General features: G+C 48.7%; 1 protein-coding gene across 4 annotated transcripts; it reads right to left on the bottom strand.

The window, feature by feature from the left end:
• Positions 1-8983: 8983 nt before the first annotated feature.
• LOC126517781 (uncharacterized) lies at positions 8984-77616 on the bottom strand. 4 transcript variants are annotated; one of them, XM_055064566.2, is made up of 15 exons: positions 77530-77616; positions 46809-46862; positions 43545-43704; positions 42081-42271; positions 40633-40948; positions 25620-25749; positions 25044-25089; positions 24258-24329; positions 23873-23915; positions 23119-23262; positions 19955-20096; positions 15156-15242; positions 11754-11802; positions 11069-11143; positions 8984-9145 (listed from the first exon to the last, which is right to left on the bottom strand). In XM_055064566.2, exons 1-15 carry the CDS (start codon positions 77578-77580, stop codon positions 9074-9076), a joined length of 1632 nt encoding a protein of 543 aa, XP_054920541.2. In that variant the 5' UTR covers positions 77581-77616; the 3' UTR covers positions 8984-9073. The 4 variants fall into 4 exon arrangements, with proteins under 4 accessions (XP_054920541.2, XP_054920542.2, XP_054920543.2 ...); XM_055064567.2 differs by having other exon boundaries at positions 42093-42271; XM_055064568.2 differs by lacking the exon at positions 15156-15242.
• Positions 77617-130587: the final 52971 nt, after the last annotated feature.

Raw genomic sequence — 130587 nt, 5'->3', positions numbered from 1 at the left:
GGGAGAGATACTTGGGAGGAACACGATAAGCTAAGTCGTAAACTCACCGCACACATTAGAAACTCTAACAATCGTTTTGAGGCCCTTGAAAAACGCATGGATGCCGTAGAAGCCAAGCTTGAGTCCCTCACTACTAACGTTCATAGCCTCAGTGCCCATATAAATGCTAAATTTAACCAGGATGACGCGCGACTTAGCCAAATTGATGAGCGATTCAATCAAATTATCGAAAGACTCGATCGACTGCATGGCCGCATCCCCTAAGCGCTCCAACCTAGTTGTTTGGCAGTGGAATTGTAGGGGCTTTTCGAAAAAGAAGGCCAGTCTGCAACAATACACAGCCAATCTCACGCAACCGCCCGCAGTCATTGCTTTACAAGAAACGAATGGTTACGTTAAATTTCCCGGATACAACACATTCCAGTGCAAAAGATGCGAACGTCCCAATACCGCGATCCTAGCACAAAAACATTTGACTGTTACTTGCTCCCATTTTGAGAATATCGACATTGATCACGACTTCGTAGAAATACTTCCTAAAAAGACCAGGTCAGCTCCTATTTACATCCTTAACATTTACAGCAGTCCCAGCTCTAAACACCACCGTTTTACTACCGTTTTTGCTCGTGCTAAACAGGAAGCTCGAAGAAACCCGCTCCTCATTGTTGGCGATTTTAACTCTCCAAATCAACTATGGGGTCACACTACTTCCACACCTAAAGGTCGAGCTTTATGGACCCACATTCAGGATCATCAACTCACCCTCCACAATGACTTCGACACACCCACCCGCTTAGGAAATAGTGTCTCCATCGATACATCACCAGATCTCACCCTCACCTCTCGGGTTAACTTAACTAAATGGGAAAACCTTCAAATCAATTTTGGTAGCGATCACTACGTTATACAGATTTCTGTTACCTTCTCTCACAAGCCCTTTCACACTCTGCCTCCCAAACTTACGGATTGGGACAAATTTCAGAAAACTCGCGCAAATAATGCTCCCACTTCCATTCTTGATCTACAGCAATGGATTAGTCAACTCCAAACGGACGTTGACAATCATAGTACAACTATGCCACCTGATGCTCCTTTTCAAACAGCTGATGCCAAACTATTACACATGTGGCAAGCGAAGGAATCACTATTAAAGCGGTGGAAAAGACGCCGCCATAACCGCAGGCTTCGCATACGTGTAGCTAGACTTGACGATGACATACAAGCATATGCGACCCAACTAGTTAATCAACAATGGGGCCAAGTATGTGAGAGCATGCATGGTAATCTCAGCAGTAAAAAGACTTGGCAACTGCTGAGACATTTGCTTGATCCCTCGACCTCGCGCGCGCAACACAGTCACTACATCACTCAATTATTGCACAAACACAAGGATAATATTCCCCATCTTTTTCAGGAGCTTGCACGATTACACCTCCCTCCTACCACAACTCATGAGAATTCAGATTATACAGGCGATGTTAACAAACTTCTCGACGCCCCAATAACAGAGGCAGAAGTGCGACATGCCTTAGCTTGCCTTAAAACTACATCTGCTCCCGGTATAGATAATGTAAATAATAAATTACTCCGAAATCTGGACGACAAATCAATCTCTGCCCTCACAGAATACTATAACCATTGCTTCGATAACAGCTCTCTTCCAAGCTCATGGAAAACTGCTAAAGTAATCTTTATTCCCAAACCCAATAAACCCTCTGACATAGCTAATCTTAGACCTATTTCCCTCACGTCATGCTTGGGCAAAACGCTCGAACATGTCATGCTTAATCGCTTCAATAAATACGCGAAAGACAATCAGTTATTCCCACCGGAGATGATTGGCTTTCGCCAGTCGCATTCTTGCCAGGACGCCATGCTAAGGCTCAAGCATGACCTCCTCACTCCTACGTTTAGTAAAGACACCCAAGCCATCTTAGGACTCGACCTTCGCGGTGCATTCAACAACATAGATCATGGATCTATCTTACGTGAGTTGAATGTTATTAACTGCGGTAGAAAAATGCATGACTACATCCGGGAATTTCTTACCAATCGGACAGCTGTCATAAGTCTCAATGACCAATCTTCGCCCCCAATCACCCTAGGTAGCTTTGGCACTCCTCAGGGATCTGTGCTCTCGCCGTTTCTATTTAACCTAGCTATGAGGTCTATTGCTGGGAAGCTAGCACAAATACCGGATCTCCAATATTCTTTATATGCAGACGACATTACCCTATGGATTAAGGGTGGCTCGGATGGCTACATTCAAGATACCTTACAAGAGGCTGCAGACGCAGTGGCTACGAGAGCCGGGTTCATGAACCTCGAGTGCTCGCCCACCAAATCTGAGCTGTTAATTCTATCCGCAAATAAACGTGTTACGCCGAACATTCAGATTAACATTAACGGGAAGCAAGTTCCCGTAGTAGACAAGATCCGTGTACTTGGCATGTACATTCAATCTAACAGACTCAATACGTATACACTTCAAACGGTTACTGCCAGCGTAGGTCATACCACACGGCTAATAGGAAGGGTGTGCAATAAGCACGGAGGTCTCCGCGAGGCAGAATTGCTAAGACTGGTACAGGCGTTTTCTGTCAGTAAAATCACATTCTCCCTACCCTATCTCCACTTAACTAGGGCCGAGGAAGATAAAGTTAACTCACTGATACACAGGCTCTACAAATTTGCCCTTGGAGTGCCAAGTAGAGCTTCTATTGAGAGACTTTTGGCTACAGGTACCTTGAATACTTTTAGTGAGCTCGCAGAAGCCCACCTGACCGCTCAATACCAGCGCTTATCGAACACCCACACTGGTAGGCACATCCTAAACTCCCTAAGTACTGCCCCAGCACCCATGACCAATGAGAAATTCAATATTCCCCACTCGATACATGAGCACTTTCATATCCCTCCTCTACCTAAGAATATGCACCCTGTTCATCACGAACATAGAAGGCAACAACGAGCTAAAGCCCGGCAGAAAAAGTTATTTAACTACAAAGACGTGCTCTATGTCAATGCCGCAGAGTATCCGTGTGGACACAAATTCGCCATATCAGTCGTTGACTCCACTGGCAGTATTGCGACGGGAGCATCCATTATAGCCTTTTCTTCGGAGGAGGCAGAGGAGGCGGCGGTGGCACTCGCCGCAACAATACCTAATTACTATGTCATAGTAAGTGACTCCAAAACTGCCATACACAACTTTGGAGCGGGTAGGGTTTGCAGGACAGCCCTGGCCATTCTATCTCACAATCCGCCAGCCCGACTTCTGAGTTTAATCTGGACACCTGCTCACGCAGGCCTAATCGGCAATGAAGCGGCCCGCCTAAGTGCTCGAGCTTTCACGAACCGAGATCGAGCACAGGCAGGGGACGGTTCAGACGCCAATAATCTCCCTCCAGCATTCACCTCCAAAGACAGATTACTTACATACCACGACATTTGCGGGCATTACCGAATATAGGTCGCCTAACCCTCCCTCCTTTAATGATTCGGTCGTCACGCATACACGAGGTACTATGGCGTAAACTACAGACTCGCACTTTTCTATCTCCTGCCTTACGTCACAAAATTCACCCGGGAATATACCCTACTTCAGCCTGCAAGTTTTGTCCTGCTAGCAGAGCGGACCTTAACCACATTATGTGGCAATGCAAGAACCACTCCCCTCCCCCTAACCTTTGTAGAGCTTTAAGTAGTAGGGAGCTGTGGGAGGCTGCCATGCGCAGCTACAACCACGAACTTCAGGAAGCTATCCTGAGGTGGGCTGAGGTGGTAGAGGAGGCCTACCGCGAGTAGGATAACCTCCCTCGCCTTCTTCCCGCACTTCCTTTCCCTGTAAGATGGGATAAATAAAGTTGTCTCTCTCTCTCTCTCGCCTTCGTGCATAGTGTTCGCCACCAGCGTTTCGCGGTAAACGTTACGGTTACATAAGCTGCAGTTGCCGGGAAGCGCGAGAAGCAGCGATGGATATTTTAATGCTATCGCGTTCCCTTATTAAAGGCGAAGCTTAAGCGTCTTCCATCTTCTTTTTTTTTTTTCACACTCTCGGTGCCGCTGGTCCCAATGGTGCCAATGGTCCCACATAAAGTTCGCTCGACGAAAGACGAATCTCCGCGAGCTTTCTGTCGACTTAGTCAGTTTTACCTCAAAGAACAAGAAAGGTTCAATAAAAGAATAGCGCAGTGCGCGTCGCGCAGGATGTATGATGCAAACAAGCCATTGTTCTCACGTGGTCACAATTAAAGCCACATTCGTAACGAGTGCAAAAGCTGCATTAGGAAGGTCTGCAGATGATGCAAACTTACGGTCACGACCTGGCTGTTGACTTCATGCGTTATAAATCTGGACTTTCCAGTGATTGAAGTAGACACCCCTGTATTCACAAATGCATCTCGAAGCCCCTGCTTGACTTGACGTCAACGACGCCTGGTGCGAACACGCCCAAGACGCTCATTGCGTTTCCTTTGCACTGTAAAATAATTTACACTCCCTAAAAGTGAAAAAGGGTGTAAATGTGTCTATAACTCGCACCTTGAGGGTGTCGGTAATACAAATAACACCCTACAGGTGGGAGTTATAGACAGATTTGCACCCTTTTTCGCTTTTAAGGGTGTAAATTATTTTACAGTGTGGTGCGTTCACGGCAGGCGTCATTTAAATTAAGTCAAGCGTGAGCTTCAAATTAACATGCATTTCTGAATACGGGAGTTATAGTTTTTAATTGTATCATTATTAGTTGAATAACTGTTTTCACTTCGACCCTGTGGAACAGCGTACCTTAAACGAAAAAAATACTGTATAGCTCTGAGCCGTCCGGCAAGCCGGAGATGCCGCCCGAGTCCAAGGACTTCGAGCCGCCACCTGAGGCCACAGCAGCAAAAACTGCCGCACTATTCTTTATTAAAGTTTCTTCTTCTTCTTCGGAAACGTCCCGCTCTTTCGGATTATGTAAGCAAACGCACCTCCGGCATTTTAGCCCGCTTGTAGAGCTCCAAGACCAGTGAACATTGCTTGTCTGGCATCCGGGAATACCAGACGCCTTGTCATACAGAGCAAACTGTTAAATCTTAAGAGGTAGCTTTAGCTCGGGCTTAGGTTCGACGCGGCCTGTTCAAATACATGTAAAACGCAAGAGCGTTTTTGTGAGATAACCCCTCGACCAACTTTAATGAAATTTGTTGCATGTGAGAGAGAAAGATAAAGTTCCAGTGACCGGTGGAAGCGGAATTTCGATGTAGGATCTGAATCTTGTTTTAAAAAATTTCAAAAATACCAACGTTTGAAAAAAAAAAATCACGAAGTTTACAAATTAATAGCTCGGCATCAAGAACGGATATAGCGGTTCTGTAAACGGCATTCATTAGATTATTCAAATCGGACAAATTCGGTATGCCAATTTATATCTTACGTGAACTTGTTACGTTGTGTACAAGGGTTCTGCAAAAGCTATTTCCGCATTACTACATTTTTTGAGATTCGTGTGTAACTTATCAATTTTGCCTGCTTTAGATGTACTATTAGGTGCAATTAACATAATTGTGATATCATTTTTCATTGTCGAGTTACGGAGTTGTAAACTTGATAGTTTAATTTTCTTAACATTTACAATTTTTGCCTCTTTTCATAAAAAATTGACGTCCTAAATCAAAGATTCGAGACTGACAGTCACTAGATTTCTAGTTTTTCCTTTAAATGCAATAAACCTCGCCAAATTTAGTGCGGTGGTTGCCGAGAAAAACGAATTCTTCTTTTACATGTATTTAGATAGGAGCACCTGGGCTAAAAGCTTCCTGTAAACATGTTCAAATGAGCTGACCTCTTCTTTTCTAAACCAGACGTGACTACACGGGTTAGGGCTGGGTTACTCCGTTAGCGAACTGAGTCGGCCGCCGCACATGTTCAACTATTTGTGGAATTGGCCTGCGGGACTCAACTACAGCAGACAAGCTTTTTTTTTTTTTTTTTGTCTCCAGCACTTTATGCCTGCCTTGTTCATCCAATGGTTTGTCCTCAGTGCATTCACCAGGGAGACCAACTGCTGAAATTTTTGAAAATGCTACCTGTTAAATTACTACCTGTTAAATTACCTGTTACCTGTTAGATTACTGTCCTGCTGCGGTAGACGCGTACCGCGTACGAACTTTCATCGGGCGGGCTTGTGAAAAAAAAATGTAACCTGTAAAAAGATATGTCGATTCATCGATGCTCTCATGTCAGAACACCTAAGAAAGCAAACAAACAAACAAACAAACAAACAAACAAACAAACAAACAAACAAACAAAGTCAGAGGTCGTGCCACGACCTACACTGTGAGAACAGAGCGCTGCAGCGTTGTGTTCCTTTATTTGGCCAGCTCGGCTTGTTTCTTCCTTTGTATGTTGCGCTGTACCAGTTCTAGGATGCAATACCAACTCGCCCAATCCTCAGCCATAGTGAACGTTGCTTATGTCGCAGGCCCCTGCAACGGCCGTCATGACACTTTACTTAGGCCGTCTGAGTGAAGGACAATTAGCCACGTCATACGAGAGCGGGGTGACTTTGCGTAAGGTAGACTGAAAAAGAAGGCAGTCTTCCTCAAGCAAGAAATGAGAGTGGTTGGTCGGGGGCGCCAACGCCTGATCAACGACAGGCCTCGGGGGCCCTGATTGGCCGTTGCTGTACTCACCTTCAATAAACCATCCGTTTCGACTTCATGAAGTCCTCAGGCCCGTCACTGTTGCCACCTCCCCTGGGACTTACTATATCCCTGCATATGATGCACTGATATAGGTTCATCCGCGATATATTAGGGACTGGTCTGGTGAGCGCAGCGCCATGATGCTGTCTATTTTTCTTGCTGGCCACAAGCTCGGGTGCTCGTCATCTACTTGGGAGCATCCACGCCATCATTACTATTAAGAAATTGTTCCCATTCGAGTAAAAATATCTTACCATCTTGCCCACTGGACTTACTTCTCTCACATTTATTTTTCCACAGTTACCTTTTATGCAAAATTTTCCTTTCTGGCTCTGACCCCCACTACAGGCGTGCCTCATAACCAAATCGTGGCTTCGGCACACAAAACGCCGCATTAAAAAAATATATGCCGGATATAAATGCTGAAATGAGCAACCCGCAGGTTGCTCGTTGATACGATGGCTACAGCACGCCTATTTGTTTATTCTTTGTACCTGTGGCTTCATTTACTACGATTTAGAGAAACTACTGGCTTTAATTTCGGAGCGAATCTTTTTTGCTAAACTCAGGAGGCAGTAATACTCGGTGCCCATGCGTGACCACTGCATGGTGTTGCATTTATGACGCAACATCTCGATGAAACTGATCAATTTGCGAAGTCACCAAGCCGTTTGAAGCCACAAGGAAGAAGTTTAGGTAAATCCATGTACTATAACCATCATTCGCATGCTCGGTACACCACCATGCATGAAGCTTCCATAGACACTGGGGCGAGCGTCCTCACTGGTAAATTTTTGTAGAAAGCTTCATGCTTGAAATGTTGACCGTTGTGAAAACGTCATGCATTTTCAGCGCTTCGTAAGCTGCAGAAAACTCGTAGAGTTAAAAAGAACAGGACAGGGAGGACTCTGAATTTTTTGTTCCTTTCGAAGCGCTGGAAATGCATCAGTTGTCGGAAATCCATCCATAGCCAAGCTTTCTGCCAGAAGCTCTACGCTTCGAATGGATCACGGAGTGGACACTCTAGGCAGAGCGAGAGAAAGAGATGCTGGAGGCATAGTCTTCAAAAAAGGAACCATCTGTTTATTCGGCGCCTTTGCCAACGTTTCGCAGGCGCACTTTTAAATAACTCAACGTGTGACAAACAGTGACCGCTGGAGAGAGAAGGCTTGGAAAACGGCACAGGTAGAACTAGAGGGCGAAGTCATTCTCCCGGGAATTGTGGTGGGGGCAAGGGGAAAACAGAAACAAGGGGAGGGGGAGGGGCGTAGAGTCGCGGAGAACATCCGCACTATGTACAAGAGCGCGTGCGCACTGACACCGGAAGTGAGGTGAGGGAAGTTGAGTGTCCTCAGTAAAGGAGAAGTACAAAGGAGTCTGCAAACGGGGGAGGTCACGTAACAATCCCCCTTTTTTCGCAAAGCGCGCCTTCTAACGGCTTCCTTGTCCAACACTAAAATGTTTGTCGGATACTTCTGCTCACCGGTAAGTGGCGAGGGTCCTAACGGGTGGTCGTTTTCTTTTCTCAGACTTGCTGGAAAGCTTTAATTACCGAATTAATTTTGAATTTGTACGAATTCTTTCTGTTTTCCACAAGAGATGATCAGAAGGTAAATGTAGTATAGAATAAACGGAAGCTTGTGTCCTTACAACGGGCTTTAAATTGTTCACGTCGTTTCTTAACAGGAAGCCCTCGGGTACGTGGGAAATTCCTTGCGGTACGCTTTACCCTTTCTTCACGTTAGCAAATCTCCGAGACTGCAAAACGCGACATAGAAGCTTCACATTATCGTAAATACCGCGTCCTGCTTTTGAGCGGCTAGCCACGTCATAGGAAGCATCAGTGACATCCTGTACGCTCTGCCGGTAACCAAGGCTTGAAAACGAGGGGGAAAATTTCGTTGTAGAAGCTCTGTACGGCCGTGGACCAGAAAGATTGCTGCTCACACACGGCAACGATTCCGTGCACACAGAATTAGGTGTTATCTGGGCAGTCACGATCTCTTTCGGGACTGATAGTAACAATGGTGAGCTATCTTTGAGCTCAGGCTTAACCCTCCTGGATAATTAATGCGCAGATCCCCAATGAAGTCGATAAGCCAACCGCGCGTCTTCGATCGCCGCTTCTCGGTGCGCAGAACACCCGACCATCGCTCCATCGTGACTAAAAACTCGCTCTGACGCCGCCAGCAGCCCCGCAGTGGGGCTGTGTCGCGGCGAGAACCATTGCACTTCGTCGTTCGAGAGACGCCAAGCTCGCTGATTGGCCGGCGGCCGTCTCCGCAGCAGGCGGCGTACGTAAGGAGATGGCGCTTCGCGTGGACGCGTCGATGCCCGGCCCGTCGGAGACGAGAGGGAAGCGGAAGCGTGGTGCGTGGCGCCCCCTAGAGGTGGATCTTGCGCAGGTCGGACGGGCACGTGACCGCGTCGCACTGCGGGCAGAGCCTCTTCGCACCCTGCACGCGTGGCAGAGCAAAATGCATACGGCTTGTAAGTGACAAATAACTTTCAGTGTCCCGCCCTCTGCGCACAGAGAGTGGTGACACAAATTCGGCTCTTTAAGGAAAAGGCTTCATAACACATTAATAATATATGGACACATTCTTCCTTATCCCACCTAATATTATATATATATATATATATATATATATATATATATATATATATATATATATATATATATATGTGAAATTTTTGTGGCATATAGCGCAATGAATTTTTTTATTGGCAAAGGTGGACTGCATCACATTCCAAAGGTACCAAATGCTGAACTTGAAGGAGTTTCGAGAGGTTTGAGGCGCCACACCGGCCCAAGTACGAAAATAATGCGTTAGAATCCGTTACGCCACACTAAGGCACCGGCGCTGAGATTTCATCGCGAAACAGTAAAACAAAATTGAGAGCTTGGCCTTCGTCTTTCTGTGCTAGCAATCAAGCTGTTACCGCGAGCCTAATGAACATGAACATCTCAAAGAAATACTTATCAGTCGAAACTGATTTAACCTTTATTTACAGCGTCCTTTTGATGAAATTGAGGGAATGAGAATTCGTTGTAATTATTTTGCTCCCAAATTTCTCCTTATAGTGTGACTAACAAAGCGATTCATTGTACACTAAGGGAATGCAGGCACGGATAAACTCTCCACTCGGTGCTTATTCATTGCTACTACCTTTCTTTCATTGCTACTTTCATTGCTACACATTTAGCTACTTTATGAAGCCCCGCACAAAGGGCTTGAAGCCCTGCACAAAGGTTGTCTGTAGGTCGCCACAAGACCACCATAATAGGCCAATAGTTGTTGTCAGCACAAAACTTATTTCAAGCGATTGCAATGCCAGTCGGGGTGGTTTTTGCACTGGCATTGACGGGTGTGGTGCTGGAGGTCCTAATCGTCTTGAAGAATCGGAGCAGCCGCATGTGGGAACAGTAGCGGGAAATTTTGGCACTGAAATACTGCGCATAATAGAGGCGATGGTCCCAGCTGCAACTGCAGTGAACACATAGGAGTAATGCGGTGTGCGTTCAAAAAGATATGTCCTCTATTTCCGACTCTGCACGGTCTATGTAGGGAGGGGAGGTGGGGCAAATGTTATGAGCCAGGAAGCTTTAGCTCGGGGTCCACTCCGATGCCGCCAATTCACATACATGCGAAACGCAAGAAACGGATTTATGAAGCAATCCCTTGACCTGCTTGAATGAAATTTGTTGCGTTTGAGAGTAAAAGTTAAGTTCTGGTGACTGTAGGAAGCGGAATTTTTACTGATAGCCTGGAATATTTTAGAAAAAACTCCCAAAAATTGGTACGTAAAAAAAAAAGAGCACAATGTTTACAAATCTGAAACTCTGCACCCATAAAAACAGATATCACAGTTCTGTAAATGGAATTCATGAGAGCATCTAAAGCGAACCATTTGGTTTTATTAAGTTGCAGCTCTCGTGAACTTGTGATAAAGTTTACGAGGTGTTCTGCGAACGTCCCACTCACATACCAAAGGTAAACGTAAGACGTGTATATAATGCATCAATTTTGTCCGCTTTAGGTGCATTATTAGGAGCAGTTTACGGAATTGTGATGCCATACCTCATTGATCCGTTACGAAGTTGTAAAATGGATAGTTTCGTTTATTGAAATATTACAATTTTCAACAGTTGTTATGAAAATATTGAGGACCGAAATCAGAATTCCGCTTGCACCATTCACCAGATTTCAACTTCTTTTAAATGCGAGAAACATCATCAAACTCGGTGCTGTGGTTGCCGAGAAAAACGATTTATCCATTCTCACGTATTCAGATAGGCGCCCCCGAGCTTAAGATTTGGATTAACAAGGAATGCTCGTTTTACTGGTGAGACAAAGCCATATGCGGGAGGTGCTTACCAGAGTCTGAAGCCAGCAGCGTTCGCAGTGGACGTGCCAACAACATACGGAGACCAGCGGAGTTGTGTACGGACCCTGTGGAAAAGACAAAAAAGAAAAAAAAAGAAGGAAAGATCAGACACACGTCATTATAGATCTTAAATCACTCTCAGTTTGATTTATGCCCACTGCAGAGCGAAGGCGTCTCCCATCGATCTCTAGTTGTCTTTTTCATTATTATTATTATTTTGTGTCAGTCGATTCCATATCTTACGCCTGAATAATTGCTAATCTCATTGCACCAGCTCAACCTCTAGCAGTGGCGTAGCTAGGTCGTCTGGCGCCCGGGGCCCATAGGTCTTCTGTCACCCCCCCTCCCCCCCGGGTGTAGTCGAGGGAGGAGAGGATATCAACAATTTTCGGGTGTCTTCAGACGTATATGACAGCCCCCCCTCCCCCCTAGCCCCTTGCACCCGGCGCCCACGGCTACTACAAGGTTTGAAGACAGTACCATGCAGATGAGACAAATTTATGCACTACGGATGGTTCTCATGGCAGCTGAAGAACGTTCCGCCCCGCTAGATTTCTTTCTAGTAATTTTTGTAGCAAACACTCTGGGCCATGAATTCAGAAAAAAAGAAAAGAGAAAGGCACCACGATGCAAACGTGAGGGAAGTGTGATTCACGAAATGGTGTTTGCACTTACCGAACAAATGACGCACTTCCACCTGACTGTTTCGTCTGCACTTGCGCTTCTGCAGATAGAAAAAGAAAAGAGTATAGGTCAAGGCACTTAGCAACGTAGAAATACGCTCTTCACTGTTGCAGCTGCTCTTGTGACACTTCCATGAAAGGATTGTCAAAGTAAGTAAATGCCCCCTCTCCCCCCTCTTATGTAGGCCGCAGAAATCAAATGGGCACGCAAGTAATGCTTCCGAAGCATATACTGCTGACGTCGAAAACTGAGTTTCGTGATGGCGGCACAAATTATCTTTAACATGTTTTTGTAGACGGCGTGACATCGAGGAGACGACGATAGTGTGACGACAATGGAAGGAGGACAATGGAGACAATGACGGTGCTGTACGACGACGGCAGCATGGCCAAGACGGCACGACGACAACGGGAATTGAGACAGTGTCGAAACGACGGCGCGCCGACGGCAAAATGGCGGCAGGCTGACGACGATGGCATGACAACGGCCGTGCAGCGCGTCGAGTTTTCGTCTCAGCTCCTTTATTTCACGGAGACCAGATTTGCTTTTTTCTTGTCGCATTTGTAAATTTACATGAACTTGCTTAGCGCGAGAGCGTTAAAACTCCCGTTCAGCGGAGAAGGCGGCGGCGTCCACGGCGTGCCGAGAAACCCACGTCACAGTCACGTGATTCAGTCACTCCGTACAGAGTGGAGACAACCGCGACGTCTACTACGGCGTTGGCCAGGCGAATCGCGGACGCATTGCCGGCGCTCGTTCATTCATTCGTTCGTTATGAACGAATGAATGCGAACTAACAACAGTGACTGTGTAAGAACAAAAACCACTGAAGGGAACGATTAGGCTATCGCGGCATACCCTTTAAGGCGCAGCTCAGGTGTCCCCCTCTCTTCGGTTCCCATCCGTCGCATCCAATTTACCGTCTCTGTCTCTCACTTTCTTTTTGATGACTCGGAGTTGTGCGTCTAAACTTCCAATTAAAACTGCTTGGTTGCCAACTTTATTGACCTCTTCCTCCATTTTGTTTCCGCGCTCTTGAGGTAGAGATATTTGCGCACTTTAGTCGCCCATTTATTTTCATTCCTGAGTCTTCCTTCAAGACTAATTTTGCTTCGGGATTCTCTGATTTCGAAAGAGGCCCAACCCATGTCACCCTGCAGTGCCTATAATTTCTGGTTATACCTTGGGCTCCCAATGCCAATGGTCCCGCCGGCCTTTAGTTAACTGCCGACCCAGACGAAATATCTGATTTTAAGCACAGAATGGTATTTGCGGGTGTCCGTGCTGGCACCATTACCCCTTTCCAAATTCCTCGCACCACCTCATATTTATGGTAGCCCCAAACTATTCTATGTTTAATTACTGCCGCAATACGCTTCCCCTTTATCTTCAGATTATCTTGGTGTCTGCTTGAGTAAGGCTTTCCTTCGTTTATATATACTCCGCGGTATTTGTGTTGCTTGGCTCTGGGTTCGACTTGTTGATGAATTGATACCACGTCATTACTAGTCTCTTCATTAAAGATAATAATTTCGGATTTCATCGTGCTAAACCTAAGGTCTACATTTGTCGCTGCATTGCCACATGTATTCGCGAGTCCGTGTAAATGTCTTGCATTGTCCGCTAGTAGCACTTTATTGTATGCGTACACCAGTTCTGGGACCTTCTCCTGCACCCTTTGCCCATTACGGATGTAAGATAAACAAAACCTAATTCACTGTTTTCCAGTCGCCTTTCTATCCGCTTAGCAGAAAGCATAAACAATGATGGAAATAGAAGGAATCCTTGCTTCAGGTTCTCGATGAATTTTCACAACTTCATTGCATTTCCGGCCAGCGCATACAATTTGCACTCGGTAATCTCTATATATCTCCCCCGGAAGCTTCACGAAATCGTCATCCATGCCTTCGTGCTTGAGAATGTCCCATAGAACATCTTGAAGGGGCAGCGCAATAAGACGAATACAGAAGGCAGGAACACACAGGACAGCGCTGAAACACAGGTCAGCAAAACCTGCGGTGAAAACACAGGTCAGCGCTGTCCTGTGTGTTCCTGCCTTCTGTATTCGTCTTATTGCGCTGCCCCTTCAAGATGTTCAACCAGTACCAACTCGCCCAAATGTCGATCCTTCTACATGTCCCATAGCGATTCCCTGTATATTTTGTCGTAAGCACTTTAACATTTAGGAATCCTATCCACAAAGGCTTATTTCGAGCTATCGAAATGCCTATGACTGAGTTAGAACAGAAAATATTACCTTCTAAGCGTCTGCCTGGTCTGAACCCATTGTGCAGTTCCCCGTATATAGACTAGTTTGTTTTCCCCACCCACTTGGACAGCTCTAATTTTATGGCTGGCGTTTTCATTATCACAGCTAACGTTAGACAAGTTGTTAAAAGGGAGCAAAAAACGCGGTGCGAGATACGATTACAAGGTCTACAGTGTTCGGTGCTCAGACATGTGATGACTGAACACTGCAGTTCTTATAACCATAACTTGCACCGTTTTCGTTCAGTTTTTCTTCCTGTTTTGTTGATAATTTCGCTAGCGTTAGGAGGAACACCCTACATATACCGCCAAGATTACTGTAGCCGGTCTGTGCGAGGTGAATTTCGCAGTGGAAAATAATTTTGTCCTGGTCTGTTGAAACAAGTGTGGGTTTCCTTTGTAGCTTTGTGCTGTTCCTCGGGTAAATGAACGAGAAGACACACTGAGGGGGCTCCAATGTTTGGTTAATCACAATCATATGAAGCCACCGAGTAGGGGAATTGAAGCGTTATTTTTTGCTAAATGTAGGAATAACAAGAAAAAGGGTAAATGAAAACTGAACGCAAGACAACTCGCCGCAAGTGGGATTCGAACCCACGTCTTCTGCGTTGAGCGATGCAACGTTCCATCAATTTAGCTATGGTGGCGGCTCCCCACACGATCCACTTTCTTGGGAATTTGCATAGAGTTTCATACACTTACTAGAGAGAGCTGTTGGGCTACTGTCTACGGTGGGTGCGTGCAGAGCAATTCAGTCAGCGTGGAAATAATGGGTAGTACGAAGATTTGACCTAAACTTCGTCCTTCTTTCCAGAACTAGATATCCCAGAACTAGATGTGCCAGAGCATGGCCTCCGAGATCGGCGACAGGACACGCTGTTGCGATCTCGAAGGCCATGCTCAGAGTCTGCCCAGTTTCTCAACGCAGGGAAGACAATTCCATTAGAAGCCGGCGCAGTCGATTTTACGTTTGTCTACTGTCTGAAGTCGATTACACGCTGAGGCAACGCAACGTAGGCCTTACGAATGTGCCAGTTACTGTAGGGAGGAACGGAGCGAACTCGATAAAATGGAGAGAAGGCATAGAGAGGGAGGCCTAGCTAGAAGGCGAGGGAGAGCAATCACCTCTCATCGGCCGCTTGACCATCTTCAGTGCAGGGCGTTTCGCTACTGCTCCCGACACCGGCTCCCGCGCCCGATGACGAAGGGGACCTGCGATGAGGCCAGTAAACCAGAGAGAAAGAAAGAAAAAGAAAGTGTGAGCCGACGGGTTCGATCGAAGGAACGAGTCACGGCCGGGACGGCGTGAAAGTTTCGGACTAAATGTTCATCTGCCCATCTATACGACTACTGATACAAATGGAGAGAAGGCTAGAGATTTAAAAACTGAGACAATCGGCTACGGTATGCTAGACGGGAGAAATCTAACTGACTACCGCTGCTTCTTGTTTATTGAGTGTCCGTCGTCCTTCAGGAAACGCTTCCTCTCTCAGGGTCCCCTTTGTCCGTTTGTAAAGGTCCCGAATCAATAGGCTGACATCCATGGCCAAGACAAATATTTGGTACACATTAAAATTGTTTTTTACAGGAACAAAAAATCTCGAGCTACTGGCCTTTTCGCGTCCACTAGAACAGTAAGTTCTTCAAGTCTACCGGAATGATTGTGAGTTGTGGAATCTCATTTCATTTCTTTCACTCTCTAAACATTGTCGTATCTCCGTCAAAAGCAGTATTGATTGTATAATTTACTTCTATTTTCGCTGCCAGCGTCATGCAGATCCGCACAAGACGGCTTCATTTCTACATTCATTCCCTGCCCGGGCTACAGTAAAAGGCAATCTCTTCCCAATGCTCCCGATTCCCCTGCTCTATTCTCCCCAAACGGGTCAACGGAGGGGGGGGGGGCTAGGGAAGCGAAATGTTCCCTATCATTGCAAACTGGCCCCATCGACACGTGCATAAATGCGCTTTGCCCGTCCACATATCGTTTCTTTCAATTCTTTTCTTCTTTTTCACTGGTGGGAAGTGTTTGTCGGGACAGTAGCCTCCCTCTCTCGCTTTATAGCGTATGGCGGATCCTCCGCCAGCCTTCACCGTGAAATTTTTTGTCGTTACTTTTCGTTATGTTTCGTCACCTCGACTTTCTGCCTTATCCTCCCTACGCGGGACAGTCCTGTCACCCTTCCTCTTCTTTTCACTCTCTGCTTTTGCGAGAGACCAGCCTTCTCTCACCTGACACTGCCAATTTGAGTGACTGTCGCGTCACGTCAGCCGACCGGAACTGATGTCACTCTGGCGTCGCGGCGGACCCGCTCTCATCCCACCGGGGCCTTTCCCCAACTTCACCCCATCACTGTTCCACAAATACTTGCTTTTCTTTACGTTCTTCTTAAATTTTTTTTGTTGCGCCTCTCCGTATTCGCATGGCCATACTCGGAGCCGTATTCAGAGCCGGAGGGTGCGTTTTCAACCCCCTTGCTCGAGGGCCGACGTCGAAACGGACGGCACCCGTCAACGCGGGGGCAATTTGACTAAAAGCACCGCTTCTCACTTTCCCGCCAGTGCCTCTTGCGTCCCGACACGACAGCCTCAGCCAGACGCCGCGAAGGCCGCCCATCACTTCGAACTGCCCGTCCTCGCTGAACTTTCTGTGTCGCGTGTACGGTGTGTAGTAGTACATGTTAGGGCAAACGAGTCGAAGTTTTTTTCGTGCGCTTCAAAGCGATAGCACGAAACCACCACCCCCGGTATGGCAGCCCATCTTGAGTTCTTTTCACACTGCGGAGGAACCGCTCTCTCGCGCTCGCTCTTTCTTTTTTGCTTTGTTTTTTTTTTTAAGTTTAGCTTCGCTGCGAGTAACGGGGAAGCGACCGAGTGTCGATCTGCGTGCCGGTCATGCGAGTCAACTCGAGCCGTTCCATGTCAAGTCGAGACGAGTAAGCTAAGGAAAAAAAGAAGGGGGGAACAGAAGGGGGAGGGCACGTTGTCAAACAGCGGAGAACATCTTGTCGGCGAGAAGCCCGCCCGCAGTCCTAATTGAATTATATCGAGAGCATTTGCATGAGAGCAAAATGGAATCCGTTGCTTCGGCATGTGCTTTTTTTTTTCATTTTTGATTCTTTCATTCCCTTTTGCCCTATACTTATGCTCGTTGCTTCGTGGAAGCTGGAAAAACATCACATGCTATACTTGGTCTCTCGTCTCTTTAAATGTTTCATAGTTACGATTTTCCACTTAAGAATGAATCTTTCTTTATTTTCTACCGCGAGACTCCGTAGACGCGAAGTCCTCGTTACATTTTAGGGCGCCGTCGGTGAAGCCGATCCATAACGCAAAAGAAAGAAGAAAAAATGAAGGCGAAAGTCCATCAATTTGGCTTTCTTATGTGCCTGTGGAGCTCTCGCAGGGAAGTGACTTCTCGCAGTAGCGACGTTGTTTTTGCTTCTGAATCTACTTTACCGCCTGATCACTGCTTTTATTCTTGCTTATTTAGCATGCATTTAATCTTGCGCTGTCAGCGCTGACGGAGAGAGTCGACTCATCGCAGCTAGGGCTGATGTTTCTTACACTTTTGCATGGTGTTCTGTATCAAGAAATGGTCCGACTCAAAAAAAAAAGGAAAGAAAGAACAATAATCTGGTCTTGCTATTTTCTTGCGGTGCGCTTTATGCCCTGCCATTACGCATCCGCTGTTTGTTTGAAGTCATGCAGTATACAGCTTTAACCCTTCATAATCCTCTTCCACATTGCGGAATAGCGAAACGCCGATTACGTCAATGGCAGCGCCATCCCTCGTAGAGCCAGCTCGTGGCGTTTCCTTTAACTACAATGTCTGACAAACGTTTCTGTGTCCCGTCCTTTCTTTTTTCTTGATGAAACGAAAACAAACATATGTGTAACAGCGCAAACAGACGACCACAAGAAGGGAGACACGAACACAAAAGCGCTTGTGTGTACGTGTCTCCCTTCTTGTGGTCGTCTGTTTGCGCTGTTACCCATATGTTTCAAGATGAACCAAATCGCCCAAAAAGAAGTATTGATTAAGGAAAAGAAGGCAAAATAATCTGCTATACGCTAACGATGGTTGCTGCTGATGCCATCGAACCAGTGGATAGTAAACGACGGCAGTTGCAATTGATGTGCGCTGCCGAATCTCGGAGGCCGTGCTTTGCGTGTGCTGGTTGACGTCACTGTCGCAAGATCGCACCAGTAGCGCTGCTGTGCCGCCGCCACATGGGCATGTGTGGCTTGTAGTCGTGCTTTATGCTGTGCGCGCTACCGCGAAAATGAAGTCTTCATTTGGTTCTACTGTTGTACCATTGTTCCACGATTCTTCGCATATCATACTGCTTTCGTGCTGTGCTGCGTTGCTCATTTACGTTGCGTATCATTGAACTCGCAGCTAAGGAAGGACGCTTCCAACTGGATTGAGTTCTCACATAGTGAGATTGAATTATCTGCCGAGAATGGAACTTATTTTAAGTTCATTTGCGTGGCGCGTAAGAAAAGCAAGTGTGCATTTTTTCAGCTGTAAATTGAGAAGTTCCGTAATAGAAGCTGTCCTGGGCACTTTCTCTTTTAGTGTATACGAGATAATGACAAAATCACAATGTAAGAAGAAACTATGCTAATGGAAAATAATATTTCACTTTCGTAGGAGTGGTGTAAAGACACAATATCAAGAGCATATGTAACCGATAACTGTAATAACCATACCACACGAAACTATGAGTCAGAATTTGTTCTTGGGCTGTAGTCGGTTCACATTTGAATCAATTACCGTAGCGTTGGCACGATGGACGTATGATAGGTGGCATGGGCCGAGAATACTTGCGTAAGAATTAACATAAACAGGTGAGGGAATAACAACTTATGCCTTATATGATCCGTAAAGAGTCAAAAAGTTTGCTGTTACAAATATCACAAGGCACGCGCGTCTGCTGAAAGAATTGAAAGAAGCGCGAATTTTTCGCTCTAAGACACTTGAGTTCCATAAGTTGACCATAAGTTGACACCGCCATCCATAAGACGACCTAGTGAGGAATAGCTTAGCCGGCACGTGGGTTAGGAGTGTACTTAATGTACATCAATGAAGCGAAGGTAGTCAAACGTCACGCTTCGTTCTAGATGACATGGGCGCTGCTGTCAAGTGGTTCATGCAAGAGCACCACAACTTCAAATCATCTTCCCACTAACAGTGACAAAGCGTTACGAAAACATGTTTGCAGAAATTTGTAATTTCACATCCTTTCATGCCTCCCTTTAAGCGCAGGCGGATGGCAGTGAAATTCGCTGAAAGGTTCCTTTTGTACCCACCTGTTACGTATATGTCACTAAGGAGGTGAGAAGGAAATCACACTAAAGAAACACAGCCTGATAATTTGATTTCATTTTTTGGCATCTTCAACGGAGGACACACGAGCCCTACTTGTCATCTTGATTTCGATGGTAACTTTTTATCGAACGTAAATAGAAGTTCGAGTGACAGTTACAGTTTTGTAAGGCAGCCAACTGATTCAAGGCAACCGATGAAGCAGTACGAGTAGATTGCTCGAAGTTGCGTTGACGGAGAGTGCCAGGGGCTCAATATGCGCCTAAGTGTGGAAGGGCCTTGAGACAGTGCTGTCGGATTTGTCTTGTATATGGCCACTGCACGCTCTACAGTATAGTAGGTCGTGTTGGACCGATTATACAGAAACAGGGCCTGCAGCTACATAACGGGAGAGTGTCCTCTACCACAAGGAAAGGAAAGCTCAACGCATGCACTCCCGTTGGCCTCTGCTTCCGTAACCCGTCAGAAAAAAATAAATAAAACGCCGCAGATCGATTTTTTATCCGGTGCTCTTCCGTACAAACACCTGTCGCTTGTGAACATCGATACACTAAGAAAAAACACAGAAAAAAAGTGTAAGAACGAAACTCACCCGTCGCGCCCTGTGGACGACTGCTCGCCGCCGCCTCGGGAGTCGGCGGTCCCGTCGGCGCTCCCCGTTCGATCCCGAACTCCCGACGGCGACTGGGGATCCTTGCCTCCTCCTCCTCCTGGAGATCCCGATCGGCAACGCTCTGCGTTCGGAGAAAGGGCGGGAGTGAGAAAAGACAGGCCGGTTCGTAAGCGCGAAAGAATGGCAAAATTTCGTCCCCACCTCCCCCCCCAGTACGCGACACACGAAGGAACACCACACGGAAAAAGAGAAGCGCAAAAAGCGGCATGCGTGCGCCAAGAAGGGCGGCTCGGTGGTGTAAGAGCTGGCTGCGCCCCCCCCCCCCCCACCCCCCACTGGGCGGTTCCCTTCGCTCCCAATCTCCCGACATTTTAACTCCCCATTTTTTATTCAGCGGTCAAATGCTCGTTTTTCTTCGCCCTGTTCGCTCTCTTTTACTCTGCCATGTCGCGTCGTGCGGTATTCGAGAACTGAAACAGCCGTCACTGTCACCTTGCGTAGCTCGAACTTCCTTGCGCGGTAATTTCCATATTGAGGGCACTGTACACCTGCATTCATTTGGTTGAGTTAGAATAGCGGGTCCACGACAAGAAATCCGAGTGAAAAACGACAGCGAACTTGTGTGCGAGCAACCAGAGGAATTCAGACGGCAAGCTGGGCGAGTTGGTGATTGAACATGTTTCTATGGGTGGGCAGCGCAACCCGGACGAAGGACGAGGGGAAGTACACAACACGAGCGCAGACTAACAACTGGTTTATTATTTCAAACAACGTAACCAGAGGAAGATGCGACATATACAAGAAGCAATGCTGGAACTATAGCGCAACTTACGTTTTTTCTTATTGTATGCGATGTCAACTAGCCGTACGAGCCTCAGAAGGCGACCATCCACTGCTTCACGATTTCTTCGTCATGCCAGCTCGTTCTTCGTCAGCTACATAATCACTGCTGCTTGCTAAAAAAAAAAAATGTCCTTTCTAGTCTACCACGGAACGTTGGCAGTACGGCACGACACACCAGCGCTATTTCTAGCGCAGGCGCAAGCAGCGCGGCGGAAGGTTGTCAGTGGTGTTGCGACAGAATATGCGGGAACAAGTTGCAGCCATGGCTGCTAGCACGTGGCTTGGGACTGCAGGTGTGTTTTCTCCTATTTGAGACCTCACGTGGAGCGCCAAATGTTGGATCGGGGCCGTCGCTTCCCAACCACCCACTTAATAACGGTCCTCAGAGACGGCTGCCAGCAGTCTGCTGTAGAGAACTACTAGAACAGAGGACACGAAAAGCTTCGCCACGTGTCAACTGCTGAAAAAGCCAAGAAGCTTGCTGTCAAAATTCACTCCGTGCCGCGCCTCTCGAAGGAGAGCGATCGAGGTGGGCATAATCAGCAGCGCCTTCGGAAGGAATAAAGAGTCCCGAGTACGGGTCGAAGTGCATGCCGATTTAAACCGGGAAGGAAGTGACGGTCAGAAGGGAACGGTTACGCCAGCCCAGCCACGACGGTCTTTCTTTTTCGTTCCACTGCGTCCAATGTTCCTCGCACCCTTTCGCGTCTCGCCCCCCGTCTCTCTCTCTCTCTCTCTCTCTGCATCACCACGAAGAACGTCCTTTAATAAGTGGACCCGTCGCACGCCATACCGGGTCACAGTGCGGGCTCCAGTACAGTCTCGGTACCCGGGCGCCGCAGGGCGTCGGCGGCATAGCGGGGGCTCAACGGGGCAGAAAGGATTTCGGGAAACGCAAGGGGAAAGAGGCAGGAGCCGGAGAGCGAGAGAGGCGAGACCCTCCCGGAACAACGCCGGGGCTCGCGACGGAGCTAGCGAGGTCACTGAGGCGAGTGGCAATACTGTGCGCATCCTCGCGTTGAACGCGGGCGTTCGGAGAGGACCGAGAGCCGAGGTCTTCCTGCGCGCTGTGCTCCCTGGAGCGTGGCAGTGTACGCTGCAGGCGTTGCTGTAACTAAGGCGGGGGAGGTGGGGGGGGGGGTGTAGTCGTCGCGACGGTCGAGGTACATAGCCCTCCCGAACTGCCTCGCACGGCACTCCGCGCGGTGCGTCTCCAGAACGCTGCACGCAACTCACAGTGTTCCGCGAAATAGAGCGGGTGTGCGTGCGTGTGTATGTGGGAGAGGTGCGCCAAACAGCCGACCGCTTTGCACGCTGCGTTTCGTCCGAAATATATGTGCCGGGTCGGAGCGCCCCTCTCTGTTGGGCTTCGCTGGATATTGCGGGATGGACAAAGGGCTGCGATCGATCGTCACCTTGTTTTTGAGTGCGTGCCCTCTTTTTTTTTTTGCCGTGTTGGTGTTCGTGTTGCTTTGTTTTTTTCTGTTGAACCGTTACCGACTGCTAACACGTTTATGACACAAGTGGAGAAGCACGACAGGAATGCGGGCGGTTGGCGGAATGAAGCGTACGCGCACCCGCTGCGCCGTGGCTCGAGTTGAACGCTGACGCACGCACGTGCAGACACAACCACGTGCTCAAACGTGACAGAAAAGAAAGATAAAAGAAAGATAGCGACGTAAAAGACAGGAGACTGTGTATAGTGAGCTACGTGCCGGGGAGGACGATATCGCTGCAGCCAATTTCGCAAAAGCACGCATTCTAGAGGGAAGCATACATATGATGCGCACGTGTGGGGCCACTTATTCTGAGCTGCTAACGGGCCTAATTTCTAGAGGGGCACGTAGATTGACGACGCGTGCGTTCCGGCCCTGGCCACCTGCAGTGCGCTCACGAAAAGAAAGGCAAAAGACAGCAGAGGAGTGTTTATCGTGTGCCATTGCTGTACTCGTACGTAAATACTGAAGTGACACTAAAGAGAAACAGTAAACCAGCCTAACTCATAATGCATTCTTTAAAAAATATTCATTTTTTCGTTAATTTAATAAAAGGAACAAGGAAGGTCAAACTTTCTTTTTCTTTTTAATTTCGTGCGACCATTCCCTCGTCGCTTCACCCGGTGAAACACTCGGAAAACGACGGAAAGCAAGCACGTTGTAGCGTGTTACATTTGCCTGTTCGCTCGAGCTCTCCAGGCCTGTTTAAGGCCACGACAAGCGCAGTAAACGCGATCCACGGAGACGGTCCGGTGTACACAACACGCTCTCGCGTACACACCGGCCGCTTGCGCGCATCCTCACCGGCTGACTCGTAGGAGGCGTCCGAGAGCTCGACCTTGAGCGGCGGAGGTGGACCTCGACTCCTCGGCGTGCCCGGCGGGGAACCGCAGTCCGCCGACTGTAGGTCCAGCGGAAGCTCGGCTCGGCGACGGCGACCACACAGTGCTGGACGTCGTCCAATGGAGAGAGGCGGGCAAGGGAAAGGGGCGGAGAGACGAAGAGAGGAAGTTTAGATGCAAGCTTGATTGGTTGGTACGTTGATTCGTGAAGTTTAACGTCCGAAAATAACACTGGAGTTATGAGAGACGCCGTAGTAGAGGGCGACAGATTAATTTAGGTCACGCGCTGTATTTAAAGAAAAAGAGAACTTGCTCCAAAATACAAGTACACGAGCACTTTCGCATTTAGCCTTCATCGAAATAGGTCTGCCTCGGTCGGGAGTCGAACCCACGACCTCGCGCTCCGTAGCAGAACGCCAACGAACCACCACGGCGGGACGGGCAAGATTGAGCGACGTATGGCCTTTCTTTGCAAATTTGAATTTAAGCAGTCTTCAGATTGTTTAAACATTTCTAGCAAATTGATCTGGCATGTTTTTTTTTTGCACATGTTTCCGATAACGAAGTCAAAAACCACGCTTTTAGTTTTTTTTTATTTAATTGAAATGCAGACCAGGATAACTGTAAGTGGCCTGTCTACGAAGGACCAAAAGCATCCTGTACGCGGTTTCAGTGTAGCATTGTCCTTCTTCGTCATTAAAGCAAACCATGCTTACCATTCAGTCGCTGGTGACGATTACCGCGGACCTTGAGGTAGGTCTGAAAAGAGAGTAAAAAGATAAGAAAAACAAAACCAATTAAAGACTGCGGGAGGCACGTGAAACATCTTTAGGATGACACTGCTTTCTTTTTCTTCTCGTAGGTTTTTGCAACTGAGAGGTGTTGACCGGGTTAGCATCGTGTGCGACCCCAGTTCCTAGCCGTCGCCTGTGTCTGCTTCGGCTGCACTGCTACGTTTCAGAGATTTACACACTTACTAAAGATGGGTATTAGACTGGGTATGACTGCTTGCTGTTCAAGAAGAGGCGTAAAGCACAGGCATGCGGACGTAAAACAAACAAATAAACAAACAAACAAACGCAAACAAAACCTGATGCTTACCTCCCACCGAGACAGGGGCGATCGCTTGCCGGCCTCGTAGGCTGTCCGACAGGCAGATTGTGGTTCCGGTTGCTGCAACCGAGAAAGGAGAGCACGCGCCGATTGTGAAATCGAAGCACGATTCGATGCTGCGATGATTGCTTTACGGGTCACGCGGCAGGAAGACTAAAGCCGCTACCCGAAAGTTGGTTCCTACAGGACAAAGATTGTCACGTAGATTGCGAGTGCTTTGTTGCGGACGTACACCGTTCATCCAAAGTACTAATTTTATGTACCGAGACGACGAGACTGTCGCTACTTCCGGTGCACGCTTCTGGCCTCTTGTTACTGCACTGAGTTAGCAAAGTCTCACAGAACAACGACCGTGACCTGTGTCACTACTATACCGACTCAACAAATCGGGAATGCCATACAAGCATGACTACTCTTGCCAATGGCTGCTGCCAAGGAGGTAGCTAACTAGTTAAGGTTTCTGAAGCGACCTGGTGGTCAGCGGCCATCGCGTAGGTGGTCTGCAGCTTTTCGGATAAAAGTGCATGCGCGCATGCGCTCGTACTGGCAAGGCGTGGTGTTTGGCGCTATACACAACCTGCCCGCATCAGCGTCATGACCGAGACCTTAAAGTACTAAGCGGCAACGTCGTTTAGGCACGTGTCAACACTAAGTTAGACGCAAATAGTAAAACGGCTCGAGGGTATCGTTGATGCAAGCAATCTAAACAACACGGTCGATGAGAAAAAAGCGCGAAGGTCACGTTCGTTGTCTCCGTATTTAAACTCAACTCACCAGTGGCAAGCTGTCCTCGTGTGTCCGGTCAACCCACCGGCGGCAACTGCAAAGGGTAATAGGTTATCAGGGGAGCTGTAAACGAGCAGAAAAAATAGGGGGGGGGGGGGAGAGGGGCGGAAGAGAAGAGACCAACAACGGAGAGAGATGGTGCGACAGTAGGCTACAACCGAAGAAAATGCGCTCAGCAGCATGACTGCCGCTACCTGTTATTTTCTCTGTTACCTGTTATTTTCTCTAAATGGCTGGGAGGCGGCCCATGCCATTTACGACCACTTGCTGAACGCTAGAAACGTTCCGAACAACATAAAGGTTAAAAGAACGGTTTTGGCGGCGTAACTACTCACTTTCAAATCGGCTTCTCTCATCACCATCATCATCATCATCATCATCATCATCATAGCGCTTACTTTCCTGTGTTCGTTCCCTCAAGTGCAAATGCAGAACTATGCGCTTCTCTGAAATATTACGCACAGATCCAGGAACATTATACGCGTATAGTATAGGAGCAGACGTATAGGCGGTCATCGATGACGAAGCGTGTTCATTTTGAGGGCCGAAACCGCTCGTACTTACCTGTAGAAGTCGGCAAGCTTGTCCATCTCGAGCTGAAAGTGGTCGGCCATCTGCGCTTGCGCCAAGGTGATCCCGCAAACGGGACAGCTGGTCGCTTGGCCCAGTGTCCACTTCGGGGAACCGAGGGGGCCTGCAACCGGTAATGGCCATGGACCGCGAGTAAGCCGCCAGAGCATCGTGATCCGCATCGCATTCACGGTGTAGACGACCGCGGTCATGAAATTTTCTAAGCGTGTGGCGACGGAAGTTGTCACCCATCTCACCATAAGCGACAGCCTACCTTGGTTGCTTTTGCTGCTTAGTGGTTGGCCGCATCGGCACGTCGTTGCTTACATTAGATGGACGTCCTGGCCCCCTTTTTTTGAAAAGCACTGCTACAGTGCTATATATAGAACCGCTACAGTGCAGTTCCCTGTTAAAGGGCACACGCGCAGTCAGTATCCTGCCATCGATGATAGATGACATATGGACCCACAGATCCAAAAGCAATTTTTTTTTAATGCATAAACATTCGTCCGTTTGACGATATCAGCTGAATCCTTCCGATAAGAGCAAACAATCGTTTCAGGTATATTGGTTTTTATCGCTGCCTAAGTGAATCCTTGGACAATAGAGTGTAGCAAACATGCTCTACTGCCGAAATTAACTGAAACATCCTTGATCTGGTGCACCGAACCGCTCCGGCGTGGTTGGTATTCAACATCATCGCGTGTAGGTTCCTTATTTCCATATTGACAGTGCCCATAACGTCGATTGAAGAATTTGTGAGTTGTGAGTGATGATTGTGTGCGAGACTTTGGCTTCTCGATATGCCTTTGCAGACAAGAAGGTGTTCATTTCATGGGATTTTTTTAAATGGCACAGTAAAAACAATTAAAAGTACAGGAAAATGGACAACGGTATAGCGCTGCGGGATAATATTGAAGATGGTAACGCTTTTGTGGTAATTAAAAATCGGTAAGTCAACGGCACAACGAGAGACTAAAAAAAGAAAGAAAGAAAGAAAAACCACCAGACAAGTATGATGGGGCTGCACTTGAACGAGGTATATAAGACCGGAAAAACATAAAAGAAAGAAAGAAAAAGAAATGAGAAAAAAAATTAAGACGAGGCGCCGAACTGATAGACCAAGAATAAAATAAAAAATAGACCGACACTTCGACTATACGGTTAAAGAAAAGTAGTAGAGTAATAACACATAAAAAAGGGAAGCAGCAAATATATCAGTTCCGAGGGAAAGGTCGGGAGCGGCCTCGAGATTAAAATACGCGGCGTACCCTCCGCCACCGATGAAAACCGCTGATCGATAGAACGGCCTCGGGGCTGCCGCCGGAAAAGAAGAAGGGCGCTGCGGTTCTCGTCCGGGGCGAGGAATCCCCGTCCTTAAGAGGAGGGCGTGAATACATCGGTGTCAAGAGCTTGTCGCTGGTTGTCCGGGGCAGGAAGGGGAGAGAAAACAGAAATAGGAAAGGGAAATGAAAGAAATCCAGGGCAGCCTTCGCGACGGAGGTATACTTTGATCCGCACCGCCCGCGAAGCTGGGCGGATTCCCCGCATTTCAAGCCATTTCCGCGCTGATTCAGCCACAATTCGTTGGCGAACAACACGTGGCATCACAAAGGCACGAAATATTAAAACTTTAGACGCCAGTTGCGGTTAGAACCGCAGTGTAAGCAGGACTATTTAGACCTGTAACAGCTCCACACCAAGGAACACTTACCCGCTTGTTCACATTTAGTTCGGGAGAAATTAACCCCCTGCCCACTCGCCCAACTGTCAGTCCTGCTCATTTAGGTCTGGCCACGCATATCTAATTTAATTAGTGCAATAATTAGTTTTTTAGTGATTGGTTTGCCGATACTATCAACAACTAAAAACTCTCTCCTACGTATCAAAAACGCCACCTTAGAATAAACGGGATTGATTCCCCATGTTTAAAATAATAATTTCGAGGTATCAAAACAGGATAGCATGCATTATACGTTGGGGGAATCGCAGGATCTTCCGGGCTCGCCCAATGGCTCGAAATGGCTCGAAATGGCTCGAGCACAGCAGGCGTTGCGCTGCTGGGATCGAGGCTGTGTTTTCGATCCCGGCCGCGGCGAGTGCGCTTCTGTCGCTCAACGACGATCGTGTACTTAGATTTAGGTGCGCGGTGAAGAACCTAACGTGGTCAGAATTTATCCAGAGTCCCCCCCCCCCCCCCCCCCCCACCGCCCCAGCCCCCCGCCTACGGTGTACCTCGTAGGCAGATTGTCATTCTGGCACGTATAAGACCACGGGATTAAACTTTCTAACTTAAATAATTGCAGGACTGAAAAAGAAGCAATATTAGTCAACGAGTCACCGGAAGCAAAAGACGAACATCGTAAAAAACTTCTTTAGTGGACGCACGGAAAGAACTACGTTTGCGATAAGTTGGCTTGTATAACGTCGTATGGGGCGGGTACCGTGAGCTATGGGCTGAGCGGCGTGTGCAGCAATGTAATGTTTTGTGAACGCTCTGCAGGGGCAAACGTATTCTTGTTGACATTCTATTTACCGCCGCTGGTTTCCTAATTTCCCTTTCTTCTTTTGTCGTAGAATACACATAAATTTCTACGCAGCAACCACTCTATCGTGCATTGGGCGGACCTTAAAGAATCACAGGTGGTCAAAATTATTCCCCAGACCCCAACCGCGGTGCGCTTCATTAAAAGAGCGTGGCTCTGGCACGTAAGACCTCAGCATTTATTAAGTAACTTAATTTTTTAACCTTAATAACAGAACAAAACGCGGAACGATGGAACGATAGAAGAATAAGTGGTCAGCTTAACATTGAGTAACAGAACGATACTCAGTGTCTTAAATAGATACACATATTTGTTATGATAGACAATATATATAAAAATATTATTTGCATTTCCTTAGTGTAAGAAAGTCGGAGCTTTACCGTTAAAAAAATTGCGTCACAACTCAGACATCGATGATGTCAAGTGAGTGTCACAGAAATCAGCTATTTACGATTGTGTATCGTCCGATCTTACGCCTCAAAAATTCCCAAGTGTATAAGACAAAGTACTGCTTACTTTTCAGTTCAATGATGTCTACTTTAATTTTTAACGAACTAGGACGCAGCAGATGCTGCCACAAACACATCATGTTACGAAGAGATTGGTGCTACAATACAAAAGTGTAATGGCGTCGTTCGTCAATTTCACACCTTTGCGTCCTTTCCGGTTTCCTAAGCTACTGCTCACCATAAGAATTGGTCTTTCTGCTTTTGCGTAGGTGCTAATTACCTGCTACATTAAGCAATTTTCATTTGGTGACACTTTAAGCGTGAACTGATGATATCCTAGAGGTGAAGTTGAAGCGGTTCAAGTACGGCGTCCTCAAATGAAGTTGTTCCGTATAGATTGCCGCCAGGGCAGCAATAACTGTGTACCTAAAAGATTAAATATACTTTTATTGCCTTTAATTTTGCTTTTCAACCCGTGACCTCATGTTAAGCAACAGAAATTCACAGTTATATAGCTAGCCACCATCAGCGGGTGGCGAATTAACTTGACACTGCTGGATATCACCACTCTAATAGCAGGCGTTGTAAGGTGCACAGGTGGCAGAGAGGAATGAAGTAAATCTACAGTCACCACGGTTGCAACGGCGTAAGCGAATGCGTCAGATTTCCAATAAAGCGTACGAGAGAAGCTTCGGAGGAGGCAGCCCGTTTCTTATGGATAAACCGTTTACGCGGCGCTTCTTCAAAGGAAACCGCCAACGCAGAAAACAGGTTGCCACGCCATCCAAGGTAGCAGCAGCAACAACAACTTTAGCCAGCCGTGCCGAGAGAAGAAAGAAAGAAAGAAAGTGAGCGAGCCCCGAAAAGGAGAAGGAAGATGAGGAAGACGTCGAATAGAAAGTGTTTCGCTCACAAAACACGTCGCCCACCGCCGGAGCGGGCGCAAACAGGCAAACCGTTTTCGTCCGACGCACCCAAACAAACACCCAGGGGTCGACGACGTGCGAAGAACGCCTTGCAAAAAGGGATTCGCGGACGTTCCTTTTTTTGAACAGACTTGAACGGAGAAAGATATATATACATAAATAGGAAGGGACACCATGCAGCCGACGTTGCGTCGGAGTAGAGAAAGAAACAAAATGGGAAAGCGAAAAAGAAGGAAAAATTGGAAAGATAAAAGCCATGAATAAAGATAACGCAGGCGGCGGCGGTCGATGGCTCGAGAGGCGAGAGAAGCAGAGCAAAGCGAGGGACGGTTTTTCGCCCTTCTGCCGGAGAGAAGTGATAGGCAAGCAATTCCCCCAGCGAACAGGGCTTCCTCGGCCCCTTCAAAATGGAATCTCGGCCAACAAGAAAACCTTGCTCCTTTTTCTTTTTCCCTCATCCCCGCTAGCTGTAAAGCGGCGCCACCGGCGACGACGACCGTTGATCCGCGAGCGAAATTGACACAGGCCAAGCTGGGGGTGGCAGGCGCGAACCAGAGCTGAATGGGTGCGCGGGGAGGAGGTGGAGTCGCCGCCATGTTTCTTTTCTGTTTTTCTGTAGCAGACGGAGCGAAGCGAAATCGCCTTGCTGTCTGGAAGCGCGGCGATCCCGGCTTCTTCTGGGGTTGAAGAAGAGCAGTGGAATGGAGCACGGGGGCTAGAAATTCAGCCGGACCTCCGGCCCACCTGTCAACGCCGGGGGCGGACGGCGGCGTCACACAAGTACGCGTAATCATGGGAGCAGGACGATGGACACCGAAAGATGGGACGCGAGCTCGTCATCGTCTGTAACTCGGCGGCGAGCAGACGATACCTGCTGACAGCATCGCGGGCGGTCGCCTGCTTCCGCGTAGGCTTCATCTTTTTTTTTATGTGCCGGGCATGGAGAGCCATGAATGACAGGGGGCGCGTTGCTTCGGGAAAAGAGAGAGGACATCGAACGAACCGGGCTCACCAGGTGCGTTTTACCGCACGCCCCGACCATTTTCTCTGGATCCTGCCACCCAACGCTTCGAGTCTTGTTGGCAAACAAACAAACGCAGCCGCGACAACCGGGTCAACAAAACGGGTCGACCAGACGAACATCCAAACAGAAGGCAGTCGATGAAAAAAGTAAGGAAGAAAACGGAGACAAGCAGAAGAATGCGAAGAAAGCAGACGAAAAAAACGGTGCACGGGGGCTACGGACGCAGAAAAGAACCACCCCGATTCGGTTTCGGCTCCAGCGCGAGCCGAGTGGGCAAATCGAGCAACAGCGCCGGCTAGGAGGACGGATGGCTAGCCCTAATCCGTCCGAGCTGTTCTCAATTTACGCTGCTCGGGACAATCCATCTGTGGCCTCCCCGACCCGCCGACGAGCGAGCGAGCGAGCGAGCCCGCCGTGCCTTCCTTCTTTCCCCCCGCGCTCTCAAGCGGCCGCTCCCTCGACGAAGCTTCGAGACGGGAGAGCGGGAAGCGATAGGGAGCGCAGGAGGGACTTCGGGAACGGGCGACGTCAGCCGAAGCGATCGGTTTTTGTTCGCCGCGCTAACCTGCGGTCAGATCGGCCGCACTCGCTCGACGCGGTCGTTGATGCAACGCCGACTCTGGTCGCGGGGCTTTTTGCTGTCGGTCGGTATATATATACACGTATAAACGAGGTCCACGGCACATAGCACGCGGCGGTGGTCGAGAGGGGTGGAAGCGCGGGGCGGTTTCTGAGCGAGGGGACTTTGATTGCGGCCGAGTCCGATTTCGGAGCGCCCGGGCGTTCTTCCTCCGAGCTCGCCGGAACCCTGCGACCAAGATGGACGAGCGCTCATATCGACACACTATTACGTCGCCACCGCTGTTTCTTCGTTATTTTTTCCTTCCCCCTCTCTCTTTCTTTCTTTTCTTTCGTGATTTCTTGGGCCTGGAGAAGCGGTAGCAGCTTGATTCGACTGTTGAGAGACATGAAGCGAGCCGAGTGCGGAGAAAAAAAAATACCGTGGAGGATTGGGAGGGACCTGGGCGCGATGGTCCGGGAGAGCTCGAGCGGAGGCGGTTTGCTGGCCCGCCGCAAATTTGCTGCTTGCAGCATCAAATCGATGATATTGTCCGCATTCTCGAATAGCGGGGTCACTCGATCTGCTAAGGAAAACGCTGCTGCGTTTTATTTATTTATTTATTTGTTTGTTTGTTCCTGCCTGTTCACCAACCTCTGCTTGACAGCGCCTGATGTACGCGTGCTTAAGCGGCGACGTTCACTTCTCTACTCATCTCTGATGTAATGGGAGGAAAACAAAACAAAAAAAAAAGGTGCAAGCGTATAAGGTACGTACTCTGCGGGTTTAACCGACTTGTAGTCGTTCACCGCAACTTTTAACCTTTCTGCCGAACTTGAGGTCTGCATCTCCGCTTTCGGGGGTATTCGGTTCGCTGAGTTTAAAATCGTCATATACGTGTTGTTGTTTTTTATACAAGGATCGACGTTACAGCCGTCGCACTGGTTTGACGAGAACTGCCTCGATTTAGACGAACCCATAACCTCGTCTTCGAGGCCTCTTGAGTAGTGTATTTTCCACCATAAATATTGTAATGAAAAAAAAAAAAAAACACCATAAAATAATTCAACTTGCGAGTGCTGTCATGCGTCTGTTTTTGAGGAGTCCGAACAGAAATATTCACATGACATTCCAGCCATGGTTGCCCTTAACGTATACGATGTCACACACAAAAAAAAGAAAGAAACGTGACAAATGTTCGCACTTCAGCTGGAACCGTTACGACATAGGGGCGCTGAGATAAGAGAACGCGCAGAACTGTTGGAGATAGATGTTGCCATTCAATTATTAGGAAACCATGCGATGACACACATCGTGTGCGTTCGCAGGAAAAGCCCTTGAACATATAACTAAGACAAGGTGACGTGTGAGGTTGCACGTAACTACCGTAGTCGACCTGTCGCAGTTGAAAAACGTAATGATTCGTGAAAAAAAAAAAAAAAAGAAAGATCGGCTCACGTGTATGCCAAGCTGTGCGCTGTGCCCCTTAACAAATGTTGGTTCATTGTACCGTAATAGTTAAAAAGTGCTGGGCATCACTTGCAGATTCGCGAGCAGAGGAACGCCTTCAGTGGAATGTATAGTAGTAGTGACTTTACTATTTATGGTATATCTCCGCTTCTAGATTTCTCGTTCTTATCAAACGCTGTTTACTCCCGGCAACGGTCTCGCTCTAAGTGATCGGAGGTCACTTTTTCCAACACAGTTTGGTGACACCAGCTTGACGCACTAAGCCCGAAGTGATTTTCAATCCGATAACATAGTAATAGCTAGGGCGTTCACCGGCGTTTGTCGGGACCCCCGATGGGCCGATGCGGAGCCAGTTTAATTAAGGAGTGTGTCGACCGACCCTGATATTAGTGCGCGGTACGTCCTTGCAGTCGTTCGTAATATCTAATTGTAGTACGACAGGCAGGGGCACCAAGAACAGTGACAAAATAAGTGTAGCGTTTCATCGCGTCCTGTTGTGCGTTTTGCAGTTGTGCACTCATTGTGCAACTTACTGTGCGTAAATGGTGGACTTTTGAAAACTGTGCGTAATGATCCACTGTGGCAAGATGCCTAACATATGCGTGATGCCTCACAAGGAGACAGAATTTCAGTAGATCGTAAGGACTTCAGGAATGTACGACAGGCATCACCGAAACATGAACGGCGGCTTACCGTTACCATAGAAACGAAAGCTCTTCGATGATTGCATTCTACTGTTACTAACGTATGAGCCAACAACACGGATCTTAACAAAGATGCTTGGCAAGAACTTAAGGACGGCTCGACAAGGGACGGAGCAAGAAATGATGGATACGCGTAACGTTAGGAGACGGGAAGAGGACGGTGTGGATAAGAGAGCTGACGGGGACAGCTGACTTTCTAGTTGAGAATAATTTAACAAGAAGATTTGGAGTTGGGCATGATATACGACGTGCAGAACAGGTAACCGGTGGTCTATTCGAATTACAAAATGTGTGCTTGGGAGCGAAGTGTGTGTCAGGGCTCCTTCTATTTTGCAGGAAGATTTAAGGTGCCTGCACCACTCGGCGTCGCTTTTGAGGAGCAGTGACGAGGGGGAGCGCGCGGCCTTTATATTTTTTACTCCTAGAAAACATGTTTTGGGGATCTTTGTTTCTTTTTTTTCTTCTCTGCCACTTTTGTCATTTCATTTCCCCACGGAAGTATATTTTAGGGCGCCTACGCAGATGGGGCGGTTTTCTCTTTAGATGTGCTCATTCGAATAAAGTTTAGCTGGATGTCGGCTCTTGTCCTTCGTCCTCTTTATTTACACTCTACAACGCCTCGCATCTATTAAACCAACAGGACGTCAGCTGAATGAAATAACGTAAGACAGATACCACAGTAATCACACAGGAACAGAAAAAAAGAAAAAATAATAAAGAAAGATGTGTACGAAGTTTCCATGGCACAGAGAAACATTTATTTTCAATAAAGTTTTGCTGACAACGAGGTCCTCCCTTTTGCCGCTGTCGCATGAGCAATGCCAATGAAAAAATATGAGCCGGCAAGATTTGGCACGTAGCTATTGGTCTTACGTGTTTTTATAGAGGACTCTTCCGAAGATATAGCAGGCTAGCTTAGATTTCTTTATTCAATTTTTTTTCCTTGTTGCTATGTGATTTTTCGTGGTATCTGCCTTAGGTGTAGGGTTACGTCACATTCAGGAGGCCCGGTCAGCAAGTGCGTATGGATTTAAAATAATTTGGAAACAACGGGTATACAACGAAGTCGAGAAATGGTTTCCACCAGCAAAAAAGCGACCATTATTCTCGCGAGGGGAGGCCTTGTACATAGACCAACAAAGGAGCAAGAACCAAAGACGAATGGTGATGCCCGCGTGAAGTTTGCGCATGAGCTCGCTGGTGACGTCACGGATTTCGATAGTGCTTGGGTCCAGTTAATTGTTTGTCGCTTAAGGAGGAGTACACTTCGTATTTTAAAGGAGCCAACGGGTCATCCTGACAATTTTCGAGGCTTCCTCCTTGTGCATCAGGGGCAGATGAGATACTACAAGACGCAGTGAAACTCGGGACACCGCACTGACATATATGCGCCGAGATTTTGGCTCGCAATTCCAAAAAGGCCAACTTAGGGTCTTCATTTTTCCCGGTAGTAATCCCTTTTTCCACTAACTGGGCGAAAAAAAGAAAGTTTTCAAAGCGTGCTCTACCTTTCCTAATTTGGGGTGGCACATTTATTGTCTTTTCAACTGCACGACGAATGCATCACCGGTGTCGCTAGTGAAGTGATTTCATTCTGTTCCGATTCGAATGTTCAGAATATCTCCGCTGATCTTCCTAGCTTCGCTCACCGGTACCAACCGTCACCCGTTGAAGTATTCTCGGCCTTCGTGTTCTTTTTTTCTTTCGTTTTGAAGTCTTTTTCCTACCGTGTCCTCACTAGAATGCGGATTTCGAGGAGGCTAGTCAGAGCGGCGTACTCTCTGGTCCAGTGCTCCTCACTTCCCTGTTTCTCCCTCCGTAGAATCCCCCACTTCTCCGTGCCCTCCTATATCCTCTTCTTCAGCGGGATTTACAACGCCTTTCTGTCAACACTACTTTATCTGTTTACCCATTCCTCCGGCATCGGTCATATTGTTTCGGCCCTCCTTGAGTTATTGTTGCACGGTTGTTCGTTCGACATTCTCTCTCTGATTTTTTTCTCCCTCTCCCCATCTCTCACATCGCGTCTTCATCCCCCACGATCAGCCTCTCGCTTCACCAGTGTTCGTTCTCTTCACTTTCCCCGTGAAAGCCGCCCATGCCGTGCTCCATGGAACCTTTTACTCTATGTTCTTTTTTTTACTTGTTTCTCGTAACGATGTACGCATTCGGCTTCGCGTGCCTAGTATTTGGACACCATTTTCAATGTCTGCCCCCCCCCCCCCCCCATCCGCTAAGCCTCAACGCCCGTCTTGCAGATCCGTCTGTCTGCACTCTCTCTTTTCCTTCCTTTTTCGCGATCGCCCCGAACGCGGTCTCCCTGCTCACGTGATGGAAACGTCTCCCGCTTTCCCTCCAACAACGGCGCAGCGTCAATCCCGATACTATTTGTTTTTGCGCCCGTTGACAGCTCCCTTCTCCCCTCTTTTCCCCTCACACACCCTCCCCTCCCCCTTCTCCCTAAACAAACGCTTTTGTAGCGCCCTTTCTATGTTTCCGCGCGCGAATCGTGCCGTATCTGTGGCACGCGTTGCGTTTCAACTTGTTTTCCTTTTTTTTCTTTCTTGTCGTTGTTTTTTATTTTTTCGCTTTTGGTACGACTGCGGTGCGGCACGTTGGCCGAGTTGACCCCCGGCCACTTCGTCCGGCTGGAAGCGTAGGCTCTGTCAGAATTGCCGGTGACATCTGCGGCAGTGAGTTCTCCGTCCTTTATTCTTTTTTCCCTGACACGGTGTCGTTGTTGGCTGGGGGGACATATCTTAATTTGTCGTCTCCTTTGTGCGCGCGCGCGTGTGTGTATGTGTGTGCGCGCGTTTTTTGTGCGTGCGTGCGTGCGTGCGTGCGTGCGTGCGTCAAGCGGGGTGAGCTGTGCGTAGCCCGGCGCCCAGCGTCTCGCTTGTTCTGCGGAGAGCGGCCGACCGTGGCAGCGTCGATAAAGACTTCGTTTCTGTCTCCGGCTTGTACGTGTACGTATACAGTCGGGGGGACTCAAAACCAATTTGAAAGATCCCGGCTTGTTTCCCTGGCGCTGCCAGTTTAGGTTCCCGGCCTTTTTTTGTCTCTTCTCTCCTTCTTTCTTTTTCGTGGGAGTTTCGAACGCTCGCTTTCGAATTATAAAGCGACTCTGTCGTCCGACCTGGCTGTCAGTCACGGGCTAGGCGAGTGGAACGGACTGATATGCAGGGGACGGTAGCGGAACAATCGGAAGCGCCGTTATGGTCGGAGTAAAGTACGTACTATAGTAGCGGGCAACTTGCTATACGACAGGAAGTTTTAAGATAGCGTTAGGTGCTAGGGCGACCTTAAAACACGACCGTCTTTTTGGCCCTTCTTGGAATATCGCGAAGGACCACCGTACTGGCTTCAGGCACAGCTCAGCTCGACCCGATATAAGCATCTGTATATCTTTACCATGTGTTATCGAGTAGTTCTCACTTGCTCCAAATTTTTATTTCATAAGTTTGCATTCCTCACGGCCAAACAAGCAAGGCGTCTAATGCGTGCAACAATCACTGCGTGCTCCTTTAATGACGAGAGGGCGGCTCTTCGGTGTTACTGCCGCGGTTTCCGCAGAGACGGCGTGTAGTGCTGCTCGTACTACTGACCTTTGTCATGCGTAGTATGGTACACTTCTAGAGGGAGCACCTAAATGATCCTCATTAAGTTGATTGACGGGCTGTACCCCCGCTACAAGGCATGAAGTGGAGATCGTTGCTCTGGCAAGCTAACTCTAGCACGTACGTGAACACTATTGGGTATAAAAAGAGGCAGACATCTGTTTTAAATCATAGAGAGAGAGAGAGAGAGAGAGAGAGATAATCGTTCGATAGGCTTTTATGCCATAGCGCAATTGCGATCGATGGCGGTACGATAATTGGTTCATTTAGGAGTGGAGCGCGCTGCAAATGAATAGAGCAGTGAGTGTTTGCGTAGCGTTGTCCATGAGCAGACGCAAAATGTCACGGAAGCGCCGCGGTCAAGCCTCCGCAAGACTTTCGGAAGACTCCAGAACACCTCGCAGCTCTACACATCGTTTCCTTTTTTATGTTTTCCTGTCGTGGCTCATGTCCACTATGCAGGGTGTTTCACGTAACTTAAACCAAGGATTTAAAAAAAGAAATCGTCAGCCGCAGCTGAATGAAACGAAAGGCACATAGTTTGCCGTTATGTGGCGTTCCTTAGAGTATTTTTCATATTCATCTTAACTGCTTATTTAACTAAGATCAATTATGCAAACTTTTTAATATTCCCTTTAGGGCCAAGTGCGTCCTGTTGTGTTGTGGACGGGATACAGAAACGACCGATCCAATTTGTTGTGGCAACGTGCACGAAGTAAGGCCACGTGACTTCGCTTAATGCGCTATCGTATTGCAGTGAGCTCGACCGCGCTTCGTACAAAAGAACCGTGCGCGCGGACCGCGGTGAAGTGAGCGGCCGCGGCCCTAGGAGGAGGAGGAAATCAACTTTATTCGAGGTCCTGCAGGCCACGAGAGCTGTGGGCTCTCGTGGAATGGGCGTCTCCCACGACGGAACCGGGAGGTTGTGTTTCCTGGCGGCGTCGTGCTAGGCTAGGCATCGGCTTCACTTTGCATCGGCATCTTTGGCGGTAGCACAACGGAAAGGAAGCGCCGTCGTCCTTTATAAGCGATAGGCTCGGCGCAAAACGATAGCGCACAAGCGCATTCACGTGGTTTTATTTAATATTTCGCGGGCTTTCTTTCAACGCCGAAAGAAAATCACCCCGCAGCATGTCCATACGTTGCCACAAAAACGTGGATCGGTCGTTTCTGAACCCCCTATACAACGCAGCGAAGCGCACTTGGCCCTAAAGTGAATATTAAGAATTTTGCATAATTGATATTAGTTATCTAATTATGCGGAATATAACAAATGCACTAAGCAGCGCCACATGACGGCAAACCATATGCCGTTCGTTTCATTCAGCTGCGGCTAACCACTTCTTTTTAAATATGTGGTTCAAGTTACGTGAGACACCCTGTACATGTGCGACCGCTGAGATGCGGGCCGTAGCAGGGGACAAAATGAAAAATAAATGAATTAAAGGTTCTTATATGAGTAATATGGCAAACATAACGAACACCAGTGGGTTGTAGTGTTGCATTGCAAATATAAACAAATAGACCACAGCTAGAAATATTCCGTAACGACGTTGTAATGTAACGTTCAATAATGATGTTTAATAATAATAATAATAATAATAATAATAATAATAATAATAATAATAATAATAATAATAATAATAATAATAATAACAATAATAGCCAGCAGCTCGACATCACTGACAAACACGCCGGTACTGCGCGCCGCATCCCGCGGCGTTTCTTGCGACAAAATACTATTTTCCAAGGCATGACGTCACGGCCATGTGGTTACGATGGCGAACATGCCTAGCCAAGGGTTCGGTGCCGCGTGAGGACGGGAAATTCACAGCGTACCGCGTGGATCGTTGTTATAGAGAACACGCAGTGTCCTGCCGTTCCATCGGTTATAGTTATCGATGAGAAATGACATGATTATCCACGGGAAAATAGTTTATGCATAAGTATACGGCCATCTGATTACAATGGCCACATTTATTTATAAAGGCGGAAGAGTAACCCAGATATATTGGACGTATTGTTTGTTAAGCGTTCCATTTAATAATGAACCCTACTGCATAGATGCTGTTGAGAACTCCTTTAAGTGACTGCTCACACATGTACGTGCAAATTGCGTTGAATTTTAAGCCAATGAAGGCAGATGAAGGGTGATAAACGAAGCCACAAGAACGTCTGGAACCACAAGCACGAAAGTCAGACAAATCCATGTACTTCCCATGATTCCCATGGCTAAGCAATCGCAGCGCCAGAGTTCCCACTGGTAATTATTGTAAGAAACTCCATGCAGTCTGGTCGGGCAAGATCACTGTTAGGAAAGAAGCAGTGTACTGACCATAGTCGAAACAAAGGGCGTTGAACAAGGGATTCCTACGCTTTTGGAAAATTCATATTGTTTTGACTATATGGTCTGGAACTAGATTCTTCCCTCACAAGCAAGTTTATATCACAATGTTTAGAGCGCCAAGAGGCTTGGCAATATTTTTTCTGCGTTTTAGGGGACTTTGACCTACAGTTAACGCAAAAATTAAGGGAAGGAAAAAGAATGACTAGACGGAATCCTGTGAGTATGAATGGCAGCGTCTGAACGTTGTGGAGGATGGGGAGTAGAATCCAATGTCGAGAAAGGAGGAGAGGTCGGCCTGGAGAGCGTGTCTCTAGCCTGCTACTCCTCACTGAGCTGAAGGGAAGTGGCACATATATACGGAGAAAGGTAGGTGACAGGTTGTTATGATATGGTACAAGGAGCTACTATGTACACGTTGTCCAATACGCGGAAATGCGCTGTAGACACACTACACGCAGGAGTCATCTTGTCCACGGAAAACATTATTGCGCAAACACATTTCGCACTGTCTTCACGTCTCAAAAGGCATGTCTCGACACGTCTCTAGAACCTCTAAAGATCACCGAGGTTCCATCGATATCTGACCAGAAGGGTCATTCGGCAGCAGCCGATGCCTCCCCTTGACGATGCTGCATGGTTGTTGGTGCCAACGCCACCTAGATAGCACAAGGATTGTTCGCTATACGATCCACGACGCCATGCTACCTGGCCCGACTGCCATGGAATCTTAATGAGGATGCCCTCGCGTAAGAAGCGGTGATTTTGACGTCACCGCTTTCGTCGCGCCAGCCTTTCACAATGGAAATTTCGGGCCAGGTAGCATGACGTCATGGGTCGGAGTGAGCAAGCCTTGTACTATGTAGGTAGTGGTGGGGCTCTACTCGTCACGTGATGTTCTGCGCATCGCGGCGCAAGTGGAGCCGCGCCTTTATAAGCCGACGCGAAGTAGGATGGAGGGGAAGGCTTGCTACGGGACATTGCAGCAAGCACGCGTCCCTGCGGCCGTGCGCTCCTCTAGGGCCAAGGCTAACCGGCCAGCGGTCACATGGCGACGAATGCAGGAAGGCTTGGCAGGTTTGTTTATAGCGTTGCGTTCGTGGCATTTTGCGCGCACTGTACTTGTCGTTGGTTAAGTTTCCTTTATTAAGCAGTGTTTTGTTTTCCTCAACCGCTGCTTTCTTCCTGGTGAGGACTACACGGAGTTCAAAAGAACGGACTGGTGGGGGCTAGTTGTTAGTAGCGCCGTGTCGCCTGCTGCTCTCGTCCGGCGTGCTCTTTTTGCGCTTTACCTAAAGCGCACACACGGACCCCGCGAGGTGTACCGTATGCAAATCAGCTCGCGTCCACGCCGCCAGCTGCACTCACCGTTCAGGTGGTCCGTCCTCTTGAGGTCCAGCCCCTTGGCGGGCGAGCCGCTGCGGTCCGTCCCGAAGGGCGACGGCGGAGACGCCGCGTTGTCTCCCGCGCCGGCCGACGACAGCAGGTCCGGCACGTGGTGCGGAGACCGCCACCGGTCGTGCAGTCCCGGGGGAAAGGGCAACGTCGGGGCGCCCAGCAGCGAGTTGCGCACGTCGTGGGGCGACGAGCCGCCCTTGTTGGCCCCGGCTCGCTGGTGGGCGGCCGCGGCCTGCTGGTGGGCGTACGAGCGGGCCGCCAGGTCGAGGCACGACGCCATGCGCTCCTGCATGGTACGTAGGGGGGGGGGGTCGTGAGGCGTTGTACTACGTGATTATAACTGCGCTGTCCACTAACGCCGGACAGTTCTTTAGCACGTCCGTATGTGGGTATTGCCGTTAACGGCACGTCGCAATAACGCAACCACAGGCCGGAGCAACAGCAGCGCTGGTCGCGGCATCTTGTGACGCTGTGTTGAAGTGCAGGGAGGCTGACACGTTTATGTGTTGCAAGAATGTTCTTTCGAATAAAAAAAGAAAATAAAGACAGAAGAAAGGAAGTCGCCCGGACTCATTTCCATGCACTTAGAAAAGGGGGATAACTGTATGAAAGAAAAAGAAGAGCAAATACAGCTAGGTAGGTGCATGAAGACAACTTTACTGTTAAATCTTTATTGCTAGCGAATAAGGAGAGCGATATATCATTACTACAATATATCATTATTTATATCCCTACGGCCTGTGGCCTAAAACGGAGGAACGGGATCAGGTGAACGGAAGGACGCCTTCCTCCTTAGCGAAGGCGAAAATTTCAAGCGTTAATCTTTCCGCTGGCTTCTCCTTACGCGGCGCTACCCTGTCCTTGTATGACTGCACACTTCGGTGTAAGGTGCGCTTCTCCCCGATACCGGTTGTGGTAGAACAGAACCGGACGTTCCAGTTCGTCGATGACAATCGCAGGGTAGTTGGGCTATTCCACATGTGTTGGCTTTGTGTACTCTGGTTGAACTCGCTGTCACAAGAAGCCGCCGTAAGGGCTGCTTACTGACGTCCATATATCCCCGATGTTTCGGTGTTCCGCAAGCAATAATACGTACACAAAATGATTCAAACGCTCATTTGCTGAGAAATCCTCGCCCCTTCTGCGAAGACTGCACGCGATTTTGAGATAGATAGATAGATAGATAGATAGATAGATAGATAGATAGATAGATAGATAGATAGATAGATAGATAGATAGATAGATAGATAGATAGATAGATAGATAGATAGATAGATAGATAGATAGATAGATAGATAGATAGATAGATAGATAGATAGATAGATAGACAGACAGACAGACAGACAGACAGCAAGGTGCATTATGGCCAAATGAGGATTTCTGCGATCGCCACAGTATGCCTTGTTCTGGTCACGTACGGCCTGGAGTACCTTGGCGAGGGGGTCGAAGCCCGCGTGCAGGGGCGGGAACAGCAGCCCCCGCGAGAGGTCCCCTTGCGGAGGCAGCGGCATGAAGGGTGCCGATCCCACGAGCAGGTACGACGAGGGCTGCCCGTACAGCAGGGACAGGGGGAAGCCGCCGGGCTGCTTGCCACCCAGCAGGGGGAAACCTGCGTGCCAAAGAGTGACATTGTCATTTAAAGAGGCGTACAGTTAAGCCCCAACCAGATGTACGCGCCGGTACGCGGCCGCACGCGCAGCGCCGCGTCTGAACGCGTACGGCGTCACGCGCGGAGGCTGCATCGCATGTTGACGCGCGGCAGCGTGAAGACCTTGCACTGCCACGTTTCTTGCGCCCGCACCGGAAGCTGCCGCTCGCGTCACCCGCCCGACGCGCCTCACGTGACGACGGCGGACCAAGGTGACTTCCGGAACGATTCTTCGCTGGACGTGCAGGCAAGCCCGGGCAAGCTGCGTGCGTTGTGATCGGAGTTCCGCGCGGGTTCTGATATTTTTTTTATGGCAGCCGCTGAAGTCTTCAGCCGAAATGGGTGCATTATTAACGAAATGTTCATCGCCGACGTTCGGGACCTGGCACAGCGTGCAGAACGCGTAAGGCACAGACCACGCGAGTGATGCTATGCCGACGCTGCTGCAGGTTTCACCGAGTTCACAATACTGACAGTTGAGCTGACTGAACCACTAGGAGACCTGCAACACCATTTTTTTTCAAATATAAAAACAAATTTTAAGTTACAACTTACTGCGTGCTATTGCCATCTTTAGCACATTGCTTAACGCGACCATTAAGCGCAGGCTTGGCTGCCTTGAATCGCCGCGACGAAACGCGCGGCGACGAGCGCGCGGCAACTCCTGCATCGTTTGGGTGCGCGCCCTCTTCCTCCGCCGGGCGCGACGCGACGTCGAGTGAGCGCGGTGCGTGCGGACGCGTTCCAACGCGTACGTCTGGTTGGGGTTTAAGGCATCCTGGCTAACAGGGAAATACGAAGAGAAGGAAGACGTCTATATAGTTCTTGCGAAAAAAAAAATTCCGTTTTGCCTGAAGCTGTTGACGTCGTGCATTCTTGGGGAGCCATTTTGAACGCGCGCAAATCGTGTTGCAGCTCACATTTGCACTCGACTGTGCGGAAAGGTGTATTGGACATGGTGTTAATGTTTTTTCTTTCTTTCTTTCTTTCTTTCTTTTTTGTCGATAGCGCATAGTGGCGCCAGCCATGACGAGCACTCGTAAACTGGAATACATTGCGCAAAAGGCGACACAAGGAGGCTATGTCGTTTGTATCTATGTATCCTGTATCTGTGTATCTTGTATCCTGTATGTATACGTATCCTGTATCTATGTGTATGCGCTATGTATCCCAGTTTACGATTGAACTACCAACACGCCGGAACTTTTTCCCTGCTAAAATGACGAGCACTGACCGGCGGGCTGTGCCGTGGGCAGCAGGGGCCCCACGCCTCCCGCCGTGGTCCCGCCGACGCCCGCCGAGCGGCCCTTGTCGTCGGGCGAGGGACTGGAAGGCACGCCGCCCATCAGGAACGGTGACGGGGGCCCGCCGTCGTCCAAGCCCCCGCCGGCACCCTGCAGCGTGGCCCAAGGAAGAACCGCGGCAACGTGTTACTACTGGGCCTACTGGGCAGCCGCGTGATCAGAACGCCGCGGTATACATAGTATGCACGTGACGTCAGATCCGCTGCTGTCGTCTGCTTCCGCTACCTTCCGCCATCTTGGAGAATCTCATGAACAGGTGCAGGCATCGGCCTATAAGTTCCCCAACATGGCGCCGCCGTAAACTGGAAGTCGCGGAGTTATCCTTCTAGCCACCATAGCCGAGTATCATTCAATGACGTACGTACATACTATGTATATATACGTGCGACGCGCGAAGGCAAGACAGTGGGGCCGTGAACCATAGAGTTGCTCACTATATTACCTAGGGAAATCTGGCGCTCCTGCGCTGTGGTATGCGTGGGAATGCCAGTGTATTGTGACTTCGTATTGGCATCGTTCTCGGAGAGCCAGGACGCCTTGCAGACGCGCCTGGCAAGCACCATTCCGTCTGTCACAATGATTCGTTTTCTACTAAAACAGCCCGTAAAAAGCTGTTCTAACTTTATTATTACACAAACACATGTTTTGTTTAACTATGAGAACTTGTTATTGCATGCACAATTATATGAAACGTAAGAAGTATCAGCGGAGTTGGACAGACGACAAGATTCGTGCTCACTTTGGAAATGTTTGTCGTCTGTTCTTACTTTTCTTCGCTTGGTTATGCATTATAGGTGAGTAAAGATGTAATATGCGTGAATGGGAACATTTTATGAAGATTTTACATTAAGAACGCGTTATTGTGTAGCCACATCCACGCTTTAGACGAAGCCTACTTACAACACCAGTCAACACAAACCTCGCCGACACACCGTCATTCCCATCACGGCACAGCGTATAGGAAACTCCCATAGACGGTGGCGCCAGATTTCCCTCTAGGTGTTATAGCGAGAAACTCTATGCCGTGAACTGACCATGCAGGGCCACGCGGATTTCGATGGCGATTCTTTCGATCGCTCTCTTGTGCCGCTCTCATCGTCATCCACAGTTCGCGGACGGCAGACCCCGTTGCAGAAGGGTTGAAATCCGGGCCAGTTGGTGAATAGTTGAAGGAAAAAACCAGTCACAAGAGACGAAAGACAAGAAGAGTGGTTCACACCACAACGACTTGACTATATCAACTGAGCTTCATTAGTTCGTACATAGGTGAACGAAAAAAAAAAAAACCAGTCAATAAAGCTCAGTTGATAGCCCAGTCGTTGTGGTGTGAATCTCTCTTCTTGTCTTTTGTCTTTTGTGACTGGTTTTTTCCTTCGACCTAGTTGATAACACGGGTGACTGAAGAAGCGCGAAGAGCGCGAGAAGGCATCGCTTATACATTATCGCGGCCAAGCACTCTAAAACAATTTACAGCATTAAAAGTAAATAAGAGGTGCAAGTCGGTCTATTGCTCGCACCCTTACAACCTTTTTTTCTTTTTTTCGAGCGTCAGGCTGCGAGTTATAGACACATTTACACCCTTTTTGTACTTTTTAGGGGTGTAAATTATTTTACAGTGCTGGGCCGGTATAATGTAGCGTTTCTGTGCCGATGCTATTCCTTTACGCGTTTCGTCATGTGACGTCCAAGTGACGTGCAAGCCTGCTTTGCCTACGTTGCGCCCGCTAGGCGCCTACATCAACCGTGTATGATATGAACGGCAGACAGCCGAGCGATAAAAAATATTCGCTGCTTCGTACACGGCCCTGAATTACTTAAGCAATTTAGAATTTTGCTCGTTATCTTTTTATCCAGCTATCTCCGAGCAGCCAAGAAACTTGGAGCAGTCTATCTTTAAGATGACGTCAGAATGCGTGTAGAGCGAGGAATGTTCGGGTGGTAAGCTTATGGGGTGTCTTGATGACGGTGACGCGACTCTATAGTCAGAAAGCTCAGTACGAGAATGTTCACGAGCTGAAGAAAGCAGCAACCGGTATATAAAGAAGAATAGGAATCCCTTTATTTCTGTTATGTACAGAAAATTGCGATAGAGCTAAAGGCCAAAGACCGGACGAACGCTTACCGCGAAGACATGAGCAGTTGGCGGTTCAAAACGCAAATTATCAAGTATGTCAACAACTTGCAAAAGAAGGATAATGAGAACACTCTGTTACACCAAAACTTGAATGAAGATCCAACAAAACAAGTGTTTTATTTGGTTTCTTATTTGCGTTAAAAAATACAAGTCTATGGGAGTTGCAATGGTCATCCATGACTTTTGGAATGCAGCAATCAGTTTGAAAATGTACAGATTAGCAAGCAAAGGAAGGTCTATATTAGGCATTCTAATTATTGCGATTACTTTCTGGCACAAGCTCTCTGGCGCCTGAGTTAATTTGTCCTTGGGGGTAAAAGAAAGATATCATGCCGACGTAATCGATTTAACACCGTTGTTATTTAGTAGGAGACCAAACCTGTTCCATAGATGGTTCTTAGCATGGCTATCTCATAACACAGATTAAGTAAAGCATAGCGTTCGGTGGCATGTACGTACTGCTAGAGATAGATATAACTTATTTTTGTAAAGAAAACCCGGAAGGTTATATTCTAGACCTAGTTAGGTCTCTATACACTGTTTTATAAAACAGGGGAGGGGTACGCAGCTCCTTCGGCCGCACGCAGTAGTTTTCAAAAATCAGTTGGACTTTCTTTTATTTTTCATTGATTTCCAGCTTACGGCGATTTCTCGACGTAGTCACTCTGCTGAGGAATATGATCACCGTCATCTCCGCTCGACAATTTCTCGTACTAGTACGATAATCGACAGCAAAATCTTACTAAGTCGTCGCGCTTATTTTTTTTCTGATCGTCAATTGTATAAATTGCATTGCTTTCGTATTTGTTCTTCACGTGTAGTGCATACACTCGAAACGCAAGTATTAATGTATTCTGCCCCTCGTGCTTGGGTGCCCATTTGGGTCTGCAGTACTGTGCAACTAACTAACTAACTAACTAACTAACTAACTCACTAACTGACTAACTAACTAACTAACTAACTAACTAACTAAATAAATAAATAAATAACAGAGCGCGCCGCACATTGCTTTTGTCAGCGATGGTGATGTAAGAAGGCAGGGCTCGTAAAGTCAACCTACGGTTCTGCTGAAGTTCAAGGCCATTTTTTCCACGTGCTCGTTCCAGGACATGTTCTGAAACCAAACACGGACAGAGAGTTGTGTATCTTTGTACGCTGCAAAACTGTGGTTTTACAGGTTACAGTCATTTCGGCATCATCTTGTTAATGTGTATGGGTTGAAGTAGAATATATGTAGTCTTTACTTACATTAAGCGTTGCTTTATTCTGACGTAACCATGTTTCTAGCCTAAGTAAGTGAGCATGTGAAAGCAAGTAAGTAAGCTAAAGCAAAAGCACCATTGCTTTGGCAGGCTGACGAAAAGTTTGATTTGCATCTTATGTTCTAACAAAGAATAAAGAAATTAAGAAAGAAGAAATGTACGTCGCGTTCAATAGAAGTAAGTTTATTTCCAGAAACAAATTGCAGATCGCACGCGCTGTGGGAATCGGTTTAAGTGACGCTTTCATTGGTGCCTGCAAAGAAGACTTCTTGTTTAACGACCATTTGTAGGTATAGAGCGAGCGACCAAGCTGGACACATTTTCTGTTAATTTGAGGGCTGCGCCGCGCACCCTATAGTCAGATTACTTGGCTATCAAGACTTTATTGTTTCACGAAAAAATGATTTCTCAAATAAATATTATCTCTCAATCAAGACAATCGTTCCTCAAAGTTAGCACCTGAGTGCTGCTTGCCAGATAGGAATAACACATTCGCGACCACGAAAGAACTCGAAAGCGATTGCTCTGGCGCCCGGACCACAGCTGGAGAATCAATATGGCGGCCGGCGATACGGCAGGGCGCAGGAGAGGACGGCCGAAATGGCGGCGCGGTTAGCGCGGAGAAAGAGGGTTGGGCAATATTGCGAGGAGGAAAAAAACTGCGCGGTCGCTTGGGAGAAAAAAACAACAACAAAACAATAAAGACAAAATGAAGATGCACAAACGAAATGGCGTTCTTTTCGTTCGAACGGAGATAGAGAGACAGACGGGCGCAAGCCGAAATGAAAAGCATAACGGACCTAGAATAACAGGCAGCCAGAACAAGTTGGCGCCCCGCCACTAAACATCTCTCTTTCCCTCTTTCCTCGAACCGCTTTCGAGCGAGTCCGCGGGTACTACGATCGTATACACACGCGAGCACAGTAGAGCGGCGAAGCAGCGGTGTTGATAATACGACTTTGATCAAAACTCTGCGGGTTTTCGCCCTTCATCCATAGTGCCTTCTCTCCACTTCCTCCTCACTCTTACCCCGCGCCGCACTTTATTTCTTCGCTTATCTACGCCTTTCTCTCCTTCGTACTCTGCCCAAACTATTTCCTCCCCCCCACTTTCCCACCCCTTCCCTTCCAGTTACTCCATGAAGCCGGCCTAGGGGGCGCTAGCGGGCTTCCTGCTTCAGGGCGGAGACAGACTGCACCGTATCTACAGTCGCGCCGCCGCCGGACTGCAGCAGTGGCGGGTGCCACTGCGGCAGCTGAGGCTCGCGCGAGGAGGGAGAAGGGTTAGTGGACGCACAAAATGAAGGGAGCGAGGCTCTCAGACCGACCCGAACTTACCCCCTCGAATATGACTCGAACCTCACCTATACTGTCTTCCCTTCTCCCTCCTCGTCTCTCCCCCCGGTTTGCCCCCTTTCCGTCGGCCGTTCCGCAGAGCAAAACCACCGCAGAGCGCAGCAAGTCACCGCAGTTCCACCCGCGCAGCCCGAGGAGCGCATAGACACGGCGGAGGCATAGATAGGTCCAGCGCGAGCGAAGGCGGAGTCTCGACTCTTCTATGAACAACACTCCGCCCCCTCGCCCGGTTCGCTCAGTGGAGTTTCCGCAGCGGCGGGCCCGGGTTCCGGGAGTCAGGCGGGAGCCCGGGGCGGACTCCACGAGCGGACCGGCGCTCGCACCCCATTGGTCGACGCGCGGCAACAGACTCGGCCCCGGGAGCAACCTCTGTCGCTGCTGCAGCCACCGAGGTCTGCTCTCTCTCTCTCTCTCACGGTCGGTGCATCGTCGTCTTCGCCCGGGGTTTCGGGCCGGGGACTCGGGCTCTCTCTGGAGTCCATCTCTCTCACTCTCCGAGACTCCGGCGCTCACCCCCTTCGCTTCCCCCTCTCCCGCTCCTCCGCTCGCCTCGAGCGAACTCGCTTCACCCTTTCTCTCGGCCGCCTGCGGCGCTGCGCTCGCCCGGTGATCGATACGGGTGTCGGGACACGGAGCTCGGGCCCCACTGTTCGCGGAAGCGCGCAGGGTTCGAGTGCTTGCTGGTTGCGGAAATAGAAAAGTTGGCCTACGTAAGACGAGTACCCAAAAGGTGCACTTGCCCGTGGAAACGTAACAGCTTGCGTGAAAGAGCGGGGAGCGAAGCCTTTGACAGCGAGACGAGAACATAAACACACGAGTTTCGCGCTCGTGTATTTGTGTTCCCGTCTCGCTGTAGAACCTTGCGCGCAAGATGTTTCAACCCCGACTAACCAGATCAGTTACGTTACTCGGAAACGTAATGCTCCTTCGTATTCTCTGAAGAAATCGCAGAGCCCTCACAGCGCCCGTGCACAGAGAAAGACGAACTGTACGTTTTCAGCTGTGCTTGATGGAGGTTCGAGCTGCGTTTGTTCTGTTCGTAACATTTGGCGTCAAACGTAGCGAATGTGAGATTTTCATGTCGAGAATGTGCGAGAGAGAGGACGATGGAAGAAAACGACCAGAATGGTGACGTGGGCTTCTCAGACTTTGATGTCAGTTGAGTTAGGACGATGTGTTGCGCAAACGGGAAACAAGACGCAAGAAGGAATGACAGCCGCATTGTGCACTCGAAGTCTAGGTTTGTGGCTTATGCGCTTCTTGTTATCGTGACACGTCTTTTTAACGCTACAGATAACAATGTCTCCTAAGTTTAGAATACGCTACAACTAGCCCAACTACATGTCTTCTCCAACGGGGCTTAAAAGGCTGCGTGTCTGTCGTTCTTTCAGTGTCCATGTCCTGCGGTTGCACTCCACTTCATCCAGATTCAATACGAGTGGAAGAACACGCAACGTCGCATTGAGTCGCGACTGTTTAAGCACAGTACATTGTCAAAAATATAAACTTGCCGTACTTTTACGGCATTGGTATCGTTACGGGAAAACGCATATTACGTATATTTACAAATTATTTGCCGTTACGAAAAGCAGAAAACAATATGGCACCGAAGTCCGCTTGCGCCCCCTGTTTAACTTCGACATCCTCTGAGGAAGCCACCAAACGATCAAAGGTTACACACAGAGTTTGACCCTGGGCCCGGAAGGCTACATTGCAGAATCTTTGTCCGTCAAGCAAGAATTAGCTGCAGGTGGCTTGCGGTACGGCTAAGAAGGCCATGCAAGGGAATCTTTATTATATATTTATATGCGACGTCTGAAGGTGGCAAGCATCACATATATTGTGATGCTTGATATATAGCCCTTGCAAGATATAGCCGCGTCTCTTCTATGTCGACGACAAAGACGACGATGGGAGTTTTAGTATAGACTCCGATCCCCCATAGTGTGTATGCGCCACTGTATTGGATACAAGACAAGACTCCGTCTCGCGCACCGGCCGTGAAGCATCATGTACGGATTTGCCTCGATTGCCAGAGGCGCAAGTCGCCCCCAAGGAATCAAGCCGGCCTGCTACAAACCGTAAAGGTCCCACGCACACCATTTGACCAGATAGGAATGGACCCTTTGGGCCCACTTCCTGCGTCAAGTGCAGGGAACCGCTGGGTTATTTTCGCGACTGATTATCTGACTCGCTACGCCGAAACAAAGGCTCTCCCGCGAGGCACAGCAGGAGAGGTGGCACGATTTTTCACGAATGATGTTGTGCTTAGACGCGGTGCACCAACCATCGTAGTCATAGACAGAGGAACCACATTCACGGCAGCGCTTTTAGATAATGTCCCTATGCTCAGCGGAACGACTGAACGCAAGACGACAGCCTACGATCCACAATCCAGCGGACTCACAGAGCACCTAAAACAAAGCTCTTGAAGACAGGCTTTCATTGTATGTGGACGTAGAACAGAAAAATTGGGACGAGATCCTGCCTTGTATAGCTTTTGCGTACAACAACGCTAAGCAAGAAACAACACGGATGACTCCGTTCAGCCTTGTTCGCGGACGCGAAGTGCGGACGATGTTATATGCAGTGCACCCGCACAAATGGGATGGCGCCGACACGGAAAGAGATGCGTTTACACAATGCGCCGATGAAGCTATACAGCCAGCTCGCACGCGTGCGGATCTGTCAACAACAGGACTGCGACGCAAGCCGCTACAATGCTCGTCATCGACCAGTATAACCTATGAAACTGGTGAAAAGGGTTGGACTGGACGTCCGTCCGAAGACGGGGACTATCCAAGAAGCTTTAAGACAGTTTTAGAACAGCGTTTGTCGCCTATAGCGTATACGTTAAACGTAAGCACCTTTGCGGGACGTTACGGTCCGCGTCCTTTCAAGTCGTTTAGTTTACCGCACGGAGACGTGAACGTAAAGAAAACGTTATAAAACAGGGCGCCGTCTGGTGCCCCGTGCCAAACGTATCCAAACCAGGACAGTCCATCGGCAACCATCCTGCCATTGCTATGTGAAAGCGTCTCATTAGGCCTACGTGTGCCAGAATCGCCGAACGATCTCAGAAAGTGGACGTGCTGTGCGCTCGCATCTATAACCTTTCAGGTGTTTTTAGAGAAAGCGAAAACTCATTACAATAGTTACAGGCGATCGGCGCCAGTGAAAGCGTATAGCCATCACAATAATTCACGTTGAAGCGGAAGCCATGGGTGCCGCCATGTTCTACAACGCTATTTCTTATCGTCCGCAAACATTACGAACGGTAAACTTGCCAAATAACGTACGTTACCATAACGCACGTAAACCGCAGAAACCCAATAACGTTCCGAGCATGCACAGTGAGGACGACGCTATTTCTTTACGTACATAAAGCGTTTGCGTTCGGTTGCAAACGCTAAACTACAACTGTCAATTATGGCGATACTTCGGACCGTATCGAGTACTACGGCGCCCATGTGACGTCACCTACGAGATATAGCCCCAGATAGCCCCTATTGCACGACGCGCCGCCAACACCGCCCGGAATTTGTGCACGTAGTACGCATGAAACCATACGTCAGCGAGCGACTGTGCGAGGAACTTCACACGACCTCCTCTAGCATGGGGGCGATGCTTCTCTTCAGAGAGAGGCAAATGCCGCGCCTCTTCTATGTCGTCGACAAAGACAACGATGGGTGCTTTAGTAGGCTTCGTCTTATGAATCGGCCTAGCGGAGATTAGAAGACGAAGAAGTCCTCTCTATAGGCTCGACTGCTAAAACGAAGCTGTTTTCGTTATATGTGTCCTCGTTTCCTATCTTCGTTGGACTGCGACAATATTATAATAGCGCAGAAGCGCAGCCAGCTACGCAAAAGGCGCCGTCTTCGTCACTCGGTTATGCTCAGGCGGTTGATTGGTGCCTTGCCAATTTAACTCGCCGTCTACAAAACACGTGTTGCTAATACCGCGTGGTTGAAATACTTGAAGCTCTCGAACCAGTGCTTGCTGCTATGCATAAAAACGTCCATATTCTTTTGTTTGGTTTTTCTAGTCCCCCTTGCGCTCCTGTGCCTGTCAACACTATATATACATACATACACACACATATATATATATATATATATATATATATATATATATATATATATATATATATATATATATATATATATATATATATATATATATATAACGTTCTCATGCGCTTGATCAGTGTTCCCCTTCTTCCTTCCCTGGAAGTAATTCTACATATATACATCTTTACATCATAGTATACGGTTGTCGAGATACGTTACCAAACCGCGAAATGCTTGGAAAAAAGCGATTGAGCGGAATTTAGTTACGCAAAGGCAGAGCGGTTGGGACGTGAGGCAAAATTTCTCTGCATGCCTTATTATACTGTGCTGTGAAACCAGACGCAGTCCACGGTGAAGAAAAAAAAGTTTTTACCCGCTGTTTTTACGTCACGGCTCGGTCGCCTTTCTTGGCTCTCGCTGCTTTTTGCGTCGAATAAGCCGCTGTGTCTGAACAAAACGTAACTGGATCAGGTATGTGCTGCGCCATATGAAGGACTTGTCAATTTGTAAATACTGCCGGTATGTCTGCAAGCTGCTTTTCCTTGTGTTAGTCCCATGCTTATACTGGAAATTTCGAGCAAGGATTGAATCCTCAATTTCTCTTCTTAGTATTATTAGACGTCTCGAAGGAAATGGCAGGAATGGCATTACCGGGGCCTGTGTCTATTAATACTCGATTTTGCTTTCCATCTGCCTTCTTGTATCGTGCGTCTCGCCGAATGGCTGGTCCCGGAAATGCGGTGGCATCGGAACCAGCTTACAAAGCCCCTCCCTCCAAAGTAGTTTAAAACAAAATAGATCTGTACAAAATAAGACCCCCTGGCTCTCACGCAATGAGTCTGAAAAGGGACGAACGAATACAGACGGATCGGACGATGCCGAAGCTCAGGGTACTTATATATATATATATATATATATATATATATATATATATATATATATATATATGTGTGTGTGTGTGTGTGTGTGTGTGTGTGTGTGTGTGTGTGTGGGTGTGTTTGTGTATTATCTATAGGGGTGACTACCACCTCTTATAAGTGTTCATTTGTGACAGTGTGCACAAGGAAAACCATCCCAAGTGTGGACTATCCCGTGTGGGAATGCGAAGTGCGCTGGGCCTATTCACTATGTTGTTCCGGACTGCCAGAGGCACACGGCTTTCAGCCAATGAGCGTTGGCTTACGCATGCAGCTTTTCGGGCAGCCCTGGGCAGCCTGGGAGGACGTATCGAAGAGATCCACCGGAGACATTCCGGGTTAAGCATCGGCCTAAGCCGGTGAAGTCCCTCGAGGACAAACGTATAAGGTGCTCTTAACTCGCTGTGGTGTTTTGCGTGCGAAGCTTACAGAGTGAGCCTTACTTGGAGTGTTCTCCTTTCCCCTTACCCACCTCCACAAATAGTGTTTGAGCCGAATTCGCTCTGCATGGCAGTGCGTGAGGCACAGCTGCGCCTGTAATTTGGCAGACATGCGGTAAAGCAAGGCGCTCACGTGGTTCTACACAGGCTAGTGCAGATCGATCGTGAAGTAACAAATTAGCCGAAATTGACCGCGCTTTTTTTTTTCTGTCCTAGATGCCGTCATGGGTTAACGAAACATTCGCATTTCTATATGCACCGGACACTCGATATAAGTCACGACGTCGGCAATCGTACGCAGCCCTCTTCGGAATGCGCTCCACTTCCCGTGCTCTTGCCACGGTACCCGCATTGTTCGCACCGTCGCACAAACACACTTTCGGTCACTGTCGAAACGCGACGGTTACCACGACACCCGGAAGGAGCGCACAGCTCACGCGGGGAATGAGAGAGTACGTTTTAATTACGTCAAGGACAAAAGAAAAAACCGAAGGGCGGGGAGCGAAGTAACGACTTTCCCGACCCCTTGGCCAGGGCCATTTATATACGTGCCATTGAGGGAGCAGCCGCGAGCCAAGATCTCGACACGGAAGCAAGATAGAATAATAATAAAAAAAGTGGGCGGAACAGCGGCTGCTTCGTTGTGGTGCGTTGCGCGGATGCTTTAGTAATGGCGGGCCATCCGTATTGAAGCTTGGCTTCGAGAAGCCATGCATGGCAAAACGGAGGGTCTAGCCGCGCGAACGAAGACAGAGCGTCGACGGCCAATTGCTCTTCCGCGCGGACGGAGAATGCCGCGACAGGATCTCCTTTCAGGCGCGGAGGGAGCTTGTTCGACGCGCGCCAGCTCCCCCTCCCCCTTTCTTTCTCCCCCGATACCTCCGCCATGCTGCCTTCCTTTTCGTTCCCTACGCTTCCCCTTCCCCCGCGCGGAATGCACTAATGAGCAGCGATCCTTTTTTGTCGGAATCCCTTTCTTTCAAGAGCGAACCTCCGTCGTCTGTCGTCTGCAATTGTCGGGCCGCCGTGGCGGAGGCTCGAGGCCGGCTGTTGCGCCGTCTGCTTTTCCGTGGGAGTGTACCGGGCATATGTTCGCGGCACTTCCTTTATTTATTTTTGAAATTATTCGATTCATAAATTAAATTATGGGTTTCGAAGGGACACTAAAGACTCACAGTAGAAGAGTTTGGACTGCTAAAATATTTTTTTTTTGAAAAATTTGATTTCAATAATTTAGTTCGAATAGGTTGACTATTAGAAGAGAAATTGATGGTGAAAGTCAACTTCTTATATTATTTTGCGCCGAAACACCAGCGCCAGTACGTCAGTGGGACGTCACAGGTGCCAAGGTACTCTCATTTCTTTTTTCGCATTTGGGCCGTTGTGGCACCGTAGACGCTCTCTAAAATTGGTAAGTTTAGTCTATGGCTCTCGCATAGAATACAACTCATTGCCGTTATTACCGTTAATAATGATAATAATAATAATAATAATAATAATAATAATAATAATAATAATAATAATAATAATAATAATAATAATAATAATAACTAGGGCGGAAGTACAAACCTCCACAATTATGACGTCATGCAGAGCTTGTGCGAAAACTTCCAGGTGAAAGTCTCTCGAGAGGTATGTGTGCGCGCATTATAGCTTGAAGCTTTTTTTTTTTTTTGCGGAGACTCAAGTGTAGTGTGAACAATTATGGGGTATTTTGTCCTCCATGTGATCGCAGCTGCACTGGCAAGCGAATTTAGGCGACGTCACGCTTTACGGGACGCCGGCGTGCAGACTCGAATCGACTCCATTTGACAGATCTGCCCTAAGGCTGACGGCATTACGTCGGTGGTAAAAGAAAAGAGCTGTAGATCTTGTTCACGAGTGCGCTAAATTCGGCTTTCATGTTCGTTTGATAGATTGAAGGACCCTGGGACCTAGTAAACGAATAGCTTGTAAATTGAATTGAATTTTGGGGTTCTACGTGGCAAAACCGCGATTTCATTACGAGGAACGCCGTAGGGGGGGGGACTGCGAATTAATTTTGACCACCAGGAGATATCCCATAGCTTGTGAAATGATAAACGCAAGCAGTAATGAAGGAAAGGCGGCAGAGACAGCGCTGCTATTTGCTTTAGCATTAATAACTGCATTAGCAGACCAGTGGAATTCCGACTGCTGGCACAAATAACAAATGGGTGTTCGACAACAGCAGATGGCAATACAGCAATACAGCAGATAAACATGAGGCGGTATGAGCGTTTACATACGTAACCATTTAGAGCGCGCACATTCTGGGGAGTATACACAGCGCGCTGAAAAGGAAAACGAGATTTGCACGTTCAGCGTCGTTTGCTGAGGTTTACGCACTATTAAAAAAAAAAAACAATAATGATAACGTTTCACGGGTTAAATTTGGGATGTCAAGTTAGAGTCATGTATTATCACGAGATAAAAGAAAATAAGAAGAAATAGAAGAGGGGAAAATGACACAATCTGAAAGAATTTCGAGCGCTTATACTTTCGTGTCACTGGTTAACTCGGACGACATCCCAAGAAGTAAAAAAAAAAACCGATTCAACGAAAGTGGCCTTCACCGTGTCTTATAGGTAACTCACTCCACTGCCGTATACACTGTTAGTGGTAAAAGAGTTCGCAAAGGCCGCTTCTGTCTATGCATTTGAACTCTCGAATTTTATAATGGCGATCAAGTCGTCCAGGAACACTTCTGCTACCGTCGGTTACGCGATCGGCGAGCCTGACTGTAGACAAAGTGCGTTGTCATCGTCGACGCAACGTTGGCAAGGCAAGCGAGCGCTCACGCACTTTACGTCGGCGTGTGACGGAGCCTTAACATTGTCGCCGGTGTTGCAATGACGCAGCATCTGCTGTATAGCAAGGGGGCGATAGTCAGGGGACCGTCCGCCTGCCGATGCCATGACGCAGCGCGTTATCGAACGAACGAGATCGTAGATTACAGATGGTCGGCAACCATGCGTCGGGCGCGCGGCACCTTTCTCACGGAGTCGGCCGAACGAAGAGCCGCTTAAATTTTCTGTGGCGTAGACATTGGAAACTAGCCACCGCGCCTGGCTTCTCTCTCGAAAAAAAGGTACATAAGAAAATTCAGGCCTGAATAACCGTCTGCACCGTTCCATTCCGTCAAGTGTTGCGAGAAACCCGAGTTCTTCCCAACTCCGAGGGACGAAAGGTACTGTGTCATAGATTTATAGCCTATCACGCAATGAAAGGATCAATTGGTTTAGTCGCATAATAATGCTGATGCGTACTGCTTGTCGTAAATCGGTAATAATTAGAAAATTACTTAAGGTTCGGAGTAACGGCGCACGTTCAGAAAAGCAAGCCCGAAGGTAGGTAGTAAAAGTAAATGACGTCTCTGTCTCACGAGATATGCAAAATCACGCAAACGGTGAGAATGGGCTGTGTAGTACGCTTATAAGCAGAGCTCCCGAAGAGCTGAAGAGGTTTGTGCTGTTTGAGCAGCTTCAGCAAACGACCGTCACGCACTAGGCGACCGTGTCGGCGCATTGGTGGCTATGATGTGAGAGGCAAGACAGGTGATTATTCTTTGGAGACGAGACAAAGCCCCGAAGGGAGTGAATATGTCTGAGAGGGTAGCAAATTTCATCTCAATTCAGGGGGAGAGAAGTGCAGCGACCCTCACCCCTTTTGGTGCTGATGGAATGCTAATAACGGATGGGGTTGTATAGGTCGGCATATTCACTCGTGAGTATATGTACACGCTGAGTCATGCTTACGCCACACCGATGTCTCAGCCGCAGGATAGAATGTGAGTTAGTGACGAATTGTGTGATTGGACGTGGGTCTGTACGGGTGGGAGTACTGGTCATTTTGTGCAGACCTCGTGAGGGCGAATGAACGTAAGTACGATCGCGAGTGAGTATTGGCAAAGTATGTGGTGGTGTGAGTATAGGCACGTGATGAGTGAGAGAGAGCGAGCGCGAGTGTATATGTAGGAGTGAGCCTCTAGACCTCCACCCCCCCCCCCTCCCAAAAAGAAAGTAGTAGTGAGTTAGTACGAGTGAGCTTGACCTCCCACTCAGTACCGTAGCACCATAGCCACGGAGGAGCCGTGCCGCGTATGACTGTGATACTGTACTCATAAGCGTGAGCTGGAGCATGACGAAATAACGTAACTTTGGGCGTGTTGGTGTTCCATCACTGCACCTAGCGCAGAAGACAAGGACAGAGTTAAAAACCGGCGAAGGCGGGCGCTGTTTTCGTCGGTTTTCACTCTGCCCTTGTCTTGTGTTGCGCGCTAGATGCAGTACTGGAACATCAGTGCAGCTCAGCATTGCTTACGGGGGTTGCAGGTTGCACTAAACGCTCAACGTTTAAAAATTCAGTCAAACTGTAAGTCTGCAGAACAGTCTGGAGTCGCCAAGGTTTTGGTTTCAACAACTGTATGCGTTTACGAGGCGTGAGAGGGCGTGCGTTTGCGTCGTGCCGCTGTCGTCCTTGTTTTTCACCGCTGGCCTCAATCAAGCCGCCGACTCTTTGACCGAAACTCACCGTAGCGAAGGTTTCCACGCACTCATGTGTCACGTATACACATAAAAGAAGCGAAACGTACTTCGACAAACGCTTCACAAACGCCATTGAGAACGAAAGGCCGTTCTCTCGAGCCTTGAAACGGCGAAAGGAACCGCTGGAGGGGTAGGCGAAAACGTAGCGAGTGGATTATGAGCGCTTCCGTTAAAACGCAGCGTCGGCCGCGTGTGTGTCCTTTCGGCGTCTGCTCGGGGACAGACGACGCCACTTCTGTCACGGCTTTCCTTTCTTCCGATCCCTTTTTTTCTCTTGGCCGAGGACAAGGCTTGCTAACAGTGCAGCGGTGTAGTGCCGTTGTAGGCACAGTACGCCTTTTTGAGACGTGCCGCCAGTTAGAGTCTTTCATAGTTGGTGGCGCCGCTCTGTGAGGTCGACGGGGAACGATGAGTGATATAGTTTTCCGGCTAAACCGCACCGATGCAGAAATACAGGGAACTTCGTAGCCCGTAGCGCGAAGAAGGGGTCACAGAACTTTCTCCGATCGAAATTCGAAGAAGGGGGGTACAGGAGGTCTAGATGACCGCGGCGAGCGTAGATTTATTGCTCTGACAGCCGAGTCATAATGTCCCTCGGCGTTTGTTCATTCAGAACGCCAAGTTCGTTTTTTTTTTTCCTCCACGAACTATACGGATGAGCGTTTATACGCGCATAAGACTCCTTGTCCACGCGACGGAATAGCCGGCATCGGTTCCGCAGGCTGAAATCTTATTCTTATCGTGTCAGTAGTAAAATAATAACAGGAACTGATAGCACACTGCACCAATGGAGCGAATAAGGATACGCAATCTACCGAAAAGATTGGCTTCCTGACATCTTTCCGGAGGTCTCTCTTCGAACGGACATTTTTAGCATGGCGTGAAGGAGTGCCTTCATTTACGTCAGCTAGCCACGGTTGTCTCGTATTACGAGAGGCAACTACGTAAACAATAAAATAGGTTATCGGTTAGCGCATTCGGGAGCCACTCGCAAGTCGCGAGGCTTATCTTGCCGCTTATAGTTTAGAATCAAGTGCGTTATAATCAAGGGTATTTTGCGAGCACTAACATGCGGCGCTGGAACTTTGAGGCTAACGAATAAGCTTGGAAGGATGCCGCGCATGGATCACGCCGTTAGAGGTGGAAAGATAATGGTTAGCGAAACGTCGGGAGGCGTGAAGGCGACCCCGTGGCTTAGACGTCAAACGAGGTGGGCTCCTTACAATGCGCCAACCCGTAGTTCCTACAGATACACTGGTGTCGTGTGCGTGCGAAATGCATCTCTTGGCACGGAAAAAAACGCAGCCTGCATCAGCGTGGACCCTTCTCCGATTACGCACGCTTATAGGTATACAAGTCGGGGTTCCGCGGTTGCGACATGACAGGAGCTTTGCAGAAAACGTTTTCTACTTGTGTTTTCATTACGACCGTCTAGACGGGCACCTGCTCGTGATTAGCGACGTGGCATTATTTAAAAGCAATACTTCGGAAGTTGCACGAGGTCGGCGGGATCGAATCCCGGCCACGCCGGCCGCATTTCGATGGGGGCGAAATACAAGAACACCCGTGTAGTTAGATTTAGGTGCACGTTAAAGAACCCCAGGTGGTCCAAATTTCCGGAGTCCGCCAATACGGCGTGCCTCATAACCAGATCGTGGTTTTGGCACGTAAGACCCCGCAAAATCAATCAAATTTGCGAAGTTTCGGGCAACGAGATTGTTTCCGGCGGACGCGCTCTTCAACGTATAAGGAGGCGCCTGTCGCTGTTCTTACAAATAAAGGTGCAACGTTTCTCCAATATTGTCGCGGATAGTTTCCATAGGAGGACGAGTGTTCCTTGCTGGAGGCGGACCTGTATAGCTTCGCAAAAATACTTCCACGGTACTTGATGGCTCATTCTATAGCGCCCTATGCTCGTCAATTTGCCTTGGTCCTTGCTTTTAAAAATCACCACACAACACCCTCGGAAAGGCATACTGCACTGACAGAGTTTCATTTCAGGGTGTTACGAAAGCCAGGCCTGCGCACGAGTAGCGTTCTGTAGAAACTCCGACTTTTATCAGCTCTACGCCATCAGGTTACAGACTATACGCTCTTCCGCGAACTGCTTTCTTTTTTTTTTGTTTCAAAAATGCTCGGGCATCGTTATCGTCAAAAAAAAAGAAAAAGAAAGAAAAGAAAGACGACGACGCGGAGAAAGCGCGTCTAGCCAGTTATTTGTTTTTATGCTTCTTTTCCTTTCTTTCTTCTGGTTCATCCTACGAATACTTTGCAGTTCTCGAACTGAGTGCATCATCTCGCCATAGTTTCTTCAGAGCCAAAAGAAATGATCGCGCAGCGCCGGAAATGCACCTGATCGCCGCTTTCGGAAGTCGATTCTCCTGCACAAAGCCACCCCCGATGCACTCAAACAGGAACCACACGTACACAAGGTCGCTCCCTCATCTTGTCTCCTTATATTTTCCGAGCAGTTCGCTAAAGCCGATATCCGTCTTCATCAGCATCAACGACTTTTCGAACACTGCGCGCAACCTTCGCCGCTCCAGAAGCCTACCACGAATCACGTGACACCCTTCTCCCCGAAGTTTTCCCCGCTCAAAGGAGGACCGCGGCAAAGAGACGGGCTCGAGCCAGTTTAGTACCAGCTGAAGCGTTGTTTACAGCATGCCTAGTCATTCCCCTCTTGCCTTCGTCCTTCCTCTTTCTCTAGTTCCCTCGTTATCCTCATCCCCCCCTTCCTTCCCCCTTGTCGCCATCAGCGCCACCAAATGTCTTCTTCAGGCGACGTCCCGCCGGGTGCGAATGACGTCTGTCCGTAGGCGTGTAGCTTGAGCAGCGCGACGGGCTTTCACCCGACAAACGAGCCCGACAGGGGAGCACTGGTGCTGCACAGGCGCCCACCCGAACGACTCTGCTCGTCAGCGAGGAGAACGATGCGGACACCTCCTAGCGCGTAGCGCGCGCACCAATTAGCGAGAGAGCCGTCATACACGCGTTGGAGATAGCAGAGGGTCGGCAGAAGGTAGTGAGGCTTTGGGGCGAGGGGGGATGGGGTGCTGTTAGAGTCGCCACTTCGCCGAGATGACCACAACACAAAGTTGCCGCCGCCGCCGCCACAGCTGAAATGGCCCGCTGGTTCCAAAAGAGAAAATCCGCTGATGATGCCCCCGGGCGGAGGCCGCATGCCTCCGAAACGAGGAAACCCGTGCTGGGGTCCTCGAGATTCTTTGTTTGTTTGTTTCTTTTTCGGGTCGCATCGGTAGTGCACCGCGTGGAGTTTAGTCGTCCGTAGAGGGAACAGTTTCGTGCGGGTGCCTTGCGTGCCCCCTATAGTGCACCCAAGGCGCCGCTCGGGAAGGCGATAGTGAAGCGTCTGGGCGCTATCTGCGTGTTCGGAAGCCGCCGGCGAGAGTATGGCCATGTGCATTCGCGGCAGCAGCGGTGACCGCAGTCGCTGCTGCAGCGTCTACGGCAGCAGCCATTAGGGAGAAAAGGAGACGATGCTGGGCTCCTAATGGGTTCCGCGATTCTTCCCCTAAGGGTCCCAAAGAGAGAAGCGGCATCGTATACAAAGCGGCTTGGAGAAAAAGAAAAAAAGGAAACGAGAAGTCATCTTAAGTTCGGTGTTCGGAGTCGTATCGGAGGCAAGAAACTGTCCGCGCAGCTCCTCAGTCGGTGGCCGCAGACGAAGCCGAAGTGGAGGCGGCGAAGTGCTTCCAGAAGTCGCTGTATAGTAACTCCTGCTGGAGAGCGTAGTCAGTGTGTCGCTGTTAATGCTCGGACCGTGAAGAAAGAAAGAAAGAAAGAAAGAAAGAAAGAAAGAAAGAAAGAAAGAGAGGTCGTTGATCGTTGGGGCAGCGTGTCCTTTCAGCCGTCGAACTGGAGCCCGTTTCTACGCACGCATGGAACAAGTTCGCGCGAACTGAGCTTTCGATTTACGAAGAGAGTGCGCGTAATTGGCTGTCGGCGTGAAAATAAACGCCGTTCCAGCTGCAGGCTATAGAGAGGGGCAGATGACTAGCCGCCTTTCCCGACGCGCAGAGTTGGAAGTGCCCTTGTCGTACGTTGCCACCCACGAAGTCGCCACGTGCGGGAAACACGTTCCGTTGCAGGAACGAGAAAAACAAACTGGGACGAAGTGCCTCGGTATGCGTTTTACAGCTTTATGACCGCGTATGGTGGCGATGGATTTGATGCTCACACTTTACTTCTTGTGCCTACTGCCTGCCTGTTTGCTAATAATTTCTTGGTTGTAAAAAAAAAAAAAAATTACGGGGCTGAACTGGAAGGGCTAAATTCTGTCTTATAGGCTACCATTTCTTGCTGAACAATAAATATAAAATCAAATGTCAGCGTCGCAGTCACGGAAAGGCTGCAAGATAGGTCTATTTAGAACGTTAAGGCCAGCTAAGTGACTGAGAATATTTTACGCGCTTGAAGGGGGGGGGGGGGGGAAGAGGGGAGGAGCGTGTACTCTCCTGGCTTGCCAGAAAGGCGGCACGTGCCCGTTACATAGTCTCAAGAACGCTTTTAGACCTCTTTAACACTTCATCAAAAACGGCAGGGCCGAGAAGTTCTTCATTTAATCTATACATGTCGAAAAAAGGACATATATCCTGCCTTCGTTGAAATAGTGCGGTTCGCTGCATTAGTGGCTGGCGCTGCGTGGTTAGGGGGCTGTCGCTATAATATTGCACGTAAACGCAGTACATGTGCCTATGAGGCACATTAACTGCCCTAAGATTGACGCGTCACAATACACGCTGACAATTGGTGGATAGGAAGAACGGGGACAGAGGTGACGTTCCGCGGGGTCGGAGGCCAGGCAAAATTTCTTACCCTGTTCACATATGCGTATATGGAACGGACAAATGGCACGTTGGAAGGCTCCTCCCGAAGTATATATACTTCGCACTAAAGCACTATAGTGCTGAAAACAGCAATAGCGCAGACCGTACTACGTCCTTCGCGCTAAAGCTTGAGCTTTATTCCCAGCTTTATTCCCAAAACCCCAGAAATTAAAATATTGTGGGCTTTTACGCGCCAAAAACCGCGATGATTATCAGGCATGCCGTAATAGGGGGGAACTGCGGAAAATTTTTTGACCACGTGGGGATCTTCAACGTGCAGTCACTGCAACGACATACGGGCGTCCTTGCATGTAGGCCACATTGAAATGCGGCCGCCGTGGTTGGGATTCGATCCGGCGACCTCGTGCTTGGAAGCGCGGCGAGATACAACGGCGTGTGCTCCAGCTGTACGGTGCATGCCATGCGCCGCGTTTCGAAGCTGTTAAGCTTCCTCATTCACGTGACATAACGCATATTCCGTGCCGTTGTAACACCGTGTTTCGAGTTTATACTAACCAACCTTTGCGCACTTGCATCAACTAGAGGGAAAAAAAAAAAGGTTCCACGGTGAATACTCGCACGTGTGATGATTAGTGTCCATTAATTACGTCGCCAGCATAAAACTCGAAGCTCACAGGACGCCGAGGCGAAGACTAGACAAACGACCGTTATTATTCAAATTGGGGAAATTCGGACCAAACTGACAGTGCAAGGAGGTGCTGAGAGTCCCTCCTAAGCGCAGATTTATTTATTTATTTATTTATTTATTTCCTTGCTAATTATTTGTGTTGTCGTTCTCACTGAGTCTAATGTACCTTGCCTCTCTCGAACCGTGAGTAAGAACCATACAAAGCGCAAAGCACCAAGTAAGCCAATTAGTGTGACCTATCCGCCAAACCTCTTAGCGAGAAAAGAAAGCCTATACGTGGTATACCTTACAGCGGCTACCAGCGCTTCACCTTCAGCTAATGTAGGCATCACAGATGAGAATACTTAAAAGAACTGTCTTGGGTCAAGTTTATTGCCCACTTGATATTGTCAGGATGTGTGAAACTGCACATTCCCCACAAAGAAGACGAAAAAAAAACACAAACAAATAAACAGGAAAATGCAGCTTGTATAGTCCTTTTCTCATTTTTTTTTGTTTGCGCGTGTTTCATTCTCAAAATGCTGCGATTTGGCAAACATTTAATCGAAGATCTGATTAGGATCCATAAAAAGGCAGGCAGACAGTGAGCGAATTTAGACAGGAGAGCACCTATACTCGCACGCACTTGAAGAAAAAAAAAGTGCATCACCGCATGACTCACTGCAATTACTGCGCATAAGTGTGGTGACGTAACTTCGTTACACGGGGAGCGGAGGCCACTGGCGGTCCTCGTAACAACGCCGGCCGCGTGCTGTGATCTTCCATATGCATACTGCACATACTACCGTATAGACACAGCGCGATGTCTATATGCTCCTTGAACACGTGAGCCGAATTTCGAAACAAGAGAAATTCGTTTGCTTCCTGGGCTAGGTGGTTCATTGCAACTTGTGTAACGGCGCGAAACTCGAGGAAAGGTCGGCGATGGTGACCGAGTGAAAAAGACCGCTCTTTTTCAGTCGGTCTCTATCATCGTTCCTTCCTCACGTTTCAGGCTGTTACATAAGATGAAATTGTATTGGCGTTGTTAAGTTGTATCTTATTTTGTCATAGCGCAAGCTTGACAGGGACAACAGAAGGCACATCTGACACCCATGTCAGTCATGTGTGTCAGATGTGCCTTCTGTTGTCCGTGTCAAGCTTGCGCTATAACAAAATAAAATATGCCGTGCCAACAAGCCCCTATTGCTATCCTCGTTGTTAAGTTGCACAGTCTTGGCACATTCTTTTTCATTATTGTTTATGAAACGTGCGTAGCAGACAGAAATACGCTACATTCTCGACGAAGCAAGCACGTTGTTCCTGTAGTCGTCTGCTAGAGCGCATGCGGCGCCTTCACATTGCGTAGAATGTGGAACACATGCGGTGTAGTCTTTCTTCGGGGAGTATACTGTAGAACGTGATGCAGCTGCATCCCGCACTTACTCCTAAGTGTGTGCCCATAGTGGGCAAAAACGTCCGCAGAGCGGCCGTATATAGACGCGCATACAAAATTAGCTAATAACCATAACAGCCCCCCCCCCCCCCCCCCACCCCCAGACTCCAAAATCATCACGAATAATTTCCTATAGACCATTTTGCTGTTTAGAAACAGAGACGCCAGACCAGACGATAAAACAGAGTTTCAACCCTGTTTCGCTGCAGTTAATCACAACTCTTGCAAGTCAGTCTTGTCGAAAGTTTGACGAAAAAATTATCATATGTTCACCTTTGATGCACATGGAACATTACTTTTATTTCAAAACGTGAAACAAGAAGCTATTTCCCATGCGTTGAACTACTTGAGTTACTTGAGTTACTTGAGGTTCAGGCTCACTGCTGCCAGGGCGTTCGCAAGACCGTGTATATGTGCAGTTTCCCATGGATGATGGCTAAATAAATCGTATTAATGAGATTTGTTTTTGTTGACAGAGACCACGTCCTTTTAGTGGAAGAGAGTCAATCCACGTAATGTAGTCGGAGAGACGTATGGGAAAAGGAGATATGTTTCTTTCATAATCATGACGTCCAATGAGTTGCGATCATCTTTGGTAGCTGGCATAGTAAACGGTGAATCAGATGACAGCCCCACCCCACCCTCTCCCCTCCCAATAAAAAGGATAATGTACCATGACAATTAATCGCGTGTGTTATATTACGTATAGCCACCAGTTCGAACGCGCGCACAGTCGCCTGCATGTGGCATCCACGAAAAGCGTACTGCCCGGCTGAGAATCGAACGCCAATCGCGGGCGGATATCGATTGCGCGTGCTGCATGCGATGTTAGCTCGAGCGAAAACCGGCTCATGTAACACGTCATTTTGACCCATTAGGGCAGCGTCAGTGAGCGCGTGTGTGTCTGTTCCTGTAAATCAAGCAATAAATCACGACACAGTACCTGAATATGTGTATATAGTCGACTCTCAGGTATCTCTCCACTAGGCACACATTCCTGCTTATATAAGACCTCATGTGAAGCGTGTTATGTCTCATACCGCGGAGTTACAAAAGAGTGAGCTGCAGTTTGGGACATCTTACGGCTGCAAGTTTACACGGGCACGTTCCTCATTTACGTATATACTGTAGTTGCCCCCTCCCCCTTTCTTTTTCTCTCTACTGTAGCAGCGGAGGGCGCATACATTTACTACTGCGCAGGGTCTCTCTCTTTCGAGGGAATAAACAACGCTCGAATGCCGAGTCGTTCGGCAACAGAGTCATCTGGCGGGAACGTCGTGTTACAGGGCATTTCAAGCTACGGCTTTGTCCGCGCCGCAGCGCTTCCTTCCCGCTACTCCCTCGCTGCGTGCGAGTGGTCGACCACCCTCGGAGCGTTCGTCTCAGTCCGGGGTGCGTTAAATTTACGATGCACGTGCGCCCTCTAGCGCGACCGATGAGAGAGAGAGAGAGCTCTGCTGGCGTTTAAGCTCATACCGCTCGTCGCGACCCGTTTCAGAGGTGGGTGTGGCGAGTATGCGGCGGTGGTACGTCCTGTACTTAGAGGCGAGCTCTTTTACGCCAGGAAGGGGGGGGGGGGGGGGGTTACACCCTCTGTAACGTTCGCGAAGGGTTAAACAAGGCACGCGCACGAGTCATTCGCTCTCGAAGACCCCGAGCCGATGGCGTAAACACGTCCCCCGCTCACCCCACCCCGGCTTACTCTGCTCTTTGGTTACAGAGGCGATTACACACGCACTGGAAGACGGAGTGAAAGGAGAGGGATACGCGGGATCGTTGTTTCTTTAACGTGCTACATCGCCGATGACGAAGCGACCGGCGGATGACCTCAAACGCGAGCACGCGTGTTAGTGCTGTTTGCCCCATAGCGTCGGTACACGAGTAAACGATCACTGAACGTGCAATGAGGTTGGCCGTGAACAGTCGCCAAGGCACTTGTCCATAGATGGTGGAAACGTGCAGTGAGAAGTGCGTTTGCGTCTTCTGCTCGTTAGCTTGCGACCATTTTGTTGTCAAATGATAGTTGCACGTGCTCGTCCCTGTTCGGGTGGAAATTAGGCCTCTCTTTTTACAAACGTTGCAGGTCTAACTATACTAGTGCGCAGCTTTTCTTGGCTATGAAGCGAAGGCTACGAAAACTAAGCACGCCTCTTTCAGCGCTGCTGGAAGTATAGTCCCGCGGTTTCGTTCACGTTTTCTTACATGGGAGAGAGAAAACAATATTTTCTTTGTGTTTTGTTTTTTTACACCACCTAATTTGAAACGATACGTAACGTTCACCGGTCAGCTGTCGGTATTTTATTGTACGTTTAGTTTGCTCTTTCCAGTTTTCACGCACCCGAGACCGTCGCAGGTTTTGCACGTTGATCGAACGCAAAATGGCGCGCCCGTGTCTTCTGGTGAGGGTTTGTCGCTTGCTGTCCCGCCAATCGACTCCCCTGAGAGAGTGTTGACCAACTTCGGCAGCAAAAGACTGTTGAAGCACAAGCGCAAACACACGCAGAGTGTTTGCAGCGTCCGCGCGGAAACCAAGCGAATCCATCTGGAAATGGCAACCTTCGGCATGCACAAAACGAGTGTCGCGAACGGACTGCTGCGCCGGCTCTACCGACGTCAGCGACGCCTCCATACGGCTGCTTCGGAGCTCCGACGCAGGCTGCGATACACGCTGTTCGGAACTTGTTTCATATTGCATGTAAATAAACATTGACACCTGAATTCACTCACCATCGCTTGCATTCCCTCGATCCCTCTATGCAACTGCGGCTGTTACCAGGTCTTCCGCGAAATGAGGAAACAGTGCTGTGCCGCTTACGTTTGGGCGTCGCATTCACAAATGCTTATGCATTTCTGATTGGAATGGCTGATAGCGCCGAGTGCAATGCCTGCGGTGTCGAGGAAACCGTAGAACACCTACTGTGCTACTGCCCATCTTATGAAAATGAAAGGCAAGACCTCTGCACAGCTCTCAATCAGCTAGATGGAAAGCCGTTCACCTTGAACAAGATCTTGGGATCATGGCCTCGCATATCACAGCTACAAAAGGCCACAAAAGCGCTGCTGCGATATTTGAAAGCGACCGGATTGAGTCAGCGTCTATGATCCGGACTGAGTGACCGACTGATATCTCCAGTGGACTTTCTCTCTCTCTCTTTTTTTTTAATCTTTCCCTTTCCTTTTTCCCTTTCCCCAGTGTAGGGTAGCCAACCGGGCTCAGTCCTGGTTAACCTCCCTACCTTTCATTTATCATTTTCTCTCTCTCTCTCTCTCTTGATTCACGCCGATTTAATTGAATCTGCCTTCACTAAAGTAAAGAGGTTGTGCGAGGTTGGCGAAACCGGTGCCGAGCGCGCCCGGACTACATTGTGTACGAATAAAGTCATGTGCAGAAGCTTCGCCCCCGTCTGCTTTCGCTTCATAGCCAAGAAAAGTTGTCCGCGAGTTAAGACCGAGCCTTCGCAATCGCCAAGGAACAAAGTTTAAAGCGACACTAAAGAGAAAAAATGATTTCACCTGTATTTGCAGAGTATACCCTCTTACAACGCCATAAAAAAGCACCGCTCTCACCGCGAGAAGACGCTTGGTAAGCCAGAAAACGCTCATGAACTAAAGACGGGTGGCGATGCCACCGTGGAGTTCCCGCACCAGCCCGCCGTGAGGTCACAGGTTTTGACTACGTCAGCTAGGCTAGTTAATTATTTATGGAAAAAAACACAGACTACACGGTGTTCTAAAGGAGCCATGGACTGAACGTGACAAGTTTCAATGACTTTAACTGAGTCCAACGAGGTCCAAGTACGAAGTATTTGTTTTTTAATCCGTGGCGTCACACTTACGTATCGGCTTTCCGGTTTCGGCGCGAAATCTGAAAAACTTACAATTGACCTTCATATTTTTAATAATCTGTCTATTATCGCGAAATTGACGGCAATAGAGTTCTCAGACAATACTTTATCATTCTAAACTGATTTGCTGTGTTTCCTTTAAGCGTCCCTTTAAGCGGCATGTCCTGCGTGATGCGTACGGCGCATAGCGGAGGCGGGTAGCACAGCTAATGGTGTCTCGCCAATGAAGCGCTGCTTGTTGACAAATAAGTTGCCCTGCTCGAACCTGCGACCTCCAGTACCAGTAATAAAAATAGATCACGTGTCGTCGATAGCACAGTTCGAATTCTTGAGATGTATTGCTCGAACAGGAGGATATTATTTGGTCATAATGGCAAGTCCTTTAGCGCAATTCAAAAGGACAGTGACGTGACAGAGACACAGGGCAGGGCTAACTTTCAACTGACGTTGATGCCCAAATGTCCAAACACATCATAAAATAATTCACAAGAAATGAGTAATTTAAGTTTTTGACCATGTACCTTACGGTGCATATTGATATTTACGAATTGTAGCCAGAGAGGTCATGAGGCGGATGCAGTTGGAACCAATTCTCAGGACGACGCCAGCCTCGAGATAATAATTCCCGAACATTGCGAAGAAATAGATTACTTTCGTGCTTCAATGCATAAAACGGTGTCTTGTTAAAGAAAGTAACTGCGTGGTGCTACAGTGCTCGTTTACTGAAAGTTTGTGATGGCGCATGTCTCGAAACCGATATCTTCCACAAAATTCTTCTCAAGTGGGTATTCATGGCAGAGCCACCGGCTACAACTTGTTAATTGCAATATGTGCCGTAAGGTAATTAGTTAAAAACGTAATTGGCGAATTCTCGTTGATTCGCAAATTGCGCATTTCAATTTCTTCTTCAAGTAAGGCTGGTCTACACCTCGAGTAGACCAGCTGAAGGACTGGAAATTGTGATATCTGCCACCGACGACTAAAAAAAAAAAAGAGAAGCTGCAATGTCAGCGCACAGAAATACACAGCATAATACCCAATATAACTGGTCTTCTTATTTTTATTTTTTTTCAGTCTAAGTGAAAAGATATTCTATGTGGGCCGCACGATTCTCCTCTATCTAGCGGAATACTTTAAATAGGCAGGCGTTAATGCATGATAAATATAAGGTAATTAAGAAATTAACAACGTTCAGCTAATTACCTGTTACTGTGCTGCCAACACATGAGACGTGCCAGTTGGTCGCACGACTGAGAAGTGAAACCCGTAAGAGTGTGTCTTTTGGTTTAATTAAATGCTTGGCGCGTAATCTCGGTCGTATAGCGATATACATTATTTTATCGGTTAGTTGCAAAGCAAGCTATGTGCTATCCCTGGAACAACATCAAAGTTGTACGCAAGTTCGCATACGATTAGGGTGAATATTCGCTTGTGACTACAATTATTTCGCTCAAGATTCGTTTTCAACTGTGTTAACCAATAATTGGCGGATAGAACTTAACGCACATGACAGCATCGCCGGTGTAATGGTGTAAACACACGAAGTAATGGTACAGTGTACAAGCTAAATTAAAATTGCGTGCTCCGAACAGAGTGCGAAATGACGGTAACAAAAGCAATACATGAAGTTCCTAACCGAATTAGAGTAAAACTTTAAAGCTTGCTGTTTCCACGATAGCGTAACAAAGAAAACTGCGCCGACTCGACGTACTGACGTTGCAGTTCCTCTTTCGCATCGAACACGGTCTCTGTCGCATCACGACAAGATTTACAGGACCTGCTGTTAGCTTCCCCGCATTGGACTACTGCTTGCCACAAGGCCGAACCGCGTTATACCACTCCACGCGGTGTACGCTGTAGCAATGTAGAACCAGTGTCACTGCTGTCATCAGTTAAGTCATTCGCGCCGCGGAACATTTCAGTTTCAGAAACCCAATACCGAGCAGAGAAAAGTAGTTTGGCCCGCAACCAGATTGCGTAGGCGCAAAGTAATCTTGAGACGACGCAACAAACGCACTCTACTCGACACCAAGTCGTCCAATATACCGTCGTGATGACAGCGACACCGCAAAGTATAGGCCCCGCGGGTTAGGGAAGAAAGGAAGTCGCCGTCTTTTCCCCATCCCGTTTTCGGTCTTGTCTCTTTCGATCGTTTTCTCACGGCAAACACAGCCGGCAGAGACAACCCCGATCGCGTATACATCCGTAAACGTGCGTCCGTACTCCTGCTTCTTCTCTGCACACGCCCCGGGAGACACATAGTCAACGACCGGCCGGGCAGCGCTGAAAACCGTGAGGCTCGTCGAGAAATGGGGAAAGCGGGGAGACCCTTTCCGGCCGCAAAGAAGCCCCGGGTTGAGAGCCGTGCATGCGGGGGAAGGGGGGGGGGGAGGTGATTCTATAGCCTCAGCCTCGGGGCTGTCACGGAAGAAGACGCCGCGGCGACATTGAAGGAGGGAGGGGGGGGGGGGGGGTTGGCACGGAGCGGCAGCGGTGTCGTTAATCGAGAGCCATTTGTCCCCCGCGCTGCCTCGGCTTGGCTAGGCTCTTTTGCGCGGCTCGGCCCCGGGCTCTCTTCCAGTGTCCCGCTCCTGTCGAGCTCCTCGAGCCCTTCCCTCGAGAGAACCGGCAGGACGAGGCGAGAACAGGGACGCTTGTCTCAATCCGCAGCTTCTTTTATTTTATCTTGTTTGTGTCTGTGTACGCCTGTGAGTGTGTCTCCGGTGTTTGCATCTGCGGCCTTTATTTGTCTCTGTACGTTAGTTACACTCTGCCCCTCGCTGAAACGCCTGCGCTCTGTCCCTTGGTCGTTCTGTCGTTGCACCCCCCCCCCCCTTTTTCTTTCCCTCGGGGATTTCTGCTCGTCGCCTTTTCCTCCCGCTGTACCCCCGCCCCCCTCCTTGCTGCTAGCGTTTGACACCGCTGTCCTTTCGCAGCGCGATTACATCTTCCGTTTCCCGCTTGAATGCGACCGAAGAGAACCTGGCGGGGAGCTGCTGTTTTTTCCACTAATGTTTCCATAATGGCCCGTTTTATGATTTTTTACGCCACCCCCCTCCTCCCCTTTCACTCGAGTGTCTTACGAAGTAAGTGTTCGGTGTCAATATGTCACGCTTTATAATAGTACATAAGGGGCGGCGATTAATCGCGGGGCACTCAAATTGGCCACTCGAACTCGAGTATATGTGGAACATTAAAATACGGACGTTTGTCTGCCTTGCGATATGGCTACTCTGAGCTGTTGAGATCTTGTAAAGACGAGGAGTTCATTTTCGCCCCTGCAATTCGCAGAGTATGGTGAATAAAGACAGTTGCGACCAAGGTAAAATTTGTTGAAAGGGACTTGTTGATAATCTTCGTTACCAATCAAAATGTTGTTTAACAAATCTTGCCTTGTCCAGTGCTGCGGGTATTGACTACTAATCATCCTTCGCTGGCCAGGCGGAAATATGTGATACCTCCGATTTCAATTCGCAACGAAATCTCACCGTGAATCATCGAAAATCGAACAAGAACATGAAACTTAAAAAAAAAAAAGCGCTTCGCGTAAGAATGCGGACAAGTACAGCCGGCACCAAGAGCGATCGGTATATTTGCATTAAAAGGTTTCGCGCTTGCAGGATGTCACTTTCCTTGACTGCCACTTGAATGTACTATACCGTGATGGGTATCCTCAGTCAGGCTTGGCGCCTCAAAATTTGCGAACTGTGAATGAATATAGCCGTGGGCTTAGCCAAAATGGTGAGATAGGTCGGACCACAAATACTTTATGTGCTTACCATTAAATACATTTGACAGTACTATGCTTGGGCCGATGGACGGGACGGGCAAAGGCTGCGCACGTTTCAAGAGGAGTGAATACATTGCTGTGAGGTGGAAGAAGACAATAATGTTTTGCCAGCTAATAGTATGAGCCATGTTTTGAGGCAACAACAAGAACAACATCGTCGAAGACAGAGTGTTAGTTGATCCGCGCTATCTGTGCTACTGCGGCAGAAATTTAGGAGGGGCGGATGAAATTAGAAAATGTGTATACGCAGATTTTGGAATCGGCTAGCGGAAGACAGGGGTAATCGGAGGTCGCTGGTAGAGGCCTTCGTCCGGCAGTGAACCTAAGCATAGGCTGATGATAATAACGATGATCTGCTCTACTGTTATTTCTGTGCCAGTTACCTTACTTTGTAATACAAATGTTTATACGAGTTCTTGTGAGAATATTACTAAATTATTTGTGTCGCAAGACCTGTCCCGAAAGTTCATGGACTATTGTTTACAGCGTATCCTACACAAAGCGATGTTTTTTTCCCTGGCCTATGTACTTTAATGATCATGTTATAAAAGTCGCGAAGTATGTAGTTAATTCAAAAATAAATAAAGAGTTGGTGATCGGTTGTGTCGTTTTGTAGACAGCATGGTTTTAAATATGTCTCAGAAAAAGAAAACAAGCAGAAAAGCTAGAATAATGAGAAAAAACTTGTCTTACGGTACATTCGACCAAAATAAGTGCACAGAAAAAAAAAGAAGAAGCAGGTAATCAGTAAAACTAAACGAGGCAGCCGCATTAAAGAAGGGCATGCTAACCAGAAGAATTCGCTAACTTCAGCTGGACATGGCATCTCTTCGCGAACGGAAAGCTAGCTTTATAAGTAAAGCTGCACGTTCTTCTCATCCGAAGCTTGCCGGCATAGCGAAGGTGGTAGCTTGACTTGCTGTGAGAAACCTTCTTACGGATGGATGGGAAAATTGCAAAGACTACTAATATTTCGTTTTTAGTTCCGTTTCTGGCTAATGAAGCCTCCACACTCCTTAGCATCGTAGAAGGATATTTTACTCATACAGCCAGCTAACCATACATTTCTCTGCAGCGTCCATTTTAATGACATACACAATATTCTGTAAGTGTCCACCTAGCGGAAATCTCCATTTCATCCGCTGCTGCCGAAGTGCTGATTTGCTGGGTGCGCCTGTCTCTTTCTGACGCGTGTCCCAGCCCAGCAGCCAATGAGAGCTTCAGCAGCGGACAAAATGAACATGTCTACTATGTGAACACTTACAGAATAGTTTTCCCCCCTCCCCCGGACTCGTATTTTGTCTGCAGGCTAATAGCTATGTACACTCCGTGCATCGTGAAGTTAGTACGGAGTCCAAAACACTATTATTATCTTAACGTGCACAGTCTGAGTAGCCCGTAGTGCGGGGTTTATTGATATTTGCATTGCGGGATTGTCCGTACACTTGCGTGGACATAGTCCCTGCGCACACGAGCCCGAAGCCCTGCATTATAATGGCGTTTGACTGTGCTCAAAGCAAGAAGCCATTGTCTTGACCGTTTGGGGCGCATTTATGCTCATAATATAGAAAAAATATTGACCGAGAAAGAAAATTTCACAAAAATATAGAAGTAACGTGTGTAGAAGTCAAAAACAACAAAAACGTATTCGAAATTTATGCATAAAGAAAAACAAGTGTGACACGTACGCTTGAAATGGGCTAATTAACTTACCAAAATAATTTGCAGATTAAAGCGATACATGCATGGTTTATCTGACCTTTGCCGAGATCTTAATCAATTGACAACACAGTGATACTTTCTGGAGCAGTGCCCGTACGGTTTAGACTTGCGATACCTTCTCCTTCTTTCTTGGTTATTCTGCTGCAAAGTCTTTCGCTCTATTTTTCAAAAAAAGATATATACCAACTTGAGAATATTGGTATAGGGAGCTAATTTGCCTAAATATAGTTGCCTCCCAGACGTCCCTAGAATTACACTCTTCTTGTGGAGAAATTTCATTTGACTTAGCGGTTGCCTAAAGAAGACAATTCTATCACATTTATTTGAATTGTCATTATTTTGATTCTTATATATTTTACTCAGTTTACAGCGATCCATTTCTAGGCCTCCTTACAGCCACATCACATTTACATTTGCAACTTAATTTGATCATTTCAACACTTACACAATTCATTACCATATATCATGGCGCTCTTTGGCCATAGCTGGCCCTTGCTCCAATAAACGCCATAGATCAATCAATCATTTGAATTCGAAATGTAAGAAGTAAATGTTTCTCTAAACGTAAAATGAGGGTGCGTCAAATTAAAGTTTGTGTAGTAGGTTTAAAGAACCACAGTGAATAGCACAATCTAACTTCCTTTCTTTCTTGCAAAATAAATAATTATTTTAGTCATTGTTGCAACATTCGCGTTGTTAGGCGCACTATCCGACGCAAAATTTGTGGTTCCCGTGGCATGCACAAAGCTGCAGCGTGTACCTATTTGAAATCTGTTAGTACCACGGAAACATTGAACAGGTATCGATGTGTCTAAAATTGCAACCAATGCAAGGAAATACTTATGGATGCTTATCAAGTTGATAGGAAAAATGTCTCTGTTAGGTAGACGACACATTTGCAAAACCGGCGATGCTAAAGCTGTGTGCGAATCGCAAAACGCTTCAACGAAGGTCGTTTGGTCGGAGTCTGTCGAATGGGTCAATGTTTGTAGTCGAGAACCATTGTTTGATTCGTGTTCGAATTTCGCCATTCATGCTAGCGGCGATCACTGCACGAGGAAGAAGGCGGCTTTAACGACCAAGCACGCACGATTATAATCCTTTTTCGCCAACCATGCAATGGCACATGGTTAGGGATCGCTGCCCAAAGACGATGTTTTTTTTTTTTTACACGGCAATAAAAATATTCTTCATGACGAGTTGTAACAGAGCAAGTAGGACTTTCACCACTATGGTAGCAGAGAAAAAAATAAAAGGGCGTGAATCAACGAATTTGGCCATACACTACATTGGTGGAGCACTCACACACGGAGGAACCTCAGGCTCTATGTCTATCCTGTAAAATTAGTATGCAGCTGCACCCACTGATTCCAAACATTTGTCCACGACGACGCATGAGGTTGTCAGTGAACGTTTCTCATCAAATCCAGCATCGCTGATTGAGAAGCAAGCGACGTGTCAGGACCGTTTAAGGCGTGTCGGCACATACAGTCTATTTTTTTTTTCTGAACCCAAATCTTGCAAGTTCATGGCGCTTCCGGGTTATGTGCTTGCATCTCCTTCTGTTTTCACCTGGTTCTGGCACCAGCACCCCGAAGACGAAGTCTGGTCAATGAAGGCACCATTTCCTCAGCCACATCGGTGCCCTGTAGTCAAACACCACGTCATTAGCGGCTCTTCACGCCTTGAGCTGGCGCGTACAAGACGGAGAACTTTCTTTAGCAAGAACAGCGACATCGCAGGTTCACATGTGTATTGCCACGCACAAGTTGTCGAGAAGATGCACTCGCATGAATCCAGAGCGTTACGGTGGCTGTAATGGTCCCCGCACTGCCCAGAGGGTCCATCGCACGATGTGGTGTGGTTTCTGTAGGGGTCCCTATGGGTCTCCAAGACGTAGAGGCAACGACGTGGTGCACAGCTCTTGCTGATAATTCTTGTTCATTATGCAGGACATATTATTCTCCTTCTATCCCTCAGCGCCTTGGAGTTGTTGTTCAGCTTTGGGAAAGAAGTCGTTGAACACTGTAACGTATAGGCAAGCAAACTACGAGGATGCGACACTTTGATGTGGGACTTGACGAATGACACTTCATCTTCTTGCATTGCCGCGGTTGACGTCTTGACGAAGGTGTTTTCGCAAATCCCCGGGATCGGCATTTGAGGCTGGCGATGGCGAAAAACGCAGGTCCAGTGTGATGACACTCTCTGGTGACAGGCTGTCATACTTGGTGAACGAAGAGGCACGCGGATACAAATGGATGAGTCGATGGCAGTTGAGGGTATCCGTGGTCTTCTTTAGCGAAACAAATGCTCTTGTGTCGCAGCATAGATTCAAGGCTTCTTTCTACTCGAGCCGAACGCGTCTAAAAGACAGCAGCAACTATACGTCCATGCCAATCTTGCCGAGGCGAAGTGCTTGTGTAAACGTTGCTACATTTGGCGCATAAATTAGTCATTCTTCGCGTTTATCGAAAATTACGGCTCGTAAATATGCACGATTAGATTACAGGACCACAGGCCCCTCGATACAAAAAACCCCGTGCGATATACATCCGACAGCGCGAATTATTACAATTCACTTGATTAACGCGGACTTCAGCAGCTCATTAGCGTGACGTGTTAATGAAATGCAGCGAAAAATCCTGCATACCATAAAGGCGCAACTTGAACGCACTGTTCTCTCACATTACGCGACACCCCAGCGAGCACGGGCAGGTAACCATGTCACGTGATCATCCGGTCAAGACGACCTTACAGCCTGTCTCTGTCGTCCGCCTCCACTAGAACCAGCTGGCCTGTCTTTCCACGGGACGGTAACCGAACAAGCTGAATTCAAAGCGTGCCACTGGGAGAATGCGCAGCTCAGCCGCGTACTCACCTGGGCGAACTTGAGCGACATGGGGCCGACCAAGCCCGGCGATGCGTCCATGCGGGCCCGAGCAAAAAAACCGTCCTTACGCCCCGCGCGAACTCTACGAGTGCCACCGGCGGCTGAACCCTGGGGTGGGCGTGGCCTTCGCTCGGTGGGGCCCCTCCCACCGGGGGGCTCTCCCCGCTGCTCCCGATTGGCCGCCGCGCCGTAGGGAAAAAAACGCGCGCGCGAGGGAAGAAGGCCGTGGGCAGCGCGTCGCAGAGTACCAAGGGGGTGGACGGAAGTCAATAGCTTGCGGGCCGCGCCCCGCGCCCCATGGTGCAACCCCCCCTCCTCTTCCCGCGCACTCCGAGACGACTTCCTCGGCCTGGATGGAAAGTAGGAACTCTACCTCATTTGCAGAGTAGGGTTGCGTGCCCGGCTTCCGACAGCCACGGGCCAAGTGCGCACTCCGATTGGCCGGTTCCCCGGTAACTAGTTCTGTATGTGGCGAAAACATGGCTACGAGAACCTGAGTCTTAGTTTGACCTCACCCGTGTTCGCTCAGGTGCGCAAAAATAATAAACGACGCTCGTTTTTATCCAAGAAAGAAAGAACAAGTAACTTGATGTGAGGCTCGAGTTCCAGTGCTCGACCCTTGAGACTTTCTCTTCTGATTTAAGTGCTTTGACGCTAGAGTGTGCGTCACGCAGCCAGACCTATTTTTCATATTCCTGCATTCTAGACCTGTTCCACACACTATCTCAAAGCGGGGTGCAACAGTCTTGAGGCGCTTGCAAATTGAAGCCAACAAACTGTTCCGTTTCTTAAAATATCAGCTCGCTACATGTTTATATCAGCGTTACAGCCCCCTCATGTAACATTTCTTTCAAAGCGCGCACATAGAAGTTTTTACCAAATATTTGGCTTAGATGGGTGCATTTAATTGACCAGAACTCACTGCACCCAGAGCAAACGTTTCCCGATGAACTGCTAGATTTGCACGGGGAGAACATTTTCTTTCTTTTTGCTCTGGAACAGGAAGTAATGAAGTATCTGAGGTATTTTCTGTTTGAATGCTTCCACAGCAACCCACTTGTAAGTGAAAAACTTTCAAAAGTGTGGCTTCAGTGCGCGACTTCGCAGACTGACTTGGCTTATATACACGCTTGGCAAATGCGGGAGTCATATTATTGACGATCACCTTTGGGTATACTTAAGCTAGCGCTTGAGTTGAGGGGAAGGGGGGAGTTACAACTAGTGGAGTCATTGCCCGTTGTTCCAACCAGGCGTCGCTCATTGCATTACTTATCTAAGCACCAGAAGTAACCCCGAACGATGATGGATCGATAGCATTTGCGAAGTACGTGTTCCATAATTGGAGGAAAAGAATTCTTAAATAATGCGGTTACGTCGCCCCAAACGCCTCACCCATCGCTCGGCACCAACGCTTTCGCCTTCTCCGGTCGGCGCCGAAAATAACCCCAAAAACACTCCGGCTTCAGAGGTGCAACCATGCCCTGCCGAGCGCTTCGCATATGCAGGGACTCCGGTCCGCGCAAAAAGGAGCATTCGGTCCGACCCCCGAAACGTGGAGTGTTTACTTGTTGTTCGAGCACGGCGGGCAGTCCCTTTTGGAAGCCGTCTCGGCGGAGCAGAGAGTGAGGGACTCTTACTGCTCGGGGAGAGGGGGAAGGGCTCGGAGTGGCGGAAAAAAAGGCGAAGGGTTCGCGACGGAAGGCGGCGCATCATCATCGATTGCCGCATCGCTCCCTTCTCCCCATTAGGGCGTAATTAGTGGCTTCCCGCGCGACGGGCCACTGCGAGTCGCTTTGCAGTGGACGGGTCAGCGAGCGCCGCAGGCGGGCGGGCGGGCTCGCCCGTAGGGACAGTGAGCGGCGGGCGAGAGACGAGGTTCCAGGGAATTGGGTTTCTCGGGAGAGGGGGGGGGGGGAGAGCCGCGGGGTGTCGCTGCGGTGGCGGAGGGCTTCGGGGCACTGGGAGAGAGGCGGCCAGCGCGCGCTGCTTGTGTTGCACTAAATGCGCATTGCGCCCGCTCCGCCGCGGAGTAAAGTCGGCCCCGCTCAGCCACCATGATAGTCTCGGGTTGGGCCCGGAGTGAACCGCGCGCACTCCCCCGGAGCCAGTTGCGCAGTGCGGTGGTCGGTGTCGCCGCGGTTGCCGCCAGGGCACGCTGCCTTCGCAGGAGCCGGTGTGAGTGGGTTGCCTCGCATCGTTACGTGAGGAAAGCGTGGCGACACATTCAGGAGGGCATAGAGGAATTAATGTGTGCTACTTGAAACAATTACGTCCGGGTACGCGCGCATTGCAGAAAATAAAATTAAACGATCTAAAGCGGAGCTGTGTTAACCCGCGTTCGGTATCTTATGTATGCATATTTGCTTCGTTTTTTTTTTTTTTTTGGCTCACTTCTTCCTCAGCCATTGAGTGCTCTTATCAAACTCCTCGAGCAATCGAAGACTGAAACGATGAAGTGACGACAAACGCGATGCCAACAACAGCTTTCTCGACATGCTTTTCGTGAATATTTATAATTTCTCTTCCTTATTCACGTTGTGTAAGCAGCAAAGGCAAACGTAGTCTTCGGAGAATATTCATATCACTTTGAAGCTCCCTATCGAAGGGCTTGACTACTTCGGTGATGGAGTCGTAGAGCCTGACTTTGCCTAGTTATCTTCACTTGAGGTTCGCTTTTCTTTTCTAATAAACTTTATATTAGCGAGTTTTGATAGAAATATAAAGGTTGAGCAATCTGCTGGAAGATATATACATCGCTTTTCCTAGATCAGAATAAGGCTGCTCTATGTACTTGCGTGTTCTATGTAAATACTGATGCCATGTACCAGTACCGCACCAGCTCATTCACTTATCTACGTCCCTGACACTCGTATATGTTTTCAAACCAAACGATTATAACATTATTTTTTTTTAAATATGTGGGATCCCACGCGCTGTGGGAATAGGTTTAAGCGAAGTTGTCATTGTTTGCGAAAATTGTTCTTGTTTAGCGACTATTTGCAAGTATAAAGTATAAACCCCATGGAAGCGATCTTGCGCGCGACAGCGACAAGCGATGCGGTGGAGATGGCTGTCGCGTTCGCTCGTCGCCTACAAGTACCCCATGGATGCGAGCGACGATTTCAAGCGACGTCTCCCCGGTTTTGCCGGCAGGAGGGCAGCAACTACGCGTAGGATCTAGCGTGACTCGTGCTTTGTTAATTTAAGTTGATGTATTTTACTGTAAAGAGCAGCATCAGATATCTCTGAAGGTCCTGCAGTAGGTTCTTATTCTTGCACGTATAAAAACTCAACAGTTTGCTCGTTCCGTGCGACAATCAGTAGTACTTGAGTAACGTACATTCACTTCCGGCTTCGCGCTATTGGCTAGTCGCTCATAGCACTTCCGGGCGACGAGCGACGAATTATAGATGTGCAAAACCGAGCGATTGAGCGACAAGACCGAGCGATCTGTTATAGCGACAGCACGATCCGTCGCTCGCAGCCGTCGCTCGTCGCTGTCGCGCACAAAATCGCTCTCGTGGGGTTTAGCCTTAAAGCACACGACGAAGTTTGACACATTTTCACCGGGAATCTACTCGTTCGGCGTAAACTTGGGCGGATCGCTGACGCGCAACTCCCGCGTGACCTACGAAGGAATTAAGACGACGCAATGACGACAACGACGCAATGACAATGCTGGCACGACGACACTGGAATTACTGCGACAGGATGACGGCGAATCGACGGTCACGGCGGCATGATCAAAAAGCGTCGGTATGACGTGGCCAGCATGGCGACGCTGGGACGATGCCAAAATGACGACGAAGGCGTGCCGGCGCCACGAACGACGGAACGACTACGACGACGTTGCGATGACTTTACGATGACGACAGTGGCATTACGGCGATGGAATCACCGCGATGACGTAACAGCGACTGCATGACGGTGGCAATAGGTTGACAAAGCTGGTATGACGAAGACGGAATGACGGCGGAACGACGGAGGCATGATGACAATGGGCGGACGACACGGAAATCACTACGACGTAAATGGCGAAGATATAGAACGACCATGCGATCTCCGTGAGCGTGTACAAAATTAGGCAAAAGTTTCCATGAAATTGAGGTGCCGTGACCTGGGGCTATAGTTGGGGATACGATAGGCTTCTTACCGCGTTGTTTGGGAGCAGGAAACACGGAGCGAGACACAGGCAGGAGCGCTAACTAACAACTATATTATTTCGGACACGTTAGGACTACGTTTATATAAATAGGCAGATAACAGAGTAATCTTTAAATACCAGGCACAAGGCATGCACATCGCCTTCGCTTGCTTTGTCGTTGCGACGCATTAGAGTCCTATTTCACCTGGGGTTAGACTTGCGGATGGTTTGCTGACGCATTCACCTTCACGTGTCGATAACACACGAAAAGCCTCGACAACCAATTATTATCTAGAAATGTCATTCATAAGGGTCTATTCTGAGCTATCGAAATATCTATGCACTTAGTTATAGTACAGTATTATCCTGTAAGCGGCTGCTTGGCCTGAACCCATTTGGTATAGTTTTCCAAATATAACATTTTTCTCTACCCGCTTCGACAGCTCTAATTTTATGGCTGGCTTTGCCATTTTATATATAGTACCCCCACGTTATATACTGTCGGCAGTCATGTACGGCCTCGTCTTGTCCTTATCACATATGCCTTTCAGACAAGGTTCACCTTGCTTTCCCAACAGCCAGTCGGGGTTTTCTTCGTTTTAATCACTTGCTCGATGGCACAGGCCAGCTGTGCCTTGTTCTTTGGATCCATCTCTCTGATTAGCTGCGTAGGGATTTTGTCTGGTGCTGCCTCCATGTTATTAGGCACATTGCTTTTTTACAGTAAGATATTTCTCCATTTAATTTTTCGCTCTCAGGCGTCTCTGTTGCTGGATCTGGTTGAGCCTGGACTATACGCTTTTTTTTTCTTGCCGGAGTTATCGCTCATAACTTCTGTCATGTACCTCAACACGTCGTCTCCTCAGAAGGTTAGTTAACGCCTTCATCCCTTATAACCATTTGCGAATGCATAGTAGGGGCTCCGAATGCCCTCGGATGGTTCTAGGACATTTATTTCGCGCCCCTTCATGTCTTTTTCCGAATGTGACTTGCAAGTGCACGATAGCGCACTCAGATTGGGATGGTTGTGACTTGTCGAAACGGGCGACTTCGCACAATCTAATGTATCATAGTGACATTCGTACGCCTCGTTTCTCCTGCAAACCTACTGTTTCGTGCAGACTGCGTCACGCTCGCGTATGCTCCACACACCGAGTTTTCAGTTACTAGATACTTGCAAAGTGGATTAAGTGTGCCTATAATGCTGCACAAAAATGTGTGACAACCGAGGGTGTGATCTAACCGCTGTCTTCCCGCCCAGCAGCTCAGTGCTCTATAACCGTCCGACCACGATCACATTCGTGATCCTCTCGTGCCAAAGTCACTCTCTTTGAAACGTCCGGCGCGTAGGTCACGTGGAAACTCTCGCATTCTTCGCTCGTGGCAGCTAGCGCATGGAGGCATGGTGTTTACTGCACTGCCGTCGGGATCGACCAACATATCTTTTCAGGCGGATAACTACAAAGCGAATGAGGTGCGCCTATATGCAGGGTGATCATATATGAGTTTTATGGAATTTAAGAAAGATAGCTTCTTGCAGATAATGTAATTTTTCTATTCCTTGAGCTGGCTTATTCAGAGAGGCGGACATTACCTGCACGAGCAGTCGAAACGCATATTACATGAATTAACAGAAATCCACTAATTATCTTTTGAATTAATTACTTTACTGCACATATTCCAACTTTAAGAATTGTAGCCGGTGAGCTTGCAAAGCGTATCCACTTGAAATGAATTTCCGGGATGACGCCAGCTTCGAGATATTATTTCCCAATGTGCGGGACCAATGATATGGGCGTTCAGTTATATTGTGCTTCAACGCATAAAAGAGCGTTTTGCTAAAAGAAGTAAGTAACAACAGTGCATTTTCAGGGCAAGCTTCATGGCGTATATCGCCAAACTGGCGTCATTCTAAAAGTTTACTCCGAATGGATAGGCCTTGCAAACTCACCGGCATCAATTCGTAAATTACAATATGTGCCATAAGGCAACTAATTTAAAAGATAGTTAGTGGATTTTTGTTAATTTGTAGAATATGTGTTTTGATTTATCGTGCAAGGAACCTCGGCCTCTCTGAATAAGCCAGCTCAAGGACTGCAATTACGTTATCTGCAAAAGGCTGTTTTCAAAATGCCCACAAAGCTTAAAGATAATCCCCTGTGTAGCTATCGCACTAAAATACTGAGGGCTACAGGCATCATTACGGCCCTTCCGCGAAGAACAGTTATTCTAAACACTTACATTGAACAAGCTTTTTGTCTTCTCAATATGCTTCGCGAAGGGCAAGCGAAATTAAAAGAAAAGAAGGGAAGAAATATTTTGTAGACGTTCGTCAATCCTTGCCGTACACACGTCAAGACAGCAGAGCTGTACAGGGAAGTTCTCAAACCCTCCGGACGCACGCTAAGCCAATCAGAGCGACAGCTCACATTCGACGTTTCAGCCGACGGAGGCAGTTTACTGAAAACGACGCCACTTCAACTTCGGGACCTCACGTCTGAGTAATTATAGTCGGTAGAGTCCCGGGAGCTGTAATAAAGCACCGCTGACAAATATCGTGGTGGTGCTGTTCAAATTAGGGGTAAAAGGTAGCGGGGCTGGGGAGGGGGGGTTGCTGGTGGACGGACTTTCCAATGTATGCTGCCTGCGATCGCATGCCGCACCTTAAGGCCGTGTCTAAACAAGCAACGATCCGAAAAGAATAGAACTACAAAATCCGAGCGACGTAGCTTCAAGCGCGGAAGGAGGAACGAGGGGACTTTCGGGAAGAAAACCGGGAATCTCGCGAAGCGGGGACCCGAGGCATATATCCCTTAGGCAAACATGTTAGCAGCAGATCTCCCGGGGCTTCTGCGCTGAAGTTTGAACATGGCGTGCGACGCGAGAGCAAGCTCGTAGGCTTTCAAAAGTTGTGGCATGTGTACGAACGGGATTGTTTTTTTAAAAGGATGCCGCTCGTGTGGCCACAGGACGTTTTTTTTTATTCATGCTCTTTCTTTTCTCTTTCCTTTTCTCTCTCTCTTTGGTGTCTCCTCCCCTCGCCTCGCTATAGCGCCTTCTGTGCTCGTACGTTAGGCATGTGGAAAATCACGGGGTCATTTTCCTGTAGTGATGTGCTTTACCCGCCCACTTTCACTCGCTGGTGGCATGTGTCGCTCGACCGGGATAGCCATAATTATACGAAACTGTCGATCATGACTCAGTGTGGTTGACATGAGTCTGCACTTTCATTCTCGTGCCCCTTGCCGAAAATTCGAATTGTGCAATTTTTTTTGATGCGATTCCATTTTAGAATGTTTGGCGCTGTACCCTTATTAATTTCCCACCTGCCAATAAACCACTTTTACAGCCAGCAACTATAGGCTGAGACACACGTACGCTTGCCGGCGCGCGAGAGCTCGCGTCTGCGCGCCTATGCGCATGCGCATGTGGTGCGGGACAGCTAGTGTGCGCGTCGAAGCGCGGCGCGATTGCGGGTGTCTTCTCCAGACAAATATCGGGGCTCTGGCATGCCTCGCCGAAAAATACGAAACGACGTCTGCCAAACGATGTCTGCCATTCCTCGCGAAGCGCGTCAAACGCAGGGCGCGCGGACGAGAGCTTTCGCGCGCCAGCAAGCGCGTAGATGTAGTTTGGCTTTCAATTATTGGTACGCCTTTGCGTGAAAGCTATTCAGCTGCATCCATTCCGCAAACACATCCGCAGCAGGGCCATCGCGTCGGGATGACAGCGAAGAAGCTCGTTAATTAACAGAGAGGAAGATGACCAATATAATATAGAAGAACCTGGAGGTCGGCCTGAATCGACAAGCATGGCGGGAAAATAGATGGCAGTAAAAATGAAAAAATAGAGAGAGAGGTAGTGATGAAGAAGACTAAGATGTTCCTAAGGAAGTTAATGGCGAATTGTTTTTCGAAGTCAGAAATCCGTACCTCATCCCTTGCAAGATTTTGACGATAGCCGTTTGAAGAAACCATGGAGAGGAGTATGTGCGCCAAAACTGCTCAGCCGTGTCGCGTCCGTGACAAGAGGCGGCCGTCATCATGCCATCATGACGTCGACAAAGTGATCCCTAAAATTTTCATGAAAATACGCCGCCGCTACGAACATCCAATCCTGAGACTTTCGCGTTTGAAAAAGTGCATGCGAAAACTGTTCCTTTTTTAAAATTATGGCGAAGCTTTCTATGTCTCACTGATTCGTCCGTGAGCGCCGAAAACGCACTGCGGGAAAGCCAACTTACACATCAGCCTAGAACACTACAGTTTACTTTCGCAGTACCGCGCCAACGTTGACTGGCCGGTCGGTCCGTGCCTGATAACGGCGCGAAGCGAGGAGCTCAGTCTCAGACATGTCTTAGGGAAGCCTTTCTCAAACTTTACGAGTACGTGACCCCTTTTAGTACTACAAAGCCTACCATGACCCTCACCTTTGTGAGCACTCTGAAATATAACTTTTTTCCATGACGCACGTGCATTTACATTTTAATGTATTTAAAATTCATTAACTATGGCACAGGGGTACAAGACATGCTTGGTAATGTTTTTTTGACATGCATTCCTTTAATCGCGTATTTTAATGTAGCACGTGTTTACTTTCTTGATACAAGCAAATCAACATGTGGGTCTGTGTGACTCGAAGCGCATCGCATGTCCGCTTCAGCATCCAACCTGTTTCTGGCCTATGATTTGAATGCTATAGGAGAGTCGAGAGACGATTTTCACACATGTAAGCTGACAAGAAAGGATCGATAACTTTCAGGGCGATATCGTTGGTCTCAGAGAAAGTGTAAAGCATTTTGGCCCTGCAATTAAAGTTGCTCAACTGTTGTTCCTGGAGCTCCTCCTTAGGTGCGGTGTTGTTGATGAGATCGAAGAATTCCTTTCGTATGAGAAAAATTCATCAGAAAGAGATCGTCCACAGTGTGTCGAAAAGGATTGCGGGCAAATTTGAGCTGTGCATTCTCACTTGTGAGAATAGTGACTCAACTCATCCAGAAGGCTTGTCAAACGTTCCCTTGATGCCTTATTGCAGCTCGACTGCAAGTGCTTTTTCACTGAATACTTCGTTCGGACGTTGGAAGGAGGCCACTTCTCTCTTCCCAACTTTCTTCTCCGAAAGAGCTCAGCTTCTGCAGGAAAGCATTGATTGAGTTTGCGTGCGTTACGATGGTGGTATCTGGGCCCTGTAGTTGACAGCTCAGTCCATTGAACGCGTCGCGCGTGTGCGCCAAATAGGCAAGACTTCACTTGAACTTGCTCTCGAATGTCCTTTAGCAGCTCTCTGCTTCTCAGCCGTTCAATTTCCAATTTGAGAGCTGGGAGCTTCTTGGAGTTCAGAACTTCTCACAGACAAGCGAGAGCATTGAGACGTTTGACGCGTTTTGATTTGGCCTTATCGAGGCGCATTTAGAACACAGGCGAGACCTCGCGTGGTCAAGGCACGCGCGGATAACACACGCTTCCGAGATAACACACGCTTCATGTACGCGTTATTTAGGCGTTATTTTGGGCGCGCACATTTGTGATCGCAGCATGTGAAGGGAATAGATACAAATCGTCAACTGTCTATTTACTCTTTCACTTCTCCATCCACAAAAACCTAAGAAAGTTATTTGCAGATAGTCTGTCGATATTCAGGAAATTTCTAAGGCCGTAAGTGTTAGTCGATAGGCAGTCTATAGACATGCTTTGTAATTCACGAAGAGGGAAAGAAGATACATTCATGCACTTTCCTTAGGTAATGTTCTGTAAATGGTGGTATTACTTTTGTAAAGCCTGGCGTGCTAGCCGAAGTGTTGTGAAAAGATAAATTGTACATACACAGTGATCAGACACTTAACCCGCACCTACATCCAGAGACATTCACACACACTCGATCTGCTCCTAAAGTCACGTTAACGCCTGTAGACCTTAATTAAAAATGTTGCAAGCAGTTTCGGTGTATACAATACAAAATCAGTGTTTAGGCAAGGGCCATAGAAGGGGCATGAGGATATGCACTTACGTTATCGAGGCTGCCATATTGTTGCACAGCTAGCACGGTGAAAAGCTGCGCTGTAACCCCATCCGCTTGTTTCTATAGCAACACAGCGGAAGCTGGGATTAGCTAGGACAACAAAATTGCGGGCGTTACGTCACGGGAATACTTCCTTAGGTAAATTTAGTGACATCTAGTTTGGCTAACAACAACCAAAATACGGTCAAATGGCAACTTTCCTTGCCGTCTCTCTTACCACTCGACTGCCGGACATGACCGGACACGCGAGCACAACAAAGAGAAAGAGAAGGAAAAACAAGAACAAAAAGAAAAAGAAAGAAAGAAAGAAAGAAAGAAAGAAAGAAAGAAAGAAAGAAAGAAAGAAAGAACGACTACTTTCTTCGCACCTAAGAAGGTGCCTCTTCGCAGCGCCTTTTCCGGGGTTTCTCGCAGCTGGTCTCCCGCTGCGTTCCCGATCCCGTCGCCAGCGGGAGCATGAAGAGGTCTCCGTTCCCTTTGCTTGCACGTAATTGAGAAATTGGTGTCTACAAGACGAACGGTAGTACTGTAATAAGGCACACCAGGGACCACGTTGCGATGAGATACAGCTATAGAGACGGGTGAACAAGGATTTGGCAGGGTTTCACCAAATTGGTTCATGCGTGTTTTTGGAAAGCATCGAGCTAAGAAAGAGGCAGAAAGAAGCGATGGAGAGAATGCGAACGAAGCATGCAAGCCGCATGTACGTATCCGCGGCTCAAGCTTTGACGCGGAGCAAGGCGGCGATAGAGATAACACCACTACAATAGAGGGGGACATTTTCAAGCCTGGAGATAAAGCAGTTGCGTCGCTGTCAGGAGACGGAAAGACAGCCGCTGGGAGAGAAGAGAGAGCTGGTGACTGGGATGGGAAGAGCAGGGCGAGTCGAGGGTAGGGGAGGGGGGGGGGGTTTGAACGACAACTCCATCCCCTCGTGCAGGGAAAGCGGGAGCAGCGAGGAAGCGTGTGCATCCATGCATACAAGCACGCATCTCGTCGCCCCCCGGAGCTGCGCCCTGGGGCCGAGAAGCCACCGGTGTTTCCTCGTGCTTTGCGTATGCGTGCGTTCGAAGCTCGAGAGAGAAAAAGAAAGCAGAAAGGAAACGGGATCTCCGGGAAGCCGCAGGGATTGGGGAAGCAGGAGTCGTGCTGTTGCTCTCACGTATAGCTTGTCACACTGCGGAGGCCCCGCGGCGCATCGCCGGGCGCAGGCTCGGCTGTTACGCGAACGACGCTGTCAACGTGCCCGACAACGTGCGGCAGCGGGCAAGAGGAAGCGGGAGAAGGACGGCGCGCTCGAGGGGACGTGTAGGGGAAAAATCGGGAAGATGTCGGGAGGTCAGAGGGGATGATGGGGGAAGCGACGCGTGTTTTAAGTGCGACACGAGGCTGTAAGGCACGCTTTTGAAACAGGTTTGTCGCTCCGTGCGCGGAGTGAAGATCGAAGAAGCATAATGTTCGATGCAAGACGGGAATGGGAGGCTCGCTCTGACGGAGCGCTGCGCGCGCTTTCCGAAGTGTCGACGCGGGAGGAAATCGGAATGCTCGCGACGAAGTCGTTGCTTCCGCGGTAAGATCAACGAGTATTCAAAGTGCGTACGCTTTCGGAGTTTTTTTCCCTTGTTTAACACTTGCGGTGGTACGAATTTGGGATTCACTGTCGGTGGTCGCTGAAAGCGGAACATCCCCGACGTGTGTTTTGGGACATTTACGCACCTACTTGAGCAGCTATACGGACGAAATGCTAAGCGAACGCATTCTGTGCATTGTGAAGAAGTTGAAGTATGTGTGAGGTGCACAACGTGATGCGGGGTAAGACACAATGTTGAGAGCCAGTTGAAAAGAACACTATTGTGCTGGCATTAGAGTCCGTAAGGTCTGTATATTAAGAATGCAAGATGTTGCACTCTTTTGACTACATTTACTCTAGCGAAATACAAAGGTTTCGGGATGGCTTCTTAGAGCCACGGGACGTAACAAGAAAAAGAAACAAAATCCTATTCTCTTACTATATGTGCACAAACCCGGCACCCGAAATGTGAACGCAAGTGCAAAATTTTTTTTTACTGTGGCAGGTGACAAAATCAAACAAGCTCTGTGAAGGTCCAAGCTATAGGGTGCATCGATGTCACGTTTCTCCGTACTGACGTGCTGACGTCATGGCAGTGCTGACGTCATGGCACCTAATTTAAGATGCTCACGTGGCCTAAATAGGGCTCTGTTGATTATACGTCCGTCTTGCAGTGCAATGCGATTAGTTGGAAGGATGAGCTCAACAAAGTTATTCGTGCGCTCACCAACCCATTCACCATGGAGAAGGAATAGATATTATGAAGAGAAAGGAGGAGAGGTCGGCTGGAGAGCGCGTCTCTATAGCCTGCTACGTCTCAGTGGGGTAAGGGGAAGTGGGATATACAGGGAAAGGTAGGTGACAGATGATTATGGTATGGTACAATACCGGGTGTTTCAGCGAACGCTTTCAAAAATTTGTGAAGGTTACCTGTGGCAGATAGCACAATATCTAGTCTACTAGCTGGTCTACTCGAAGAGGCGGACATTACTTGCACAAAAAATTGAAATGCATAATCGACTAATAATAGAAATTATGTAATTAAGTTTCCAACTAATTACCCTGTGGCGCATATTGTAATCTCCAAATTTTAGCCGGGGAGTTCTCGACGCGGATCCACTCGGAACAAATTCTCAGGGTGAGACCCCTTTCGAGATATTTATTCCCGAACTTTGCGTAGAAATGCATTGGTGTTCCAGTTACTTTCGAGCTTCAATGCATGAAACCGCGTTTTGTTAAGAAAGTTAGTGGAACGACAGTGCATTTTTACAACAAGTTCTATGGCGCATATCTCGGAGAAGTTGTCATCCACACCGCTCAAGTGGATGTGCCTTGCAGTCTCACTAGCAAAAATTTGTAAATTGCGACATATGTCATAAGGTAATTAGTTCAAAACTTAATTTGTGAATGTTTTAAATTAGTCAATTATGCATTTTAATTTTTGGGACGGTAGGCTTCGGCATCACGGAGAGCGGAAATGCCTTCTCCCTCCCCCCGGAATACTACGCAGGGGCTCGGGCTGCCTCCCACCCCCTCCCCCCCTCTCCGGAGTCGGCGCCTATGTATACGTACATAGCATATCTTACTAAAGCACAAACGTACACTCACTCACTCACTCACTCACTCACTCACTCACTCACTCACTCACTCACTCACTCACTCACTCACTCACTCACTCACTCACTCACTCACTCACTCACTCACTCACTCACTCACTCACTCACTCACTCACTCACTCACTCACTCACTCACTCACGCACTCACTCACTCATTCACTCACTCACTCACTGACTCACTCACGCACTCACTCACTCACTCACTCACTCACGCACTCACTCACTCACTCACTCACTCACTCACTCACTCACGCACTCACTCACTCACTCACTCACTCACTCACTCACTCACTCACTCACTCACGCACTCACTCACTCACTCACTCACTCACTCACTCACTCACTCACTCACCGCATGCACTCTTTCACACACGATCCCCATCGATGCATCGACCACGGCTCAACCCCTTCGCTAAGCCTGCAGTAAGACGGCGTAGGCCGAGCACGTATTCAGGGCAACGCTGTCGGCGATGGAAGCCAACCTCGACACGTCCACTGGGGAACGGCCAGGAAAGGCAGAGCCGTCGCCCTCGGCGTCATTAATCAAGGCCGCGCACCGGACACAATCGAAGCCCCGATCCTCCTCGACGCCCGACACCTCGACCGAGCGACGTCGCCGGCGGGGACAAGAAGAGAAGGAAAGAGACCTCTGTGGCGTCCCTCTTCTGGGATGCTCGTTAGCACCCCCGGTTGAGCAGAGGGCTCGATTAATTACGCCCTAATGGAGAGCCGGGAATTCGTCCTCCGCACGCCTGTCTCGCCACCTCTGCGCCTTGGTTGCTTCCCTTTCTTTTTTTTTTTCTCGCTTAGAGGTGCTTTCTATACACGTCCCGGATACGGAAGGAGCTTTCCAAAAGGCACTGGGGATGACGGTCAGATTTGCCTGCCTCCCCTTCCGCTGTCTCCTCTCTTTCCTTTCATTTTTTTACCACTTTCACCCGTCGCTCTTTCGACGTCACGCGAAGGCAACCACATGGAGCGTCCGGCGGCGCCGATCTCCGCTCCCTCATAGTTTCCATGGGTGAAACCTTACAGCTGGAACAATGCACTCGTGTACGCAAGAAAAAAAAAAAAAAAAAGGTGACATTGCATTGATAGCGAGGACCTACGAAATTTTCTGAGCGACGTTGTATTCATCCTGTTTCGGTGCTACACAAGTTTGGGCTTTTGGTATTTTGTCGGCGTTCTCTTTTCTTTTTGAAATATCTTTTTTGTTAATACACGAAAATGACGCTGTCAGGGAACCGTATCCTCCAATGGGGCATCTTCTGATTACATTCTGTCATCGACCGGTCCATTTCTTTCTTTTTTTTTCTCTGCAGGTTGTGAATTCTTATTTTTTTTAAAAATGCAGATAAGAGTGTGGTTTCACTGAACCAAGAGACGAGGTCTTCCGGGCTATTAGTAGACGCACCTTATAGCCTGATAGACAAGCTGCATAGACAGCTCCTAGACAGACAGTCAAAACTTTACAGACAAGCTGTTTGTGAGTAAACAGGCATATTCTTACAAGCAGACATGTGCAGCAGCCTCGTGAGGGTGCCTCACTCTCATCTGCCCTCAACGTCACGTGGTGAGGTGAGAGTGAGATGATGATCGGCTTCGAAAAATTGGTGAGGCTGAGGGAGGGTGGACATTGTAAGGTGAGCGCAAGGAAGGTTGATGGTGACGATGTGAGTCTAAATAAGAAATACGCGATTCATATTGCTGAAATGCAGAGAGGTCACTTGTAGATCGTATGCGTGATGGGTTAGAGAGAGAGTACAACTTTTATTTAAAAAAATTTGGGAAGGTTAGCCGCGGTTCGCTCATGCGCTGGAGGTGACCTCGGTCCCGTGGACGGAGGCGATCTCCAGCGCAGCGTTGATGATATTCAATTGGGTTTTCAAGTCTGAGCTGGCCATGGTGGCTTCCCCGTCGTTTTCGTTCTTGATATTTAATGCGTGCTTTTCTTGGGACTATGCCAAATTATGTGGAAGAGGTCTGCGATGCCATTGCAAAGGTTGCAATGGGTATCGTAGATCTATTTGATATATTCTTTGCATTGAAGATGCAGCGAAAAAAACGTGCGCGTTTGCAGCCTCCTCCATAGCCATTCTTGTATTTTATCTCATTCTTTATATCCTCGTGGATATTTCTGTTTACCGAGTTTCTAGTGCTCGATGATTACGTTGTAGCTGAGTAGCCGTTCTGCTGGGTTTTCTCCCAATTCTTCTTCGTCACCGCTTAGTCCTTTTAACCCGGTATATGTGAGTCCTCGGGTGAGGGCGTCGGCAGATTCGTTGCCGGGGAGATGTGCGGGGGCCAATTTCCGAGTATTTCTAACATTTTTGGGTGTTGAACTTAGGAGTCTAAGTTCCCGTTTGTATATTATGCTGCTTGCGTAATTAATAATCGCTGTCTTTTAATCACTCATAATTGTTCTCTCGCCTTCTGTGCTGAGTGCTAGGGCTATTGAGCATTCCTCCGCGTCTTCTATATGGAATCGCACGGAATAGTGGCTGTGACTTGGGTGTCCTCGGGCCAATTGGTGGCCACCGCTCCTGCGGCTTTCCTCTCAGTGTACCCTCCCTCCCCCCAGGCAGCGTCCGTGTATAATACCCGTCTATCGTCTTTGTGTTCTGTGAGGGCTATTGCTCTTTTTCTTCTTCTTTCCGGGTGATATGTCGGATGCACGTTCTTAAAGGGACACTAAAGGGAAACAATAAATCAGTTTAGACTAATGGAGAATTGTTTGAGAACTCTGCAGGCAGTCATTTCAAGAAAATAGTTTGATTATTCGATGAGAAAATGAAGGTCAAAGTATCAGTATTTGAATTTCGCGCCGAAACTCCAGCGCCGGGACGTCAGCGTGACGTCAGGGATTCCAAAGTATGTTTTCGCATTTGGGCCGCGTTGGCTGAATAAAGGTTCCCGAAATTTGCCATGTTTATTATTTGGTTCCTTTAGAACACAATGTAGTCAATCTGTACCGCTATTTATAATTAGTAGGCCCTAGAAGATGCCATCAAAATCCATGACGTCACAGCCCCCAGGTGCAGGAACTCAAGTAGGCGTCGCCACCCGTATTTCGTTCTTCCGCTTTTTCTGGCTTACCAAACGTCTTATTGTTGTAAGAGTGGTGTTTTTGGTGTTGTAGAACGGTAATTTACTGATGCAGAAGAAATCATTTTTCCCTTTAGTGTCCCTTTAAGAAGCGGGGGAATGATGAGTCTGTCGCTGATTTCATTCGGGACGGTGTGACATTCGCCTTTCTTTGCTAGGGGCAGGTTGATCTCTTGTTTCTCCAGGATGTATCTACCTGTGTCCGACTGTTTTAGTCTTGTGTATTAAGCGGTGGTATGTGCTTTTATGAGATCTACTAAATCATACCCCAGCGCCAGTAATCTTTCGGTGCTGGTAGTTAACGGTAGGCCAAGGCCTTGCATGTAAAGATTTCGGATGACCATAGTCATTTTGTTCACCTCATCTTTGTGCCATTTGATGTATGGAGCTTCGTATACTATTCGGCTGATTGCGAAAGACTGGATCAGCCTCACTGCGTTGTTCTCTTTCATGCCTCGGTATTTATTTACCGCCGTCTTAGTCATTCTTGTGATTTGTCTCATTTTGGCTTCAATATTAATGATTTCCCCGTTGTGGCCCCTTTCAGGAATCTGTAGACCCAAAACCCGGATTTCTTTAACTGCGGGCATTTCGCCTTCGCCAATTTAATGTTTTTTATATGCTGTCTGTCTCTGCGGCTCTTCCTGCCCCTAGAAGTGGGTGCATAAAAGAGAATTTCTGATTTTTCTGGAGAGCCTGCTGCAGGCCTTCAGTTTTGGCCCAGCGTTCTACCGTGTTTGCCGCTTTTTGCAGCGTGGCCTCAGTTTCTCCATCGCTGCATTTCGTCACCCAACAGGTGATCTCTTCGGCATACAGACTGTGTTTTAGGTCGGTTAACTGATCCAATTATTTTCGCAGGCTAATCATAACTGCGTTGAATAAGAAGGGGGAGAGTACTGCCCATTGTGGCGTTCCTCTCGCTCCCAGCTCTATTTTCTCAGAGTGGGAGTATACGAGATGTAGGGTTGCCGTCCTTTCTCTGAGGAAGTCACTGATGTACTCGAAGGTTCCCTCACCGAGACATAGGTCCTCAATGACATCGAGTATGGCCGCATGCGTGAGGTCATCGAAGGCTTTCTTTAGGTCCAATTCCATTATGGCTTTTGTGTCCATTGTGTTGGTTCCTGGGTCTAATATTTGTTGTTTTAGCTGCAGCAGCACGTCACGCGTAAAGAGCCTTGGTGTGAAGCCCATCATGGTGCGTGGGTACAGTCCCTTTTGCCCCATGTGTCTATTGATCCTGGTAATGACCGCGTACTCAATCAACTGATGTTTCCGAAGCGCACTGGCAGGAAGCCTCTCGAGCTCAGATGTACAGCATGTCGAAGACCATCTCATAAGGGATCTCAGTCATAACTCTCTGTTGATGTTAGCTGTAGCTAAATTTGAAAGTGGGCGCTGTAGCAGCAACGAAGTGGGAACAGTGGCGGCGATTTTTTGACGTTACTCCAACATATATTTCTTTTACAGCGAAGCTGCATGTGGCCAACCAATTCCTCCATCCGTCCATCTGTAGCCTGTACGCCGAAAAGTCCTCCGGCGCAACCTCATGCGCATGCGCGAAACAAAGGAGAAATATAGGCGCGCGATTGGCTGCGTCAGTAGGGACGTCGTTGCTCTCCGTCGCAGCCGAGTGCACGTGCAGCAGTTTCTCTCCGGCGCCGAAATGGGTAGGCCACGCATCATACGTACTCCTGAGGAGCAGGCAGCTTTCGATCAGCAACGCCGTGAGCAGAACCGGGAACGAGCTAGTCTACGCCGTGCCGATGCTGCAGCCCGGGCACAAGAACAGGCTCGTGCAGCCGAGCGCAAGCAGCAAATGCGTACCGAGGATCCGGCAGCCTACCAAGCCGTCGTTTAATGAACCGTCGGGATTAACCCAGTAATGAACAAAGGGGCCGCGCGTTTCAGTTTTGCTGGTTAACCATCTGCACAGAGTTTTTCTTTTTTTCACTGGTTACCATAGCTCAGCACACTCCATTAGGCGAAATAAAGATTCTTGAATTTACTTTTTCTTACCCTATAGATTTAGAGAAGGGTGAGAACTTGATGTGTGAGGCTTTTCAGACATTTGTAGCCCTTGTTGACCTAGAGAAGGCAACATGAAAAAGAACAAACGTGATGTTATTATAAGTATAAAGCTTGTCTACAGTACAACCAAAGCTGACTTGTTTTATGTGTCGGCTGGCACATGGCAACGGTGGTAGAGGTGACTTTATCTACAGCTAACATGTCAACTTCAGTGCTTTAGCTTAGCCTCTATATCGTCGTGACGTTGCGCTGAGTCACTCAATTAAACACAACAGGGTAGTTTATTAGTATCTAATTCCAAATTCTAACAAGCTCTACATTTTCAAATCCACGTAACTGGGAGGGGGGACCTATTGCATAACAAAAAGGCGTCGCCTGCGATTAAGTAGGGATATGTCAGCAACTCAGCATAGAACACAGCCATGCTTCATATACAGTTAACAATTCTTACGGATTGTAACAATACTGTTAAGGTACTTACTTTGTCGTTGACAAACGTACTTATTGCTGGACAAGTACTCGCCTTCGGCGTTTTAGCTGCATGCATGCCGTTGATGACGACTTGTAAATGTTTCCCTTGTCAAAATTGCGCCAGAGATACGAGGGACACCGTTCTGGTAGGGCCTGCAGCGATTCCTTCCGCGTAGGAGCATATCTTTATCTCTACTTTGTTAACACTTTACCTCCCGTCCCCTATCTCCTCAGCGTAGGGTAGCAAACCGGATCTTCCCCTCTGGTTAACCTCCCTGCCTTGCCCCTTTCCTCCGTCTCTCTCTCTTTTCCCCGTAGGAAGCTTATGTAGCCTTATTTGAACACCAACGAAATTTAGTAATTACCGTGAACTTTTTTTTTTTCACTTTGCCCCCTACCGAAATGCAGCCGCTGTGGCATAAATGGAAGACCTCACCTCCTGCTCGGCAGTGGAGAGACATCAGTTAGTGATCATGGCTGGCATGCACGCAGGCAAAATTCAGCCTTGCTAACATTTTCTTGCCCGAAGGGGCATCACGTGTTCCTACAAATTTAACATCGCCATCGGAGGATTTACCGTGACGTAATCAAGAACGAAACCTTCTTTCATTAACTGCCGCAGAGAGACCGCCCCATTTTTTGGGGGGGAGGGGGGTGGAGGGGTTCGCAATTAATTGGCATTTTTGCACTATGACGGCGCAGTGCTACATGCCTGCAGGGAGTGATGTGCTCCAAGCGAATTCTTATTTTTCGAGCCCCTGTAGCCATGGCGGCGGATGGTGGTGGCGTTGATACAAGTTAACGTTTTGATTTTTAAATCAAGATATTGATCCTCTCTCCAATGTTGGTCTCGCATCTCCTGCAACGCGGAATCGAGGCCAGTGTCCGTGAGAGAATTGAATTAAAACGGGTGACAGTGAACCGACGTCCGGATGCGGTCCGGGTTAAAATACATAAATGCATTTCTTTATTTTTTCTGTACTATATCTATCGGCAACGTGATGCTTCCGATACTTTTTGTGACACTGTAGAGTGTATGAATACTCTTATCAAATCTACACTTTCTTCTTTGTAATGGCATTTATTGTATGGGTTCTTTTATGATGTGAAATGCGACACAACGCGTTATTATGCAGTTTACTTACATGTCCTGTTAATTTGGCTTTTTTCTTGTTTTCATGTGAAACCTTTGCAATTTTCTTTTTGTAATGGTCCCCTCACTAGCTAAGTCGGCTACGGACCCAAACGACTTCTCAACACACACACACACACACACACACACACACACACACACACACACACACACACACACACACACACACACACACACACACACACACACACACACACGCACACGCACACGCGCACGCGCACACGCACACACAGACGCACACGCACACACAGACGCACACGCGCACACGCACACGCACACACACACACACGCACACACACACACACACACACACACACACACACACGGCGCCTGCGCTGTGAGCCACGCCGTATACCGAACGAGAGTGTAAGTGCGCGCGAGTTCCGATGAGAGGGAATACGCCAGGTGATCGGCCGGTCGTCTTTCGCGCGTCTCTTTTGCAGCGCGTCGGTACCAACCTGCCCAAGTGCGCCTGACTTCACGTCACCGCGGGGTAAGGGGGGGGGGGGGGGGCGGGCGGTTCGCACGAGCAGCCTGTTAGACCTGGAAGCATGTACATCTGTTAGGAGTTAACGCAAGGACAACGGCAGGGCTCGCTTGTCGTATCACGGCCGCTTGCGTTGCGCATTCCATTGTAGAGCCGTGGCCAACGAGACGAACACACGTCCTTTTCAGTAACAACGTCTTGCTTATTCTCTCGCAGAAAAGAGGGAATCGAGCTTGTACCCCGATCGCGCCGGATGTGGAGGCGAGACCTTTAGAGAGAGAGATAGAGAGAGAAGAAAACAGGGAAACAAATTGGAGAACCGCATGGCGCGCGGAGTTCGTGCGAAAGCAACAAAAAAAAAAAAAAGAGCAAGAGCAAGCAAAGAGGGAACTCGTGTATTAAGCGACGTTCGGCACCACGGGTCGGATCATGTGTCCGTGCGCCTGGCCGGGGGTCCTCGCGGAGTTCCGTCACGGCGCCCTGTGGTACGCTCCGCGGAGTTATTTGCGAGGCTAGTGCGCAATCGCCGTGCCGCTACACAATGAGCGCGAGGGGGAATTAGCGAAAAACTAGCGTTATTTGATATCTATACGCTTTACAGAACCACGCGCGAAAACTTCAACTAGGAGTAGCCAAATTAGCGCACGCGACGGCCGTCGTTAAGCGATATTTGTAGTTCGCCGCCCTGATCACCCTTGTTGTGAATCCTGTGCTTGGTGGTGACACAGTTGCGTGGTGACATCTATGTAATTCTTTTACTGCGTCTCCGACGCACAAAGGGGAAAAGTGGGGGACGGGTGGGCCCGGGAAGAGGATTTCAGGACTGCTGCAGTCGCCTGTATACGAGGAGGCCATCGTGCAATCGATACCTGCCTATTTCGCTACTATCAGCGCGCTACTGACGCCCGTGGAACTATCGTTGAAAAAATCATGTACGCGCAGCGTTGTCAACCATAAACCTCGCAGGCGTCTGTCGCGCGACACGGGTAGCGTTAGCGCAACTCTCGGTGCCCATTGAAGTGTTATAAAAGACCTGTTCGACGAGCGAAACCGCGGGATAGGTTGACGGTGCCGCAAATCATGTAATCGCCATACCCACGTCCCCCCATCGCCGCATTTATCCCCTCTCGGAGCTCGAGTCGCGATCGGGCTCTGTTTGCGGTTATAGGGACGCGTCTTCCCTCCGTCGCGAACTCTCACCCTTTCACCGCTTGCGTTCCCCTCTCGCTGTGCACACACAGGCTCACGCGCGCGCGCACTTCCCGCTCAAGGAGGAGGAAGAGGAGGAGGAGGTGAGGGTTGGCGGTGGTCCGACAGACGAGGAACTGATCCGAAACATCTGGCACGCGCCGCGGCGACCGCCCGCCGTGACGCTTTTACGATCGCTTGGGCAAGCAGTCGCCCCCGCCCGCCCGGGCTTGGGGGACTACGGATTTACGACGGCCCGACAGGTGATCCCGGGCGCGTTTAGGCGCTTCGACGATCTTGTTGAGACAAGCCGCGCGATGTTTCTTTCGTCTTGTGTTTCGCCGCGTGCCTCTCATCTTTGCCGATGGTTTCTAGCGTCGCCCGCCCATTGCGCCCTCCTGCGTTCGACAGCCGTGCGTCGCCACTCGAGAGGCGAATATTGTTTTCGTTGCACTTTCTCGTTACGTTGTTCGTCTGGAGCGCGACGTCGCGCTCGTTTTCTTTTTTTTCCCTAAGCCCGCAGTATTAGTATAGCGCGCGTGGCCGCCATGACGTGCCTCTCGAAAGCGCTTTGTTGACCGCCGCGTCCGTGAAGGGGTTGCTAGTTTTTTTTGTGCCGCCGGATCGGGCTTTGGCTATTAGGCATAACAAAAGCAAGTGTTCAGCACAAAATATTCTTACCCGCCGCGGTTGCTTAGTGGCTATGGTGTTGGGCTGTCAAGCACGAGGTCGCGGGATCGAATCCCGGCCGCATTTCGATAGGGGCGAAAACACCCGTGTACTTAGATTTAGGTGCACGTTAAAGAACCCCAGGTGGTCTAAATTTCCGGAGCCCCCCACTACGGCGTGCCTCATAATCAGATAGTGGTTTCTTTAATATTCTCGTTGGTGTGACTGTTACGATTGGTTCAATTACTGAATGTCGCTCAGTTCATCTGTAAGGAGTCGGTGCATGCTAAGGTGGGATGCGATTATGTTTAGCGGTAGATTCTAAAAATATTCATGTGTCGTGCATGTATCCAATGGCGCTTCTGTTTTTAACTGCTTACCTTATCAATCAACCAGTTAGTACTTTCCGATACTCCAAGCGTTGAGATAAATCTGCCTGGTGCCGTAGTACGTTCCCTAGACAGACCTTCGTCCTATATACGATTGAAGCTAGTCGCCCTCTTCTCCATGACGATCAGTTCTGACATTCGGTAGACAAGCTGTCACAGTTTGACTGACGCGCTTGTAACATCGACATATCATAAGAACTGATCATCAGAAACCCGTTACCTGGGTTTAAGACCTTAAGATCTTAAGATGGTTCAAGATTATAAAAAGGGTGCCCTTCTGGCACCATTCTTAAGATTCTCAGATGTGCTCATAGAACATATGTGCTGCTGTTCCACCCACGATTACACGTGTCGTACACTTCGAACTTTTTTGCATGTCTAATATTTTTTGGCTGCCCTAAACCTTCGAAAGATCCTTCGAGCGTATGCCATTTTTTGTGGACTCACCATTCTGGCGGATATTCTCCCGTAGTTTCTTCGCATTTTAGCCGATGTGTGTACTTTGTTGTTCTCCCAGCTGTCGTGTCGTCTAGTTCAATATTCTAGAGCATGTGACTCTTCTCGTAGCGCGTCATCTTCTCTCCTCGACTATGTGCCAATTGATGTGGGAATAATGACAATACTGTGTAACTGACACATATCAGTCATCAAGAAATTATCATTAATTCGTAATTAGCGCCGAAGAGACGCCCCAGCATATGCCTGATACTACCTAACCCTATTTTTCCAGTGTCCTCTCGTGCACCCTATTTTCTTCCCGCTTATGCCAAAGTGTGTCGTCCGCGCAGCGGCCTGCCAAGCTGAAACTCATTGCGGCCCGCGGTGAGCTAAATAAGTGTAATGCTGCCTCATTGCGTGAGAGCCGGGCTGAGAATGCCCACTAAAGGCTGAGCGGCCGTCTTCAACAAGCTCACTCTCACGCCACAGAGGGAGCAAATTCCTCAGGCGGAGAAAATGAGCCGATTACTGAACGGGAAACGAAATCCTTATTTCCCCATTCTCTCCCGCCGCGAATGGATTGGAGGGGGGGGGGGGGGGCAGGAGGAAACGGGAACTGCGTCCAGGAACGAAGCTTTCTCGCTGGCGCGGTCATCACCACATCGGTTTTGGCTCGCAGCGCGGCTCGAAGCAGGTGTTCTCTGCCTCGGCTCTCGGAAACAAATCCCCTCGGTGAATAGAGCGGGTCCAGATTCTCCTGCCAAGCCGTCCGGTGGCCTAGATCGAGCCCGGCTCTGGTAGCTTCGCTCGCCGCCGGGTCTACGGTAACTAATGACCCCGACCGCAACAGTGTCCCGCTAGGGGGCCCCATCGCCTCTCTCCGCTTGTACCGCCGCACTCCCAAGAGACGAAAGAACGCACGTACATACACGAGCACTCCCCCTTCTCCGCCAGTCGAAGAAGCCGGGGACATTGCTTTGGCCGTCGAAACGCCCTCCGTTACGCGACGGCTGGGATCCGTGTAAACAAATGCCTCCGTCCGGAGAGAGGACCGTGGAACCCTTCGCTGATCCCTGTAACTCTCCCGGCCCTTTCGTCTCCGTTCCGCATAGCTCGAAGGCGAACTTTTGTGCTTTTTGCTTTACCGACGATGCGCCCGTCCCCTCGTGCGCCGACGCTGCCGGAGCACCAGCACCACCCCCCCTCCAATCCTCCCCCTCACCCTCTTGCTCCCAAAACGACTCATCTCCGAGACCTCGCCGCTAAAGACAGGCTGGGCTCTGCGCTAGCTGGAGCGGCGGGTTATGGCGCGACCCCCGCAACGAGCAGGCCCTCTTGCCCCCTTTCCTTACCCTCCCCCACCCTTCACACACCCACCCAGACAGAATTCGTTTCCGTTTGTCGTCATCGCGTCTGTGTACACGCGTACACCGTCGGTCGCGCGGTGTGCCGGCTTTCTCCAAATCCGGACCGCTTACGAACGGGATCACCGCGGCTGCGCGGCGAGGATTTAAAAAACATTTGTCTCACTCAGGTGATGCGCTGCGGGGAAGGCTAAACTACCCGGGGGCAATTGGGGGCGAGGGAGAGTGCGAGGGGAGTGAGTGACCGAAGAGCCAAAGAGGAGAAAAGAGATTGCGAGGTTTACATCTGCGTCTGTATTTTCCGGCGAGGGATGAACACGACGCGAACGGAGAGGAAGAGGGGGGGGGGGAATCATACCAATTACACCCCGCGACCAGGCGCTAGCTGCTGCCTGCGACGCCACTAGTAACAACCTGCTCATTTCTAACGCCCCCACCTTCCCTCCTCGTCGCGCGCGATCCCTCGCTTCTTCCCTTAAAACTCTCCCGCGTCGCTCCCCAGGCAGCCCCGGCACCTTCCCCAAAGCACTTCCCCGTGCTGAAGCCACGGCGTGGCAGCATATCGCTTTTCCGGGTGTACAGGATATCGTCGGCTGCGCTCCTCGTAATAAACAGAAGCTCCCCCCCCCCCCCTCCCCAACGAAAAAAAAAAAAAAAGACCTGCCCGGAGACCGCTTTATCTCTGTCGTCGTCTGCTTGTACAGCGGTTCACCCCGTGCCACGCCGGCACACGCTGTTCCCTAAACGCGAGTATCATATAGGTGCACGTGGCCAAACGCCTTGTTTCAGGGCAACCCTCCCTGCCTGCACCGAGGGCCCAAATTTGAGTTTCCGTCGACCGCGGCTGGCTCAGTTTGCGACCGCATAACCACCGGTGCCAGCAGGGTGGCTGGATAATTTTTTTTTCAGAGGCGGGGCTGTTTCGGGCGATATACTAGATGCGACGCCTCGTACACACACATGCCGTTTATGCCTGGCACCCTCTCTCCCCACCTCTACTACCTCCTTTTCAACTATGCAGTACATCCCTTCCCCGACTCTGTATTGTCCATCTACCCGATCACCGCATGAGCTGTATATAGTTATTTACTGACCTTCGTTTGTTTTTTGCTTTTTTTTTGGTTGCACGTCCTACATGGACCTAATGTTTGGCAACCGATGTTCCTCCGCACGTCTGTCCTCTAAGGTTTACATTCGGAGCCTTTCGTGCAGGGGCGCTGTTGCTTGCACTGCACAGACCTCGTTTGCGTGTAGCACGCCACACCCCGCGCAATACTCTTCATATATATAGTGCTCCCCAAGACCAGGGCACGGTGGGGCGACACGCGCGATGTTTGCCCGCGTCGGGAAGTAAGTTTGCGGTGCATAGCTGAACGAGGCGCCATCGGAGCATACTGTAAGCACAGTATTGTCCATTGTTAAAGGGAACACCGTGCTGGTATGCCGTGTAACTGATTACAGCTCAGTTACACGGCAGTTACAGCTCAGCACTAAAGCTTCGGTAATAAGGCTTTTTACCAAACAATGGACACCTGATACGTCGCAGCAATCACTCTTTTTTTGCTTTCAAGTTGAAGTTCAGTTCCCGTTGGTTCGAATTATAATGACGTGTTCCTTCTAAGCTTAAAGGATACCATACATTAACAAGCTGCAAGTGTCTTTCTGCCTTTCCAGATTAGAAGCATAAAATTAACGGTGACCGGAAATTCATAACTGTTTCGGTTTATCTCATGCTAACGGCTATCGTATGGCTGGTTTCAGTTAGGTTGCTAATAAGGAGCCACATCGTACAGAGTCCATAAGCTGCCTTAAAAATGCAAGCGCAGTTCAGCGATGTCCATTATCACGTATCTAATCTTTCCGCGCTGTGACTTGAATTTTTATCCCTTTTGTCTTACATGATATAAGGCCCTTCGCTGCAATGATACGTACATAGTTTTTCTATCTGCCGACAAGAATTATAGATGAAATTTACCATGAAAATTTCGCTATCCTTGGAGTTTTGTATAGCCTAGAATCATATATTTGTCGAAATCGCATAGGTGCATCGTTACGACAAACCTTCCAAGGCTGCGTCATCAAATACTGAAAAAAAGAAAACGAAAAAAAACCGCCGGAACGTCGATTGCGTTGCAGCGAAGAAAATCACTATAAATCGCAAACACAGATGACGAGATCAAAGGTTCGCCAGAAATGTGCCGCAAACCTCGTTTCATATTTGTAGCCTACGCAAACTGCTCGCGAATTTAAGCGAGCTGATCGATTCATCCGAGGGAACATGTTTCAATGGTAATTTGGGTATTGATGAGCTCGCTTTGACATATTTCAGGCATGTTTGAGATTTGGGGTTCGTTGGATTTGGCTGCCTAAGCATTTACGTCTGGTAAATGATTTGAGGTCTTATACTCCCGTGACCCCGGTGTTGGGCTGCTGAGCACGAGGTCGCGGGATCGAATCCCGGCCACGGCGGCCACATTTCGATGGGGGCGAAATGCGAAGACACCCGTGTACTTAGATTTAGGTGCACGTTAAAGAACCCCAGGTGGTCGAAATTTCCGGAGTCCTCCACTACGCGTGCCTCATAATCAGAAAGTGGTTTTGGCACATAAAGCCCCATAATTTTTATACTGCACGTAGAACAAACAGAAATGAGTCAAAATGAAGCTCGCAACAAGTAAAGAAAGTCGCATTTTGGCCCGGAAGGCGAAGCATCGATTGCGATAGCAAATCACTGGACAGCTATATGAAATAAGTAAGGATAGTAGTTTAACCGGCCAGATAAACTTATAATTATGGGGTTTTACGTGTCAAGACCACGATCTGATTACAAGGCACGCCGTAGTGGGGGACTCCGGATTACTTTTGTCCGCCTAGGGTTCTTTAACGTGACCTAAATTTAAGTACACGAGTGTTTTTGCATTTCACCCCCATTGAAATGCGGCCGCCGTGGCCGGGATTTGATATCGCGACCTCGTGCTCAGCAGCGCCACACCAAAGCCACTAAGCAACCACAGCGGGTCCGAAAAAAACTTGTAAGAATAGGCATACTAACTAAATTAGCAAGCCTGGTGTCACGCGCGCACAAACATCAGCACATCTCTCTCGATTTTTCTACCTAATTGTTCATAACCAGGTTAAACTTAATTTCACTCATTTCTGTATAATTTCACCAGATCAACGCTCCAGACACAAGCACAGTTTATACATACACCCGCCAGTTACACGGAATGATATATTCAAGTATAGTTTCTTTCCTAGGGCGATCAAGGAATGGAATGAATTACCCAATCCACTTGTCACATGTTCCTCTGTCAGTGCTTTTACTGCTGGTTTAGAGAATGTTATTTTTCCGGATATGACTGCATCATAGCATTTGTTTCTGATGCGCATATTACGAGTGTTTTGTCTTTGATCACTGCATGTCACTTTTTACAGATACTGCTATTGCATTGTTCTTTGTTCAACATGTACCGATATTTTGTATATTTGTTGTTGTATTTCTATCCACTCCTGTAATGGTCCATCCTTGGACTGACAGTATAAATAAACAAACAAACAAACAAACAAACAAACAAACAAACCGAGGAAGCTCGCTGTCAAAACGCTGCAGTGAGGAAACGCGGCAGCAGTTAATTGACCGCCGTGCCGCCGCTCGCATCAATGCGAACGAAGTCGCGAGAACACTGCGCAGCGCGGACTCCGTACCCGCCGCAGATGGCTTTCAAGATACAGCGGCCCGGCCGCGCGCCTGGACGGCCCGGGCGAAGCCTTGCGTGCGACGGAAGGCGGCGAACTTGGGGCGAAGCCTTGCGCGCGACGGAAGGCGGCGGAAGGCGGGGAGAACTTGGGGCGAAGGCTTGCGCGCGACGGAAGGCGACGGAAGGTGGCGAACTTCTGGCGAAGCCTTGCGCGCGACGGAAGGCGGGGAGAACTTGGGGCGAAGCCTTGCGCGCGACGGAAGGCGACGGAAGGTGGCGAACCTGGGGCGAAGCCTTGCGCGCGACGGAAGGCGGCGCGCTTCCTCGCCGCTTTCGTTCGTTGCGTGCGCGAGGTTGAGGGGCGATCGCCGGCTCATCCTAGAACGATTTCACTCGCACATACAGCACAAGGTGTGCGGTGACGATTTCATCACCCTTGGACTTGATACAGAACCTCAGGGCGACTCTGACACCGACTGCACAAACGCACCTGGAGTGTCCATATAATTGCTGCCGCAATAAAAGAAACGCGAAGTTAGCGCAGAAAGGTCGAAACGAAACCAAGATGCGCTCGTTCTAAGTGCGTGCTCCTAGAAGCGGAACGAGAAGTATGGCTTAACCAAATAAAAAAATTTGGGCCGATCGCAGAGATAGTGCTTTCAAAAATGTGGGTCGATCCTGGAGCTAGTCAAGCCTAAAGAACAAGAAAGAAAGAAAGAAAAAAAGAAAGTAAAGGTTAAGTAAGACGCTCTGCGTAAGAGTATATGATAGTATACCAAATCGGGGTAAAGTCGAATAGGTGAGGTTAAGGTGACTCAACCGCGGTTTACATTGCAAAAATAAAGGCAAGGTTTTCTGAGGAAGCCTCTCTCACCTCCCGAATAACAAATAAAGAAAAATAAGCAACACCAAGGCATATGGCACAGTATAATTCGCCCCGGAAGACCTTGTTTTTTCTTCGATGTCAACCGCTGTTTACTCACCTTTTTATTTTAGTTTAGTAATGTCTATTATTCATAGCGCATTGTTGTGTCGTCTCCCATCTGTCCTTGTTCGCTGGCGCTATATATGATTTCCATTATGTAGTTTACCCTATCCGGTCTGTTATTGCGAAGCATTCTTGTCGAATGTACACCGGTTACTTGTGCTGGGTATCTGATCATTTTTGTAGCCCGTTCCCGAGGACAGTGCTTTGTAGCACTGTAAGGTCCCAATATACTATGTAGCACTCAGTGTGGCCTTCAGACCCAGTAGAGTGGCGATGAAGCAATGTACAGTCGCTTATCGCTCGATACATCTGCTGTCGGATTCTAGGTTTTGCGCGCCTTGTTCACAACGCACACTTGTTCCACAAGTGTACGTTGACGTCAGCAGTCATGCGCATTGGGATCGCTCCGCCCCGTCCGTTGAATCCACTGCCGTAAAGCCGCCAGTGATGTCCCCGGACAAGACACGGCCGAAGCCTTAATCAGTGAACCGATGGACATTGACCAATTAGGTCAAGTGACGTACGTAGTGTAAATGCAAAAATGTAAAATTGTACGCGATCATCATACCTAAAATGCAATGTCGAATAAGCGTTTCTTCTTCACAACCTGCGGTGTATGCTTTCACTTCACAAAGTTACAATGGTCCATGAGCCCTTCTACGACCAAACAGTGTTTTGCATTACGTATAGCGTAATGCAAAACACTGCATATATATATATATATATATATATATATATATATATATATATATATATATATATATATATATATATATATATATATATATATCTTTCCGTACATCAACTAAATCAGTTGCGAATGAGCGCGTGTTGGGTATGTTCCTTTTCTTCGACCGGTGTCTTTCGTGCGCTCAAAGTTTTCTAATAATGCAAACAGACAGCCAAGTGCCCTGGACAGGTCACTTGGAGGCGTAATAGCACGAGCTATTCGGTTTTCTTCAGCATGCGGAAGCTGGCAGGCTCTGAGCATTGCGACCCTCGAGCCGTCTCGCCGCATTGCACCGGTGTACGTTTGTGAGGTATCTGCAGCGTTAAGCTTTGGTTCAAAGGATTCAGGCGGGGTTCGTAAGAATGGTGTAGCCAGCATGAGTGATGCAGAGCTTTAGAATGGGCCGGTTCATTTACTTTCTGTCGTTTCGTTACTCAGTCACCACGTTATACCATTACCGTGTGCGGACAACGCTTTAGTTGCCGCTGCCAGACGTACGCGTATTAATCTCCTTATTCTACAAAGACTGTGCCAGTGCAGTTTGTCGTAATCGAGATAATTGTGTACACAAGCTCGGCGGTGAAACGCGCTTACACTGAAACTGGATAGACGCCACCGCTTCTTGTTTATCTTTCCCGAGGGTGAGTGGATTTCTTCTGAAAGAGGCTCTGAAGAATACAGCAAGAAATGCTGAAGGTATAAAAAAAAAAAAACGATAGTCGCAGTTTTTAAAGCTGACCTCTCAATCAATAACGTGTTCTTGAAATGATTACTTCCAAATAATATCGAGAAAGAAAGCTTGATATACCGTGCAGCTGGTACATTTGCTCCACGGTAAAGCCAAGACCCAATCATGCGGGTCATGGCGTTGAACGGCGACATTGATATCACATTTGCTATAACCACGCCAGCTACACGTTTGGCTTAAACGCGAAAGGCAAGGGCATCTATAGCTGTTTGACCTCGCTTGTCCTCCACATCGCGGCGACATGCAATACGGGTGGCAGATGGCTTCATCAGGCACACCGGTCGCGCGAATATAGAGGGCTACCGACGTTTTCATCTAGGTCGTACCTGTCGCCTACCGAGTGTGACAGGTCCCGTGGCACGACACCGACAGAAGAAAAAATAAAGAAAGGAAGCAGTACCGCTACGCATACACGCCACTGCCTTCTTCTACGTAGACATCAGAACTATAGACGCAATAGGAAAACAGAAAGAAAAGAGAACAACGAATCAACTGGTTCAGCGTAGTCTTCCCACGGTTTTTTTCTCCCTCCTATCTTGTTACCGAAGCGTCGAAAATAGCAAAAAGAAGGCGAAGTAATGCAAGGTTTCGCATTTTTGCGCCGCTGAAAAAGAAAACTTGCTGCAGCGCTAGGACCTCGAGGGCCATGGGGTTTCGCGCGGGCGCCCTGATGGATCACCGGCGAGTGTCGGCGCGACTCGAGAAAAGGGGCGTCGCGGTGACGGATGTCTTCATTTTGCGGCGACGGGTCACCTCGGCGTCGTCGACGGCAGCGGTGCGCAGTCGAAGGGCGACCACGGTGATGTCGTCGTGAAGGAACGTTGAAACCCAACTTTCACCGCCGCGAGTCGCAGGCAAAAGGAAAGAAAAACGGTCCCCACGGTGCGCCAGGACAGGACAGGACACCGCGGGCCGGTCTTTTTCTCTTCTTCGTTGGCCAGTGTATGCGGGCGCTAAGCGCTCGGCGCAAGCGCACTTCATTGTACAACGAATGAAACAGCCCGCCCTCCCGGTTTTTGTCTGAACGACGCGCGGAGCCGCTGTTCCAGCTTGCCCATTGTGTTACGCGCTGCGCGGCGACAGAGTCGCGCATGTTGATTCTTGAGAAACGCGTCACAGAGAGAGAATGGGGGTCAGATCGGTCACGAAACGTTTCCTTCTCCGTCGTCTCCTTCTGTTTAGCGCCACTCGCTCTCGGCGCTGATTTCTTTCAACACTTCGCTTAGAATACGATTTGCTCGCAAACGTTTGCGAACTTTCTCTCTCCCCTCCATCTTATTTCCCATCGTTGCTTCCATTGCCAAAGAGATGGAACATCAACGGTCTCAACGCTTGTGAGGTTTGGCCGATTCTCGGGAGTATGCGCGAGACGTCAAACGCCGGTGCGCAGCGAATGACCCTGTGATAGAGCATCTGATGCGAATGCTCTACTTGTTGGGTCGGATGCGAACTAAAGCTGAGAACCCACAAGCATTTCAGTGGGTTCTAAAGTTCGACGACGGTATTTCCCAGGGAAATCGTTCTTGGAGGTTTCCACCGGGTCTTGTCGCGATTCTATTCGAAATGGCTGTCCTTTCTCTCTTCGTTGCCTGACTTCGTTTCTGCAATTACTACGTGCTCCTACATGTTATCAACTGCAAGCTTACTGCTGAAATCGAGATTCCGTGCATTGGTGACATTTCCTGAGAAACGGGAGGTCTTCCAGAAGTATTGAGTTTGTTCAGCAAGAAGTATGTTTTTGTCTCGAATTAATCTGAGGGAGCCGGTGAGACACCTGACGTATACTACCACGCGCAGGCCACTTTCGCGGACGGTGTGCAGCGCAGTGCTTGCGGCGCTTATTAATTGTGGAAAAGACCGTGCATTCTTTAATTGCACGGACAGTTTAGGCGCTTTCACGCCGTTGTCGCCGCCGCCGCCGTGCTGTCGCGGCATCGATGACACATTCGCGGCCCGTCCGCGCGGAGACGCGTGAGCGACGCGTACTGCGTCCGCCTGCAAAATAAAATAAAATAAAATAAATAAAGGAAAAGAAAAAACGACGAAGCAGCTGCATCGCTCAATGGAATCTGCAGCTGTGCCAGGACGCGGGGTTCCGACTTCCGTTGTTGGCATGAAAACTTGGGCGCGTACCGCAGCGAAATGCATATATAGATGGCCTGAGCGGCACAGACAGGCGAACGTAGAGCTAAAACTGCCTAATCCTTTCACTGGGCGCTCTGGAAAGCGCCGACGATGGTTTTCCGTCGCTCTGATCACGTCGCGAGGGAGCCTTTCGCGCAAGCACTCTTTTATGCGCCATTGTGATGCGGCGCCCGCAGCGTCGCGATGCTCATCACGTGTATAAGCGTCGTGAGACGCCTGGTAGCTCCTATAAGGTGCTGTTTCTGCTGTCAGCAGTTGCCAGGCACGTTGCGTCGCCCCTACACGTGGTCCCCCGTGCTTTGTGAGAACACCATCCGAAGTGCCTGAGCGCTTCGTTAGACCTCGCTATTGCTAATGTGTCGTGTGCCGAATGGAGCGTGCGGCGCTTTATAAAGCTTGTCGCCCAAAGTGGCTGGCGCTCGTATATAGTCGCGGGGCTGTCGTTGCTTGCTATAAAGGCACCCCCGCTTTGAAGATTTAGATAGTTGACGACGTATATAGTGCCGAAAGACGCATACTAGATTGCGCGAAGGAAGTAAAGTTGGAGGGACGCTATTCATATTTGCGACGGCGTTTCCTTCAAGAAAAGAGGGCTACGAAGACGCGGACTAAAGGAAGAACATGTACGACGGACAAGGCGCCTTGTCCGTCGTACATGTTCTTCTTTTAGTCCGCGTCTTTGTAGCGCTCTTTTCTTCAAGTATGCTAAACCAACTCGCCTTGTCCGTCGTACATGTTCTTCTTTTAGTCCGCGTCTTTGTAGCGCTCTTTTCTCCAAGTATGCTAAACCAACTCGCCCACATCAAGCTTCTGATGGGGTTTCCGAAATTAAATTTTTTTTCACGGCATACCTATACGGCTGCCTCGAAGAGCAGTGCGCGGCTCTTACGCCCTCCGGTGCGCTCCTGGGTGCCCTCAGAGATCCGAATGAGAGAGTGTGAGTTTCGTGCCGGACCGCACCTACATTTGCAACATGGTCTCCCAGCTTCCTGTCGATAGACCGATGTAGGTATAAGAAAAGTCGGCGAAACGGAGTCGTAACCTTGGGAAAAAGCATTGGCTCTGAGGGCTGCGCTGGTCGGGCTGAGGTCCAAAAGTAGAAACGGCACTGTTGTACAAGGGGCACAGTGGGCTGTAATATACGGGGTATGCAAAACACAGGGGGTATGCAAAATGCAGGAGGTATGCAATATGACGTCATCGAGGCCGCCATATTGTTGTGCAGCCACCACCCTGTAAAAACAACGCGCTTTATCTCCATTCGCTTATATACGCAGCAGAGTCGTGGTGGTGAATAGGTTAACAAAACAGCGTCGCTTGAGTACTCCTTATATGGACAGCGCGCCTACCAGAGCGCGTTGCGTCTTTATGTTAAAGTACGCGATTCGTGCGTAGTGCTGCTTGTAGTGCGAAGCGGTGCTGTTTTCGCTCACTGTTGAGGCTAGCTTTGGTGCGCGAGCAATATGCATTTGGCTGGCGCGATGTGAGTGCGTTTCGATCGCGGCTCGTTCTCTCGTCTGAGGCGGACAGGAATGCGAACAATTTACACGCATCGATGAGCTCCTATATAGAGACGTCTCAATTCTCTCAATCGTTGCTATACGTGACCGCGCGTGCACAACACATTAGGCGTGGAACAAGAATGCAGATAAGCTTTCCTTGTTCGTGATCCATACGATTATCCGGAGAGAAGGCGATGGGAAAGCAATATTCACAGAGCCGAAAAGTCGTCTGTTCGCGCGGCTGAAAAAAAATATTTACCAACTTTTTTACAGCCAGAAATGTTATCCGCCAGGATGGGAGGGACCATTCTGCGCATGATTCCCCGTGCTTTCATGCTGAGGCTTGGATGCACGGAACACACGCAAATCACCACGCCGCATGTTTTTAGCTCTTACTTTACTTTTTTTTTGTCACACGGCCGACTTACGAAACCCGCTCTCCAAGCGAAAATTGACCAACCATTGAAAAATGAGTAGTTCAAGTTAGATTCCTCGTTGTCTGGTCTACCAATTCCTTGAGGTTAACTTACAGGCTAAGTAAAGCTATCACCATTGAGGAATTTTACATTGTTTTCATTAGTTTTGATTACATACAATGTAATTTTTGTGCAATTAAAACGGTTTTCGTTTATTACCATTTCTTTATTATATTGGTATGCCCTTAACAAGCCTGTTCTTTTCTTGCGGCGGTGGTCTTGCGCATCTGCCTCAGAGCAAGCTTTAAGGTTAGATTGCACAGTCGAACAAGAGAATACAAGTAATTTAAGAACAGTCGCACAGTCAAATGCTCGCGCAGCCTGCCTGTTACGACCTTATTCGCGGTACTCTTTGGGCGAGGCAATTTGCAAATGCATGGTCGTGCTTCGTTACACACATTATTCCGGATAGAAGGGAATCTTTTGCTGAAATATAGGTCAGTTTTATTCACCTTCGAACGCACGTAAGCATTTTACTCACACATAATAACGTTGTTTAATGGTCCTGCTACTTCGAGCAAGAAAATAGCATTGCGATATATATATCTATATTAACAGTGATCGTATGACAGTTGTTCAAACCTGTCACGTTTGTTTCATCGTGAGGGGTCAAAGAATATACGTACATAAAGTAATTGCAGGCACATGCAAAGAAAACATTGCAAGAATCGGCGATCGCCACTGAAGCCAACCACGGGCCGCAGCTGAACGGCGGGTTCCAACGCCTTGTGGTATATATTGGGAACCGACTACCGGCGAAGCTGTGAATATGTGCAGCTACACTTTGCGTGTCTGCATGGAGCGCATAATTAGCCGCACGGCGAACTAGCCCAGGACGTGGTTGAACGGCGGCTGTGAAATTAATTGAATTCTCAGGGTTAACTTGCCAATCATCATCATCAGCAGCAGCAACAACAGCCTATTTTATGTCCACTGCAGCGCGAAGGCCTCTTCCCTGCGATCTCCAATAGCACGACCCAATTATGAGGCAGACGTAGGGGGGTCTCAAGATTGATTTTGACCGCCTGGAGTTCTCTACCGTGCGCCTGAATTTAAGTATTTCGCCTCCTTCGAAATGCGACCGCCATAGTCGGGATCGAACTCTCGACCTCGACATGAGCAGCGCAACGACGCACTTAGCGAGTTTCGTCATCAATAGCTAAGCGACTGCAGCGCCTACGCTTCCGGCCTTGGGGCGGGGGGTGACGCGTGGTATCGCCACTACTGCGTCACGCTTAAATATTGGCGCAAACGTATGTTCCGCATTAGTCGTACTTCGAAATTGAAATAAAGGATCAACGATGTTGGCGCCATGCAGCGAAAACATGAGTTACTTTTATATTTTGTGCGCGAAGTAATGCAAAAGATCATTGTAACTAATAGGAGAACCTTGTACATTGTGTGAGGTTTGCGTAGGTTTAGTAACGCACCACCATGTAGGCAATGGGTGCTGAACAGTTTTCAAACCGCCGGCCTGGATTGGTTCTTCTGCATGAAATTTCGATGAAAACGCAGCGAAGAGGTAGTCGCGTTGCCTAGAAAGAAGACCAAATATTACGCAGAAACTCCTCTGGGAGTTGTCTAATTATGCGTAAGCATTAGGCCACTTGCTCAACTCCAGGTAGTCCGGTGTCACTATGAAACTCGACCCGGCCAGTACAAGCGACAGCGCTGCGGCGACACGAACTGCTGCAGGTGGAGGCGCCAGATGCGTAGATGACGTTCCGATTATTAGACAGCTTTAGTACTGCGCCATGACGATACGTAGGCAGCACGCAAGCGCTTTGCGGAACGTAGGAGCGCGTGTCGCGTTAGGACTTTTAGTACTACGAAATGCCTACGTATACGTAAGCGGGCGAGCGTTAGACGCCGGGCGCGTCAGAGCGCATTGGCCGCGCACGCCAGTACGTCGCACCGTCGGTCGAACTGGACGCTGTTGATCTCGCTAACGTGGTGTAACGTGTGGGCGCGTTCCCACTTCGTCGAACTATATTTAGACCTTTAACGGACTCTATTTTTAATACGGCTGAACTACACCAATGATATTCAGAAAAATAAAAACCGAGTACTCGCTTTCTGAGGCTGGCACGGTCATTTGCGACGAAATGCGCCAAAAGCAGGTCGAGCCTTTCGCGCAAACAGCACACACTGAACACTTTCTCGAAAACAAAGTTCCTGTTTTTGCTACGCGTTCCCACCGTGAAGGATCCGGGAATGGCTTATGCGCGTTCACGAATTCACGCAGCAAAGCCAAATCGTAGGTCATTGAGAAGTACAGCCCTTCCCGCTGGTCGCCTTTGACGCTGCCTTTCTGGGAAACTTTTGTCTCGCGCTCTCCCGAACAAACGATAACCCCGAGAGCAGCTTTTCTAGGTGGCTTTGGAGCAGCACGCAAGGCTCCCTATACGTACGCATGCAAGAATCGGATGCGTGCGTACGCAGCGGCCGCATACGCATCACGTATCGTTCGTGTTGCGTTCTGCACATGCGCACTTTGCAGAACGTAGCGATCTTACGTACGCAACGCCATTGCGTATACGCTACGGACGCAGTACTAAAACTGTCTATTGTAAGCCGCTACCGCTCTTCGGTGCCTTACCCGTCCTCGCCGAGCCATCATGAACCGTGATCAACCGTACACCGGCGTCGGATGGCACGGCCGCGCTGACCGTATCTTGATAGTGACCTGCGATACGGATAGAGAGTACCGACTATAGCTTAGCGCGCTGCGTTCGCGCCGCTTACTTCGCGTCACGGTGTAGGAATAACATATATTATAGAAATATTACAGGAATATATATATTTCTACTACATGCTTCGCGTTGTAGAAAGTCGTGCGGGCTACTTGAAAACCGACCTCGAAAGCAATATGCGATATGGGGACACAGTGCGGCGAGTGCTGATAGCTTCGTGAGCGTTTTGTTCTCGCCGCTTCGTCCGCGTCAATTGAAGCGAGAGGCAGCACGAAGGTGAAAGCGCTCGCTGCCGCAGGCTCTTATCTTGACAGTGATCGTCTTACGTTACGGACATGTGGTTTTTCCCTTTGGGTAGGCATAGAAATGCTTACGCATGTAAAATTACGGGAAAATAGCTGCTAACCAGTGTAGGGCACGTAGTGCAAGAGCTATGCTGGTTTGTCACTTGGTTTTCTCACCGACCGTCTATAGCGCGCTCAAGCTTGCTTTTATACCCCGTGAGTTCTTCTAGCCACCGTAGTTCTGTGAATCTCTGGTTCTACGTGAGATGCACCTCCTCGAGGGCACGTGGCAAGATACATTACGAAGACAAATGCCTTTATCGAAACGTTATACTTTGGTTGAAGGGCACTGGGTGCCTTCATGCAAAATGAATGGATATCAGTATTAACCCTGCAATCACCAAACACAGCTCCGCATCAAGAAAAATGTACGACAGACTTCCAGATTCATTATCGAAACACACGTCATACATTGCAATATATACGTAAATACAGAAAGAAGTCCGATAGTCGCGAGACAAAAAGGGAGACATCCTATCAGTCCGCAAATCGGAGAATTACATCGTGGTGAACAATGGTAAGCTAACGTAAAAGAAAAATAATTCTATCATATATTGATGTAAGCTGGAAATAAACATGCATGCCAACATAAAACATGGAAAATTAGGGAGCGCGAGATATATGAAATATTAACGAGTTTAACAAATATGAACGCAACTTTTTTTAAACATGTCGATGAACCCCTCCTTTATACGTGTAGGCATTCCAAATTCATATTGTTGAAAAATTTACGTTATACTTACCTTAATTAGTCCTCGGACTAGACAAGATGAAGTTATTCAATGTTGCAAACCATGGTCGATGGTACACAAGGAAACTGATTTTAGTGTAGTAATGAAAATAGAAGCTTTGCATTCACAAATTTATATATGAAAATGCGTAGAAAATACTTCTTCACATTTATCATAGATAAAATATTACGCGTGAACAGCGAAGATCATGCATTGCACGTGAAGCTGCCGAAGGTTATTAAAAACAGCTGGTTGTGTTAAAAACTACATGCTGACCTTTAATTTTGGTCTGTTTCTAATGTAGTTTATTGAACAAAGTCGCCTTGTCACGGCCTGAAACACATGGTTCTTAGCGAGTTTTCGCTAATGGATCATGTGGCTGATAACTTGCACGAAATTTTTGTCTTTTTTTATGTTTTGTTTGTTAGTAGACCCCTTTGTCGTTACTTTTTTAAAATTGCAGGTTCAATTTACCCCTTGCTCTGGCGTCGAAATGTGAAACGCGAGAACCCCCTGCCCCCTCCAGTTCCAATTTTGCCGTCCAAAACGGTGTCGGATATAAATATTGCGCTTTGCATATAAAAGCTGATTCGTTGTCCGAGATGACCCACTAATAAGCTTTTCGTTGCCTCTTTAGAAGTATCGCTAAAAGGGAGGGGCATACTGACTCGTCTGACTTCTTGATAAAATGGGTACGAGGTAATGAAGTCAGCCAAAATTCCTTTAATAATTTTACCAGGGCACTTTATTGGCTTACACCATCACATTCTTTTCTCTCCTTTATTTCTCTTAGGTATGTCACTCTATTGTTACTGTGTATGAGCTATCGCTGGTACAGTCTTCTGTGGTGTTTCTAGCTCAGAACACTGAGCTTCGCACTGCCAATCTGTGTTCGGAGCAAAAAATAACCTTTGTCAAGCTTTGCCTTGTGCTCTTGCTCTATTTTCTGACCTCAGAAATAAGCCCTCACAAAAGAACCACTAAAGAGGTCGCTAGGACTCTACACAGGCAAAATTGCCGCTAATGTTTATAAAATGACATTGGCTGAATTTGGCGAGTTTCTAGCTAAGTTGCAGATGCTGATGGTGAGTGCGATCGCACAAAAATAGTTTATTTCAGTTATACCCAGTTGAAAATGACAACAGAGGTTGTGTTCAGTACTACAGAAATTTCTGTTGTACAACAGGATTTTTCTGTAGTAACTACAGATTCCTGATGGAGCGACAGACTTTTCTGATGTACAACAGAAATTTCTTGTTGTGACTACAGAAGTACAGTCTGTCGTATGTCTGTTGTTACAACAGAAAGCTGAAGCTCTACAACAGCTTTTGTAGTACTACAGAAAAATTTGTCATCACTACAGGCACCCTGTTGTCCCAACAGAAATGTTCCTGAAGTAACCCGAAAACCTTCTGTAGTGCTACAGAGAGCTGTTGAAATACTACAGAAACCTATTGTGGCAACAGGCCCCCAATTGTCACAACAGAAGTGTTCCTGAAGTAATGCGACCAAGTTCTGTTGTACTACAGAAAAATGTTGTACGACAGAAACCTATCATTGCAACAGGCCCCCAGTTGTCATAACAGAAGTGTTCCTGAAGTAATGGACAAACTTCTGTTGTACTACAGAGAACTGTTCCACAACGGAAACCTATCGTCGCAACATGTACCCAATGATGACAACAGAAGTGCACTGAAATTGTGCGATGCGACAAGCTTCTGTAGTGCCCAGTTGAAAATGACAAGAGGAATTCCTGTCGCAACTACAGAAATTCTGTTGTACGGCAGAAGTTCTTGACATTTCTTAATTGAGTGACATTTCTGACGTTACGACAGAAATTCTGATGTCGCAACAGAAGCATTCTGTCGCGAAGGCCAATAGTTATGAAGTCGCAACAGAAACGTTCTGTCGCGACAACAAGAGTTTTGAAGTCGGAACAACAGCTTTATATCCTGACAGCGACTCCGACGTTACGACACCAATTCTGACGTCGCAGCAGAAACATTCGGTCGCGACGGCCAAGAGTTCCGAAGTCGCAACAGAAGCGCTTTCCGTCGCGGCCCTTTAAAATTGTATGTTAGTTTCGCATCGGTGGTGTACACTGTACTTTTCTCTTGCGCGGTATTCAATCGCGCTTCTCTGAAGCCGGCAATGCTGATGGCACCAACACCGGTATTAAAGTCGACGTGGCGAATAGTTATAATTGTGCCGCGACGACGCGGCACCAGCAACGCCTTACCGGCCTCCTCATGATCGGCCGCTGATCAAAATCATACCATCGGCGGGAATGGCTGCGTATCCGTTTCTATTTTTTTTTTTGGGAAGATGTGGCACACAGGCCTGTGGACTTACATGTGCTGTTACACTGACACATTATTTAATTTCCCAGGAATATTTCACAAGCTTATGCGAAGCGCAAAAGAAGATTTGGGTTGTTCCACAAAGTTGCGTGAAAAGCTGTCTCGCTCGGGTCTCATTAATCTGGTACAGTGCTGCCGTGAGAAGACAGTATGCTGTCAGAAAGAACTCTCATCCACGAATGTTTATGTAGCTATTTTGCATTGAACACACGAATTATATGCGCGCTCAAAAGTGTAAAGAACGAGAGACAACTGTCGGAACTAGCAGTAATAACCCTAAAAGTCAACGTTGTCTATTTCTGAATTTCTTATTTAATATGGATATCGTACATCAAAATCGATGTTCTAGCACTCCACGATGTACCTGTCGATGGTACGAACACTCTTGCTCTTCTAGAGATGCAGCACTTGACGCGGTGGACAGCGGATCTTGGCTCTTAAAATGCAAATGTAAACATCAGCGCATCAGCACGTCATACTATTGACATGGCCAAAATGTACACTCGAAAAGCATGTCAGGAGTGGTGCAGTGGTAAGATGCCGGGCTCGTAATCGTGAGGTCGCAAGTTCGAATCCTTGGCGGAGACGGTTTTTTTTTTCGTTTTTTTTTTTACTTTTATATTTTTCTTTTTTTGTACTAACAAATTTACATAGCCTTAAGGAGGTCTCTGTCAATATTTAATTAAATATTTAATTAAATATTGATCAAGAACTACAGAACTTTCTACTACAGGACTACAGACAACAGAACTACAGACAACAGAACTACAGGCAACAGAACTACAGGCAACAGAACTACAGAAACAACGTCCCAAAATACGACAGACTGTGAAAATTTCCTGTTGTGTTTTTCAACTGGGTAGCTTAAGTATTACGGTAAAAAATTGAATTGATTTGCTGAACAATCCACGTGTGCAAACCGCTCTCTAGCATATGAAAAAATATGCTACTATAGACCCACTTCGCGGAGCAGTTTGCTCTAGAGAAACGAGATGCTTCAGCGAAAGTGCCCGAATACGAAACCATTACCGCTTCTGCCCTACTGCTGTGTGATCAGCGGTCGGAAATGAAACTGGGGTGTTCGCTAACGCACTGTGGAGTGGTAGAGGGAACGTGATAAGGTTGACTGAAGAAGTAATAACTCACATTATGGAATGGAATGAACCTGTATGACCAAGTCCAAGGCCACATTTCGCGATGTACGGCTTCTCTCGAGGACGGACGGACGGACGGACGGACGGACGGACGGACAGACGGACGGGCGGGCGACTATAGAACACATCATGAATAATGTTGGCTATTGGTGACAGTAAGCAGACGGTGGAATAGTTCGTCCGTCTCCTTGAAGGCTCTTATTGTTTTGTGAACTTGGAATTTCGATGGATAAAGGGTGACCTAAATCGCAGCGCAATTCTTTGTAAGTGCTACCGGAATGTCATTATCGCCAGTAGACATCGTGTTTATCAAAGTTAAAATTCTTTTAATATCTTTATCATTCGCAGGAATGAAAAAAAAGGCTATAGTGGAAATTTTTACTTCCTATTTATTTTGCCTTGGTTATGTTGCCCCGATATTTCAATGGTACGTATAGACTGTGCTGAGAAAGTAGTTTTGGTCACGTATTCATGACCATGTTACTAGTGATCAAAGTACTGCGAACCTGCATTCCTGGTATGCGTGGTTCTCAGTCCTATTTTTGCACTGGGCGTGATGGATGACTCAAAAGAGGCTGAAAGATCACAAATAGAAAAAAAAAGTCAAGTTAAGCTGGGTTCGTATGCTACTTATTCAACTGCAAACATACACATTTTATAATGTCTTACGGTTGGCGTGTAACAACCCGGGCAAAAAGGATTCTCAACCGCCATGCCTCATCGAAACGGAGGATGGATTCCTAATTTGCTGTGGTTGTCTCAAGTGGTTACCGGTCTGGCAGGTGCACTGTAGTACTTACAGGCCCCTTCGTGTGTGTGCATGCCTAAGCGAAACGAAGAATTGATTCATAATTTGCTATGGTTGTCTCGAGTGGATGCAGGTCTGGCGGACGCCCCGCAGTGTTCACAGGCCCCTTTGTGTGCGTGCGTGAAAACACTTTCTGCGATCTGTCAAGCTCTAGGGGAGAACGCTTTCCGCGAACCAGAAAGGAGCCCTGGGCTGCCGCCAGTGGAGGCACGCTCGTAATGACGCCAACTGGGAGAATGGATCAGCTGCCCATCCACAACCAGACGCCCTTTCCGCGAACCAACGACGCGCGAAAGAGAAGGGATCAGCTGCCTAGGATCCCCAGGACGCGCAGGTTGCCACCAGCGGAGGCAAGTTTGGGAAAAACATCGTCCTGGGAAAGTGGGGGCCACCGCCAAGCACCGTGGGAATCAGTGCATGTCACGTGACGTTGACGTGAACAAGATTCCGCCTACGATTTTAGTGGGCCTATTTAGAGGGCCCCGCAATGTACTTTTTCACGTCATTCTCTTCTTATCTTTCACCAACCATTGATTAAACTGTGCAAGTTTCACACTAGAAGTCGCCTCGTCCCTGCCGATCGCCATGGTCTACCGGACGCCTGCAGCCTGCCGACAACGCCCCGCTACCCAATAGTAACGCCGGTCGAGGTTGAAGAACCAGGCGTCGCAACAACTGGTCGGCAGCGGTGGTGTGCGCTACCCTGCAGAACGCAACAAATTACACCGAGCTTTATCCGCGACATCTTTCAATCACGTTCTGAAATCTGATAAGTGTCTGCTTAGTTCAAGGTAATCGCTCACAAACAACCAATGACCACACTTCAGCCAGATGTAGGCAGAGGTTCATTCTGGCAATTATTCAGAAGTTTTCATGCGCAAAAGTGGCCGAAATGCGCAAAGGTACCCTGAAATTGGTGTCGTCACTGCGGCACCATGAATGTCGTTATACGGTTCGAGAGTAAATAAAACTGAAAGTATCTTCATTTCATCCGCTAACAATCAGTATTTTTGCGGCCTAATATGCGAGCCTTAATTGAGTTATAAAGCATGAAACGCTTTTAGCTCCCTTTGTCGGCTGCCTTCAAGTGACCTTAAGCCAAACCCAGAGTCGTTATCCGGGCACTCCAACGGGAACATCCGCGCAAGTTGCGTAAACAAAACGAGATCATCCAGGCTACCAGTCAAAACTTAAGAACGTGCATTTTCTCGCCCCCCACTCTTCGTACAGGACCGCATTACATAGGCTGGCTAGTGCCCAAACAAACTACAGAAGGTATTGCTTCCGGGTTCCTCCTAATGTTTGCTCACAATATCATTCAAGCTGTAACGTCTAGTATGCTGAAGTATTATTTGTCATTTCCAATAGCGGCGTTCAAAATACAAGTACAGGGCACCATATAGTCAATTGTGATCTTTTGGCGCCAGCGGTCCGTGAGTTCCGCGACGCGGGTTTCGCGTCGCCTCGAGAGATGGCGCCACGCTGCGTGGCGCCTCGTTCAGGCACTTCTACCCTCTGCGGTGGCTTAGCAGTTATGGTGTTGCGCTGCTAAGCACGAGGTCACGGGATGAAATCCCGGCCGCGTCTACCGCATTTCGATGGATGCGAAATGCAAAAACTCTGTGTCCCGTGTTGGTGGCACGTTAAATATCCCCTCGTGGTCAAAATTAATCCGGTCTCACCCACTGCGGTGTGCCTCATAATCAAATCGTGGGTTTGGCACGAAAAACCCCAGCATTTTATTCCGCCTTCTAGCTGGGCAGCGCATTCCTTCTCCCTGGCGTCTTTCGCCATCCATCGTGCGACCTTCAGCCCGCTTTCGTCTTCTAACTGGGCAGCCTGCATATGGACAGTGGTGAGGTGTGGTGCGGTGTGGTGTGGAGGGGTGTGCCGTTTCGAACATGCGCTACACCCATTTTAGGAATGTGGCTAGTATATCTACAACCAATCTGCTTTTCCAGTTGCCATTTCATGCTTACATCTGCTCTGGATTACGAGAGAGCCTGAAATGTTTTTGTTTCTGTAGTTATCTCGTATAAGAGATCGCACGTGACGGGAGTGTAAGTTGCGAGCGCGGTCTGATACGGTGGGTCGAGCGCTTATTATGCAGCGACTCTCGCCCGAAGGAGCTAATACGTTCGAGCCAGGTGAAACTGGGGAGTCGTTCGCAGCGCGCAAATGACACGACACGTGTTTACTCACGTAATTACCCGCGCCCGCCGCGCGCCCTCCATATTCAGAGTCGAACGCGTTTCGGTCATTTCTCACGGCGACAGCCGACCGGCGCATTACGCTCAAAATCCGAAGGCTCGCGCTCAAAGGCAAAAGCGCAAGCTCGGCAGCTCCTCGTTAAACATCCATAAGAGTATCCGGCTTCCCGCTGTCGAAGAAATAAACAAGAACCAAGCGGCACCGCCCCCCTTGAATCCTTAAGTCTGTCGCCTTCGAACACATACTTGTGGGAAGCACGCGGGAGTATAACAATGCAGCGACAACCAAATACGCAGCAAAACCAACGCTCAAAAGGTCGAGGAGTACCGGAAAACGACATCACTAACGCCCGCAGCGCCGCCTTCTCCCCTAGAGTGGGGGGGGGGGGGGGTGACTGCCGCCAACGCAAACAAAGATTAATCGCTCCGCCATTGAGCTCGACGTGCGAAAAACACCGTCGAACAAACGTGCACGTGCGTGTGTGTTTGTTAGTATACGCGCGCGCTCCTACGGTGCGTGGGAGGGCATCATTAGCGGGGCCACGCGCGGTGATGGGCTAATTACCGGGCTCGTTTTAATCATCACGCCGTGATGAATGGTCTTTTTCGCGGCGCAACCGCATTTTGTTGGGCTCCCGAGTTCTCTCGCCGCTCTTGCCTCTGTTATCCTGTGCGTTTGCTGATTGCGGGCGCCCTTTTGGGGTGGCGAGCGTTTATTAAATATACCATTAAGGCGGTGTGAAAGCGAGCGGACGTTGAGGGCAGTGGTGAACAAAAGAAAGAAAGAAATTCGGATGAAAGGCAAGACGGAGGTGCACAAGGCACCCTAGAAACAAGGCGACATTGACATTATGTGTACTCGGTTCAGAATGGCGCGATGAAAGTTTTGCGCCGGGGTTTGATGATTAAGTGAGTGACACCGGAAGAAGAAGGCGGGGAAGGGGAGTAGGTTGGTGACTGTATAAACAAGGCTGGATTTGTTGCGTTGAATGTCGATGTGCGGCGTTTTGGAAACGGGGGAAATGGTGCTTGCTGCCACGTACCGTTGCTATCGAGCCACCGCTCGATAGCAACAGTCTGTCGTGCGCGAAGAGTTGGAGAACCTTGGAACTCAGTCTGTCTGGCCCGTCAACCGTTCGGATGCCTACGCCTTTCCCTACGATCCCTCCTTCTCGACGCCAGTACCTCTCTCGGCCTTTTCGCAACCCAGCGGAACGACGAACATCCGATGACCGGCCGATCTGTTTCAACTGCCTAGGCGTTGGCCACATTTCCAGTCACTGCCGCAATACCTGGACGTCATCCCAACATCAGATCCCACAGAGCCATGCAACTCTGCTCAGGCGTCCTCATCTACATGGCAGAGTAGTTCATCCTCACCACGATGTCCCCTGTCTCGCTCACCCACTGTCCGCCATTCTCCGTCCCCCATGTACCGGCGCTCTACGGGAAACTGACGGGTGCAGCTCCGAGGAGTGATGCTGCTAGAACGACCCGGACTTCAATTCTTCTACTGGCCTTACCGACGGATAGGAATTTATTTGATGTTTATGTAGATGGTGTCCCAGTCACTCCTCTGCTTTATACCGGCGTGCACATCTCTGTGATTGGCGACCAGCTTTGTCAACGGCGCCCTGACACCTGCGGCGCCTTGTGTTGTGTGAGTCGTTGACGGAAGAATACTGGTTGCAATAGGAATCTGCGCCACTTACGTTGGTGTTGCTGGCCGCCAAACATATGTTGCTGTTTTTTACTGTCCGTCAAGAGTGTCCCCGTGACGTTTTTCTAGGCCTAGATTTTCTATCCGCTCACTCTGCTCTTATCGACTGCTCCGCTGGACTTGTTCAACTCGATTAGCCTTGCCCTGACCTTCCCCATTGGATTGTATTGGATTGTAGCAAACTTTATTTGTGCCTGCAGTTGGGCCAAGAAGTTCGTAGCAGAGTGTGCTTCACCGAGCAGCTTAACTCCCCCACAAGCTATGACCTGCGTCCTCCTTTCTCCAACTGCACCTGTGCCTGATGGTGACTATGTCGTTTCTCCTCTCGCGGGCGTCCTCCTTGCCCTTCACGTTGCTCTTCCGAAAACTGTCATCACTATCACCAACAACTCTTCGGAATCAGCGACCGGAATTGGCGACAATCTTCGGAATTGGCGACCCCGTCCTACCGCAAGGCATAGCCATGGGTACGCTGCCCTCCTCCCAAGACGGCCATTGTATCAGTATCGACTGCTGATATTACGTCGTCTTCAGCCCCAAAGCTCGTGCTCCTTTCCACAAACCTGAAATATGCCTCACCCTTCCAGGAATTACGAAGAAAGCTTAAAATGACCCCGTTTGCCCTGAAGCAGGCCACATTAAAACTTGTGCACAGTGGCCGCGTACATGTTTACATCGATGGCTCAGACACAGTTCAGCTGCCGCTGCGGTGATACCAGCAGGACGTCACATGTATCATCAACGACAGCCGCTGAACTGGTAGCCTTGCGTGCGGCTCTTTATTTCATTCAGGAGGAACCATCCCATGCGTGGCCAATCTTCTGCGATTCCAAGGCAGCGATTGCAGATCAGAAAAGTCTACCATCACATAGCTGACTAAGGACACAATATAATATATCAGTGGTTGCCTATAGTCACTGTTCCATACATGACAAAGATCGAGCGGACGCAGCTGCCCGACCTGCCATTGACAGCGTCAGCTGCGTTGTCATTCCCCTTTCGAGAGCCGACGCAGCGAGAAAACTTTCTGCGCTTGCACGTGACCTAACATTAGCTCAATCGATTTCATCCGAATTCACAAGTGCACACCTTCATACCCTGGACCCTAATTTTTTTTTTTTAATGCGAGGATAAATGCCTCAGGGCATACAAGGGTATGTGATGGGGGTGAATAAGGATGATTAAATGAATGAAAAAAGATTTGCTGACTTAATGAAGTCCAAGAGGGACCGATAATGCGGTCCCTGCGTCCAAGCAGTGTAATTCACAGCTCCCTATTCCGCCCGACCTTCCGCGATGTAAGTGGACCCTTCTAGTCAGTCTATGGCTTGGAGTAGTATTTTCAAATGCGTACTCCTTTCTTATCGGAATGGCCAACAGCCCACTTTGTGACATGTGCAGGTGCAACGAAACAATCGCGCACTTTCTCTGTGAGTGCTCTCGTTTCAGCCCACAAAGAGCGGCCCTCTCAGCCACTCTAGACCGAGTGGACAAGTGCCCAGTAACGCAAAACGACAACCTTGTAAACTGGCCGACGCGAACATCAGCGCGAGCCGCCATGAAGGCGCTGCTGCGTTATTTAAAAGACACGGGACTTCGTGACAAATTGTCACTGTACACTGTGTGACGTAGGATGGGACGGTGACAGTGTAATACTAGGAATGCCTTCGCAGAATGAGCGACAGTGCACACAGAAACAGTTCTGTGTCGTATGTATGTGTGTGTGTGGGTTCTTTTCTCACTCTTTTTCTCTCTCTCGATCACCTATCACATTCTCTGCCCCTCTCCCGGTACAGGGTAGCCAACTGGAGATAATTGCTGGTTAACCTCTCAGTCTTTCCGTTGCCTGTCTCTCCCTCTTTCATAAAAAAAAAATATATATATATATATATATATATATATATATATATATATATATATATATATATATATATATATATATACTCTTTTATTGCTTTCATTATCTGTCTGCTCCTCATATGGTTAGTAAAAAAAATTGAGCCTCTCGATTCCCCTGATCCTTTTCCCTCATTGCTAAGCAGTCTCGACAACGGTAGTCTTGGTGGCTATTTTGTGATTAGCAAAATACGTCACGTAAGTCTTGCTCAATAGCAATCTCTGCGGCGGACCTCCAGGTTCAGCTCCCTCAATTGCAGCTTTATGTCTTAGGTTTACGAGCGACGCTGGTAACACTCTGTCACGGGGGCGCCCATGCGATCTGAATGCGTCTAATGCTGGCAGTGTCACGCTCGCGGGCTGAACTGAATTCAGTAGCCTGTGATTGAACTGAAATGCTCGCGCAAAAAGAAGTAGAAGAAAGAAGAAAAGGAAACAGGAAAGATAGAAAACAACAGAAGATGACGATCGCCTCCGCCATACCATATATAGCACTCGTGTCGTATGCCTGATTCGTAACGCGTGCTCCCAAACTGATTCTGTTTAGGGTTCAGTGGCGGCTCCGGGGATGGCGCGTTCTCTCAACAGAGTCGCACAGGCAGCGCGCTTGGGTGGAGGGGGGGGGGGGGGCAGAAAACAACAAATCGTTTTGCCGTTCGGATGCAAACAAACAATGAATAATTCACTCGCGCACGCGCCACTTCCTACGGCCATGCACGCGTTTCTCGGCCCAAAGGATTCCATTTCACCCCGAACATCGACAGCACGCACAGTGGTTCGGCCGAAGTGCTCTCACCACCGTTCCTTCTTTTCCTTTTTTTTCTTTAACCCCGTTTCTTCGTTCACAGTTCCGGAACGACTGCCGCACGCCTGCTGCAACTCCCTGTGTTTTCAATTCTCTAAGGCGAACGCTTGAAAAGAAGCGGAGAGAAGTGGAGTAGTTGAAAGGAGACGGCGAAAATGAAAACTCAGTCGTCGCGAGGACACGCTTCCTTGCACACATAAAGTCGGCCGGAGCGGGGATTCGGGCCCTCCTAAGGGTCCCGACCCCGAATTTCGGAGGAGTGGGTTTCGCGCCGGGTCGGGACCTCTCTCGTGCCGGGGAGGGGGTTAGGTTTCCAATGTTTTTGCGGGGTCGGGTTATATAGCACTGTCGCCACCACTGGCAACACCACTGACGCCACTTTCAGCATCCCTCCCCCCTCTCTCTCCGCCCCGTTCCCTAAGTCTCCCGTTCCGCGTCGATTAAGAAACACTCTCGACCGGCCGCCGACCTCTTTCTCTCCCGACGTTGGCTTCTATTCTATGTCACCTCCTCCCAGCCCCATTTTTCCACGGCCGCAACCAGAGTAGCTGTGACAGTGGCGACGCTTTTGCGAAAGAGCCGCCTATTGCGCGCCTCGTGAAACGCTTTCGTCCATTCATCGACCCTTTGTCTGCAACGACGACACTTGGTCGTCGGCGGAAGGCCTCATTCGCTTAACGCTCCCCCCCTCTCCCCCTTTCTATGGTCAGAGGAGAAGCACACTAACATTGTGCTAGGCTGCAGCGTTCAAATTCACAGCGTGCAGTGAGCAGGAGAGTGTGCCGAGCGTGCAGGGCGAAATGGGGGGGGGGGGGGGAAGGGGGGGGAAGGCGCACTCGTTGACTCGCGCAAGAAACGGGGTCTGAAGCGCATAGCCCTGTCGAAGAAAAGGGGTGCTAACGCAGTTAGCGGCGTCGGCGGCGGCTTCGAGGACACCGCCGCTGGGGTCCCGGGATGCGCCGAGCGATGGATAGCTGCAGCGGAGGAGCTCCCGCTTTCCCGAACGTCGGGACGCGAGGGAGGGAACGGGGAGGGGGGGGAGGGGATGTAGGGTTGTAGAGTCGCTGGGCGCCGGCGCGCCTCGTCGTCGACGGCGACTCGCGCTTTAAAGCGCCAACTCGATTAGTCGCAGCTGCGGAAAGCCCGACGCGTGCTGCTAGCGCGCGCGGTCACGGAGATGGATGAAGCGGCCCGGTCAACCAGTGCCCAAAGCGTGGACCGATTCCCTATCGTGCGACCCGTTACGGCCGGGTTCAAAGGGGAGCGCGGGGCTCCGAGGTTCAAAAGGGCTCTTGTCTCGTCGGGCCGCGTCGGGTATGTGCGTATGTCTGTGAACTCTCCACTCTGGCGGGAGGTTGGTTCGACGCTGGCTGCTTGCAGCTTCGCCCGTGGACGCGGGTCGCTTAGGGAACAGACACGCCCGTCTGTGTCGCCGCAACGCAGGCCGCGCTTCAAGCTTCGAAAGCCGCAGTCGGCCCAGTCGAAAAAGCGGATCGTCGCTGGGGTCCCCGGGAGGAAAGGAAGATATACGACGCTGCCGCTCTCGGTGACCGTTGAGGAGACAGATGAATGGTCTTTGCCTTCCGATGCCAATCTCCTCCGTGTCTTGGGGCCTGTGTTTTCTGTGGACTCCTTAAACCCTTTTGTTAGGCTCTGCCATTTCTGCGCCGGAAACACACCTACAGAGATGACCCCGAAGACCTACGCTTTTGGCGCTCATAAGCTGCGTTTCCTTTGCACGAAAGTGCCAATAATAATGAAAAGGTTCTCAGCCATGTAATTTTCACTTCAAACACGCATATATGGTGTAGTGCAAGACATCTGAGTCAACAAGTTCACCAAGTGAAACGAACTCTAATGTGTACACTTCTTGCTTGGCAATACGATCCTCGATACGACCCTCTGGACGCTGTGTATGAATGCGAGAATGTTAGATCAGGATTAGAGGGTGTGACGCACTCTGTCATCAACGCAACTCATTCATTAGCATTGTCTCTCGTTGTGTTGTCGCTCTGAGCCGTATACAACATTAACGCCGCGTTTATTCGTTTTGGCGCGTACACGTATGGCCTCAGAGTAACCCGAGATTAGCCACGGTTGGCATCTGGTGACTGTTCGTGTAGTTTTGGAGTGTCCACAGGTAGGTGGTACACTCTTATAGCGAAAAATGAAACGAGTTGGAGGGGGGGGGGAAGGAACGGCACCACTTGCTCGGCTGAATGTAGTTCTTTCACTTTGCGCAGTCATTTTTGGGTGAAAAGACAACGGCATCTTGCTTCTCTCTTTCGGAAGAATTTGAACCTATGTCCCTCACGAAACTTTCCCTTAAGACTGGCACCAAGTGATTCCTGTAACCACGTGGTGAGCTGGGAAGTTCGGCGCATGTTAGCAAAACAACACAACAATACCAACAACAACAACATTGGGTTACCATGAGAAAACAAGGCGAAGACGACAAGCGGATGGTCAAGAGGGTCCATGGACCCTCTCTCGACGACTGCGACCTCTTGCAAAACAAAATTTTCGAACGGTGGCCGCAATTTCTGGCCGCCCGAGTTACCTGAAAAGCACTGCTGTGCTTTTGTAGCATCGGGACTGCACATGGACTGCACGGCAGATCGCCGTTGTAAAGCGCTTTGCAGCCTGCATACGCACAGTTCCTCTTTTGATGTCATCGTTTCCCTTCTCATCTCATCTACCCTATTGGACACTAGAGGTGCGTTCGCGCTGTCGCCGTGCTGTCACTATAAAGGCGGAGCACGCGCGGTCCTCTCGTGGAGGGTTAGAGCGAGAAAACACGTCTTTATTAAAATTCTAGAAATTGCTTACGGCGCCTCCTTGGTTCTAGCGTCCGCAGCAGAGGGGGCACTGCATACCGAAATACGGTGCGAGAGGGAAAGCTGGGTTTCGCACGTACTCCTCCAGCCCATCGCAGAACACGAAGTCGACAAGGGTCCGAAGGATAATCTTGCAGTCCTCAGGTAATATCATCGGAGAACTTCTGCATTCCAATGTCCTCCATGTGGGTTTTCGGTTACTCCAGTTAACCTCGCGCGTTTTTCTTGTTGTATTTCTCTGTCTGCCGCTCATGTTGTCTTGTAAATCGGCAAATGTATAGGTTTCCCGCGAATAGCGGGAGTCGCGCGTCCTGTTCGCCGAAGTTATCGGAGTAGGACTGCGTATTGAGTTTGGCAGGTTCCGTGAAGAGAACTCGAAGCCCGGTATACGCTATTACTTTCGCACGCCGCCCCCCAGGTAAACTCGGCCACCGTGGCGGGCAATCGAACCCTCGACATTGTATTCAGTATGGCAGATGGGCATAGGCACCGAGCCTTCAGTCAGTCGCGGGTCGCAATTACACGTATACCTTCAATACCTACGTCTATCAAAAAAAT

The sequence above is a fragment of the Dermacentor andersoni genome, chromosome 11 (assembly GCF_023375885.2).
Source record: "Dermacentor andersoni chromosome 11, qqDerAnde1_hic_scaffold, whole genome shotgun sequence".
NCBI lineage: Eukaryota > Metazoa > Arthropoda > Arachnida > Ixodida > Ixodidae > Dermacentor > Dermacentor andersoni.
The sequence above is the reverse complement of the archived record's forward strand: the minus strand, read 5'-3'. Positions and strand labels throughout refer to the sequence as shown.

Bases quoted from the DNA above. Each gene is read 5' to 3' on its own strand.
- LOC126517781 (XM_055064566.2), bottom strand. From the start codon at position 77,580: ATGGACGCATCGCCGGGCTTGGTCGGCCCCATGTCGCTCAAGTTCGCC. The intron at 15,243-19,954 runs GTGAGTTTCGTT...GCCTCATCGCAG, and splicing joins TCGTCCACAGGGCGCGACGG to GTCCCCTTCGTCATCGGGCG. The intron at 9,146-11,068 runs GTAAGCACCTCC...CCACGCGTGCAG, and splicing joins GCTGCTGGCTTCAGACTCTG to GGTGCGAAGAGGCTCTGCCC.